This window comes from Schistocerca americana, chromosome 11, assembly GCF_021461395.2.
Source record: "Schistocerca americana isolate TAMUIC-IGC-003095 chromosome 11, iqSchAmer2.1, whole genome shotgun sequence".
Classification (NCBI taxonomy): domain Eukaryota; kingdom Metazoa; phylum Arthropoda; class Insecta; order Orthoptera; family Acrididae; genus Schistocerca; species Schistocerca americana.
The window spans coordinates 20,650,705-20,794,883 of NC_060129.1; the positions used below are offsets into that span (position 1 = coordinate 20,650,705).

Sequence of the window (144,179 nt, forward strand, 5' to 3'; positions counted from 1 at the left end):
TCCTGTCCGAGTTGCAGGGGAGGAATGCACTGCCTGCGGCGCAGGAAGCCCCTCATGACGCACGATGCACTGCCATCATCTGGGTCGAGGGACTCGACAAGGTTGGCCCATACTTTGTTGCGGTGTTCGCGGACGGCCGCAGTGATGGCTCGACGCATGCTGTTATTGCTCGTTATTTGCCACTTGCGGAAAAGACTGGTTTTCGCCACTATAAGCTCCCATATTTCTTGTGGGAGGCGACGTGACCTGTCTTGTGGCTGACGAGTGCGACCAGGTGTGGCAGCCTCTGCAGCTCGCAGGAGCGCCTGAGTTAGGGAGGTGATGACGGCTTCCGCCCCCGCCTCCTCCGGATCAGGGGCATCTGTGAGGTACGCCTGTACCTCGTCTTGGAATTGCTCGACGTTGACTTTCCTGAAGGATGGACGACCAGCCCGCACCGCCGCGCCGACGACGTCTATGTCAAAGATTACTGGCAAGTTGTCTGATGACAAAGCTGTCCTCGTCTCGGCAGTCGTAAACCGATCGACCCCCCTCAGTATAGCAATGTCGAGCACGTCAGGTTGTCCGCGCACTGGGATGTGGGTCGGGTCGTTGGGCCCTAGAATGATGGCGCCGTGTCTGAGGGCGGCGCCCGCTGACGTTGGTAAGGCGGGAGTTCCAGCTAGCGGACTTTGCGTTAAAGTCCCCCACGATGAACAGCCGCCCCTCCATGGACAGTAGGTCGTTGAAATCAGCTTCTGGCAGAACACCCCACGGCGGCCGGTATGCCGCCACGAAAGTGATCTTGTCGACGGACGTGTTAACGGTCACACCAGTGACTTCAAGGTGATCGAGTTGTGGCAGTTGCACGGGATAGTGCTGCAGGGACGACCTGACGTATGCCGCCGTACCGCCGCCGTGGGTCGGCCGGTCGGAGCGGTAGCAGCTGTAGTTTGCGACCTGGACGTGTACACCAGGTTTTAGGAAGATTTCACAGACGAGGCAGATGTCCACTGCCTCGCTGTGTAGAAATTCCCTAAATTCGCCCTGCTGGGGTACAAGACTGTTTGCGTTGAAAACGCAAATAGTCAGGCCATGGGTATGGTCGTTATCCATGACTGGGGGGCTGGGCGATGGCCTGGAGGGCCGTTGCAGCTGCGGAGACTAGAATTGGGGAGTTGGGTCATGATTTTGTTTAGTGTTTGCAGTAGAATCTGCAGATCGTCGGTGATAGCGCTTGCGGCCGCGGGGGCGGGGGGCGCTGGGTCAGTACTAGGCTGGCACTGTTTTGCAACGGGACTCTGCGCAGTGGGGGCAGCCTGTCCATTTTTGGTGCGAGTCGGGGAGGGCGGTGGGGGTAGCCCAGCGGCACTGGGTTCCGGCTGTGGGTTGGTAGGCAGTTGCAGGTTGCGGGTGGGTGGGCGACATTCACTGCGAGGCAGGGCCTGCTGTTCAGCAGCCCGTCCCCTGGCAATGGACGCAAAACTAACTCCAGGCTGCACTATCTTGGCAGCCTTGCCACGTCTGCGGGATTTGAATGCGCTACAGCCCCTGTAGCTGGCAACGTGGAGCTCACTGCAGTTGCAGCATTTGGATTGTTTGTCACGCTTATTTGCACATTCACAGCTTTGATGTGCACCTGCACACTTCATGCATCATGCGGGCATGGTGCAGTTGTGTGCAACATGGTCTAGGCCTTGGCAAGAGTAGCATTGAGGTCTCTTGCCCTTGGCCTTGAGCAGTTCGACTGAAACGTCGATGTCCGCAATTTTATCGAGTTGGAAGATTTTTTCTGTTGTCCTCGTTGTCCACTAGGACGACGAGGAACAGCGGCATCTTTTTGTGTATTCGAGGCGATGTCATAAGTTCTACCATGCGTGCGGTATAACCCGACTCCGCGAGTTCGTGTTTAAAGTGGGCGGGGTCCGTCTTGATTGGTAGGTGACGTATAACCACCTTTAGTTGCTTCAGGGACTCGGTGTTGTGGGTGTAACAGTGGAGTCGCTGATCCATAACAAATTCCATGAGCTTTTTGTGCCCGTCTATGGATGATGGGAAGACCTTATAGAGGTCATTCCTGGTAACTTTGAACAACTTTATATCCGCTAATTCCATAATCATGCAGCGGAAGTTCATGTAGTCGTTGTACCACTTCATGACTACCGGTGGCGGGCGTGTTTGTTTATGCGCTGGGGGGGGGGGGGGGGGCGGGTTCCGCTTCCATGACCTCTTCAGTTGCCACTGCGAATCGATTTGACATGGCTGGAGGTGGAGGAAGCACATTTTCAAGCCTTTTGGGCTTGGTGGTGTGCCGCCAGTTCGGTACGGTAAAACCGTCTTCCTCGACTGCTGGAGGTGCCGTGGGGGCGTCTGTTGTTTGTTCGTTGGAGTCGGAGGTGGCCAGCCATTTACGTGATGCCTGTTGCACTTCCATTGGCACTTCTGTCGATAGAAGCGTCTCCAGGTTGGCTTCCGGAATTTCCAGAGAAACGGGAGTTGTTGAGGGCCCTGTTGGGTTTGGGTAGTCACTGTCAGTCAGTCCCTGCGCGGCGAGAACTGGCGCACTAGCGGCTTCTTGATTGGAATTGTCCGTTGGGGCGATCAGCGGCGCACCGGCTTCTTGGGTAGCCAGGTCTGGTGACGCAACACCATCTTGAGTTGCTACACCCGGCAGGACTCCCGGCGGAACAAACTCCTCTTCTGTGGCCGAGCGCAGCAGTTCACTCGGCAACATGGGCGACTCGGTTTGCGGCTGTTGTGCCTTGACGGCGGCTTGCTCGTAGCGCACGAACATTTCGTACGCTTTTTCTGCGGCCTCTCGTTCTGGAACTGTGGTTGCTTTTGTCAGGCGATTCATAATCGCAAACAGTTCGATGTCAGAGAGGGGGCGGTAGCCTGGGGGGGGCGCAAGAAGTTTCGACTAAGGACGTAGTCTCGCCAGAGGCGGTTTGTGTGGCAGATGTTACCGCCGTCAGAGCGCGCTCTGTTGGGACAGAATCCTCCATGGCGGTTAGGCCGCTATTTTTCGGGTCCATGAGGCACCTGTAATAGAGAGAGAATAGAAGGAGGTTTCTAACTCTAGTGATCGCGGACTGGTGCCACGTGAAGGGGGTCCTGGATCACGGCGTGCCCTAACGTTCCCTAGGCATGACGCAAATCGATTCCTGAATCGATTTGTGCCACAGCCGGTAGCAGTTTACATGACAATTCTGCCGCTAACAAACTCGCTTGCGAGTGGTCAGCAGGAGAGACATGCCTTTGCTTCTGCCATGCAAACGCCGTTGACCAACGCACATTAATAAAGGCGAGCAGACAAAGACGCGCGAGAACAATAGCGCGAGCGATACAATAGCAGCTGCGATGAGCCAGAGCGTCCTCTCGCTACGGCGGGCGGCTCAGCGCAGACTGGAGGTGCACGGCGGCGTCCAGAGCGGCAGGGGAGCGCCACTCACGGGCGCGGACCGAAAAGGGAACACCAGGAGGCCACCACCGCAGATAGAGACGGCCAGAGCGGGCGCGGACGGAATAGAGAACGTCCAAAGTGGCAGGGGAGCGCCACTCACGGGCGCGTACCGAAAAGGCAACACCAGGAGGCCACGACCGCAGTTGGAGGCGGCTAGAGGGGGCGCGGACGGAATAGGGAACACCTAGAGCGGCAGGATAGCACGACTCGCAGGCGCGGACTGACTAGGGAACGGCAAACAGAACACCAGGCACCGGGCAGGCATAAATATGCGACCCGGTCCAGCAAGCAGCCAGTCTCAGGGAACACCTGATGAAGATGTCAAGTAATGACATCGAAGTATTGTGTTTGGAAGACGCTGATATCCGGCAGAAAACCCGATTTCCAAGAGGTAGTATGTAGCACTTCGTGCAGCCCCTGATACTTTGCAAAAAAACTTCTTTATCTTTCCCTTTGGCGTATACGAAGTTGACAGCATCACCCACTGATCAACCTTATACTGTGGTATTCTTCCTGTATGGTCCACAGCTTCTTCCTGGTTTTCCAGTGCTCGTGTATTTGCCCTCTGTACTGTATTCCAAATTTCCCTAATCGCTCTGACAAATTTCTTAACAGACACTCTAGACTTCCTTTTTTCACTTCCAGTATGTAAAATGGTGATGTAGTTTTACGACCATATGCTATTTCATATAACCATAATCCTGGATTTGTATGCTGCTTTAAGTTGTAGGTGGAGACGATGTACTTCAAATAGGAATCCTAGCTGGTTTCATGTGAGTCAGTGTAGAATCCAGGCATCTTCCTAATCATCCTGTGCATTGTTTCACTTCCATTGGCTTGTTGATGGAGAGAGCTCATTCTTAACTTCTTCACATTCAGTAACTTACACAAATCCTTGAATAGGTCTGACATGGAGTTCGCTCCCTGGTCTGTTGTTATTGTTTCAGGCAATCCAAAATTCAATATCCCATTATTCAAAAGAGTTTGTGCCACTGTTTCTGCCTGCTAGTTTGGCATTGTGAACATTTCTAAGTATCGTGAAAAATGATGTATGATTGTGAGTACGTACTTATCCTCTGATGGTGTTTTATTGAAGGGACCTAAAACATCAATCTCCAGAAATACGAATAGTGCTAATGCTTCAGGTAACCCCTGCAATGGTACTCTCATTGGACACAAATCCGCTCTCTGTGTGCCCTGTATGCAATTCCGTGCGTACTGGTTTGCTTCTATTTGCCTGTTCCTCCATCAATACTTCTCCACTACTCTTCTGTTGGTAGATTTGCAACCTCCATGTCCTGCTAATATGTGATTATGAGCTTCTTGTAGCACTCTGTTCCTCAGCTTCTCATGCAGCCCCAAGTTGGTTTCTCTGCATAGCAACCCATCCTCCATACAAAACTATGATTGCTTAAAATACTGCTTAATTCTTCATTCGCTTTTTGTGCAGATTCCCATCCTTATGATTATGACCCCCAACATGAAATACTGCTACTTTTCTACATTTCTGTGGTTCTTCCCACATTTATGCACAACTTCAAAATCAAATTCACTTAGTCTTACTGCCCATTGTGAAAATCTACTGGAAATATCCTTTAATTCCAACAACCATTTCAACCATTTTAATGCCGCATTATCAGTTATTACTGGAAACTTTTTATGGTACAGATAACATTTGAAATATGTTGTTCCTTAAGTAAGGCTTAACATCTCTTTCTACTTTGTGGAATAATTTCTTTGCACAGAATTTAGTTGCCCTGATTCATAGGCTACCAGATGTTCTACGCCTTCCACCTCTTGTGACACCACACTGTTTAGTGTATGGTTTCATGCATCACATGATAAAAGAAACTTTCTATTAAAATCCGGAAATATCAACTTCGGATTCGTTGTTACAGCTTCTTTTATCTCCTTCAAAGTTCACTGGCACTCTTCCTACCACATAAATTTAGTTACCATTTTTAACAATTTAACTCTGTCAATGGTATGGTAGTATCCACAAATCCTTTTATGAACCACCGATAATAGTTCGCTAGTCGCAAGAACGACTGCAGCTCCTTTACAGATTCTGGTGCAGGAAATTCACATACAGTCGTAATTAATGTTGGGTATGTCTGAAACTCATTTTTATTTATGATGTGACCTAAGTATGCCAGCTATTCAAGCACAAAATTGCACATTGCTGTACCCAATGTTAAGTACGCTGCATTTAACCTTAGGAATACTTCCCTTAGTTGCTGAATATGCTGTTCCATATTACTCCCACACACGATTGTGTCATCAAGATACACTAAGCACCGCCATGGTTTGAAACCTCTGAGTGCTCTGTCCAACAATCCCTGAAATGTTGCAGGCGCATTTTTTAATCTGTATGGCATTTGTCTCAATTCGTATTGTCCACACTATGCTGAATATGCTGATTTGTGTCGATCCTTGGATGAAGCCTATACCTGGTGATAATCACTCTTCAAATACATTGTTGAAGAAATTTTCATTACGCTAAATGATCAAAGATTTCTTAAATGCTTGGTAAAGGGTAGGCGTCCATTATGGTTTTCGCATTTAGGTGTCTGTAATCAAAGGAAAACCTGTATTTCTGCGACCCATTCAATGACTTTTTTGACATGACAACTATTCATGACCCCATGGACTATTAGTTTCTTCAATTATTCCATCTTTCAGCTGTTGGTCGATAAATTCCTCCAAAATTGGCTGCAAGCAGCTATTATCCTGAATGATTTTCACTAGAATGGTGATTTATTTCCCATTTGTATGCAGTGCTGTGTAATATGCGTAAGTGCTAATGACTCTTTTGAAAAAAATAAAGCCTTAAATTCCAAAAGAAATTTTTCCATTCATTCTGCATAGCTGCTCTCTAGGTGCTTCACTTTTTCTCATAGTGCAGTTTCAGTGGTGCACGACGTGGAAGACACCCCTCGTGTCCCATTCTTCTTGCTTCAGGACATCCATGTTAGCGATTAGCAACCCCTTTGTTAATCCTATGTCCTATGCGCTGAAATTATCTGTAGAAACAGGTTCTTCTCTTCACGCTTTATTTCTTGAGTGCGTACAATACCTCTTTTGACTAAGCACCACACCTGACCTAATACTTCATTCTCTTCTAACAGTTGCACCACACACAAAAGTCCTACTGGCAAGCTAGTTTCAGTAATCAACCAAAGCGGTTTCGCAGTACCATTAGGTAAACAATCGTCTTAATCAAGCTTCAGTGTGATCGTCTGTGGTTTAGTCGGTTTGTCTTTCATGACAGAATTCTGTCGTGACATCGCTACGCTGACAATGACTTCATGTAACTGAAAATTTTTTCGATCAAGTTCCACCCTATGTAGCTGGAGATCGGGTATGGCGCGATGCTGAAATAAGAAATCTAATCCAAGAATCCTGTCATAGCCCTCACTCATGTGTGGCACAGTATCTAGACATTGCTTAAACTATACTGTATCTAGGCAGAAGTCTGTGTCCACCGATTCTAATAGTGTCACTTCTTTTCACGCCAATTCCACTCAGTCTGTACTGTGTCGCTTACATTTCACCAGATCACTACTGGCGACCAACACATGAGCCCCTGTGTCCAACAATATATCCTGCGACCTGTCTTTCCTACTATTACCCCTCTGCATACGATTTCGTAGCATTCAATCTTACTGGGATGCATCGTAGGTGCGCTTGGGGCTATGCCTTGAAGCATCCCCAACTCTCTTGTGTTTCCCTTTTTAGGTACTCCACCGCGACGTCTGCTCGTAGATACGTATCGCTGGTAGGTTTTCCGGCTTTACTTCCCGACGTGACAGCGAAGACTCTTCGATGAGGCGTGGGCCTTGTGTTTCGCTATTACTGCGAGTCTTGTAAATATCGCTTTTACTTAGTAATTTGCCTGGCTAAAACTCTCCCCTTTTATGATTAAGACAGCCTGCGCCACCTTTCGGAGGGAGTGGGGACATCAAAGAGTCACAAAAGTTCATATTAAGCAGTCTGTAAAACACGTAAACGTTCACTTCAGTTAGCGTGTCAGTTAATGCTTACGCTTTCCGGTAGATGGTGCTGACTTACTGCTGAATAGCTTTGGTTCCGCAAAACCTTCACTGATTAGTACTAGGTAAATGAAATAAGTACAACACTCTTGTATTTCACTTTCACTCTATATTCAAGGATTAAGATGGTGATGGATGATGACCTATTTAAAAGGTTCCTAGCCTGGAGGAATCTAAATAGTCCGTAAATGCCGATATGCACGCGCTCTGCGTCCAGATTCGCAATTAACGGCACACGACACTTTCAAACGTCCACACGTTAATATCTGAATAATGGTACCTCTGAATTCACTCGTATCAGCAGATAATTTGTTTCTGTCGTCTATATGTCCGGAAAGTTCCAATCTGGCACTGAAGTCCTAAAATCCCCTTAATACTCTGTTGCTACCAACAGTCAGAGATCGTACACTACAACACTTTTAATCTCCATAATATTCTAACAGTTTATCGTGAATCTTAACACAATAAAGTCCAATCTATTTATTGTCCCGCTGACTGACACGGGTTCCCCATCCATTAACGAAACAATCAAGGGAAAAAAAGGCGGCAATAATGACGATCAGGCCTTTTTATAGGTTTTGCATCACAAGGATTTAACGTCACTGCCTTCTCCATGACGGAGCGTCCATGGCTTTGCTGTACTTAGACGTTAAACTACTTGCTGATACACTATAATTTTCATCTGCAATTACCGAACTATGATTCTACACTATTTTCCCCTATAGAAACTCTATTCTTAATTTTAAATTATTCTTTCTATGGCTTTTGTCACTGTAAACTGAACCGAGGTGTTGCATGCTGCCTCGTTTTCTACTTCTAAAACTATTACTTTCTCTTACTTTATTCACATCATCTGGAGGCTGGCAACATTGCCTCCTTACATGCCCCATTTGTCCACACCTGAAACATTTCATATTTGCTGCCAACACTGTCCGTTTACCAAGCATTCCAATCACCAAATCTATCTCTTCACATTCTATAGCTAACTGAACTGCTGTGAACAAATCCGTCTTACTCCTGTCTACACATGTCTTGATATATCTGCATGCAACTTTCGTGAAAAAGTGTCGAGCGCCGTCTGCTCAGTTTCTTGGAAAACAATTTCATTAAGTGCAGCATCCTGTCCCAGTTCATAGGTACATCCATTAATTTTTCGTATCCCATATGCAAATTGTTCCACAATTTGCATATTCTTCTTAATTGCCAGCCCTAATTGTTCTCTATAGTGTCTGGCACTATTTCGTTTCGTATATCTTTGAACTGACCCTTATTGAAATCCTTCGAATGTTGTGGCTGCCTTAAGTGCTTCTGTATACCCTACATAAGATTTTGCTTCCCCTGTTAGTCTCAGTTTTGCAACACTCTATCATTCCTGATCAGGCCAACCTTCCATCTGAGCCAGATTTCGAAAGTTTCCCACAAAGTCCTGCACATCCTTGGTGTCTTACACTTGCAGTAATATCTACTTTACAAAATGCATGAACATCAAACTTCTTCTTCATTTTTTTTGAATCACTATACAAAATATTGCAGGTTCATACATTGCCTGAGAAGGTGACATCAGTGTTCTGACACCAGTGCTTAATGACCCTTAAGATTGTCTCCCATGAAGAGTGAAATGAGACATCAGTATGACAGTAGATTTTTTCAGTTAATTTCTTTTTTCTGGCCCTCGGCCGTAGTACATCAGCAACAGCTTGGTGGAGGCCTCCAGTTGCTTCTCATGTAAAAAAATAGACGTCCATCATTGCTGAATGCGCAGAGAGTGCGGCTGAGCATGACATCACACAAATGCTGCTGTCAGTCACATCTCTGGCGCCTCCCTTGTGACTCATGGCAGGCTGCCCTGTGTCGTGGTCGAACAGCAGACCCCATACTGCACTCTGGGATGTTGCTCTGGGTGTCACAGGCTCGTGGTCTAGGCTGAGTCATTTAGTACGTGAATGGGAATGGCTGAGGACTTAAACGCTTAAAGCACGTACTCTAGACTCTTCTATAGTTGCAAATAAGGAAAGGCTTCCATCCTCCGCTAGCGTACTGCAGAGTCGACATCTACATCTACATCTACATGGATACTCTGCAAACCACATTTAAGTGCCTGGCAGAGGGTTCATCGAACCACCTTCACAATTTTCTGTTATTCCAGTCTCATATAGAGCTTTGAAAGAACTAACACCTATATCTTTCCGTACGAGCTCTGATTTCCCTTATTTTATCGTGTTGATCGTTTCTTCCCATGTAGGTCGGTGTCAACAAAATATTTTCTCATCCGGAGGAGTGAGTTGGTGATTGGAATTTCGTGAGAAGATTCCATTGCAACGAAAAACGCCTTTCTTTTTATGGTGTCCAGGCCAAATCCTGTATCATTTCAGTGACACTCTCTTCCGTATTTCGCGATAATACAAAACGTGCTGCCCTTCTTTGACATTTTTCGATGTACTTTGTCAGTCCTACCTGGTAAGGATCCCACACTGCGCAGCTATTTTCTAAAAGAGGACAGACAAGCGTAGTGTAGGCAGTCTCCTTAGTAGATCTGTTACATATTCTAAGTGTCCTGCCAATAAAACGCAGTCTCTAGTTAGCCTTTCCTACAAAATTTTCTATGTGTTCCTTCCAATTTAAGTTGTTCGTAGCTGTAATTCCTAGGTGTTTAGTTGAATTTACGGCCTTTAAATTTGACTAATTTATCGTGTAACCGAAGTTTAATAAATTCCTTTCAGTACTCATGTGGACGACCTCACACATTTCGTTTTTTAGGGGTCAACTGACAGTTTTCGCACCATTCAGATACTTTTTCTAATTATTTTTTTTTTTTTAGGAAGATTTGGATCATTTTGACTTACCCTCGGACATTGTGTCCTTTGCAAAACTGCAGTTCGCTTTGTTTGGAATTACTTGATTGAATTAAGTTTGCCGGGAGATGATACAAGTGTCACTTAAAGTTAAAACACAGCTCCTAATTAGAATATAAAAATAGAAAATTAATTTCTGGTGCATGTTACTCATTTACGTTTTGTGTATAAATGTTGTTCCTGTTATTAAAATTCTCCTGTTATTGATATTTATGAGGTAGTTGCCCATTTAACAAGGTTAAATTAATTATTCAATTAATTAATTGTGTTTCGTTTGTAAGGGCTAAGATAATGCTGTGCACCGCATAGGCTACATACATAGGCCACGCATTTATTATTTGTATAAATTTATGCGAGGTCGAGCAGTGAAGGTGCACGTCTATGTTGTGTTATGTCTTTGGTTACAGTTCATGGCACATGAGAGAGCTATCTGATATAGTCATTTCATGTAAAAATATATGATCAGGGTATATGAGTATCCCACTGTAGCGGTTATTTAAGTTAAGCTTCTTTTTGTAGCATCTGATCAGTTGATTTTCAACAGATATTGTTATAACGCAAATTGTTAAACATCCATTAGCTTTTTACATAGCTACCTGTAACCGTTTTCTCTTCAGACAGAATTAAAGCTTCGTCTAAAATAATAACTTCTGGAGAAGAAATATGTATCATTTGTGAAAGAGACACTACAGTAGCGGACTTTCAGCATTGTGATACCAACAATGAAACATTGTATCCTTAGGAAAAACTCATCAAACTTCAGCATGAAATGCTGTCACCTGTGTTCATACGAGTTTCTGCAATGTAAAGCATGCCAAGTGGCTTGAGGGTCGAACAGAACTATTGTTTATAACGAGGTTCACTGAGACATAATTACAATCAAAGAATTCTGTGTCATTGGCAGTTGAGAGTTATCACTATAGTCTGTGATTATAGCACTAATATAGGTTACATTGGGACACTCCATAAGGTGTTCTCCATCTCATGAACATCAAGGCTGTGCCTTCTGCTCTATAACAGAGACAAAGACGAAAGCGGCTGTTGCAGATGGCCTAAACCAGGGATGGACAAACCACAGCTCTCACAGTTCATATGATGGTGGCACGCCGCTCACTGTACACTCTAGTAAACTTTTTACCTACCTTTCACTCTTGCCTGGAAAGGAGTGGCTCAGCCCTTAAGCAACTTTTGAGTCACCCCATTCTAGCTGGAACTGCGGCAGAGGGATCCATATTCGAAATAATAACTTATTTTACTGGAAATTATTTCCGAAGTGGCACACTTCCACAACAGAGCAGTTCCAGTAACAAGAGCTGCACGTGGGTCTGTGGCGAACAACATTGTTTAGTCGTCAGTGGGTTGGGTATTCTACAGTACATGTTTTGTGTCAGTGAGCTTCTTCACCCTAATCATTAGCCCACTGAACATGTATTATAATAAGAAAACCATAAAAAACAAATAAAATGACACCGAATTTCCTTCCCTGGCTGCGACCCTTACATAGTCACAGTGAGGAGTCTGTGGCTTGTGGTACTAGCTAATCTGAAAACCCTTGGCGTAAGACATCTTCCCTTTAGCTGAATCAAATTACAAACGAAGAACTCACAAGTATGTGCAGGTAGGTATGAGAGGCGTTCTCCCTACCCATTCTGTTTAGTTCTTGAATAAATACTGGCCTATGCTGTAACTTTGTAAGGTCTCAGTGCTGCCCTTCAGCTTTGATACACCAAAACAATACTCACGTAGCGGCATATGTTCCTCGCTACAACAACTGGGCACGGAAGGTGAAACTTAATGAGAAACGAAAAGATAAAAATTAACTTTAAGGAATCACTGTTTCGACTGACATCTAGAGTTGTTTATCATTCACACTTTCGAAAAGACATATGAGACATTGATGAATAGGTCCTGTAAGTAACTTATATTTAAAGTGTAACTGTTTTTGATCAGACACAGTTCACTTCACTTTGCAATAACAGAAATGTAAAAACATATGTGCATAATAAAATAATTTCCTGGCCTTTGCAGTAGCTGGCTTAGGTAATATGATATTCTAAAGTGAATTCTAAAGTGAGCTGCTCAAAAGGTACAATATCTCAAACACTCGGATGATCATAATGAGATTCGTAATTGTAAGACAAATAAATACACTTTGTCAATACCAATGAATAAGCATATTAAGCAATTTCTATTTTAAGAGTGGGAATTAACATTAATCAAAACTAATTAGGACCCACACAACAAACATAAAACTATCAGGGCACGTACTGTGAAGAGAAAAACAAATGTCCAAATGTGTGCGAAATCTTATGGGATTTAAATGCTAAGTTCATCAGTCACTAACCTTACACACTACTTAACCTAAATTACCCGAAGGACAAACGCACACACCCATGCCAGAGGGAGGACTCGAACCTCTGCCGAGACCAGGCGCACAGTCCATGACTGCAGCGCCTTAGACCGCTAGGCTAATCCGGCGCGGCTGTGAAGAGAATACTTTACACTGTCCAGAAGATAGAGTACCTTTAAAAATTGGTGGAATTTTAAGATTTTTTTTTTTGTCTGGTATTTAGTGCATAACACGTTAACATGAAAGCAGAAATTATTACTGAGAGTTCACAGAAACTGAGGAACAAGTGTATACGAGTATGTATCGCCAAAGTTCTTGACCTTAATAGCTGCCACTACATAACCATCATATAATTAAATCCCTGGAAATGAAAAAAGAGAATTATTCCCGCCCAGTGGCAGCACAAAAAAAGCTTAACCTCACTGTGAACATTTTATCAAACCCTGTTACGGGCAAGACCTAATACTCAACTTAAACTAGACCAAGCACAATTTAACAGAGCATTTATGTAAAAGGCAAATGTCATTATAAATGTAAACAAGTATGAAAAATCAGTAAATCTCTCTATCGATCATCATAACCATCATATATCACATAGTGACATTTAGGTACATGAGAAACAATGTAACCCAATTAAGTAAGCAACAAATAGATGACTACAGTAGTAGTCATAGAATAAACCATTGTCATTTGTTTGTCATGTATTATAAAAAAAAAGAAAAGGAAACTAAAGTATTACCTTATTCTGTATCCAAAACTGACCTTAAGGAATTGCACAGGCGTTTCATGTTTTGTTTCATATTTATCTATTTCTCGAGCTTGAAGGCCTACGGGATATTAAGCACGAAATTCTTTGAAATAAAAATGAACATCGAAATGCCAATAACGAAAACAGAAAAAATCAGGTTTCCTACAGCACAGAAATAAGTTATTTGAGCGCATAATCCCAATTACAGGAGAGATTTGTGCCAAACGATGACGTAACTTTACAACGATTTGCAGTGGTATGTGACGGAAACGAGGCACATTCTGGCTTAATTTTTGCGGGTAATCACAGTGAGCAGGAAATTCAAGAAGACGGTGGTCTGCACTTTCTATTGTACTTGTAAACAACACAGACCGAAACCGGGCCAGCGACTTTCAATTAAAAATGTCTCTCCTCTGTGGGAATATACATCATGGATATACGAGTGCATATTGTAGGCACATGGTTGACGACGTATGGAAGCCTGGGTCTGGCCATGACTCGTGCGTGCATAGCCTATTTGTTAGGCGACTGCTTGCGATAAGCGGGAAATCCGGGTTCGAGCTGTGGTCTGTCACAAATTTTCCCTGTTGTCATTTGGGCTGACAGCTGACGATTGCCCATATTTGCAACTGTGAGTGGATTTCGTGTGTTTCATAACTGCTTTAGTCGCTACTGTGCCTGTTCCTACGGACTTGTGTACATGTCCAGAGGAGCTTTGTATCGTATTTCTGAACAACTCAGGTATTTTAATATCGTATTTTCGATAGTTGTTGCATAAACTAAAACACAGTGGAGACACATCGGAAAGAAAAATGATTTGATACAGTGAAGTGCTAAGGATTGCCAGAGAAAAGACCAATTTGGTCGTCAGGTAAAATTGGACCACTTAGGCAAAGCCACCAGTGCAAGAGTCCACGTGATTTCGCTAAGCACAGGAACGGAGATGACACGGGCGTGAATGTTACAAAGAACCACTGGAGCTGCCAGTAAATAGTCTTCTATTTGGGAGGATTTTAAAATGCGAAGCAATGTGTAATACTTTCGTTTCCAGTGCAAGACGCTTTAAAATAGGAACAGGAAACAGAATGGATTTAACTTCAAAGCAACGCAGCATTGCGTTCACAAAGGGGTGCTTGCTGCAGTTTATCTTGAGGCACTGGTAGTCTGCATATTAATCAAATAAAATAACTGTCCGGAAATGTGGACTCCACCTCCGATACTTGGCAAAAAATGAAACAATGAATGTAAAATGGGATGGTAGCCCAGCAGATAAACGTCGAAATTCTTCTGACAGGCAAAATTATGAAAACTTATTCCCATCACTCTAAAACTATCCCTTATAAATAGCAGACATCACAGAGGAATAATTTGCAAGATAAACTTGACACATGTTTTTCATTCCATAAGAACTCTTCATGCGTAAAATATTAGAAATCTAACGGTTTTTGGGATAACAGAAAAAGACAAACTAAAAGTCTGACAATACAGAGACTTCAGAAAATAGTATACAGGCATTGCAGAGGTTGACATAAATACACTCCTGGAAATGCAAAAAAGAACACATTGACACCGGTGTGTCAGACCCACCATACTTGCTCCGGACACTGCGAGAGGGCTGTACAAGCAATGATCACACGCACGGCACAGCGGACACACCAGGAACGGCGTTGTTGGCCGTCGAATGGCGCTAGCTGCGCAGCATTTGTGCACCGCCGCCGTCAGTGTCAGCCAGTTTGCCGTGGCATACGGAACTCCATCGCAGTCTTTAACACTGGTAGCATGCCGCGACAGCGTGGACGTGAACCGTATGTGCAGTTGACGGACTTTGAGCGAGGGCGAATAGTGGGCATGCGGGAGGCCGGGTGGACGTACCGCCGAATTGCTCAACACGTGGGGCGTGAGGTCTCCACAGTACATCGATGTTGTCGCCAGTGGTCGGCGGAAGGTGCACGTGCCCGTCGACCTGGGACCGGACCACAGCGACGCACGGATGCACGTCAAGACCGTAGGATCCTACGCAGTGCCGTAGGGGACCGCACCGCCACTTCCCAGCAAATTAGGGACACTGTTGCTCCTGGGGTATCGGCGAGGACCATTCGCAACCGTCTCCATGAAGCTGGGCTACGGTCCCGCACACCGTTAAGCCGTCTTCCGCTTACGCCCCAACATCGTGCAGCCCGCCTCCAGCGGTGTCGCGACAGGCGTGAATGGAGGGACGAATGGAGACGTGTCGTCTTCAGCGATGAGAGTCGCTTCTGCCTTGGTGCCAATGATGGTGGTATGCGTGTTTGGCGCCGTGCAGGTGAGCGCCACAATCAGGACTGCATACGACCGAGGCACACAGGGCCAACACCTGGCATCATGGTGTGGGGAGCGATCTCCTACACTGGCCGTACACCACTGGTGATAGTCGAGGGGACACTGAATAGTGCACGGTACATCCAAACCGTCATCGAACCCATCGTTCTACCATTCCTAGACCGGCAAGGGAACTTGCTGTTCCAACAGGACAATGCACGTCCGCATGTATCCCGTGCCACCCAACGTGCTCTAGAAGGTGTAAGTCAACTACCCTGGCCAGCAAGATCTCCGGATCTGTCCCCCATTGAGCATGTTTGGGACTGGATGAAGCGTCGTCTCACGCGGTCTGTACGTCCAGCACGAACGCTGGTCCAACTGAGGCGCCAGGTGGAAATGGCATGGCAAGCCGTTCCACAGGACTACATCCAGCATCTCTACGATCGTCTCCATGGGAGAATAGCAGCCTGCATTGCTGCGAAAGGTGGATATACACTGTACTAGTGCCGACATTGTGCATGCTCTGTTGCCTGTGTCCATGTGCCTGTGGTTCTGTCAGTGTGATCATGTGATGTATCTGACCCCAGGAATGTGTCAATAAAGTTTCCTCTTCCTGGGACAATGAATTCACGGTGTTCTTATTTCAATTTCCAGGAGTGTGTATTGGACTTCCAGCACAAGACGAGTTTCAGCAAACATCTTATCAGAAGGAGCAGGATAGAAAGCAGAAAAAAAGGACTACCTGTGGTATGTGCCACCTCGAAATTTACAATAAGGTAAAATACTTACTAACAAACAGCAAAACGCAGCACAAGAGGTGCATTCGATATGTGACTGGCGTTTGGCAAATTGAATCTGAAAATCGGTTAACTTCTTAAAAATATTTTGAAACAGAATAAACTGACGGATTCTCTTCCACGAGAAATGGAATTGGAGGCAACTAAATAAACAAAGTAGTATTTGCGCTTAAAAGTTCAAAGGCTACATGTGTAAAACACTTCTGCAAGAGTAACCTAAAAAAACAATGATTTCTAAGCATATGCACAAGTATTTTAGTTGCTACTTAAATAACTTGAAACTTTTATATGAAACAGAGAACGGGGAAAGAAAGGTAAATGGTTGGTGGGAATTTCTGACTTTCAGCTGCACTGCATATTGTGGTAATGCAATGGGAAATGTTGAAAATTTACGCTGGACCAGGACTTGAACCCAGATTTACTGTTTTGTGTGAGTGGTTGTTTAACCGCTTCGGCCATCCGGACACAGTCGCTGACCGACTCAAATTTATGACTTATCGCACGCTGCAACACAGTGTCCCCCTTCCATTAACCATCTACTCACAAATTACGGATAGCCATAGTAATTTGGATGATATTAGCGCATCTGTACTGAGGCAAACGTCCAGGAGTCGTCGTGCTTTTACAGAAAAGTATATATCTCAGTGCTGTCTATCCTGTTCGACGTGTCTGACGGAGCAGACACCACTCAAATATATTTATAACTTGAAACTGTAGCAGCTGGGGTGCATGATCACCATGGTGGACATGTGGCTAGTTGTGACAGGTCACGATGTCTGCAGTTCACTACCCTGGGCCTGGTTCCAGTGGGATGGTGGTGGTTGTCGTGGTGGTTCATCATGGAAACACTACTGGTTGAATAATCCCTATATTTCCTATCGAGCTAGTGCGCTAGAGATGGTGCTGAAGAGGTGGCAACCATTCTTCGTTATGTATGGTGCTTCATTTTGCAGAGGCCTTCTGGTGTCATCAGTGGCCCATCACACAGACAGTGCACTGCATGTTCCCTCAGGCATTGAGGACATCCAGTGGAATGGTGCGGTCAGCACAATAGCAGAAGTGCTAACGCCAGCTGATGTGCAGCAGGCAGTGGTGGACAGAAAAGGCAGTCACAGCAGTTGCTCTGTTTATGCTGTTCAGTTCGAAGCACACTGGGGCAGCTGGAGTCAAACCATGGCACCCAGCATGGATGACGGCAGTGGTGGGTCCCTACTCAGGATGATGAACAGTGACGTTGTTTTCCTGCTGAGGCTGTGACGGCAGGACATCTAGAAGACCCAGTCTCAAACCCCCAGGCCGCCAGGAAGGCAACTAACGTCAGTTGACAGATACCGAGTGGGGGTCCCACAAGTGGAGAAGTACCAAGTGGACAGCATCCAGATTTAGCAGGAGCAGAGACATGTGGCTATTGTAGACAGATTCCAGCAATGGTAGCTCCCTGTTTCATATCAATTTGAAGACTGGAATAGACCTTCCTTCACAGCTAACAGCTAGTGACGACCACATGTCTGTTTGAATTGAAATGGTATAATAACAAGCCTGACCAGGTAGAGTTTTTGAAACCACAATGCTCCTGGCCACTACAACAGAACAGGCTGGAGGTGCCAGGAATTTCTGTTGGGCAATCATGACATTATTTGGCCCAGGTTTCGCATCATCTCGGTACCTCCAGAAGCCCCGCCTGTGCCATAACACGTAGTGATTCCTCTTTTCAGAGGCTCAGGGAGGTGTTTTCTACTGCGCCAGCTAACTGTTCATGCCTCAGCATGCTCTGTGTTTGAGAGGTCTTGAGACACCTATCTATGACATCATTTGATTGCTGTGGTTGCAGGAGGTAGTTGCTATGAAAGATGGAACTAGGGCGCAAAAAAACAAAGTGTACTCATGTATTCCTCTCCATCACAGTTGAAATAACAACACAAATAGATGCACAAAATAATCTTTGTTAAAAAAAAGGCCCAAGGTACACCCACAAAATACTTCTTTAAAAGCAAACTAAATAATAAATGATTTGTAACCAAGGAATCAAGTATAATAGTTGTTATTTAGTGCTGTAGTACAGGAAATCGCTTTTTTAATGAAATGATTGTAATTGTTTCAAAGTTTCATTGTAATGTCATGTGTAAGATTCGCATTTACCTCAGGATCACAATAACTTCTGAATGTACTCATCTTAACATCATTATGATAACAATTTATAAAACATTTTAAAAGCTTTCCTGAATATCGTTAGCATCATCATTTTATAAAACTCCTAAAACAACATAAATTTTCATAAAACCTTAAAAAATCGTGAAGAAAAGTATCATCATAAAATTTTCAATGCACTATCCATTCCTCCCACCTCACAATACTCACTTCAAGAGTAACAAAACATGTCACATGAAATTTATGTTATCATTTTAAAGGCATTCAGCTGATTATCAAGTGGGGTACCTAAACACAAGAAATTACATGTTTGTGGGTTATAGCACTGTAAATGGAAACATCAGATACCAATGTAAACAGGCCATGTTAACACGCGTGGGAGTCCACTGCCCATTGCCAGGATCGAACGTGGGTTTGCTGCTGGGGGTAAAGACGAGGATTATCGGGTGTCTCCACAGATTGCTCCTGATGATAAAATAACAACATTTATTAGTCATCTGCCACATATTGGTTGTAGGTCGTCTGGGCGAGGTTTGCTTCCACTGACGTGGCCGCCCTACGCTGGGTCTGTAGCGGCGCTGTCGTAACTAGAATCTGCTGCCTCGACAGCGGCGCTCCGGCCAAGGTGGATTGTACTTGCGACAGCTGGAACCATATGCCATTGGCCTCTCTTTGATCGTGCTTCTGGGGCGTGGCAGCTGTGGTATGGATCAGTGCTCTAGTGTCCCAGTGTCCCATCTCTGCATCTCTGCGACTATCCCAAGTGGCAGCTGTCTGGTGTCGGTGGGGAATGGTCCCTGTCTCCGACACCGGTCACGGCGTTTGAGGTGGCAGTGCCCCAGGACCATGTCGGCAGTGCGTTACCACAATGTACCCCAAGTGATGACTCCCATGACAGGTGCCTGTCTGTTGACGGCATCTGACGATAGTTACGCCGGCGGCGTCACTCTGGCGCCTTCTAGGTGACGACTTGCATTATGGGCGTGACTATTACGATGATCGCACTGACAGTGACGACACCGAACTGGTGTCTGAAGTAAGTGACAGAGTCTACGCATTCCAACCCTTCACGATGTTCGATGTTGACGAGATGAGTGCCTGTCCTTAAATATGGCATTCTGCAACTGACATCTGCGGTTCTTCTTCCCCAATGGAACGGCGGAATATTTTGGTGTTGCTGGGCTGTCGTAACTGACCTGATTACTCCCCTCGATGTTGACACCCAGGTGTGCAGCGAGCTGGATGGTTACACAGCATCCTCCTTTGTGTTGCTGAACTCGTCTCTCCTCCGACCCAATTACACAGTGGTATCATAGCACTAATCTGCGCAAAAGAGTGCAGCACATATATGACTTCTGGCTCCCAAGATTTCTGCACGTTGTCACTAACTTCATTACTGTGAAAGTCCTACCTTTATGCAACTTAATCGCTTTAATCATTTGACCATCTACACCCACACCCTCTATGGAAAGAATGCGCCTCCTCATTCCGCTTCTACATCTATTTACACATGACTCTATTTACATCATTTTGAACTGTCTACCAATTGTATGATATTTACACAGTCAACTTCCTCTGAAACTACATAATATGGCTTGTCACTACTAACTACATTACAGTTCTCTCTCACATAAACTATTGTTCCTTGCGGTCCTTGAGCATACTTAGTCCTTCCCTTCATGAATGTTCACTCATTACACTCCCCTGTTGTTCTGTTCAGTTCAAAATCGTAGGCTGAAGGTTGGTAGGGGTTGAATTTGGGCATCTCTTCTTTTGAGATAGAAACACACAACTCCAATAACCACAGGGAATACACAAGTGGCTGGCGTTAATGAACTGATGACCACCTGTTGATGCTTCTGCTTACTTCTGTAGCTTTTCATGTGATGTAACAGGTGTTCCATGCTAACACGACCATGATTGGTGGCAGTCATCTGATCCAGACGAGTGAGCAAATCCTCATGAATGGACTCATTAAGAAATGAAAGATTTTTGGGGAGCAAACTGAGGAAGGTAATTAGGTCAGGTACATAAATTTAAGAATGGATCATACTTATGGCTATGGTTCCCATTATCGCGGCTGGTGAGCAAAAAGAAAATCCTAATGTTAGTCCCACATCCATGCTCTAGGTCTTAGCATATACTGATAAATCGTTATATTATCCTGTTTCCTTCACTTTGCTTTTTCCTTTTTCTTCTCCTCATCCAGTGTTCCTTTCCCCCATTCTACGGAATCTAGGTTCAGACTAGGCAAATTGTCCATATCCCTCCTAAACAGCCGAATTCGGATTCTGTGACTATCAAAGGGCAGTTGGGCAGCTGCAATTCAGAGTTAACCAGCGACATCATCTCTGTTAATTGGTAGAGGCTATTATGCTGTGATACAAACTTCTTAGTTTTTCCCTTCGGCACATAAGGATTCTAACGTAACTCACTGACTCACATGGTACTTAGGAAACACTGCTGTCATACTAGTTTCTCTAAAGCGTTTGTATTTAATTTTGCACTTTTCTCCATTTAAGTTTCCCTCTCGTAACAAAATTCTTCACTGATGAGATGTCTTGTTGTGGCGGGGCTTTGCAAAACTCAAAGGGCGTTGGCATCTTGCACCGAAAAATTACTTCTTATAGGGATAACGCTGTGCTCTGGTGAATCCAGGTAGACAAAGATGGGACTATACGTCAACAGATCTTTTAACTTCTGGAAAACGCCTCACGCTTAGCTGTCCTATGAAACTCACCATGGTGGGTGTTGGAAAATTTTGAACGGCCTCAAGTAGCTTTGGATCGGTACAAATTCCGTCCTGCCCTACAATGTGACCCAAATACCAAACATTCTGCAATACAAAATGACATTTCTCTAAACTGAACATTAACCATACTGGACACAGACGATGAAACACTTCGCGCTATCGCTCCAAATGTTCAGAAATACTCTTTGAATACACGATTATATCGTCTAGGTATATGATTCACTGTTAGTAGTGTTGCAGGGTTGCAGGGGTCGAACCTGGGACTTTAAATGGCCGAACTGAAGCCAGGACCCACCACGCCGCTTCTCGTCAGGAGGCCGAGCATGTTCAATAGCATCCAGGGGCAGTTCAGAGTGATACAGAGGTATTTGGTAGAATATCTTTATTCACCTGATTTACAGTGTTTTGATGAACACAGCAGAGCTTCAGTGTGCCACCTGCACGCTGTTCCATGAATCCAGCTGGCTCAGCAACTGCTGGTGTGCCGACGCTGTACCGACGCCGCTGCTGGTGTCAACAAGGCCACTCAGCTGTAAGTCGGCCACGCTATGTCCACTCACCGCCCGGCATGCGTTGCGCTTTGCACCGCGCTGGTGCCCACGTTTTCAGAGACTGTTACAGTCCCTGGTCCTCGCCGCCCTCTGCCCCATTTGGCCTGCTCTGTCTGACCATGGGATGAAGGTGGTTGTACTGGTCACCCGTGGCCCTTGGCCGCTGCTGCTCCTAAGACAGGGCCAGACTCGAACCCGCGCCCTCCTGGATGCAGTGGTGCAACTTTCCGCTAGTGCTGACTGCCAGATGGCAACACTCGCCGTCGTCACCAATGCTGTTCAGCACTGCTGCACCTCCCGCAGTGTACGCCTCGCCCGGACCTCGGTACCTCAGGTGGGATGTTAACATGGCCTGTCCTGGACCTGCTGCAGACTGCTGTCACTGCCCTCCTTCAGGCAGACCATGCAGTCACCAAGTACGTGGCTGCCATTCCGTCCCAGTATTGGGTCCCCAGAGGTGGAATACAACCTGAACATGTACATAGAAATAAACTACAGATTTACATAGAATATTTACAACATCGCTGCCAGACTGGCCCCTATAATCGTAGACCAGCACAGGCGACCCAACTCTCGACTGACCTGGGACACACTGTCACTAGCTCAAATTGCACTTCTCTTTATACAAGTTTTCCCCTCGCTTCTGATGTGGTGTCAGAGAGAGACAGAAACTATGACAGGGATAAAATCTCAAATTTTAGCCGTCTACAAATCTTCACTCGGCTCTGGCCTAATTCCTCGCCTCATATCGCCATAAATTCAAGCAACACAACAGTTTGCTACCTCATGTTGCTTCATTGAAAGCAAATCGTGCGCGCAATACCGTCGTCGCAGCAACGCGCTCGCGAGTGCCATGTTTGCATTTCCTGGCCCACTAGTTGTCGACTGTTACAACACTCTGAGACTAGCAACCTCTGAACAAGATTCGCCCCGAATCGAAATATAACAGACGTGGCCTGTGGCCTGTGGCTGCATAACATACCTTGTTCACAAAACTTACATTCTACAGATAAAACTAACGAGAACATCAAAACATTAATTCTACGCCTATACACACTGGTTGCCCATGCCATAGGCAACTGAAGTGTAGGCACCTCCTCTACTGGTGCACGTCTCCACACTCTCCACACAGCTATACTCAAGAAAAATAGAAAAACCACAGACCCTGTGGCTGAAATGCTCACTGTCATTATCCTGTTGCTCTGATGCTGTTGTAACTTTCGAACGTATTCCCATAGATCCTCCTGTGCATTAATAAAGGAATGCAACGTTACGGAAAACTCTGAATTTAACGTGGAGTTTAAATATGTCAGATTCTGCGTTGTTAATATCTCCTGAAACCCCTTCGGATAAAACAACATTCCCTGTGACAAAGTTAAAGCTGTTTCACCCGTATGCGATGCTGGAAGACTGAAATCCTTGCCCACAATTTCACACACAGTACCATTTATAATTATTCCACTCTCCTGCAGTTGCAACCTCCTTATTTTATCCGCTCTCTGATTGGTATGATGTCCTCCTCGCCGTGTCCGGCGACAGCGACTCCGTCAGTCTTCTCTGTCCTTGTGGTAGGCTCGGATGTGGCTCGCGAATCCGAATTTCGCTTTGAATATCCTGTTGCATGAAGCACAGTGAAGTTGACCAGCAGAGTACTCTAACTCGTATGAGTTCAGGTGGGCCACCCTTCTTACTCTGAATGGTCCATATAAACAGAAAAAAATTTTGGCTGAGCATTTGCTTGCATGACAGTCAGTGGGATTTCAATAGGACTCAAAGTGTCTGACCTCAAAGTGTCTGACCTTCGCCCCTCTGTCTGCGAACCTTTTGCGTTTTTCTGCCGCCGCCTTTATATTTTCCAATGCCATGTTTACTACAGCTCTAGCCGGCCGGAGTGGCCGTGCGGTTCTAGGCGCTACAGTCTGGAGACGAGCGACCGCTACGGTCGCAGGTTCGAATCCTGCCTCGGGCATGCATATGTGTGATGTCCTTAGGTTAGTTAGGTTTAAGTAGTTCTAAGTTCTAGGCGACTGATGACCTCAGAAGTTAAGTCGCATAGTGCTCAGAGCCATTTTTGAACTACAGCTCTGTGCTGCGTCCGCTCTCGATGAGGGAAGTCAACTAGCCCCCTGACTCGGTCTGTCGGGTGCCTGTTTCTTAAAACCGTAGACGGCGGAAACTTCGTTGTCCCGTGAGGCAGCTCATTCATAACCTGTTGAAAATCAGAGATAAGAAAACCTCCCAGTAGGCGTGCTGCTTAGCGCAGTACATTCGGCAAAGGTTTCCTAAATTCTTAATCACGCGCTCAGGCGGATTCGAAGACGGGTGGAAGGCTGAAATGAAAATCGGCTTTATACCGCGTCGTTCCAATGTTTCAACGCAATTCTTCGCCCTGAATTGCGGCCCACTGTCGGTAATGATGCTCTCAACTTTACCTACTTGCGATGAGAAGCCCCTGCAGATTGCCTCTGATACCGTCGCTGCTGTTGCCTTACGTAATGGGGTGAACGTTACGTATTTTGACGTAAGCTCGACCGCGTCGAGCACAAAACAATAACCACGACTCGCCCCTGGTAATGGAACGAGATGATCCGCGGCACCTAATTGTTTCGATCTTTGTGGGATTATCCGATACAAGGGAGCTTGGAAATTCTAGTTGTTGTGCGTGGACTTTTGGCACAACTTGCAGACGGAGAACACCTTCCTAATGCGCCTCTCCATATTCCTAAAATTGTACAGCGTTTTTAGTTTTACATAGCACTTTCTGCCGCCGAAAAGTGCATAGCTCAGGTGCGTGTACCATATTATTTTATTGATCGTCTCTTCGGGGATGCACAAAACCCAACGCGCATCCTCGATTTCCCTACGGTAGAAAATGATGTTTTTTCTTACGATATAAAATTGTCGAGCTCCGACCTGTTCTTTATCTCTCCATTGTTCCTTAATCTTTCGCAAGACTGGGTCCTTATCCTGTTCTCTTGCAATATCTTGCATTGAGGCCGTTACGAAATTCTCGAACGCAACCTTTCTCATGTAGAAGATGCTAAAATTACTTTCCTCGAGGTCGTCCTGTGCAGTGGAGATTAATCCGATAGGGGATCTGGACAGTACGTCGGCGATAATATTAGTTGAGCCCGGGATGTGTACGATCGAGAATTCGTGGTGTTGCAGATAAAGTACCCATCTTCCTAATCTCCTGTGGTTTAATTTGGCTGTTAACAGGAATTGTAGCGCTTTGTGGTCAGTGTAGACGCGATTTTTTCTCCCGAACAGGAAATACCTGATCTTCTCAAACGCCCATACAACCGCCAATGCCTCCAGTTCTGTTACCGAGTAGTTCCTTTCGCATTTCGACAGGGTTCTGCTGCCGAAACCGAGTGTCCGTCTTTCAGTGCCCTTCTCGGACTCGAACTCCTGGAACACTACTATGCACAATCCTGTTTTCGCTGAGTCTGTAGGTATACAACAACATCTGGTGAGGTCCAGATGCCATAGTATTGGGGAGCTTCTACTAACGCAGCCTTTAGCTTTTGGAACTCATTCTCAGCTGTCTCCTCCCACACCCAAGGTGTTTTCTTTCCCATAAGGGCACAGAGACGAGGGGTAGCCAGACAGGCTGGGTTTATGAATTTTTTGTAGAAATTGTATAAACGTAGAAAACCCCTTAATTTCTTTCTGGTGGTGGGGGTGGATAACTGTTCAATTGCATCTAATTTCTCTGGGTCGGGGTAGATCCCTTCGGCCGAGATTATGTGGCCTAAAAACTTTACCTGTGACCTTCCAAAGTATGATTTTCCTAAATTTACCGTGACACCATATGCTTTCAAAGTGCTCAACAGGTTCCTCAGTATTTCATTATGGTTCTCCCACGAAGCTTCGGCGATAATGATATCATCCACGTATGTCGTGATCCGATCCATGTGTCAAAAATAAAATATAACCCTAGAATTAGGGTTTGTCGCGTAGATATAAAATAGCTGATGGATCTTGCAGCGCTCACAAACGACTATTTTTGACACATGGATCTATGCCGACAATTGTAAAAACGGCGATGGTACATTAGCCCTTACTAATGTAAAATTGCTACCTTCTGAAGAAGACAAATTTATACTTGTCGAAGCCTAGGTAAAGAATTTCTTTATCCATTGCAACTGGTCGACTGTTTATAATTTTATTATTAGTATCGTCGTCGCCGTCTTGCGACTGACGCCATTGCCTGCCGTTGTTCCGATACGACGTTCCGTTCCTACCATTGCCTCCATTGCCGTTGTAATTGCTATTACGCCTGTACGGCTGTTGGCGCGGACCTCCTCCGACAGAATTGTTATAATTGTTATTGTCATGCCTACGGTCCCTGCGCTGCTCTCTTCCCGTTTGCTCAGCCCGACCGTTCGCCTGTACTTGTTGCCTTCTGCGGTTTCTGCCCATCTCTCTCTCTAATGCAAACTCTAATTCTCTGAGAAGGTTTTTAAACTCCTCAATATCACTGCCGCATCGTCCTATCGGCGACTGTTGGTAATTCAATGGCAGTTTCATATAGCAATAACGGATGAGCTCGGTATCACTACATGGTGCATCGAGGAAGACATTCTTTTTAATTAGAGCCTCGAAGAACTTGAAAGGGTTTGTGAATCCCGAGTTGTCAAAGTCTTTACAGAGGATAATCTCCTGCTTGATACGTTCTTGGGTCGCCTTTGACCAATAAGTGCCCAAAAAGATCTCCTTGAATTCCTCATAGGAGGTGAAATTATCTCCGACACCTCGCATTCGCTCGGATACGCTACCCTCTAGAAATCCGCAAATGAAAGATAGCTTAAATTTGAGGAGCCAGTTTGGTGGAATTGGCACTAGAAATTGCTGTAAAAGGCCTGAGGATGCAGAACGTTTCCACTGTCTTTATAGTGGTGAAAACTCTGCACAGAGAGCAGGTGTTTGTAATCCATGTCGGTGATCATTTGCACTCCCGAATTCGAGTTCGCGCTGTCTACAATGGTTTCCTTTCCTTGTGGCGTGTTGCACGTTTGGCTTGCAATAACCAGTTTGGCCATTTCGCCGACAGCTCGCCTACTATCACCGTTACCTCCCCTGCAATACCGGAAGTTGCTCTACGGATACCGCTAATTTAGAGATCTTTGCCTCATTATTCCTAGTCTGAACGTCGAGCTGCTCAATTTCCCCACGCAGTTTGTTATACATATCTTCATGAGAGTCCGTGATCTCCTTGTGGAATTGTTTAACCTACATTCCAGATCCATCTTCATGCTTTCTATGCTTTCATTATGTTCCTTCATTTGACGTTCAGTACCTACCTGGATGTTCTTTATATCGCCTTTGATTTTCCGTCCTAGGCTTTCGTTATTTTCCTTCATTTGGCCTTCTTTCTCTCACAGTCCTTAATTCGTTTTTGATTTGACTTGTTAGTTCACCTTTCAATTCCTGCATACATTTCATCAGTATCATAAATTTATCTGCTTCTGTTTTTTCTGGCGCTTCACCACGATTGTCTAATTGGACACCTATGTGGTACTGTCGTGGCGACACTGCCCTATCGGTTTCGTCCTCGCTGTCTTCTTCCCAGTAATTTACAAAATTAACCACAGCCTTAACGTGTTGTTGGGCCTCCGTTATAACGACCTTATTCTGAAGTTGCGGAGCGCCTATCGGGGCCGAGATGTCGACATCCGTGTTTTGTACGTCAGGATTTTTCATTTGTTCGAGCTCAGCCGGCGTTAGCGGCTCCTGACCTATTAATATGATTTCATTTACGTCGCCCGTTTCTGACATCTCGAAATGAGAATTTGTTACTTTATTAGCCAGAAGTTTAGCCTTGCATCTAGTGAACATTGACTAATTACCGCAGGAATTTACCCCCAGAAGACAAAACAAAACCTATCTCGAATGTACAAAAGTTGCCTGATTTGCACACAGTAAAACAACTTACTTACAACCTCAACGCTGGAAAGCAACGTGTTGTGGGTCAGAACCTACAATAGTCCAAGCTGAAAGAGAAGATTTTACAGTTAGTACACTGTGCTAGGTGAAGATAAACTAAAAGATTAACAGAGTGCAGTAATTCACCGTTGTCGCTGCATTAATTTCTTTAGAATGAATGAAAACTCCCGTAAAAAAAAAAAAATTGTGTATAACAGCAATCTGACTACTTCACAAGGGAACCACGTCATTTCGTATCCTGGCAGGATCGTACATTTATATACAAGATACCTCGTGTGGGAGGGAGAAAGAGATGTGAATTTTATTTAAATGCTATAAATGAAATGCAAGCAGAGCTGTTCAACAGGTAAGTGGCTTATTCAATGAAACTGCATTAAACTGCATATACAATATTTATTGAAATTTTATCAAATTCATTTAACAATCACTCACAAATTATTCAAATTATGATAAAAAAAATTTAAAAATTTGGGTCGGCAGATACTGTAGAAAGAATAAAAAAAGGCAACAAATAGAATTGAATTGGCACCAAGAGCTCACAACGAGTGAATTATATAAGCTGCCTGCTAAGGTATTTGTCTTTTAACATGAGCATTGTATGAACTCATTCTTATTTAACATATAAATAAATTACACGAGACGGGTTGACCTGGTGTAATAAATGAGGAAGGAATGAAAACAACAGCTGAACATATGACTCTCTTAACGGGCAAACGGTGAATACTGTGCCTTGCGTCTTTATGGGCATCTAACACATTGCAAAGAAATTGAAAAAAGCGAAAGAAGAATGCGCAGCTAGGAAAGCGGGCGTTTTCTTTATTACCATGTTCATAACGTGCTCGGCGTGGCGGTGGAATCGGCTGATCGAGTGCGGCTGCATCAACGCTCTGCCGGCGACGTAGTTGATAGCGTCTAACATGCCCTACGCTGAAAATAGTGACCGAAAGCTGCTACTGAAAGTTATCATTACTGGACGACGGTATGCGTCCATCTGCAAGTGCAGACCTACGTGCAGCTGTATTAAACAAAGCTCAAAACTGTTTTAACACTACTACCGTCATCGGACATGTAGTAAATAAAAATGTGATCCTGAGTTAGGCTCTTGATAACGCGCACAGTGATTGAAGCTCGCCTACTTAGATCTAACAAACTTTGCTCTCTACACTGTTTGCGACGAATGCAAAATGCATTGTCTCAAGACAAGCGATAAGAGAATCCTTGCAAGTTATCGGAAGTAGTCAATAGTGAACTCCTGCCTCCTCATAAGCAATATTCGGAATGCCCAATGCTAGTGTGCTCCTCGCACCTGGAGAGAGAGAGCCGCTCCCCTCCATCGTCTCGTCTCCTCCCTTCTGCAAATTACGTATCTCGTACTATTTTTCAAAGCGAACATTAGATTCTTGCCAATGAAGAGGTCCCTTTCAAAATTTCTTCCCTCCTTGCCATCGCATTCCACGAGGAAAAGAGACAATACAAATAAATTAAGAGTTCTCCCCCTGAGTATTGCCGCTACGTTCCCAGGTGTTCTGCTCGCGGGAAACGGCCAAAATTCCCCGGGTCACTAGAGATTCTTGGACACCCAAAAGTCGTGCTGTTGCTATTCAACTCGCCGCTCTGTCCGCGTTACCTAGAATCGTGACAAAGCTGTTTTTCGTTCTAAGTTTGTAGCCTAGGGCACAGGTGCGAATGTCCACGGCTTCCCTTGGCAGCGTGTCGATGTATGCGGCGTCTTCGCCTGTCGCTAATCCTCTGGGGACCTGCCTTTTGTGAAGCGTGCCGACATAGACGCGCGACCGCCGTTCGCCCGAGGGCACTACCTGTGTCCACCTGGTCGCCGGCCTTCCCAGCTAGGAAAGCATCAGAAGAGTTCCTTTCATGCACAAAGTGTACCGAGTTTGCAAAGAGAAGAACCATAGCCCTTTACCGATGCTTAATGACGCAATAATTCACCTCCATCACACTTCATATATTGCAATAAACTAATGACTGATTTTAAAAGCAATTATCTCCTTTGATTATAAACATTAAAAGCTTTGACGTTTTTCACCTTGACTGTGATTGGCGAGACAAATGCGGCAGTCCAGTTTCTCGGTGAGGCTCTTAAGGGCCCTGAAGACACTATTCGACTCTTAGAAGGAACTCAACCTAGTGACAGCCAGTTGGGTCGGATCCGAGCACAGTTAGCGCATTCAACCAATCAGGTGGCTGACTTAAATACTTAAGATGTGGGAGAGCAGCAAAGAAAATAGGCCGCTGAGTTGGGATCTCTGGTAAGTGTGTTGCAATTTGAACTTACATATTTGGAATGGGATGGGATGAAGTCCCCGCCCACCTCCCCCCATGAACCATGGACCTTGCCATTGGTGGGGAGGCTTGCATGCCTCAGCAATACAGATGGCTGTACCATAGGTGCAACCACAATGGAGGAGTATCTGTTGAGAGGCCAGACAAACGTGTGGTTCCTGAAGAAGGGCAGCAGCCTTTTCAGAAGTTGCAGGGGCAACAGTCTGGATGATTGACTGATCTGGCCTTCTAACCAAAATCGCCTTGCTGTGCTGGTACTGAGAACGGCTGAAAGCAAGGGGCAACTACAGCCATAATTTTTCCCGCAGGTATGCAGCTTTACTGTATGGTTAAATGATGATGGCGTCCTCTTGGGTAAAATATTCCGGAGGTAAAATAGTCCCTAATTCATATCTCCGGGCAGGGACTACTTAAGAGGACGTCGTTATCAGGAGAAAGAAAACTCGCGTTCTATGGATCGGAGTGTGGAATGTCAGACCACTTAATCGGGTAGCTAGGTTAGAAAATTTAAAAAGAGAAATGGATAGTTTAAAGTTAGATATATTGGAAATTAGTGAAGTTCGGTGGCAGGAGGAACAAGACTTTTGGTCAGGTGAATACAGGGTTATAAATACAAAATCAAATAGGGGTAATGCAGGAGTAGGTTTAATAATGAATAAAAAAAATAGGAGTGCGGGTAAGCTACTACAAACAGCATAGTGAACGCATTATTGTGGCCAAGATAGACATGAAGCCCATGCCTACTACAGTAGTACAAGTTTATATGCCAACTAGCTCTGCAGACGATGAAGAAATTGATGATATATATGATGAGATAAAAGAAATTATTCAGGTAGTGAAGGGAGATGAAAATTTAATAGTCATGAGTGACTGGAATTCGAGAGTAGGAAAAGGGAGAGAAGGAAACATAGTAGGTGAATATGGATTTGGGGTAAGAAATGAAAGAGGAAGCCGTATGGTAGAATCTTACACAGAGCATAACTTAATCATAGCTAACACTTAGTTCAAGAATCATAAAAGAAGGTTGTATAAATGGAAGAATCCTGGAGATACTAGAAGGTATCAGATAGATTATATAATGGTAAGACAGAGATTTAGGAACCAGGTTTTAAATTGTAAGACATTTCCAGGGTCAGATGTGGACTCTGACCACAATCTATTGGTTATGAACTGTAAATTAAAACTGAAGAAACAGCAAAAAGGTGGGAATTTAAGGAGATTGGACCTGGATAAACTGACTAAACCAGAGGTTGTACAGAGTTTCAGGGAGAACAATTGACAGGAATTGGGGGAAAGAAGTACAGTAGAAGAAGAATGGATAGCTCTGAGGGATGAAGTAGTGAAGGCAGCAGAGGATCAAGTAGATAAAAAGACGAGGGCTAGTAGAAATCCTTGGGTAACAGAAGAAATATTGAATTTAATTGATGAAAGGAGAAAATATAAAAACACAGAAAATGGAGCAGGCAAAAAGGAATACAAACGTCTCAAAAAGGAGATCGACAGGAAGTGCAAAATGGCTAAGCAGGGATGGCTGGAGGACAAATGTAAGGATGTAGAGGCTTATCTCTCTAGGGGTAAGGTAGATACTGCCTAAGGGAAAATTAAAGAGACCTTTGGAGAACAGAGAGCCACTTGTATGAATATCAAGAGCTCAGATGGAAACCCAGTTCTAAGCAAAGAAGGGAAAGCAGAAAGGTGGAAGGAGTATATAGAGGGTCTATACAAGGGCGATGTACTTGAGAACAATACTATGGAAATGGAAGAGGACGTAGATGAATATGAAATGGGAGATACGATACTGTGTGAAGGGTTTGACAGAGCACTGAGAGACCTGCGTCGAAACAAGGCCCCAGGAGTAGACAACATTCCATTGGAACTACTGAAGGCCTTGGGAGAGCAAGTCCTGTCCAACCTCTACCATCTGGTGAACAAGATGTATGAGACAGGCGAAATACCATCAGATTTCAAGAAGAATATAATAATTCCAATCCCAAAGAAAGCATGTGTTGACAGACGTGATAATTACCGCAATATCAGTTTAATAAGTCACAGCTGCAAAATACTAACGTTAATTCTTAGAGACGAATGGAAAAACTGGTAGAAGCCGACCTTGGGGAAGATCAGTTTGGACACCATAGAAATGTTGGAACACGTGAGGCAATACTAACTCTACTATTTATCTTAGAAAATAGATTAAGGAAAGGCAAACCTACGTTTTTAGCATTTGCAGACTTAGAGAAAGCTTTTGACAATGTTGACTGGAATACTCTCTCTCAAATTCTGAAGGTGGCAGGGGTAAAATACAGAGAGCGAAAGGCTATTTACGACTTGTACAGAAACCAGATGGCAGTTATAAGAGTCTAGGGGCATGAAAAGAAAGCAGCCATTGGGAAGGGAGTGAGACAGGGTTGTAGCCTCTCCCCAATGTTATTCAATCTCAAGCAGTAAAGGAAACGAAAGAAAAATTCGGAGTAGGTATTAAAATCCATGGAGAAGAAATAAAAACTTTGAGGTTCGCCGATGACATTGTAATTCTGTCAGAGACAGCAAAGGACTTGGAAGAGCAGTTAAACGGAATGGACAGTGTCTTGAAGGGTTGATATATGATGAACATCAACAAAAGCAAAACGAAGATAATGGAATGTAGTCGAATTAAGTCGGGTGATGCTGAGGGAATTAGATTAGGAAATGAGACTTAAAGTAGTAAAGGAGTTTTGCTATTTAGGGAGTAAAATAACTGATGATGGTCGAAGTAGAGAGGATATAAAATGTAGACTGGCAATGGCAAGGTAATCGTTTCTCAAGAAGAGAAATTTGTTAACATCGAGTATAGATTTAAGTGTCAGGAAGTCGTTTCTGAAAGTATTTGTATGGAGTGTAGCCATGTATGGAAGTGAAACATGGACGATAAATAGTTTGGACAAGAAGAGAATAGAAGCTTTCGAAATGTGGTTCTACAGAAGAATGCTGAAGATTGGATGGGTAGATCACATAACTAATGAGGAGGTATTGAATAGAATTGGGAGGAGTTTGTGGCACAACTTGAGAAGAAGAGGGGACCGGTTGGTAGGACATGTTCTGAGGCATCAAGGGATTACAAATTTAGCATTGGAGGGCAGCGTGGAGGGTAAAAATCGTAGAGGGAGACCAAGAGATGAATACACTAAGCAGATTCAGAAGGATGTAGGTTGCAGTAAGTACTGGGAGATGAAGAAGCTTGCACAGGATAGAGTAGCATGGAGAGCTGCATCAAACCAGTCTCAGGACTGAAGACCACAACAACAACAACAACAACTGGATGAAGTTTGAGGATTTTGACTTGCGCCTTAAAGGGGAGCATGGAGGCGAGCCCAGGAGTCGCATGGGTCTGGTGCCCATTGAGATAGACGGCGTGTTTGCTAAGTTGCCGAACTCTTTGGTTTATTGCTTTCAAGGTCTGACCGAGTTGATGGTACAGCGGATTGACAAGTAGAAAATTTTCTGTGGTTGTTGGGTCAACTTGAACAGCACGAGGCCGCTTTTTGCGTCCCAGACCGCATCGTTTTGTCGTTACTGTACCAGCTAACTAGAGGCGAGTTGCAGAGCATCCTCTCACGAGCTATAGCCCAAGGAAATTCCTTGGAACAGTTAAGGGGAATTGTAATTAATCAATGGTTAAACACCAGGATTCGGAAACAACACAAGCGCCGCCACACTTGGGAAGTGCAGTGAGGTAACAAGCAGTATATAAATATCTTGATAGAGTCGACAGAGCCTCTTTGGTCTTGTTGACTGAACTACCGGAAAGTGGATTAGTTCCTATCGTCCTCAAAGGAATGCGTGTGGTGGATAAGTCGCATTTTATTTTGGGAAAGCAGCCTGAAACTGGGGAGAACTCCATGATGCCGTTATAGCAGGATCCACATTGCCCCTTGAGAGCAACGGACTTCGGGAGGTTGCGATGAGCGACATGGGTGTCGATTACGGATTGCCCACATCAGTAGAAATTAGTAAAAGTGAACCTGTGCGTTGTTTTCGATGTGGAAGTTCAGCTCATTTGGTACGCTCTTGTGTTCAGCCTCGTGATCCTAGAGCCAATAGAAGACGCCGGGTTGCCCCACGAACCTGGGTTTGAAAGTTTAGGCCTTGATATGCCCATGTGGTCAGCCCCGCGTCGTCTCTTTTGCCTTATGTTTGTGTTCGGGTAGGTGGCGAGCCCCTTTGCACTCTCCTGGATTTAGGCAATTGTTTGTCATTATTGAGTTTTGAATGGTTTTTGGAATTTGGGCGTCTTACTAGGCTTCGTTCAGTCCCATCTCCAGTGCAGAAATGTCGAGAGGCCAATGGCCAGGAATTGCCTTTGCAGGGTTGGGTCCGGGGTAGTGTATTGGTTGCCGATTTTTCCTGGCCTGTATCCTTAGCCTTGGTTAAGGGACTCCCTGTTAATTTAATATTGGGGTTTGATTACATTTATAAAACCGCGCTCATCTTGGTTTATTCTGGATGCACCTTTTCCTTTAAATTTCCTTCTAGTGAGATGTTTGACCTTTGTGAGTGCACAAAACCTGGAGTAAGCTGAACCGCCAGGACTTTCGGCATGGAGGTTAATGCTTATCAATTTGATCTACACCACCTTTCGCCCAGTTGGGCGTCCCAGCTGCGCGACTTGTTACACAGTTTTCTCAACTCCTCAACGATAACCTGGAAATTACCAGCGTTCTTGAATGTCATATACGTTTGTCTGATGACACCCCCATTAGGCAAGCTCCTTATCACCTCTCACCCCCGAAGTTTAAATTACTGAGGACTAAGATATCTCAGATGCTGGAAGAGGGAGTTATTAGACCCTCTACTTCTGCTTATGCCTCTCCAATCTCTCTGGTACCTAAGGATCAGGGGCGCGATTTCAGACCAGTTGTGGATTACTGGCGTTTGAACGCAAAGGTTGTACTCGAGTCAGTACCCTTGCCCAATTTGCATAATACTTTCGTTTGGTTTACTGGGGATAATTGGTTTACTTTTCTCGATTTGAATCAGGCCAATTATCAAATTTCTTTGGCTGAAGAATTTAAACATGTCACCGACTTTAGCACGGATTGGAAATTGTTCGAGTTGAGCAGAGTTCCCTTTGGGTTAGCCACCACAGCGGCAGTGCTTACTCGTTTATTGGACAATATTCTTGCGGACTTGAAGTTAGTTTGTGTCTACAATTATTTGGACGAGTTGGTTATCTACAGACTTACGTTCGTGGATCATTTGGAGGAAATTCGGCAAGTTCTTTTGAGGTTACAGCAAGCTGGTCTGACGGTGAAATATAGTAAAATCACGCTGGCTAAGCGGGAGGTATTCTTCTTAGGGCATATAGTCCCGGTCAGAGTATACGTATTGATCAAGAGCGAACGATAGCCCTCCAGGCGTTGCCTCCACCTGTTGATAAGCGGGGAATCGCCAAAATTATAGGCATGGCAAATTACTTTAGGCGTTTTGCCCCAATTTTGCTCAGCTGGCGACACCCTTAAATCAGTTACGCCATAAGGGTGTGCGTTTTGAGTGGGAACTTGCCCAGGAGGCTGCCTTCGAGCATATTAAAACTGCCGGAGCTAATCCGCCGGTTCTTGATGTACCGGATTTTAGCAAGAGGTGTTTGTGCAGACTGATGCCTCTAATGCCGGAATTTCGGCAGTTCTTCTACAGGAATTCGAGGGGCAGCGACAACCATTAGCTTACACGTCTCGGCGGTTAACATATGCCGAGTGTAAGTACTCAGTCTACGAGTGCGAGGCCTTAACCGTTTTATTAGCGTTAGAGAACTATCGATTCTACCTCGAGCATCGGGTTTTCCAATTGGAAACCGACAACCAAGCTTTGAGCAGGTATTGGCGAGGCCGCGTAAGACTGGACGTATTGGCAGATGGGCAGTGCGTATTCCAGCATTTAAGTTCGAAGTTGAGCATGTTAAAGGTTTTCGAAAATGTCTTGGCGGATGTTCTCAGCAGGATGTTTGCTGAAGAACTGCCTAGTGCTGGAGGGAAGCAGATGGGTTGTGACACTCTTAGATACAGCGTATTAGGTCAATTTCCGCTTCTGCACAACATCAGGATCAGGACCCTGTGTGTCCAAACATTAAGCAGCTTCTGTTGGCAGGAGAGCTCGAGGAAGAATATGAGGTATTCTGTGCAGGAAGGTCGGCGATGCTCGGCAGTCCAAAATCTGTTTGCCAGCTACCTTGGTCCGTCCGGTTTTCAGTTATTTTCATGATTCCTTGGTGGGTGGTCATTTCGGTACTTATAAGACACTCCAAAAATCAAGGAGCATTTAACTTGGCCCTTCGTGGACCAAGATGTTAGGCAGGTGGTAGCTCCGTGTCGCTTATGTAACGTAGCCAAACCTAACAATGCCCTTCAACAAGGCTGGTTGAGTTCCGAATAAGAGTCCTCTCCTATGCACAAGCTCTACATAGGTTATTTGGGGCCATTGCCTCGCACTAAAAGGGGTCATCGATATGTATTCGTAGTAACTGATGCCTTTTCTAGGTTACTTGGCTTATTCCTAGCCAAACGTTACCGCTACCACCGCGATTAATCACTTGATTAGTGTTTTTAGTGTTTTCGGGCCACCTAAGCAGCTGGTTAGTGATAACGCTCTTACCTTTATTTCGGGCCCTTTTAAGACCTCCTGCTTCCAGAAAGGTGTTTAACATATTACCACCACCCCGTACTAACCCCAAGGGTCCTTTGCGAAACGGGTTTTTTTCAATCTCAAATCCACTTTGACTATTTATCATCAGAAAACACGCAGCAAATGGGATTCCAATCTTCCCTGGCTCAGTTTTGCTTTTAATACAGCCATTCATGAAGCCTCACGAGTTACGCCTACATCCTTGATTTTTTCCTACCCAGTTAATTCCCCACTTTCCATCTTGTGGGAAATTCAGGATCTTATTCCACCCCAGGTTAATCTGCGAGTCATCAAGGAAAATTGGATTGGGGCCAGGCATAATATACTGAGGGCTCATCATAGGCAAGCCCAGCGTTACAATCGTAATTGCGAAACCTTTAAGGGTAGGCCCGGGGACCGAGTTTATGTCCTCAATTTCCGTGGGAGGCAGGTGCATCGGGACAACCTTAGTAAATTTACTACTCGTTTTCAGGGGCCTTGCACTATTATACGTGTATTAGGCCCGGTCAATCTCTTGATTATGAAGAACAGCTCAGGCAAGCAGTATCAGGTTCACGTCAGTCAAGTTAAGTTCACGATTGGAGTTAACCCCTTCCTGGGTTAAGTTTAAGGGGGGGGGGGCGGGGGAGATTGAGCCGTGCATGACTCGCCGTCTTACCATTTGGTATTTTACACACTGTTTTAAGGTATTTCCATCTCACCACATTGATTTAAATTACTGGCGTTACTGAGTTGGTATTTTGCCTGACCGTCATCAGTGCAAGTAGTGTGTATCCCCCCTGATAGGATCTTTGGTCAGCTGCTATTACTTCCCGGTTTCCATCTGTCGTGGAGTGAGTCAGAACGTGCGAGAAGGAGAGTTCATGGCAGGTCGTGAGTTGGGCCATGCCAGATGCCAGTCAGTTGCAACACATCTGGAGTGCAGCCCATGCCAGCCATTCGCCAGCTTCCAGCAGCAGTGTGCCCTGCGTGGACATCACCTGCCCAACCATTACCGCCACACATCACTTAAACTGGGCCTGAATTTTGGTGCATTGTTTGTCGGTCGGTTGCTCCAAGGACATCTCCTTGCGGCTTAGTTGACTGGGTTGCTTGGGGTCTCTGCACAGTGCTGGATTCTGTCTGGAGCTGTCCGATCGGTATGAGCATCGTCGCTCGCCGAGCCAGGACGTGAAGGTTGAGTGGTTTTGAGCATTATGTTGTAGGTTCCGGCGTTGCTGTCGTGGAGGTTTTCCTGTGAGCAACAACGAGTGAAGTGAAGTGTTCTACATAGCCGCCGGCCGCGGTGGTCTAGCGTCCGGAACCGCGCGACTGCTACGGTCGCAGGTTCGAATCCTGCCTCGGGCATGGACGTGTGTGCTGTCCTTAGGTTAGTTAGGTTTAAGTAGTTCTAAGTTCTAGGGGACTGATGACCACAGATGTTAAGTCCCATAGTGCTCAGAGCCATTTGAACCATTTTTTGTTCTAGATAGCCGCCGCCTGGTGGAATTGATCAAATTAATTTACCCATAGTCAAGTGCACCAGCCGAGTTCTCTGCCCTGTGGCCGTTACTGTTCTGGTTACCTGAACTGGCCGCTAACGTAAGTGCAGGCAGTGTTCATTTTGGATGAATTCAACTGTATTATCTTGTTTTGTAGTTAAGTGAACCAGTGGAATTTTCTGCCTTGTAGTCATTAGTGTTCTGGTTACTTACCCTAGCCGCTAACGTAGATTTTAGGCAGTGCCTTTTCCTCACCTGTTATTGCTACTCCCAACATGGTGTGTAGTTTTGGGACCTCAGTTCACATACGTGTTTGTTCGGGGATAGTGATACGTGTAATTTTTTGGGGCCTTGAATCTTCGTGTACTCCGTCGTAGCAAGCAAGCAGCTGGTCGGTCGGTCCGTGACTGTCCCTTGATTGGTTTCGCACGAATCAAGTGTAGTTTAACTCACCACCTGTCTCGCCTAAGTGAAAGAGGGCAGACCAATCCACTGGGGACTCTTGAGTGCCGTTCTCTTATTTATCCTTTTGGCAGTGTTAATGTTGTAATTTAACTGTATTTTATATTTTTAATTTGGCAAGGTTAGTTGTGCGCCTTCAGCTTTGGCAACATGTTCTCAGAGTTTCCTTCAAGTCCAAACATTATTGGCTTTGCTCTTGAAAGGTTATTGTAATTTTCTCTGAAAGATTTTACAAGTTATTGTGAGCCTTCCACCGTTGGTGTTGCATAAGGAAATTTTTAAGCTTAATGTATTGCTTTACCTATTGTTGCAATATATATTTCCTTAATTTGCAGAATTGAACTTCCTTGCCTTCAGCCATCTTATTGCATTTGTTTTTCTTTCTGTGCACCTTGTGGGCCATCAACCCTGTTAGCATCTCGAAACATTGTTTCCTTCTGCCTTCAGTAATCCTCATAGTACTTCGTCGTCAGGCCACGAGTGGCCTACCGGGATCATCCGACCGCCGTGTCATTCTCAGTGGAGGATGCGGATAGGAGGGGCGTGGGGTCAGCACACTGCTCTCCCGGTCGTAATGATGGTATTTTTGACCGAAGTCGCTATTATTCTGTCGAGTAGCTCCTCAATTGGCATCACAAGGCTGAGTGCACCCCGAAAAATTGCAACAGCGCATAGCGGCCTGGATGGTCACCCATCCAATTGCCGACCACGTCCGTCAGCGCTTAACTTCGGTGATCTCACGGGAACCCGTGTATTCACTGCGGCAAGGCAATCCTCATAGTATATTTGGAATTTTGAAGATTTAATCAGGCGGCCTTCTGCCGCTCCGCATGCTGATCTCATATATGTATACGATTTACGTTTTCGTACGTTTAACTGTGTGTCATATCTTATCAAAATTGAACTTATTCCAAGGCATCTGTTTAAAGTTCTTCAGCAGTGAAGCAAATTTAATTCTTTCAAAAGTTTATTTGTGAACTAAATGATAATAAATTACAATTGTGAAATGAATTTGACAGCAACTCCCTTGGCCCTTTCCACAGTCCTAATTACCTGCTAGCCCTGCATGATTTAGCGGGAGTTCAGGGAATATAGAAGAGCATTCAAACTTGGTGACCATGTTAAGTTATCTGGAAAATATTATTAAGTGCAGGGTTTCTAGTATACATGTATTGAGGAATGTATACAGGAATGAGTAAGCTGCGAGGTGAACCCAGCCTGATCACAAATGGGAGATGATAAATACATCATTGCCAACTGCCTGCATCCATCATCAAGGTGACACGTCAACCAAGCATAACTGTAGACTTCCAACTATCAGGATAATACTATATTTTCTGATAGCAATTTTTCACTGTTATTTGTTTGTCATGGATTTTTAGATTTTTGTGATTGTAACTGGGAGAAAGACACTATTCCCATAGTGTGTTTCTTCTTTTTCTTCTTGCATGTGCTTTTTTCACTGGCCTGATCACATGGTGATAGTCGTGGATGGAGGTATCTCGGATAAGGAGGAATCTTTATGTCTAATAAAAAGAAGTAAATTTTTGTTTTTGGAAAAAGTAAAAATCTGAAGATCATGTTTCATAAGGTGACTGAAGAACAGGAACAGTTAGTAGAAGAACTTAAAGAAATAGTGAAAACTAACCAGAGAAAGATACACAGCAGGGTTAAGAGATATAAGAAAAAGAAGGAAGATAATTTTTTGTAGATAGAATAGATCAGAAACAAACTGCAACAACGAAGTGTATGCTTTGAGCTGTTCTAAATGCAAATTTGTAGAAAATTCATTAGCAGTTATTTGAGAGAGTGACAGAAAGTAACACAGCTTTCAAACAAAGAATTCCTTTGAGAAGGGTAAAACATATATTAATGAACCAAATTCAATTAGCAGATGCTTTGGGGCGTCAGCAAAAGGTAGTGAACACAGAATGTGTAGTAAGAATAGTAGTAGTAAGAATATTCAGACAGAAATACAGAATTACGGTAAGCAGTACTACTAGTTGTGAGAAGAAATTCGAGTGGTTAGTCAAAATAAGAAATAGAATGAAGAGAAAATTAAACTGTTTTCTCCATTTCGGTAGTGATAGCGATGAAAGCTTTTGTAAATGGATGAGATTGGTTATAATATCAATTTTGGGTCTAGAAAATACTAATGAGGAGCTGGAGAATATAACAATAAGGGAGATAAACAAATCTTTGATGAAATAAAGTATTGGAGAATGTTAAAGGCTTTTTCAAGATGCAAAAAGTAAAATGAAGAGAAATATGTAATTAATGTGTCGACTAAGATTCAGTGCATACAAGTGGAGAAGAAGTATAAGAAAAGGGATGAGGAATAAAAAGTTCGAAATAGAAGGTGAAAGACATTGGCATACATGAAGTAATGTAGGAACTGTGGACAGGTAGGTTTATCCTGTACAGGATCAAGATGTACTTATTGGTCCCAGGGGCATCATGCTGTTAAAGAGATGTTAGAATACGTTAATTCGAAATGGTGGAGAACCCTCGATATTAACATAGAGTGACATTAATAGAACTTTTGTTAGACAACATAAATAGAGAATCTCGCAATAATTCATCGAATAAAAGAGAATTCTGGACAGAATTGACAGGTGTGAGGTAGTTATACAAAGAGGTACCACTGGAAGAAATAAAAGTGATCAGAAGTAGAATAAAGGATGAAAATTTAGATGGTGAGTTTCCTAAATACCAAGTTGGAAAATAATTGTCTGACTATCTTTACATAAAAATTTGACTTGTTCAGAGCATTATTTGGGTGACTGGATGTCTTTCTCCTAGAAGAATGGAAATTGATTATGGATTAGGAAGGAAGGTTGCGGTGTTTGAAAGAACTTATCTGGTTGCAGTAATGGAGTATGCAAAACGATGAAAGTCTTGATGTTGTATGAGGTGGTTGTGCACCAGGAAATGGACCTTGTGTATTAAGTAGCTATGGATTGGAGAATATTCTGGCTGTAAGTTGTTCTGAGTAAAGGTGTAGAGCCTGCCAATAGCATGTGATTTGCATAGCTAGCCTGTAGGGGCATATGGATCCAGTAATCAGTTTCACTTTTCGAAACGCACTTGCGTCTAACAGTCATCTCTTTCGCCTGACTTAACTGTTCCAGGCTGTTACCTTCTTTGAAGGCGAGCGTGTACTCCAGCCGGGCGGAGAAGTTGGCAACACTTAAATGGTCGAATACACGACGAGCATTCCAGAATTACTCCAGCAATTATGAAAGATGTGTTAAGAAACTGAGTGAAATGGCTCGAGTATTCTGTAGATCCGAAAGATCCACATCTACATGGATACTCTGCAAATCACATTTAAGTGGCTGGCAGAGGGTTCATCCAACCACCTTCACAATTCTCTATTATTCCAGTGTCGTATAGCGCGCGGAAAGAGCTCTGATTTCCCTTATTTTATCGTGGTGATCGTTTCTGCCTATGTAGGTCGGTGTCAACAAAATATTTTTGCATTCGGAGGAGAAAGTTGGTTATTGGGATTTAGTGACAAGATTCCGTCGCAACGAAAAACGACTTTGTTTAATGATGTCCGGCCAGAATCCTGTATCATTTCCCTCTCCCCCATACTTCGCGATAATACAAAACGTGTTGCCTTTCTTTGAACTTTTCCGATGTACTCCGTCAATCCTATCTGGTAAGAACCCCACACCGCGCAGTAGTATTCAAAAAGAAGATAGACAAGCGTAGCCTAGGCAATCTCCTTAGTAGATCTGTTACATTTTCCAAGTGTCGTGCCAATAAAACGCAGTCTTTGGTTAGCCTTCCCCACAACATTTTCTATTTGTTCTTTCCTATTTAAGTTGTTCGTAATTGTAATTCCTAGGTATTTTGTTCAATTTACTGCCTTTGTATTTGACTGATTTATCGTGTAACCGAAGTTTAACGAATTCCTTTTACCGCTCATGTGACGACCTCACACTTTTCCTTATTTTGGGTCAATTGCCAATTTTCGCACCGTTCAGATAAGATTTCTGAAACTTTTTGCAATTTTTTTTGATCTTCTGATGACTTTATTAGTCGATAAACGACAGCGTCATCTCCAAACAATCAAAGACTGCTGCTCAGATTGTCTCCGAAATCGTTTATGTAAATAAGGAACAACAAAGGGCCTATAACACTAGCTTGGGAAACGCAGGAAATCACTTCTGTTTTACTCGATGACTTTCCGTCAGTTACTACAAACTGTGACCTCTCTGACAGGAAGTCACATATCCAGTCACATAACTGAGACGAGATTCCAAAAGCACGCAATTTCACTGCAAGCCACTTGTGTGGTAATCTCATGCGCAAAAGTATCCTAACGACCTGAATTGTGATCCACCTGATTTGCATGCAACCAACATAACGTAGCTGTCTAGTGGGTCCTCTAACCGCTTTGCGGTACAGTCGTTCGACTATACAAAAAGGATATCACGAGAGACCACTAAATAACACTGTTCTTTAAGGCAATCAGTGCGATCTAACATCACACCATGATACTGCAAAAATTAGAAAAACACGTAATTAGAGATGAGTTAGTCGCTAACGCCTGTACAGGTTACAATGATTTTCAAAAGCATTACCATCTCATTACAATCTGAAACAACTAACTATGGCACATAAACTATGTAGCAGTCCTTAAACAAAGTAAATGTTTGCGTGAACAATATATTACGAGACAATGTCTGGACTAATAAAGGTCTATGATAGTTCGAAGTATTTTTCCTCTGCGCTCCTGCTAAATGTCCCAGTGACGATTAGTTTTTGCATAAACTGGTCGTTAAAGGAACTAGTTAAAGAAAACACGATAAACAGCAGTAAATGCTCTATAGAAACCGCAATATCAATGGAGTAAGATTATTAATGTCACTGTACTAATTATTCATGAAGTTTTATTTGCCCACACGTTTTAACTATAGTTGACATGACGAATTTTTTTGTTCTGGTTCTGGACAGAAACCCAGCAGACGTAGCCACTACTAACTAAAATACACTTTCGCACCTGCCAGGGACTTGATCAAGGCAACGATAATAATTGCTAACTAGCCTTAAAGAGGCGTGAAATGTAAAGGTTTTCACCAGTATTAGTTAACACGTCTGAACTTTGAACGAAATGACGAAATTATTTCTGATACATCAAAACCATTATTTCTCTGTTAACTAACCATGAAAGACGTTTAATATACTCTCCTTCACAAGTAACTAAGTATGCATGTACTGAAAATTGGAATGCTATGATTTAAAATGTTGTGACGGGATTTTCTACCCAGCACGTTATCGGATTGTTGACTAAGTAAAATCAGACGTTAGAAATCGAAGTTATTTACCAGCAGCGAGCCGTATCAATGTGAGATGTGAGATGCGAGAAAGAAACTTTTGCACCAGTTCAGGAAGTAATTCGAAGGCCACATTGCTGCCAAATGTATGGTGCAATGTTGCCAATTCTCTATCAGTCTAGTGATAAGCAGAAGACGCCTGCTAACGTGAAAAGTCTCTTCAGCTTGTAGCCATAGGACAAGCTCGCGCAACACAGACGTGGCAGGGATGGCGTTGGCGGGGACCTGAATTAACAAACGTAAGCGCAATTAGTTACCGATTGCAACTTTAACATCAGATATAAATATCAGGGGAATAATTTAAGGGACCCTCCTTTTAAGTAGCTGTTTTAGCAATTTTTGTTCTTATGTCTTATAAGAAGTGCAAACTAAAGAAAATTATTCTCCAGAAGCGATTATGTTCTGTAGTATCACCTGACGCCGTTAACAGAATGAGTGAATAATATTATTTTTGCTATTAAATACGTGAAAATAATTTTTATTACATAGGACTTCTTGGCACTACTACTGACACATAATGAAACAGATGGAACCACTACATGACACTGCTTACAAGACGCGAACATCAACAAAGACATTTCCTAAACTGCAAATTACACATTGTTTCGTCTATATCTCACAATCCGTGTTACTGTGTGTGATAGAGGGCACTTTCTACATCACTATCACTTCTCCAATCGTTTGTTCTGCGCACGAATGTTTCGTGGGAAGGACGATTGCTGGTAAGCATCTATGTGCATTCTAATCTCTCTAATTTTACCTTCACGGTCTCTCTGCGACATATAAGTAGGCAGAAGCAATTTACTGCCCTACTATTCAAGTTACCTACGGTCCACGTATCAAACAGTAGACCATACTGCCGTGGAGGCTGTCTCTTTCGCAGCGTCTTCACCTGGAATTGAATGAGCAGCTCTCTGACGCTTTCGTGCTTACTAAATAATCCAGTAACTAAAGAATTACTTGGATCTTCTCTATTTTGGCTATCCGACTTGGTACAGATCTCAGAATGATGAGCAGTATTTACGTATTGGTTCTGAATTGCACACGATCCTTATTTACAGAAATCTTGTTGATTCTTACAGAGTAGATTTTGAAACTCCGAAACTTGTTCAATGTGCGAACATGAAACATATTACGGAGGTCTACAACAGACCGACGTCACAAATGTGGACCTATAGGTTTGTGCGTCTTTCCGACGACCCTTCCTGAAAATGAGAATAATCTGTGCTTCTTTCCAATCAATAGGAAGGCTCATCAGGGCATCTACGGTAAAATGATGTTAGGAAAGGAGCAAGTTCTTTCGCATACTTTGCGTACAATCCAGTTGGTATACTTGCAGGTGCAGTGCCCATTCTTCTGATGAGCTTTACTATCCCGTGGTCACGTAGTTCCATATCTATTTTGTCGTTCATGCGACTGTTTATAGGGGGGACGATGTTTCGTTTACAGAAGTAACTGAAGTCCACGTTTAGTACTATACCCAGAAAAATGAAATAAAGCTTATCACGATAAAGGTACAAAAAGCGTCTGTCCGATTAATTCAAAGTACTCCAAGTCGCTAAGGATTATCAACATATTATGTAAATTCGCCGCGAAATGCTCTTTGTCTATATTGAGTCCGTAGTCATACAGGAACGTTACAGAACTACCACAAAATTTTTGAAATCAGCAGTGTGTGCAGGTACATAAAGTAATAAAGTACAAGTAAAGGAATAAACCCGAAAATAGTTGATTTGTAATTATATGGTCGGAAAAATACATTTTCTTTACCATTTGCTATCCATCTGCCTGTCTTTGCGTCTGCTAAGACCTCTTGTTCTCGGGACAAGTATTTGATATGAAGTAGAAATTTGTGCTACATGCTAAGGTCCACGGTCCCGTGGCTGTGTAAATAAATTTAAGCTCCTAAGTTACTTCTCTTGAGAGATACAGCCTGGTATATCAAACGTTCTGATACATAAGTGCGCGCCTGCAATTAGGAAAGTCTCAGGATCGAATGTCGTTTATACCATGGATTTTTCAGTCTTCATTTTAGCCTAGAGTTGACCTCTCAATGATGTAACGATTGACCAGAAACATCGCGTGTTTCGGTTTACCTATTTAACTGTAGTTGGCTTCTCCCCGCTTGGATGACTAGAGTAGTTTAGGGACACACACGTCATCGAAGTGATGTCCAATACAAAAACTGGCACCAGGGCACTAAGCAAAAGGAATTACTGTTATGTGTGTTACATAATAGTGTTTGTACAGAACTCACATAGTGCGAATCATTCTCGCACGTTTCTGATTATTCGCTTTCGGTATTGTGTTTTCCACTCAGTATTAAATAAAAATAATATCTCTTATATGCTCCCGTCGGCACTGGAGTCCTGGCTGCACAAATAACTGAAAGTAATATGCCTTCTCATTGACGTCAAACAAAATTAATTCTCTCACTTTGATGGCCTCATCGGATTTGACGTCATTTTCCATGTGAAAAAAAAATATTGTTCCCATAGTCATCTTGATCTTCTTGATCATCATCATCATCATCATCATCATTTAAGACTGATTATGCCTTTCAGCGTTCAGTCTGGAGCATAGCCCCTTTATAAAATTCCTCCACGATCCCCTATTCAGTGCTAACATTGGTGCCTCTTCTGATGTTAAACCTATTACTTCAAAATCATTCTTAACCGAATCCAGGTACCTTCTCCTAGGTCTTCCCCGACTCCTCCTACCCTCTACTGCTGAACCCATGAGTCTCCTGGGTAACCTTGCTTCTCCCATGTGTGTAACATGACCCCACCATCCAAGCCTGTTCGCCCTGACTGCTACATCTATAGAGTTCATTCCCAGTTTTTCTTTGATTTCCTCATTGTGGACACCCTCCTGCCATTGTTCCCATCTACTAGTACCTGCAATCATCCTAGCTACTTTCATATCCGTAACCTCAACCTTGTTGATAAGGTAACCTGAATCCACCCAGCTTTCGCTCCCATACAACAAAGTTGGTCGAAAGATTGAACGGTGCACGGATAACTTAGTCTTTGTACTGACTTCCTTCTTGCAGAAGAGAGTCGATCGTAGCTGAGCGCTCACTGCATTAGCTTTGCTACACCTCGCTTCCAGTTCTTTCACTATGTTGTCATCCTGTGAGAATATGCATCCTAAGTACTTGAAACTGTCCACCTGTTCTAACTTTGTTCCTCCTATTTGGCACTCAATCCGTTTATATTTCTTTCCCAATGACATTACTTTCATTTTGGAGATGCTAATCTTCATACCATAGTCCTTACATTTCTGATCTAGCTCTGAAATATTACTTTGCAAACTTTCAATCGAATCTGCCATCACAACTAAGTCATCCGCATATGCAAGACTGCTTATTTTGTGTTCACATATCTTAATCTCACCCAGCCAGTCTATTGTTTTCAACATATCATCCATAAATAATATGAACAACAGTGGAGACAGGTTGCAGCCTTGTCTTACCCCTGAAACTACTCTGAACCATGAACTCAATTTATCATCAACTCTAACTGCTGCCTGACTATCCATGTAAAGACCTTTAATTGCTTGCAAAAGTTTGCCTCCTATTCTATAATCTCGTAGAACAGACAATAACTTCCTCCTAGGAACCCGGTCATATGCCTTTTCTAGATCTATAAAGCATAGATACAATTCCCTGTTCTACTCATAACACTTCTCCATTACTTGCCGTAAGCTAAAGATCTGGTTCTGACAACCTCTAAGAGGCCTAAACCCACACTGATTTTCATCCAATTGGTCCTCAACTAATACTCGCACTTTCCTTTCAATAATACCTGAGAAGATTTTACCCACAACGCTGATTAAAGAGATACCTCCGTAGTTGTCCCAATATTTTCTGTTTCCATGTTTAAAGATTGGCGTGATTACTGCTTTTGTCCAGTCTGATGGAACCTGTCCCGACTCCCAGGCCATTTCAATTATCCTGTGTAGCCATTTAAGACCTGATATTCCACTGTATTTGATGAGTTCCGACTTAATTTCATCCACCCCAGCTGCTTTATTGCACTGCAATCTATTGACCATTTTCTCCACTTCCTCAAATGTGATCCTATTTCCATCATCATTCCTATCCCATTCTACCTCGAAATCTGAAACATTACTGATCGAATTTTCACCTACATTGAGCAACTCTTCAAAATATTCCCTCCATCTGCCCAAAAAATGGCTCTGAGCACTATGGGACTCAACTGCTGAGGTTATTAGTCCCCTATAACTTAGAACTAGTTAAACCTAACTAACCTAAGGACATCACACACATCCATGCCCGAGGCAGGATTCGAACCTGCGACCGTAGCGGTCTCGCGGTTCCAGACTGCAGCGTCAGAACCGCGCGGCCACTTCGCCATCTGCCCAAGGCATCCACAGGACTCACCAGCAGTTTTCCTGACCTGTCCAAGATACTTGTCATTTCCTTCTTACCTCCCTTTCGAAGACTGCTAATTACACTCCAGAATGGTTTTCCAGCAGCTTGACCCATAGTCTCCAACCTGTTTCCAAAGTCTTCCCAAGATTTCTTCTTGAATGCTGCAATTATCTGTTTGGCTTTGTTTCTTTCTTCAACATAACTTTCTCTGTCTACCTGAGTTCTAGTATGTAGCCATTTTTGATACGCCTTCTTTTTCCTTTTACAGGCTGCCTTGACTGTGTCATTCCACCAAGCTATTTGCTTCATCCTACCTTTACACACTACTGTTCCAAGACATTCTTTAGCCACTTCTAGTACTGTGTTCCTGTACCTTGTCCATTCCTTTTCCAATGACTGTAATTGACTACATTCAACTAACTGGTACCTTTCTCAGATCGCTGTTGTGTACTTGTGCCTGATTTCCTTATCCTGAAGTTTCTCCACTCTTATCCTCCTACATATGGACCTGACCTCCTGCACTTTCGGCCTCACAATCCCAATTTCACTGCAGATTAAATAATGATCAGTGTCATTAAAGAATCCCCTGAATACACTGGTGTCCCTTACAGCCTTCCTGAATTCCTGATCTGTTATTATATAGTCAATGACAGATCTGGTTCCCCTGTCTTCCCAAGTATACCGGTGAATGTTCTTATGTTTAAAAAAGGAGTTTGTGATTACTAAGCCCATACTGGCACAGAAATCCAAGAGCTGTTTCCCGTTCCTGTTGGCCTCCATATCCTCTCCAAATTTACCCATAACCTTTTCATACCCTTCTGTTCGATTTCCAGTCCTGGCGTTAAAATCACCCATGAGCAGAACACAGTCCTTGTCCTTTACTCTAACAACTACATCACTGAGTGCCTCATAAAAACTATCCATCTTACCTTGATCTGTCCCTTCACAATGCAAATATACTGACACAATCCTAATTTTCTTGCTAGACACTGTCAAGTCCATCCACATCAGTCGTTCATTTACATACCTTATTGCAACTACGCTGGGTTCCATTTCTTTCCTGATGTAAAGCCCTACACCCCATTGTGCTATTCCTGCTTTGACTCCTGACAGGTAGACCTTGTATTCTCCCACTTCCTCTTCTTTCTCACCCCTTACCCGAATGTCAGTAACAGCTAAAACGTCCAGCCCCATCTTACTTGCAGCCTCTGCCAGCTCTATCTTCTTCCCAGAGTAGCCCCCATTGATAGTAATAGCTCCCCATCTCATTACCATTTGTTTGCCAAGTCGTATCTTAGGAGTCCCTGGTTTGCCAGTTAGAGGTGGGACTCCATCACCTCCAAAGGTCCGAGGCATTTTGCTCTGATTGTTGCCAGCATCAAATTTAAAGTACCAGGGAAGCAGGTTGCTAGCCTTACCTGCCCCGAGTCCCATTGGGTATTACCCGTAACGGCTGAGGGACTAACCAGTGGATTTGGTAGTCTTTGCCATATGAGCACAAAAGTGACCACGACTCAGAATATGTCCAAGATGCCCAGCCTTATTCCAAAGTAACTGGTATCCCGACTGTCGGGACCACTTACTTGGCCACTCATACGTTGCCCGTGGTTCATGAACTAGGACATGACTACAGGAACCCACACCATGAACCACTCTTCTTGATCAATTATCACAAAATAATTTAAAATCAATAGTCCTTTGAATGATTGAAAAAGAGTGAAACAGAGTAATTGAGTTACGTGTATATTATGGTCGTCTTCTTTCAATTAAATATCTTAGCTGGTGATGATCAGTCGTTTTCGATTTAGTTATATCACACCTTCATTTGAAAAAAGTTTCAGGGAAACACATTTTCTTTTTTGCTCATAGTAACGTAAATGCTCAGTAAGAGTAATCGAACGGTAAACAAAACGTTCTTTTGCCATAAAGTTTCCTCCCTAATGACAAAATGGATTCAATATTGTGTCCAGTTTCCATCCTCCTCTACAACAGCATTTAGCCGCCGGGGAACAGAGGCAACAAGTTTCCCGATGAATCTGTTATCTTGCGACCAATCTTCCATGAATCATGAACTGCTTTGGGCAGCGATGCCTTGGTTGTTGATGTAGGTCTTCTACTCCTGATAATTTTCTCCCTCTCTGCCCATACGTGCTCTACAGAATTGATGTCAGCACCTTTTGGAGGCCAGTCCAGGAGATCGATGTCTCCATTCATTTGAAACCATTGCTTTACACAATTCCCTGCATGGACTGGGGAACGGTCATGTTGGAATATTATACTGCCTCCCGGAAACCTCTGACGAACAGAAGGAAGCATTATGTTCTGCAGTATTTGGCAGTAGTACTGACTAGCAAGCGCACGGTCCAGTTCCCACAAAACGCCACAACCATCTGCTGATATCCATCCCCAAACTGTGACAGAAGTTCGGCCACACCTTTGCCTCTGTTGAGCACAGTTTCTGTCAAATCTCGCTCCACGGGGACGATGTACAAGGACAGAACTATTTGGCGCAGTAGAAAACACCCTCTCGTCAGTAAATATAACTCGCTCCCAGTATGAAAGTGACTTATTTCTGTATTCCAGAGCGAAGTTTAAACTGGCAGCCCTATGTTCCTCTTTCAACGTTTCCATAAACGCGGATTTTCGTCCATACCTTCCCTTCTCGTTGAGATGTCGTCGTATGGTCGACCTGCTCTCGCTTAGCTGAAGGATGTTCCTTATCTCCCTGCTGCTCCTGAGTGGGTCGTCACCACTTCATCGGAGTACACTGTTGTCTTGATACTCCGTGGTAGTCCGTGGACGCCCAGGGAGACGACGGCGGTTCACGTGGCCTTCATCCGCCATCCTCTTTATCCAAAGATGAATCGTCGATTTGCTACATCCTAGGGCATGGTAAATGGCGCTGATACAGTATCCATCTTCATAAAGTGCAAGAAAGCGACCTTTATCGAATTCCTTGTGCTGAGACATTGCAGGTAAGAACCTAGTGACAAGGCAAGAGGACGAGGTGCTATACAAGCGAGACAGCACTTTCTTCACCTCCGAAGTCACATTCATTCCCGTCTACATGCTAATAAATATTTCATAAATAAAGCTCTCTTAAGTTTTATTTTGAGTATCATGGCAATTATCTTGTTTCTAATCTTCATACATAGTAATAATGAAATCGTTTTCGGAGATTTAAAGCGACATTTAGAATCATGTAGTGATTCAGGCCATGGTGCTCTCGCTACAGCACGCCTTACACGTCTGTAACAACACATTCAGCCAGTGGCGGGTTAGCGTAGTGGCTAAAGTGCTAGGTTTCAAAACTCTTAGAATTAGGTGCGAATCCTGCCATTACAATTATTTTTTAATTTGATGTAAACATCAAGTTACTAGTTTAGATGGAAAATGCCACTTTTATCGTTTACATTATTTGTAGTATTGTGTGTATACGCCTTCGAATGCTCTGTGGAGGAAATCAAGAACATTTAATCTCCAGTTGCTTCCGTAATATAAATACGCCTCAGTTCCAAGATGAACTCCGCCTTCAGTACATAATACTTCTGTATTTCTAGCAGTACCATACCTACAGGTGCTAAACTATACTTCAACTAATGATTTCTACAGCTATACGAACACAACTTGTGATGCCTCTTAGGATAAGTACTTACGCATTGCCATCAGACAAAGAGACATACCTTTGATTTAAAGGTCTTCCTACCTCGACAAAGAGCGTTTCATTTTAGGGAAATCGGAGAACGTTGTTGCTCGTTTTAAGAGGAAACTAAACTCCTTCACCTACAACAACACTAAAATAGCGGGCTATGGATCTATTACAGGCCACATTATGTCACATTTCACTGGCAGGAAGGAAAAGAGCTGATCAATTGTAATGTTGTTACATTAATTTGCTATGAAAGCAGTACTGATAGACAATAAAAGCAGGTTAAAGCTGTGAGCTGTCTGGGGAAGTTAACCTTGCATTACTGAGCAACTGTTTCACAAGGCATCCAGTCTAGCTTACCGAATTCCCAACCAGACTACCATTAATTATAATCTTTTAATAGTCATACGTCAACCGCTGATACATATATATATAAAAGAGAATTTAAATAAAAAGAAATAAATCAGTTTATATTTGGAAATTTATTTTAACATTGATCATTGAAATTTCAGCATATTAAACGTGAGTCATAACTAAGCTGGTGCCTTATTTAGGACTGTGAAAATGTGAGTTTGTAATCTTACGGAACACATCAAATAGGGAGCCAAGATTGGGAGACTACATACAACACTGCATTCATAAAATAACACACAAAGAACGTTGAAACATATGCAAGGGGAAATTAACCACAACCAACCGATTCAATTTTCACCCAAAGAAGTTACGTTCGTAGCGCAATCCTGTCCGTCATGTAATTACCACACACTGGTATACTAAATTCATACTAACTCTCTGTTAAATCTTCCCGAAAAGAATAGCTGAGGGTTACGTTGATGCTTTCACCACATGCTTCACGTGGTCAACTTGGTTTACACAAAGAGTGTAACTCCACAATAATTTTGATAATTAAAATAAATTACATCGAAACGCAATTTACTAAAGAAAAACCTTGAACTGGTTACTATCGTCTTACTATTAACCTGATGGGTCAATCAAGTGGTACTGGTCTCGCAAAGTACACCCCACGTGGGTTGAACATAAAGAAAAGTTGCTATATTGAAAAATATTGTCAAGACGAGACGTTATAATCACACAAGCATTCGCATTTAAGACTGGTGATCTTAGTTAGAGTTACTGATCAACACGTGGTTCCACTTTACTCACAAAGTAGTGACAAAGCAACTACCGGAAGATATTCTGAACTTCACACGCGAATTACACTGCGTTGAAATTTAAGATAACATTAGATATTTTAGAGATAAACCTGAAATAAAGGTGATTAAATTTTCAGTTAGGCTGAACTTAAGAAATCCATTGTCCTGCGGACTTAGCAGACACGCGCTTAGCCGGAGATCTTACCACTTCAGACGCTCGCCGCGGACAGACTGACCTGGGCTCCTACCGAGCGTGCTTAACAGATACAAACGGGAGTGACCAGAGGGGCAGCTTCCTATGCCAACATGACAAGGGACGGACAGAAACATGCTAAGAATGGAAACCTCTCTGCTTTTAGAAAGCGTAGCTACCTGTTCCGACGTTGGTCCTAATGTTCTCTAGCAGACAGGCTTGTGTGCTACCCTCAAGCATGCAACTAGAAACACATTTGCTCATTCATCCTCTCACACAGAAGGGAAGGGGGATGACAGTATCTTATCATATACAGTATATAAAAGAAAGCGGATGTAGGTTCCGTATGAGACTGTGTGACATGAATTACATATAAACTGTGTTTTAAAGTGTAGTAGTGTGACAGATCGTTCTTGTTTATGTGTAAAAGTAACACGTTTCACTGCTCAGTCTCCTCCCAGATAGTCAGAAATACCACAGTAAATTTGGAAGAGGAATTTATGCCGTAAATGACATCAGATTTAAGAAATTAACATGAAAGGAATCCAACAGAGACCTTTCACAATAACACAACAAATTTCCCAGCAGGAATGGAGAAACGAAGTTAAACCTCTCGTGTTGGGAAGTTACGTGATTTTATTTAAGTGATTACAGAATCAAGTGAAAAGAACAATGCAGTTGGCATCACGAGCTTACTGCTGGTGTATGATGTTGCACTGCCTGAACCGCAAAGCCTTAAATTCTTAAATTCTGCAATCTGTATGTATCCATTGCACACGAAATTACTGTTACGGTACAGTTTTGGATCCTAGTTTGATAATTGCGTGGTGTGGGTTCGATTCTCACATAGGTCGTTCATTTTTAACACTCACTAACGGATCTACTGCATCTCTGGTGACACCAAGTGAAGAATATTATGTCACCCCATAGTTCAGAATCCGTATAAACACCATATCCCTTCGCCAGCAACAGGGCCAGAGTGTTTAAATTGCGCCACAAGAAAGGCGGTAGTCGCAGAAGACAGAAATTCTGTTTGGGTAAACCTGCACTAAAATTTTGTTTCATTTAATGACTCAATGGGCATTACTTCCACAGGGCTCATATTTAATGTAAATTTGAGACGTAGAAAATTCTGGTGATGGAGTGGAGTTCGAATTCGGGTCTCTATGAATGGAACGTATCTGGGTTCGAAACCTGGTCCATATTTATAGTTTCCTTGTAAGCCATAGTGTGTACACACCGAAGCATCAGCAAAAAATAACTTTCATTTTTAATGTCCCTTCATGAATTGTCAACAATAACGATAGTCAAATGTATGAGCATCTTACTACTGGTCAGTAAGGAGTTAATGTTTATATCTGTGTATGGATGGATAAAGGGGACACTGGGTGCCAGGTTTGTTTCTGGGGGCAGAAAATAAGTGTATCGTTATTACATATTGATAAATCTCGCTGCAGGCGATTTTACTTATTTACCCAGCTGATAATGTGCTGGGTACAATACCCTGTCGCCAAATTTTACATCACACCATTGGAATTTTCAACACGTACTCACGTGGTTACTTGTGAAGGAAGGTATATTAAACGTCTTTCATGGTTAATTAACAGGAAGATAATGGTCTTGATTTAGCACAAAAAACTTAAAAAAAAAAAGTTCAAATGTGTGTGAAATCTTATGGGACTTAATTCCTAAGGTCATCAGTTCCTAAGCTTACATACTACTTAACCTAAATCATCCTAAGGACAAACACACACACCCATGCCCGAGGGAGGACTTGAACCTCAAGTTCAGGTGTGCTAACTGATAGCTTATAAATCAATCGTTTGACAAATACTTGAAAGCTACTCATCATTCTAAAAGCCAAACAAGAGCAACACCGTTAGTTATACGGTTATTTAGTAAGCACGAAAGCTTCTGTGAGATGCTTAGTTACTTTCAGTTGCAGACGCTACAACCGAGGGAACCCACACTCCCATCACGGCACACAGCATCAAAATTGTTCTCAACCCCTAAAGCAACACTGCCCTTGGTCACCACAGTGTCACCTACAGCCACCTGAAGGAATCCCTTTTCCTCTCTTGTTGCTCTTGCTACCCTCATAACGTCCTCCTCTCCACCACCTTTTACCCTGACCTGTGGAAGACTTCCTATGTTCTGCTGTTCCCTAAGCCCAACAACCCCCCCCCCCTCTGACACCCTATCGTCCCATCTGCCTCACCTCCATGTTCAGTAAGGTCTTTGAGTCACTCGTCTCCAGCCATATTCATCAACACCTTAACCAGCACCACCTATGTTCCCTCACCCAGTGTGCCTTCCGGCCCTCCTTCTCAGCAAACGACCAGCTCCTTAACCTTACAAATCTTCTTTCTCCCCAACTTAACTCCCATCGCTTTGCTATCTTTGTTTCCCTTAAACTTCAGAACGCCTACATCCGTGTCTGGCATGCTGGGCACCTCTTTAAACTCCATATCTACACCCTTCCCATCAATTTTGTCCATCTTGTTGCTTCCTTCCTCTCCTGTTGTCCTTCCAATCTTACTATCCACAATACAAACTCTCATACATTGTACATTCTATTCCACCTCTGGCGTGCCCCAGGACTCCATCCTTCCCCTTCCCTACTATCTCCTGTACAGTGCAGATATGCCCAAACCTCCCACACCTGTTCACCTCCTCCAATTTGCTGATGACATTGCCTTCCTGGCCCTTGATAGTACCATTCAACAGTCCCAATGTACCCTTCAAACCCACCTCAAACAGTTCACTGCCTGGTGCAACCAGTGTCTCCTTCGCATCAACCCTTCCAGGATACAGGCAATCATCATAGGTCATACCACCCGCTCCTTCTGGCTCCACAATTTTTACCTCAAATTTACAGTCGTCCTATCCACTTCACTCCTACCCTGAAATACCTTGCCCTCACTCTCGACCATCACCTCACCTGGACTCTCCATCTCCTTACGTTCCAACACAACGCACACAATAGACTCTGCTTCCTGAAACTCCTGTCTGGGTGGACATGGGGACTGCAACCTTTCACCATCCTTCACACCTACAAATCCTTGATCCACCCCATGCTTTGATATGCCAGCAATGCTTGGATTTCTGCCCCTCCCATATACAAAGCTCTCGCCTTCCATATCTGCCCCCTGTTCCCCATGTGGATCCTCTATGACCTCATCCCCTTCCTATGACTCCTTTTTTTCCTCGAACACATTCACACCCTCTGCATTGTCTGACAACTTAATCCCACCCACCCCATGACATCGTCTATCCTCTCTACCCCCCAGCCTTTTGCCATGCCTTTACCATTATATCCCACCCTCTATCTCAACACCCTCCACCTCCTTTCCTAACACAACTTCCAACAGCTACCCCTCCCAGATGATGAGCTTTGCCCTGATCTCTACCCCTCCTACCAACTCTAACCCCACCTTTCCCCTACCTATTTTTCAGGGCTCCTCCTCCCCTCTTCCTCCCTTCCATTGAGAGGTTTTTCTTCCTTCTACACCCCCACTCCCTTTCCTGTGCCCCCCCCCTTCTGTGTCGCTGCACTCTCTCCTGACTTGCCTTCCCTCTCCATCTTCCATCCCACCCATCTCCTGCCTCTCAGTGCACACTCGACCCCCCTTCTTCCACACCCTCTAGGCCCCCTCCCCCAGTGCACCTCCCTCTCCTCTTTTTTCCCTCTTCTCAGGCCTCCTCTTCCTCGGCAGGTCCTTCCCAGCAGTTTTTATTCTTCGTGTGTGTTCCATTGCTTACAATGGTTTTTTCAAGTGTCTCTCGCTCTGTGTGTTATTATACTGTGGCCAACTTTTAACTTGTGCTTGTGACTCCAGTGTATTTGATGTGCTCCATGACTCGCGACCTATGTTCTTTTAACTTTATGTCGATTTTTTTAACTATCCCACAATGAACGTACCATTGTCAGTGTATATTGTAGCCACATTGTCTTCACTCACTATATTTTTATGTTTTCCTTATGCCGCCTTTTTATGTATGGTTTACTCTATTTGTTAACTGTAATGTCACTTGGCTGAAGAGCAGCGGATTGTGCCACAGCCAGCCCTCTCCTGCCCGTATGGGGCATAGGAATGAAATCACAATGAAGATTATAGTGTGACCTGCAATTTTTGTTCCACATTTAAATACATTTTTCATCATAAAAACTAGAACTGCAGGGCAATTTCAGGAAACATATTAGATTATGAACAAGGCTCTGACGAGCATTTTGACATGTATAACACATATATATTGTACACAAACTACTGAAAATTTAACCTGGGGTCTGGTATGTAATGTTTAGCAAATGTGTAACAACAGTGAATACACAAAATGCATATTTTATTCTGAAAGTACACCACACAGTTAAATTTTTGTGTATTTTCAAATATTACATTAAAACTATTCCTGACGTCCACTTTCAACTGGAAGTTCAGTGCTTTTAATTGTTTTCATTTACACATCGTCAATTTTAAAACAATGTAATGCAGAAATTGGGCTAAACTACAGGGCAGTCTATCATCAAAACGAATATTTCAGGGCAGGAAGGCTAGTTGGATAAGTATCACACTCTAGCAGGTCCTGACCACTAACTACACAGCAGAATATTTTGATGTATAGGATGGCTTAATCAAGGGGAAAATGGAAATTTCATTATTCACTCGCAGTGTAATTCATATTTATTTATCATCCCTTTCAAATCATATAATGACTTCAATGACACATTGTTCCAACACTCATTTTCCACACTTACGTTATCAATCATGATTCCTTTAAGCTGAGAGTTTTTTAAGAGTTGCCTCGAATCTTCACAAATATCTCTTCTGGATATGGATGGATACATAGAACAACCAGTAATCGAAGTGGGAAATGCATCTGGAAAATCACAAGGATCATTAAGCCTTCCTACTGCTACTAATTACTAGCAATATAATTCGCATTGTAAACATTTCCAGTAATGAAAGCATGTAGTGGCAAGTGATATCGATCATTAGACATAAACGACAGTGATATGTTTCAGTGTGTTTTATCTGTATGAATGTTCTTCTTTGTTCTGTTTTTCTGGTGCTCGCTCTCGATGTGCTTTGTCGCTAACTCGCCACATTTGTAATTTGTGCTTTAGTGTAAACATATCAAGTTATCTTGCAAGTCAAATTGTTGAGACTTACCGCTTATGGTGTGATAAATCACAGCGTACATTACGTCCTTGCATTCTGCTGAGACATAGGAAAGAGGTTTTCTGCGCCTTTCATACTTTAGCACACCTGGAGTCAGGGCTTCAACTAAACTGCTGGCAAAATAGTCACACACAACTAGCAACCACCCAGCAAGCAATGGGATAGTTGACTTCATCATTCTCTCAAGGCTACGTTAATGACACACAGTTGTAAGTGGATGAAAGCTTTGCCTCTGGCGTTGTGAGGCCTTCGATTGGCGGTAAATTAACATGTAGCTCTTTCTTTGGCAGAGTCGGTGTTTGGCAAATGAGTACATCTATCTGGTGAGCTACCGACAGACAAACAAACCTATGAACGTATCGCCTGAGGAACTCGTGTCTGAATTTGGTAGCTTATTAAAAGAGAGACTGGCACATATCAACATGCATCCTTGCCAGCAGAGCAGTTATCACAGATGAGGATCTGGCCACAGTGTCGCACATCTGGCTACATACTGACACTGTACGTCCCCCTCTCCACCAACCACGTACAGGTCTGTTCCGAGTACTGTGTAGATTACCAAACGACTTCATGATAGATTATAACGGAAGACAGTCTCTGTAGAGTGGCTGAAACCCATTCACCTTGATGCAGAGGACACAGAACAGAATAAAATATTTATTCACCTTTGAACATGTTTACATATAATCGGTGTTGTCATATGTTATACAATTACAGTATTACAGTTATTTTGCAATTATCCTTACCTAATTAAGTTGCAAGGAGGTTTTTACATAAGTAACGTTAATATATGAGATTATTTACATATTCTGTTACTGCATACGATGAATTTCATTAAACACTTGGACACCTGTGCTTGTGTAACAACAGTACTGACTGTAAGTAAAGTAAGAGGCGCTTTACCTCATTAAAAACAGAACTCCCTTCCCAGTGACAGAGTGACAACCGAGTTTCTCCAGTTCTGGGCCACTAGTGTCTCTGCTGCAACATTGATTAACCACCAAAGTGAAATGGAGGATAGTAAAATTGTGTCCCAGTGTCTCGATCATACGAAATCACGTAGTGCTTAGAGAAAAACAAAAAACTGTGTTATTCTCTGTAACTTAAGCTCCTTGTGAAGTAAACGTCCTCAAATGGCTTATATGATACGATTACAAATAAAGTCTAAGTGGGAGCCACTGCCTTTGTCAGGTAACAAAGTAAATATTTGAAGTACGCCCAAGTTGCAAACTTACTCTTCCAGACCGTGAAATGTAAACAGATTTCGTATGGAAATCGTTAACTGCACCTTATGTACCATAAAAATTCTCTACATTTCACAGAGTGTTTGGTACGTGTGATAAACGCGGTTGAGAGAGCTAACTACATCGAATTTTAAGGAAAAGAAAACCCTAACGTAAGAGAATCATTTATCTGAAGAAATAAGAAACTGAATGAAGTCATTGAACTGCCAGCAGCAGTCTGACGTTACTGCGTTCCGTATTTATACGTAACTGAAAGAAATGAGTAAAGTAGTAACTAGAGAAGATGCACCCACAATGAGATTTCAACCGGTGATTTCTACAATGAAAGTGATTTTATTTCACAAACGCAGCGTAGTTACCGCTTACATTGGTCGGAAACACGAGATCAGTACAGAGATCTTCTACCAGAACTGAAGTCATAGCCGGAGGCTGCCCAAATGTTTTGTGAGAGTCGTGTTCACGTTATTACCATTCCTGAACAACAATTGCAGTATGACAACAGTCAGAATTTATGCAACAAAAATTTGTTTTACCCTAAATCGCTTAAGTAATTAATGGTTAAATGACGTACTGAAAATAAAAAAAAAAAAAACCTTATAGAATGGCATCATAAGAGTAGGTTAGAAGTATAACTCACATGCTCCTAAAACATAATTTATCACAAATGACTAAAAACGTGTTTTACATGCGTCGTGCGCATGTTCCATATATTGACATCAGTATGTGCAAGAACAATGGGTATAAATCATTAGCTATATTTCAGATAATGTTTGCCAATTGAGAAATTGCAATTATTTAAGGTTATATTATGGATCATGTGAGTTTTGTTAATGAGCTATGGAACATGTAAGTTTTGACAATCCCCATTTTCGATCTTGTGAGTTTTGGTACTGAGCTCTTTGGACGATGTTGGTTTCGCGGGAACTATCGTGTTGCGACTCGATATGCAACACTTTTTGATCTGACTGCAAGCCACTTTCTCTTCTACAGTGTATATATAATATTACATTCCGATGTTAATCGCGATAAATACCAATTAATCATCTTTTATGGACTTTACTTGTGTTAGTTTACAAAAGTTATTCTCTAGTTTGGAATACCGTTTGCAATTTCATAAAAGAAATGTCTACCATGCACATTTCTTCAGTTTAATTATCAAAGAAATTTACAAACATTCCATTCATGAGAACTAATTATTGATCACAAAGAAAAGTAGAATATTATAATCCGGAAAATAATTCAAACTTGTTAAGCAGTCTTTGAGAAGAAAGGAACTATCAAATACCAAAAGAAAATAAGCTACTAAAATAAAACTGAAGATTTGAAGGAGACTCACTTCTAAAACTGAAAATAATTTTACTCTTCTATATCACAACATTAAGTTCCTCTTAAATCATGTCACTCATACACTCATGATCAGTTTGATCCAATGTACTCTTATCAATGATGTGCTTATAGAACTTGAGATCCTCAATTTCGCTCCAGTTTTCCCCATAATGGGCAGTCAGAAGTTTTTCAACATCCCTCCTTTTCCCCAAAGAGTTCGAATTCTTTGGATGGATGAGTTCAGGATGTGTAAGTGCGTTTACTCCTGATTTAAACATAGATCTAAACACTCCAAGGTCATTTCTGTACGTTTGTTCACCACACACAAGAATTTTATTTCCCACTCCACGCTTTATGTAAATACGCTTACATTTTGAAATTGAAAAAGCCATGACCCTGAATTTCGTAACGCAGTTTTCACACAATTCTTGAATTCGGCAACACTGGGGTCTCTTCCTACCAATTTCAATGTTGACTGACTCGAAATTATCTCATACACTTGTTCAGGCTGTACTATTACTTCCATTGTTTTCCTTTTTTTTCTATATTTCCAAACACACGGCCTAGAGGAATGTAACTGTGACTGGTGACTGGAAAAATCATTTCAGTTCCATCGATATGTGGGGGAGACTTTATGGAAAGCCAAAACATACACATCGCAACGAAAGTAGAATTCTTATTTTGTGCAGCACACACGTCACATACCAATCGAATTTGTTTGCAATGGGACATTTCTAGGGAGTTAAACGTATCAAACACACATGAGGCTATAGTGTTTGAATCTCGACTGAATTCATTTTCTGTTCAACAATAAGAAGTGACAGTGGAATGGTTTAACTCAGATTTACTGTGGCGTTTGACAATGGTAAAATTCTGGACATAAATGTGTCTGCTATAATAGCATGACTGATCTGGAACTTTCGGCAATGGAATATTCTTCTCACAATCAAATGAAAGAATTAACGTTCCAACGTCTTTGTCCTTCAGGGTGTTAAAAAATGCCATACTTTAACTTGTGAACCCTTTTTTCAGTAATTTATTGAGTTTTCTTGCTATGGTCTCTCTGATGTATTAACTTTTCAGCTAGACTTAAGCATGTGGAACACACATCAGTTCTCGGTGTGCCAAAGCCTACGTTCTATTTTGTGTTAAAGATGTACCTGAAGTAAGATAGCTTCACAGGGAAGTTTTCGGGCTTGGAAGAATAAATTTTCCATAACATTTTACAGTTCATTTTTTCAGGCAGATACCGTATTTCTGTTCGTCCTCTACAGTAATGTGTCTCTACACACTTTAGACTATTGATAAACTTCATGACACAGTCTCTCTTGGGTTCAAATTCTGCCACCCTCCTGAAGCCACCTCTCCGGTCTTGTACAAAACCTTTCTGATGAAACTGTTTAGTGATATTATTTATTCTGAATCGTGACACTCCCAATACATTTATAAAGGTTGACATGCAAACTGGAACTTTATTTTTCTGCGTGCTTCGTATAAAATATTTCGTCGTTCTAAGCAGCTGTGACTTTTGGTTTTGACTTGATTTGTCTTTTCTAGGTCGACGTCTGATGACGTTGCAAATTTCCACATGCTTCAATATGAACTGATTCTCGTTCCGTTGTTTTATAAAACAAATCATGAAAGTTTTTAATATCGTTCATAGAAAGTGAAGAGCAATTAAATGCTCCTCCACAGTGTTGACATGTCGGATACTGGGGCAGAACTGAAGGTTTGTACCTATAATGGTAGAACAAACTACACTGTGAGGTTCTGTTTATTTCTCAAAAATGGACTTAAAATATTGAATTTGCGATTCCTCAGTTTAAGTTCCAAAGAAAGAGTCCTATACATTCTTACGTGGAGGAACAAATCAAGTCAATAACAAGAATCAGTTTAATTTGAAAACAATGAAGAAAACAGGATATTCTAACCTCATTCGTTTGGCTTCCTGATTTTTCCACATTTCTGGGTGCTGTGAACGTTTCCTTGGCCTTCCTCTTTCTCCAGCGGGTGAAACGTGTTCTTCCATGACTTGTGTCTCAAATCAGTTTTATTCCAACCAGTATATTGAATTTTATTCCCGAAAATAACTGAACAGAACAGAAAACACACTCCGCTGGCATCAACATTTATTTACTACTACACAAGAAAATGGCACCGAGTGAACTAATCGCTGATTCGTCAAGATGAGGTACGGGATAAAACTCACAAGATCCCGCGGATCATGAGACTTTTGAAACTAACCATGAAGTTTAACACCAGTTTTCTCAAGGATCTTGTGCCAAATGTGAATAACTGTTTCGTGAATTATATTCTATGTATAAAGCTATATGAGAATATGTCAGCATCTCAATTTTCGTTATTTTGGAGCATGTGAGTTATGACTCTAATGTACACATAAATAACATAATGCATACAACGCCAAGATTTTTCACGAAACTAAGTGGATTGAAGTACAATCGTTCCCAGATAAGGATTTCGGCTTCATTTGATTTAATGTTCAGCGTACACAAGTTTCCTCAGAGTTACCTGCTTTTCACCTTTTTGTAAGGCCGCTGAATTAGACGGTGGTGGAATGACTCTTCTTTCACGTTGGAGCTTTTTGAATGCTTCGTTTCCAACATTGTACAGATTCTACATGTCCTTTAAAAGAAGTAGTTGTCCGCCGTGTTCCCGACTGCTTTTTCCCTCACATTGTAGACTTAACAGTGCTACCGTCAACTTCACTAGAATAATTCTAAAGCGCATTTCTGTCAGACATCGTCGTGACTGCTTTTCTTCGAAAGGAGCAGGTGGTAAACCATAGACACGGCACACAGAATTCTTCTTAATCTCAGGATTCCCCACCCCACTTCGACAGACGACGCGAGAGTAGAGTGACTGCTGTTTAAATTTCCTGGCATATTAAAAATGCATTTCTGATCGGGATTCGAACCTGGGACTTTTACCTTTCGTGAGCAAGTGCTTTTTCAAATGAGGTATCCAAGGACGACTCAGAATCAGTCGTGACATCTTTACTTCCGCCAGTATGTCATCTCCTACCCTCCAGACTTCATTTTGGTGACTGGCGTTCATATAGAGAGACGCTTCACTCGTTTACTGACATAGCGCAAAGATCCAAGAGGCTACTGAAGGTATTCCCTTTCCTGAAAGTAAAAGGTGTCCGTGGCTTTGACAGACAGATACAGAGACAGATAGGGGGATAGTTGCAAATTTACAGTATTGGCATTGACCTCAACGTCAAAAAATAGTTCATTATTTGCAGAAAAGAAGATTAGCTCTCTCTGTCGATGCTGTATGGAGTCTCCATCCAAATTAAAGGGGATTTGTCTAGAAAAGTCAGTGAGCTGACGAACAAAATAAACGATAAGCTAATAGGTAAGTTGTCGTTATAGGAGTTCCACGGTATCAGCCCACGAAGATTCGGTCATGTGTGCCACACTGCCCACCTCCTATGTCTCCAGATCATCTAAAAATTTAATCCTGCACTCTTTCTGCTACATTGTACACAAAAGTAATAAGTGAAATTTAGTTGCCGCTAATGGTATTGCGATATTAAAGGCCATCAGTGGATAAATGCCAACGGCCTTGCTTCAGTGGTAACATCGGTTTCCGTCAGTTCACAGAAGTTAAGCGCTGTCGGGCTGGGCTAGCACTTGGATGGGTGACCATCCGGTCTGCCGAGCGCTGTTGGCAAGTGGAGTGCACTCAACCCTTGTGAGGCAAACTGAGGAACTGCTTGACTGAGAAGTAGCGGCTCTGGTCTCGTAAACTGACATACGACCAGGAGAGCAGTGTGCTGACCACACGCACGTCCGTATGCGCATCCAGTGATGCCTATGCTCTGAGGATGAACCAGCGGCCGGTCGATACCATTAGGCCTTCCAAGGCCTGTTCGGAAAGGGTTTTTTCAGTGGATGAGTATTTAATGTTATGTAGAAAATTTTCATTTAATGATGTAATATGTATCCCATTTTAAATGTTTCACATCAGGCTGGTCAATCGAGTCAAAAAGAACTGACCATGAAACATCAGATCTACAACCACACATCTCCTAAATACAACTGCAAAATAGACTGTATTATGATGTTAACTCTTTCAAGTCTGGTGGTACAATTTGTGTACCACCTTATGTTGCACTGAGGTTGTACAGTGGTACATTACTTGTACCACCAATTTGGATGCGTAGAACAGCGCATTCTTGTGGTAGATTACTTGAACTACTAGCAGGATTCTCGCTTCCCACGCCCGGGTTCCCGGGTTCGATTCCCGGCGGGGTCACGGATTTTCTCTGCCTCGTGATGACTGGGTGTTGTGTGATGTCCTTAGGTTAGTTAGGTTTAAGTAGTTCTATGTTCTAGGGGACTGATGACCATAGATGTTAAGTCCCATAGTGCTCAGAGCCATTTGAACCATTTGAACTAGCAGGATATGTTTTTTGTAGTTCTTAGCTGTATGCACCAGATGGCAGTTGTTACTGGGTTCTTGTAGCAGCACCAGTACTTCATTTGTCTACGTCAGGTGCGCTCAAGTGCACTGTGGAGACATTGTTTGTGCAACATTGTTATTTGTTATTTGCTAACGGAAGTTTCCAAAAATTTATATTGGAATATGTAAGTACATTTGTTTATTGTAGTTTTTTGTGTTGTTCAGACTATTTCTTTGAGAAATTATTAAAATGTAGCTAACTATTCATCGGTTCAAAATATGTACCTCTGTACCACAACAGTCAGTCTACTTCAAACATAGGTAAATCTTACTCTTTACTTTCCAGGAATAATGAGGGGTCAGAGAAAGCTGACTGAGTCTGAAATTTTGAATGCCCTTGAAGAGGATATTCCATCTGACATATCATTTGATATTGGGGACAGTGATGACACCAATGACAATCAATTCTTATTGTCTGGAACCAACTACATCCAAAGCTATTCTGTTTGATTCTGATACATCAAGTGATTCTGAGGATGAGTGCCCAGCTACCATTTCAGTGACTAGGTCACTAGAGACTGAGCTAAGTCAAACCTTCACAATGCATCAGGCTCCATCTGAGATTGCTGATCATCAGTCTAAGACTGAACATAAGTGGAGCAAAACTGAACACCCTGCTGATGCCCCCGCATTTACTTCCCAGTGTGGTCCCAGTGATTTTATTGTGAAGTTAGGCACACCATCACCATATCAGTTATTAGGAGCTCTGCTTTCTGATGATATCTACATCTACATCTACATCCATACTCCGCAAGCCATCTGACGGTGTGTGGCGGAGGGTACCCTGAGTACCTCTATCGGTTCTCCCTTCTATTCCAGTCTCGTATTGTTCGTGGAAAGAAGGATTGTCGGTATGCTTCTGTGTGGGCTGTAATCTCTCTGATTTTATCCTCATGGTCTCTTCGCGAGATGTACGTAGGAGGGAGCAATATACTGCTTGACTCTTCGGTGAAGGTATGTTCTCGAAACTTTAACGAAAGCCCGTACCGAGCTACTGAGCGTCTATCCTGCAGAGTCTTCCACTGGAGTTTATCTATCATCTCCGTAACGCTTTCGCGATTATTAAATGATCCTGTAACGAAGCGCTCTGCTCTCCATTGGATCTTCTCTATCTCTTCTATCGACCCTATCTGGTACGGATCCCACACTGTTGAGCAGTATTGAAGCAGTGGGCGAACAAGCGTACTGTAACCTACTTCCTTTGTTTTCGGATTGCATTTCCTTAGGATTCTTCCAATGAATCTCAGTCTGGCATCCGCTTTAACGACGATCAACTTTATATGATCATTCCATTTTAAATCACTCCTAATGCGTACGCCCAGATAATTTATGGAATTAACTGCTTCCAGTTGCTGACCCGCTATTTTGTAGTTAAATGATAAGGGAACTATGTTTCTATGTATTCGCAGCACATTACACTTGTCTACATTGAGACTCAATTGCCACTCCCTGCACCATGCGTCTATTCGCTGCAGATCCTTCTGCATTTCAGTACAATTCTCCATTGTTACAACCTCTCGATACACCACAGCTTATTATGGATTTATTTTTGTTTCAGACGAACTTATATGCGCAACAGTCGTCTCTGACTACTGGTAAATCTTATGTGCCAGCATCCACGGAAGAATTAAAAACTTTCTTAGGGATAAATATCTTGATGGGCATAAAACCACTTCCTAGTTACAGAGACTACTGGAGTTCAGGTGCTGATCTACATGATAGTTATGTGAGTCAGCTGATGTCAAGGAGGCGTTTCGAATGGTTCCTCACCAACTTACATTTGAATGACAATAGTAAAATGCCACAACGAGGGGACACCAACTATGGTTAACTTTATAAGTTGCATCCTTCCCTAGAAAGAATTTCACATAACTTTCAGAAAGCACTTAATCCAAATGAATGTATGGCAGTCGACGAATCTATGATTAAATTTAAAGGAAGATCTTCTATAAAACAGTACTTGCCAAAGAAGCCTATCAAGAGAGGCTACAAGGTGTGGGTACTAGCAGACAAATCTGACTATGCATGGAAATTGGATATTTACACTGGGAAGAAAGATAATGCTGTGGAAAAGAAATTGGGAGAAAGATTTGTGAAACACCTCACTGAAAATATTAAAGGTAAGGATCACAGAGTTTACTTTGATAATTATTTCAGTAGCCTAGATCTCCTTCGAGATTTGAAAGAAAACAAAATACGTGCTTGTGGTACAGTGAATCCAAGTAGAAAATATTTACCTATGCTGAAAAGTGACAAGGAAATGAAAAGGGGTGACTATGATTGGGCTACTAGCAATACAGGCCTTAGTGTGATGAAGTGGAAAGATAAGAGATCCGTCCATCTGCTTTCACATCTCCATGATCCAACTCAAACAACAGAGGTTACAAGAAAGGAAAAAGATGGAAATGAAATAAAAGTTTCTTGCCCTGTTGCTCTCTCCGATTACAATGCCAACATGAATTATGTAGATGAATTTGACCAGCTGAAGGGCATATATGAAACTGACAGAAAGAGCAGAAAGTGGTCGCACAGAATATTTTGGTACTTTATTTATGCCACCATGGTGAATGCTTTCGTCATCCATAAAGAAATGAAGTTGCCTACGATGACTCTGAAGGACTTCAGAACAGAAATCGCAAGGGATTTAGTGGTACCTGCCTTGGTACCTTCAAGAGGTAAAAAGCGAAGTCTGAACAGCCATCTCCAGTTCAACAAGAAGAAACCCAATGTTCCGAAATCGGTACGTCTTGAAAGTTCATCTCATCAGCCAGAAAGATCTACAAGGAGGAGATGTGCAGCATGTAGTTCCAAGAAACAACAAATTCTCACCGGCTGGATGTGTAGTGTGTTTAAGGTTCCAAAACGCTTAGGGAAAAGGGAGACATGCTTCCAAGACTATCATGCATCTTGATGCACGGTGGTACAAAAAATGAACCACCTCCCTTGTGACCAACAATGATTATAAAAATTGAATTTTTGTGTACAATGGTAATAATTATGTTCATTCTATTATAAATATGTTGCTTGTATGAATTTTTGACAATAAAAGCAAGTCGTGTACTTCTAGAGCTGGTTTTTGGTCAAATTAGTTGTACGTGAAAGAGTTAAAACTGAGATCATGACAAAATTTGCAGTGATGCAGCACCAAATTTCAATCAGTTACAAAACGAGTACTTAACGTTTCGCATTCCCGGGTATCAGTGTTCTCTGAGAATCAAGGGAAGGTTACGTCAGCCTACTCACAGAGCTCAGTCGTTAGCTAAAGCCATCACGCCTGACAATAAACGATCGAGACAAGTGATAAGATGGTACGTGCCACATCCGAATGGCCACCTGTGGAGCAAGTGAAGAACGCGGTGACGCAATATTGCCCGCTGAGAGGTACATATGCATCAGTGGTGGTCAGGCTGTCTCTGCCTACAGTGCTGGTCTGGCTGGGCTGTTGACGCGACGCTGTGTGTGCTGGGCTGACCCACCTCACTCTGGGGTGAGTAGAGACTCTGCAGGACGTGTCTCTTTTGTTACCTTTCAACGTTTCTGGGATTACTGGGCAGGTGATGCACTGCCCTGTCAGTCGATAACTCCTCTTTGAAGTTAAGACTCAGTTTATTCTGGGTGGGGCAGATTTTTAACTTGCAGAGGAACACAGTGCACGGCCATAACAAAGGCAACTGTTTTGCGCCAGAGTGCTCACTGCGACAGAATCGGAGTCACTACGTCCAAATTTTGCTGCAGTCTTATGCCTCCCTCTCCTGTGTACGTAGTGTAAGAGAGCGATCAAGATGTTTCCATTTGAGGGCATATCGGCAGCACATATGCAGCGTAGCGTGACTCTGATGCGGGAACATAAGCACCGTCATGTAGGCAAAAGATCAGTGTGTCATTTGTGTGTTTCCGACGTACACGCAGAACCGTGAACTACGGCGATGTTATTGGCAAATGCGTCCAAACAAGACCAACGAGGTGTTATTTCTTGGCTGCTGAAGGACAAACACCGGTCCATCGGAGAGTGAAGAATGTGTATGGGGCAGCGTGTCTGTCCCGAACCGCGCCGGCCGTTGTGGCCGAGCGGTTATAGGCGCTTCAGTCCGGAACCGTGCTGCTGCTACGGTCTCAGGTTGGAATCCTGCCTCGGGCATGGATGTGTGTGACGTCCTTAGGTTAGTTAGGCTTAAGTAGCTCTACATCAAGGGGACTGATGACCTCAGATGAGAAGTCCCATAGTGCTCAGAGCCATTTGAACCATTTTCTTTTGTCCTGCACCACAGTTGTGGAATGGTATCCCAGATTCTGCGATGGTCATAATTTGGAACGATCGTCTGCTTAGCTCCATTCGGATGTGGCACATACCACCTTATCGCTTATCTCGATCGTTTATTGTCAGGAGTGATGGATCTAGCTAACGACTGAGGTCTTTGACTAGGCTTACGTAACCCTTTCAGTGTTTCTCACACTGATATCCAGGATTGAGAAATGTATTCATTCTGTAACTGATTGAAATTAGTTACTGCTTAACTGCAAATTTTGTCATGATCTCAGTTCAAACAGCATAATACAGTCTATTTTGCAGTTGTATTTAGGAGATGTGTGGTTGTAGATCTGATGTTTCATGGTCAGTTCTTTTTGACTCGATTGGCCAGCCTGATGTGAAACATTTAAAATGGGATACATATTACATCATTAAATGAAAATTTTCTACATAACATTAAATACTCATCCACTGAAAAAACCCTTTCCGAACAGGCCTTGGAAGGCCTAATGGTACCGACCGGCCGCTGGTTCATCCTCAGAGCATAGGCATCACTGGATGCGCATACGGACGTGCGTGTGGTCAGCACACTGCTCTCCTGGTCGTATGTCAGTTTACGAGACCAGAGCCGCTACTTCTCAGTCAAGCAGTTCCTCAGTTTGCCTCACAAGGGTTGAGTGCACTCCACTTGCCAACAGCGCTCGGCAGACCGGATGGTCACCCATCCAAGTGCTAGCCCAGCCCGACAGCGCTTAACTTCTGTGAACTGACGGAAACCGATGTTACCACTGAAGCAAGGCCGTTGGCATTTATCCACTGATGGCCTTTAATATCGCAATACCATTAACGGCAACTAAATTTCACTTATTACTTTTGTGTACAATGTAGCAGAAAGAGTGCAGGATTAAATTTTTAGATGATCTGGAGACATAGGAGGTGGCCAGTGTGGCACACAAGACCGAATCTTCGTGGGCTGATACCGTGGAACTCCTATAACGACAACTTACCTATTAGCTTATCGTTTATTTTGTTCGTCAGCTCACTGACTTTTCTAGACAAATCCCCTTTAATTTGGATGGAGACTCCATACAGCATCGACAGAGAGAGCTAATCTTCTTTTCTACAAATAATGAACTATTTTTTGACGTTGAGGTCAATGCCAATACTGTAAATTTGCAACTATCTCCCTATCTGTCTCTCTATCTGTCTGTCAAAGCCACGGACACCTTTTACTTTCAGGAAAGGGAATACCTTCAGTAGCCTCTTGGATCTTTGCGCTATGTCAGTAAACGATTGAAGCGTCTCTCTGTATGAACGCCAGTCACCAAAATGAAGTCTGGAGGGTAGGAGATGACATACTGGCGGAAGTAAAGATGTCACGACTGATTCTGAGTCGTCCTTGGATACCTCATTTGAAAAAGCACTTGCTCACGAAAGGTAAAAGTCCCAGGTTCGAATCCCGATCAGAAACGCATTTTTAATGTGCCAGGAAATTTAAACAGCAGTCACTCTACTCTCGCGTCGTCTGTCGAAGTGGGGTGGGGAATCCTGAGATTAAGAAGAATTCTGTGTGCCGTGTCTATGGTTTACCCCCTGCTCCTTTCATAGAAAAGCAGTCACGACGATGTCTGACAGAAGTGCGCTTTAGAATTACTCCAGTGAAGTCGACGCTAACACTGTAAAGACTACAATGTGAGGGAAAAAGCAGTCGGGAAAACGGCGTACAACTACCTCTTTTGAAGGACAAGTAAGATCTGTACACAGTATTGGGTACGAAGAATTCTAAAAGCTAGAACGTGAGAGGTATCACTCCACTACCCTCCACTTCAGCGGTCACACGAAAAGATAAAAAATCAGGTAACTCTGAGGATTTGTTGATGAGAAATTAGGACTTGTGTACGTTGAACACTAAATCAAATAAAGCCGAAATCCTTATCTGGGAACGATTGTACTTCAATCCACTTAATTTCGTGAAAAATCTGGGGTTCGTGTGCGCTATGCTCTTTATGATGCCATTCCACATCGCTTTGCGAACGTTACGCCAACTCAGGGGTGAGACACCCGAGCACCTGAGCCAGAGTCCCTATCTCTCCTCATGCGACCGCCACGCCCTTTGCCCCTTAAAGTAAGCCCTGGACGATGCACGACTCCAGTAGGACGAGGGCGTGCAGCGGACAGTTAGGGACCTCTTCCCGCAGCAGCACAAGCTGCTTTACCAAACGGCTGTGTTGAATCCGACGCGTCGGGCTCATGATTGCCTCAATACTCACGGCGATTTTTCCTGATTCCCATACCGATTCTGTACTGTTCGTTCGCTTTACTTTCGACCACGTCTTTCATCTTTTACGTTTGACAGAATGTTTTTGCTGAAGCTTAGTGCGACAATGCAATACATTCTTCTATGCTTAGGGCAGGTATCAGGCAGCATAGACGTATTAAGATACAGAACTACCGTTTTCGGATTTAATTTGTGTACTGAACGATTTTCGTTCACTTGCAGATTCATGCAGTCTACTCACACTTTTCTCGTCCACTAAGATAAGCACAGAACAAATTGCAAAAACTACTTCTCAAACTATAAAGTGGAACATCTTTTACCTACTCAGTATTGAATCTTTGACTCCATTACAGAAATACAACCTAATTACACTATTGGCCATTAAAATTTCTACACCACGAAGATGACGTGCTACAGACGCGAAATTTAACCGGCAGGAAGAAGATGCTGTGATATGCAAATCATTAGCTTTTCAGAGCATTCACACAAGTTTGGCGCCGGTGGCGACACCTAAAACGTGCTGACATGAGGGAAGTTTCCAACCGACTTCTCATACACAAACAGCAGTGGACTGGCGTTGCCTGGTGAAACGTTATTGTGATGCCTCATGTAACGAGGGGAAATGCGTACCATCACGTTTCCGACTTTGATAAACGTCGGACTGTAGCCTTTCGCGATTGCGGTTTATCGTATCGCGTCATTGCTGCTCGCGTTGGTCGAGATCCAATGACTGTTAGCAGAATATGGAATCGGTGGGTTCAGGAGGGTAATACAGAACGCTGTGATGGATCCCAACGACCTCGTATCACTAGCAGTCGAGATGACAGGCATCTTATTCGCATGGCTGTAACGGATCGTGCAGCCACGTCTCGATCCCTGAGTCAACAGATGGGGACGTTTGCAAGACAACAACCATCTGCACGAACAGTTCGATGACCTTTCCAATAGCAGCTCGGAGACCATGGCTGCGGTTACCCTTGACGCTGCATCACAGACAGGAGCGCCTGTGATGGTGTATCCAATAGCAGCTCGGAGACCAAGGCTGCGGTTATCCTTGACGCTGCATCACAGACAGGAGCGCCTGTGATGGTGCATGCATTGACGATCCTGGGTCCACGAATGGCAAAACGTCATTTTTTCGGATCAATCCAGGTTACAGCATCCTGATGGTCGCATCCGTGTTTGGCGACATCGTTGTGTACCCACATTGGAAGCGTATTCGTCATCGCCATACTGGTGTATCACCTAGCGTGATGGTATGTGGTGTCATTGGTTACACGTCTGGGTCACCTCTAGTTCGCATTGACGGCACTTTGAATAGTGGACGTTACATTTCAGATGTGTTACGACCCGTGGCTCTAGCCTTCATTCGATCTCTGCGAAACCCTACATTTCAGCAGGACAATGCACGACCGCATGTTGCAGGTCCTGTACCGGCCTTTCTGGATACAGAAAATGTTCGACTGGTGCCCTGGCCAGCACATTCTCCAGATCTCTCACCAACTGAAAACGTCTGGTCAATGGTGTCCGAGCAACTGGCTCGTCACAATACGCCACTCACTACTCTTGATGACTTTGGTATCGTGTTGAAGCTGCCTAGGCAGCTTCACCTGTACACGCCATCCAAACTCTGTTTGACTCAATGCCCAGGCGTATCAAGGCCGTTATTACGGCCAGAGGTGGTTGTTCTGGGTACTGATTTCTCAGGATCTATGCACCCAAATAGCGTGAAAATGTAATCACATCTCAGTTCTAGTATAATATATTTGTCCAATGAATACTTGTTTATCATCTGCATTTCTTCTTGGTGTAGCAGTTTTAATGGCCAGTAGTGTAATTTCGACGTTACAATCCAGTATAACGGCTGTGATTCATGAATTAGAAGTACGTCCTTTTGCGTTGAATGTTGATGTGCCAGAACCATCTGGAACTTTGTATAGTTCTTCCTAAAATATTAAAGTCTCCCCAAAATAGAGATGAATTGTTACTTCCATTTCAATGTTCCATTATTTGAGACATCTAGTCAATTTGTTTCTTTACCGGTTTTCACCATAATGTAAACTTCCCATCTTGTGACTGACAGTAGGAGAAAGTTTAGAAAGTACTTATAAAGAATTACACATATTTCTGATATTTTTTTAAAGCTCTACATCACAGGAGCAATCTGGTACTGGTAAGTCAGACATGAATGACAAGTGAGTTACGCTCTTTTGTTATCTTGTATTGCCTGCGAGCGAAACCCAATTATTAGTCTTCTGTATTGGTGATTTTACTTCTCCTCGTATGGTGGGAAAGGGGGCTTACAGAATAAAACGACAGCATATGTTTTAGTTTAGTTGTAAGACATATTCTCTATGACAGACTCAACACTTCACCTACGGCTGGTTCGGTATTGTCTGCGAGGAATCTCTGGAATTGGTGAGAATGAGTTACTGTCTGACTGTGGCTGTCACCCTGCTTAAGTATTTGCTGGTAAGACACCCCAGACTTCAGTAGCAAACGGTAAGTCTACTTTGTGAACCAACTCCTACAAGACATGCCTGACTGGTTGTTATGAGCAGGATAATACGAATTCCGATACCAAAATTTCGATTTCCTCAATAACAGGACAGATTACAGGCATCGGTGGTTCTATGAAGTTTCACTACGGTTCCTTCTGACGTTGTTAGTATCTCTATTCTGAAAGACTTCGTGGTCAAGTGACACCACTCTCTCAAAAGAAATATGGAAATTATGTCTACGCCCTTTCTGAGAACATGTACAAAATAATTTTGCTGCAACAAAATGGGAACTCCTCAAAACGTAGTAGATTTTCGGCTGTTCGCTTGTGGTAGCAGTTTCGAAGAGAAAGGATACCTTGGTGTTATCACACACCAAAAAAAATTTTGCATCACCTCAGTTCCAAGAGTTCCTCGAACCTGTACAGAAAATTGGAATAGAGATCAACATACGCATCATTTCCGCCCTTTTTATTGCTCATGAAAACCACACATTGCATGTTGTTCCGTCATACAGTAAGACCTACAAAGGTGGTGCTCCAGATTGCTGTACACACTGGTACCTCTGACACCCAGTAGCACGTCCTCTTGCATTGATGCATGCCTGTATTCGTCGTGGCATACTATCCACAAGTTCATCAAGGCGATTCCGCGTAGATCCCTCAGAGTCGTTGGTGAGTCACGTCGTCCATAAACAGCCCTTTTCAATCTATCCCAGGTATGTTCGATGGGGCTCATGTCTGTAGAACATGCTGGCAACTCTAGTCGAGCGATGTCATTATCCTGAAGGAAGCCATTCACAAGATGTGCACGATGGGGGCGCGAACTGTCGTCCACGAAGACGAATGCCTCGCCGATATGCTGCCGATATGGTTGGACTATCGATCAGAGGATGGCATTCACGTATCGTACAACCGTCACGGCGTCTTCCATGACCCACCAGTGGCGTACGTCGGCCCCACATAATGCCACCCCAAAACAGCAGGGAACCTCCATCTTGCTGCACTCGCTACACCACGTGTCTAAGGCGTTCAGCCTGACCGGATTGCCTCCAAACACGTCTCCAACGATTGTTTGAAGGCATATGCGACAATCATTGGAGAAGAAAACGTGATGCCAATTCTGAGCAGTCCATTCAGTATGTTGTTGGGCCCATCTGTACCATGCTGCACGGTGTCGTGATTGCAAAGCTGGACCTCGCCATGGACGTTGGGAGTGAAGTTGCGCATCACGCAGCCTATTGCGCACAGTTTGAGTCATAACACGACGTCCTGTGTCTGCACGAAAATCATTATTCAAATTTATGGCATTGCTGTCAGGGTTCCTCCGAGCCATACCCCGTAGGTAGCGGTCATCCACTGCAGTAATAGCCCTTGGGTGACCTGAGCGAGGCATGTCATCGACAGTTCCTATTTCTCTGGTTCTCCTCCACGTCTGAACAACATCGCTTTGGTTCACTCCGAGACACCTGGACACTTCCCTGGTTGAGAGCCCTTCCTGCCACAAAATATCAATGTGGAAGCGATCGAACCGCGGTATTGACCGTCTGGGCATGGTTGAGCTACAGATGACATGAACTGTGTACCTCCTTCCTGATGTAATGACTGGAACTGATCAGCTGTCAGACTCCCTCTGTCTAATAGGCACTGCTCGTGTATGGTTGTTTACATCTTTGGGAAGGTTTAGTGACATCTCTGAACAGTCTAAGGGACTGTGTCTGTGATACAATATTCACAGTCATTGTCTATCTTCAGGAGCTTTGGGAATTGGGGTCATGAGAAACTTTTTTTGATGTGTGTAGTTGTCTTGCAGTGGACAACATTTACCAACTGTGTCTTCATACAGGTTTCATGTGCATGTGCAATAGTTGAAGGTGCTGTGTAAGATCAAAGAGCAATGATGGTGTGTTTCAGTATCATCAACAATGTCTGCAATGAATAAGGTTCGAGACACTGGAGCTGTGGACCTGGGCGCCCTTCTGGATGCTGGACAGGGCGCTATGGTAACGCTGCTGCCTGGAGAGACACAGCTCGTGGCGCACAGAGCGGTCCTGGCCGCCAGGAGCCCCGTCTTCGCCGCCGTGTTCCGGCACGACACGCTGGAGGCCAGCAGCGGCCAGGTCACCATCGCAGACGTGGAGGGACTGACGCTGAGGCAGCTGCTGGCTGCAGGCCTCCCAGCTGCAGGCCTCCCAGCTGCCCGGCATAGCCCCCCAGCTCCTTGCAGCTGCTGATAAGTACGGATTTTCGACCCTAAAGGCCGTGTGTGAACATCAGCTGATTGCACAGCTGACCGTAGAGAGTGTGGCGGCCACAGCTGTCCTCGCCATCAGGAATTCGTGCACTGACCTAACTGTGGCTGTTGTCGCCTTCATGAAGGCCAACGTCCAGGTAATGGCCACACAGGGTTGGGCAGATGCATTGCTGAACCAGCCTCAACATTTTATTCAAGTGACTCGCCTTGTTGCTGCGCCACTTGGAGAAATTAGGTAAGCACAAAACAAGACACTCCTCTGCATTTTCCAGTTCTATCCTTACATGGGTCTGTACCATAAAATTGACCATCGTCAACAGCAATTTTCTAATAGTCCACGACATTTTCATTGCTTTCTCATAACACGTTCATAGAATCTCTAATCTGAACTGTTTTCATTAGGAGTTAAGTTAGCTAAAAGAAGTTTTGGAAAACTCGATATTTTCGTAGCTTCCTAGGTTGTATTAACCTCGAAGCAATCCATCCTTATATGTAGTCACTATTTCCGTTATACTACTTGTGTACAACACATTATTTGGGTTTTGGCATCATGCTTCTGAACAAAGATCATGTTGATAGTGTACTCAGCAGGTGGCATTTTCGATTTGGGCAAGATGATGTGCTGCTCAGTATAGACATAGACAAAGCAGAATGAGATTTTCACTCTGCAGCGGAGTGTGCGCTGATGTGAAACTTCCTGGCAGATTAAAACTGTGTGCCCGACCGAGACTCGAACTCGGGACCTTTGCCTTTCGCGGGCAAGTGCTCTACCAACTGAGCTACCGAAGCACGACTCACGCCCGGTACTCACAGCTTCACTTCTGCCAGTGGTAGAGCACTTGCCCGTGAAAGGCAAAGGTCCCGAGTTCGAGTCTCGGTCGGGCACACAGTTCTAATCTGCCAGGAAGTTTCATAGACAAAGCAATTTGTGTGTTTTTAAACTGTGCACGTGAGTGCTTGAACCATTCTCTGCATGATGTACAGGTCCTCACAAAAAGTAATTGTTCTTCACAAAAAAAGTAATTGCTCACTGCCACTACTTCGCTGGCAGTAAGCTAGCCACAAATGGTGTCACACTACATAAACACAAGCTGAAGGGGAGGATTAAGTACGTCTCTCTTTACCAGTACCAAGTAGCAGTACGCTGGAAAACGAGTCAATCAAGGAGGGCAGCAACGTATTCATAGTTATCCATTTCTCACGTTGCCGTGCTGTAAATGCTGACTTGCCACAACTTTTAGTTCTAGTAAATGATATTGCTTTGTCAACATTGGGTCCACATTTATGTCTCACAGTTCCCATTCAGCTGCCAAAATGACAACTAGAACTGACAGGTGAATCTCTGCACATATAATCAACCTATTACCTTACAGTACACAGCTCGTGGTCTAGGGGCTAGCGTTACTTCCTCTGGATCACGGGGTCCTTGGTTTGATTCGAAGACGGATTGGGGATTTTCTCGCCCTGGTGACTGGGTGTTGTGTTGTCCTCATCAATTCATCATCATCCTCATTATTTGTGAGAGTTACTAGATTGGATTGTGGAAAAGAAAATAGACTGTGTAAAAATTGGGACTTTGTTCAGGTGCTAATGACCACACACTTGAGCACGCCACAAACCAAACATCATCATCATCATCATCATCGCCACCACCTTGCAGTTCCAACTTTCACAAGCATCCCACCAGATGCGGGTAGTAGTGGATAGCTTTGCATTAGTACACAGTTGAGGATATTAAAACTCAGTGACTCAGAAGCATAAACCACATACTTGGGAGTTCAATATGTCAGTGTAATCTAGAGCTGGTGTTCCTTTCAGACTGCCAAGGCACATATCTGCTACAGCGCAGGACAGTAGGAAAGTTTTCTGTGTCCCGTAATTGTCTTTTATTTTCTTAGTATGTGTGTGCAGTATGCCAGGCATTTTGGAGGAAAAATTATTTTACTACCCGCAAGCAGTATGGGTATAGTTTGATATAACTTTTAAGGAACATCAAGTGAAACATTTCACACTCCACTGCTCTGATCCACAATACAACAAACCAGTCATCTCAACAACATGGCAGTTTAGAGTGGTCCTAGACAATGCCTTATCTTTCCTTCACATTTTCTTCTCGTCTCAGTCGATTAGTTACCCCAAAATATTTGCTCTACTTTGGTACAATCTCTTTTACAACACACACGAAATTTTGTGTAGGTATTAACAAATTACACTATTGGCCATTAAAATTCCTACACCAAGAAGAAATGCAGATGATAAATGGGTATGCATTGGACAAATATATTATACTAGAACTGACAAGTGATTACATTTTCACGCTATTTGCGTGCATAGATCCTGAGAAATCAGTACCCAGAACAACCACCTCTGGCTGTAATAACGGCCTTGATACGCCTGGGCATTGAGTCAAACAGAGCTTGGATGGCGTGTACAGGTACAGCCGCCCATGCAGCTTCAACACGATACCACAGTTCATCAAGAGTAGTGACTGGCGTATTGTGACGAGCCAGTTGATCGGCCACTATTGACCAGGCGCTTTCAGTTGGTGAGAGATCTGGAGAATGTGCTTTGCCAGGGCAGCAGTCGAACATATTCTGTTTCCGTACAGGACCTGCAACATGCGGTTGTACATTATCCTGCTGAAATGTGGGGTTTCGCAGGGATCGAATGAAGGGTAGAGCCACGGGTCATAACACATCTGAAATGTAGCGTCCACTGTTCAAAGTGCCGTCAATGCGAACTAGAGGTAACCGAGACGTGTAACCAATGGCACTCCATACCATCACGCCAGGTGATAGTATGGCGATGACGAATACACGCTTCCAATGTGCGTTCACGGCATGTCGCCAAACACGGATGCGACCTTCATGATGCTGTAAACAGAACCTGGATTCATCCGAAGTAATTACGTTTTGCCATTCATGCACCCACGTTCGTCATTGCGTACACCATCGCAAGCGCTCCTGTCTGTGATGCAGCGTCAAGGGTAACCGCAGCCATGGTTTCCGTGCTGATAGGCCATGCTGTTGCAAACGTCACCTAACTGTTCGTGCAGATGGTTGCCGTCTTGCAAACGTCCCCATCTGTTGACTCAGGGATCGAGACGTGGCTGCACGATCCGTTACAGCCATGCGAATAAGATGCCTGTCATCTCGACTGCTAGTGATACGAGGCCGTTGGGATCCAGCACGGCGTTCTGTATTACCCTCTTGAACCCACTGATTCCATATTCTGGTAACAGTCATTGGATCTCGACCAACGCGAGCAGCAATGTCGCGATACGATAAACCGCAATGGCGATTGGCTACAATCCGACCTTTATCAAAGTCGGAAACGTGATGGTACGCATTTCTCCTCCATACACGAGGCATCACAACAACGTTTCACCAGGCAACGCCGGTCCACTGCTGTTTGTGTATGAGAAATCCGTTGGAAACTTTCCTCATGTCAGCACGTTGTAGGTGTCGCCACCGGCGCCAACCTTGTGCGAATACTCTGAAAAGCTAATGATTTTCATATCACAGCATCTTCTTCCTGTCGCTTAAATTTCGCGTCTGTAGCACGTCATCTTCGTGGTGTAGCAATTTTAATGGCCAGTAGTGTATATAAAATCCTGGAAGAGCAAGCATCAAATCCCTACGCTCCTTCCTTGTTTGAAATTCTCTATGGTGTTAATAGATCCTGTCCATAGAGTATCAAAAGTTTCCTTCTACTTTGACACAGCAGGTGATCTTCCCTATCCAACATACTGGAGCTGCTGATACATTTATAGGGATGACAGTATTGAGTAGATGTATACATACCACTCTCCTTTGTTATAAACTGTATCACAGGTATGTATGCCCCACTCACGTTTATTTCCTATGTTTTTCAACTATTTTTAAGCATATGTCTGCAGTACACAATGGTGTGTTTCAAGAACTGTAAACGTTGAGATGATATTGTTTACAATGTCAAAGACGATTTTTCTTTTAACTGTAGCCATTGTTTTAAACTCTTCAAGCAACTTTGTTTGTTCAACGTTATGTTAAATGAAAATTAATGTGTGAAAATGAAACACATCACCAGTGGTGTGTTTTCGAGAATTTCTGACTCTGAAACATTGCACGTAAATTTACTTTTACCTGCTTTACTCAAAAGTAAATTCGGGAAATACTCTTGATAACTTTTAAAATCTACTTAATGTAATTCCTGGTTACAATTTTCTTCAGTCTTTTAGACTTCACACCATATTGCTTGGTATCTGTTCATCTGACTGTGATGAAGTCAATTTGTTACATAACTTCCCATTCAGATCTGTATGGTCATGAGAAGCTAGACGTTGTTTCTGTAGTAAGCTGATAACTCACTTTACCAGATTGTATTGCCATCTCTCTCTCCCTCTCTCACACACACATGCACACACACACACACACACACACACACACACACACACACACACACACACACACACACACGTCGATTCATCATTTCTGTTGGATCGTGCCTCACATCGACCTCTTGAGTAACAGTGATCGTTGGCCCATGTGTATCAATTCCGTTTATTGTACAGCATTTACATTTCTGTGTAATAATGTTTTAATGTCAGTTAAATTTCCCACTGGATTGGCTCCATTCTGTCATGAATCGTCATCTTCCTGCACTGCTACTTCCTCTGAAGCACCTTCCCAGCTAAGTTCAAAACTTGCTGTCCAGTTCATTTTCGGTGTCTCTTATAGCCCATTCCCTGGCACGTGAGCTACAAACACTTTCAACACTGTCTGATGATGATAGTGTTACGGTAACAACAGTTAAGAACAATTAAAGGTCTGAGACAGCCTGTTTGATGCCCTTCTAATTTCTGTGTGATGTATGCCGCTGAAAAATTCTTCTGCCAGTCCAGATTTATTGTGGGCCATTGTAATTATCTTTTATTTGTGCTTAATTTTGAACAATTTGTTTTTTGGTATGATAAGCTCCATCTGTAGGGAGAAATAATCTAGAAATTTGTAGTGGTCTGTACCGCCTATGCAATTAATTGAAGGCAGTTTGTTTATTGCTATATGCTTTTCGCTTCTTTTACTTGGGAAGCATCATCAGTGGCATGTAATACATCTATCCTTTTATAGACGCAATAAACGTATTATGTGGTAGATATACTATGCTGCTCTATTAAATTTTGTCATGCTTTTCTCTTTCTTTTTAGATTAGAATCAACTACTGTAGCACAAATTCCGTAATGTGAACTTATCGTTCAGTGTTACTTACGATTTACAGCGCTGCTGACTGATATGTGTGGTCCTGGAGATGTATTAATTAGTTTCCATACCTCAGCTGGCCGATTTATGGCGTTCTTTCACCCATATTTGTCACGTAGCATATATCACTTGCACCTTCCATTTTGTGATCAATTGTTTGTTGTTGCTGTGGTCTTCAGTCCTGAGACTGGTTTGATGCAGCTCTCCATGCTACTCTATCCTGTGCAAGCTTCTTCATCCCCCAGTACCTACTGCAACCTACATCCTTCTGAATCTGCTTAGTGTATTCATCTCTTGGTCTCCCTCTACGATTTTTACCCTCCACGCTGCCCTCCAATGCTAAATTTGTGATCCCTTGATGCCTCAAAACATGTCCTACCAACCGATCCCTTCTTCTAGTCAAGTTGTGCCACAAACTTCTCTTCTCCACAATCCTATTCAACACCTCCTCATTAGTTACATGATCTACCCACCTTATCTTCAGCATTCTTCTGTAGCACCACATTTCGAAAGCTTCTATTCTCTTCTTGTGCAAACTGGTTATCGTCCATGTTTCACTTCCATACATGGCTACACTCCATACAAATACTTTCAGAAACGCCTTCCTGACACTTAAATCTATACTCGATGTTAACAAATTTCTCTTCTTCAGAAACGATTTCCTTGCCATTGCCAGTCTACATTTTATATCCTCTCTACTTCGACCATCATCAGTTATTTTACTCCCTAAATAGTAAAACTCCTTTACTACTTTAAGTGTCTCACTTCCTAATCTAATCCCCTCAGCATCACCCGATTTAATTTGACTACATTCCATTATCCTCGTTTTGCTTTTGTTGATGTTCATCTTATATCCTCCTTTCAAGACACTGTCCATTCCGTTCAACTGCTCTTCCAAATCCTTTGCTGTCTCTGACAGAATTACAATGTCATCGGCGAACCTCAAAGTTTTTACTTCTTCTCCATGAATTTTAATACCTACTCCGAATTTTTCTTTTGTATCCTTTACTGCTTGCTCGACATACAGATTGAATAACATCGGGGAGAGACTACAACCCTGTCTCACTCCTTTCCCAACCACTGCTTGCCTTTCATGCCCCTCGACTCTTATAACTGTCATCTGGTTTCTGTACAAATTGTAAATAGCCTTTCGCTCCCTGTATTTTACCCCTGTCAACTTCAGAATTTGAAACAGAGTATTCCAGTTAACGTTGTCAAAAGCTTTCTCTAAGTCTACAAATGCTAGAAACGTAGGTTTGCCTTTTCTTAATCTTTCTTCTAAGATAAGTCGTAAGATTAGTATTGCCTCACGTGTTCCAAAATTTCTACGAAATCCAAACTGATCTCCCCCGAGGTCCGCTTCTTCCAGTTTTTCCATTCGTCTGTAAAGAATTCGCGTTAGTATTTTGCAGCTGTGACTTATTAAACTGATAGTTCGGTAATTTTCACATCTGTCAACACCTGCTTTCTTTGGGATTGGAATTATTATATTCTTCTTGAAGTCTGTGGGTATTTCGCCTGTCTCATACATCTTGCTCACCAGATGGTAGAGTTTTGTCATGACTGGCTCTCCCAAGGCCATCAGTAGTTCTAATGGAATGTTATCTACTCCCAGGGCCTTGTTTCGACTCAGGTCTTTCAGTGCTCTGTCAAACTCTTCACACAGTATCTTATCTCCCATTTCGTCTTCATCTACATCCTCTTCCATTTCCATAATATTGTCCTCAAGTACATTGCCCTTGTATAAACCCTCTATATACTCCTTCCACCTTTCTGCCTTCCCTTCTTTGCTTAGAACTGGGTTGCCATCTGAGCTCTTGATATTCATACAAGTGGTTCTCTTTTCTCCAAAGGTCTCTTTAATTTTCCTGTAGGCAGTATCTATCTTACCCCTAGTGAGACAAGCCTCTACATCCTTACATTTGCCCTCTAGCCATCCCTGCTTAGTCATTTTGCACTTCCTGTCGATATCATTTTTGAGACGTTTGTATTCCTTTTTGCCTGCTTCATTTACTGCATTTTTATATTTTCTCCTTTCATCAATTAAATTCAATATTTCTTCTGTTACCCAAGGATTTCTATTAGCCGTCGTCTTTTTATCTACACGATCCTCTGCTGCCTTCACTACTTCATCCCTCAGAGCTACCCATTCTTCTTCTACTGTATTTCTTTCCCCCATTCCTGTCAATTGTTCCCTTATGCTCTCCCTGAAACTCTCTACAACCTCTGGTTCTTTCAGTTTATCCAGGTCCCATCTCCTTAAATTCCCACCTTTTTGCAGTTTCTTCAGTTTCAATCTGCAGTTCATAACCAATAGATTGTTGTCAGAATCCACATCTGCCCCTGGAAATGTCTTACAATTTAAAACCTGGTTCCTAAATCTCTGTCTTACCATTATATAATCTATCTGATACCTTTTAGTATCTCCAGGATTCTTCCAGGTATACAACCTTCTTTTATGATTCTTGAACCAAGTGTTAGCTATGATTAAGTTATGCTCTGTGCAAAATTCTACAAGGCGGCTTCCTCTTTCATTTCTTCCCCCCAATCCATATTCACCTACTATGTTTCCTTCTCTCCCTTTTCCTACTCTCGAATTCCAGTCACTCATGACTATTAAATTTTCATCTCCCTTCACTACCTGAATAATTTCTTTTATCTCGTCATACATTTCATCAATTTCTTCGTCATCTGCAGAGCTAGTTGGCATGTAAACTTGTAGTACTGTAGTAGGCATGGGCTTTGTGCCTATCTTGGCCACAATAATGCGTTCACTATGCTGTTTGTAGTAGCTAACCCGCACTCCTATTTTCCTATTCATTATTAAACCTATTCCTGCATTACCCCTATTTGATTTTGTATTTATAACCCTGTAATCACCTGACCAAAAGTCTTGTTCCTCCTGCCACCGAACTTCACTAATTCCCACTATATCTGACTTTAACCTATCCATTTCCCTTTTTAAATTTTCTAACCTACCTGCCTGATTAAGGGATCTGACATTCCACGCTCCGATCCGTAGAAGGCCAGTTTTCTTTCTCCTGATAACGACGTCCTCCTGAGTAGTCCCCGCCCGGAGATCCGAATGGGGGACTATTTTACCTCCGGAATATTTTACCCAAGAGGACGCCATCATCATTTAATCATACAGTAAAGCTGCATGTGATCAATATGTGTGTTTTTTCAGTGTGTAGTGTTGCCAACTGTCGTTGTGTGTTTGTCTGTCTTTTGTGTGTGTTGTGTTGCGGTTTGATATTTTTCATTTTTTACTTGTGTGTGTGTGTGTGCGCGCGCGCGCGCGCGCGTGTGTGTGTGTGTGTGTGTGTGTGTGTGTGTGTGTGTGTGTGTGCGCGTGTGTGTGTGTGTGTGTGCGTGTGTGTGTGTATCTATTTCCTGTGTATAATCGTGTAATTCTTTTTTGAGGTGGTAATTTTTTGGGTAGTTCATTATAAAATCATTCATGTTAACTGACAAACTATTCTTGTTCAGAGTGTGTGTTCAACTATCCCTGTAAACACTCCCTCAGCAGTGCTGCCTGTACTGTGGAGACACCTATACACCCCCACCCCCTATGTGAATAGACTCACCCATGCAGTACCTCTCTCTGCGCAGTGCGCTGGCCACCACAGGTGGTGGCCCCATCCCTGGCAGTCACCATCAGCCTCTCAGTGGCCACAGCCGGACTCCTGCCACAGCTACTCCACCCAAAACTCCCCACCACACACCCCCAGCTGATGATGCAATTGTCTCTCGCGTGCAGTGAGTTGCAGCACTGTTTAAACACTTTTTGCACATGTGGTACCACATTCTGCGGTGTTAACTAAGTGTTACAGGAAAAAATTGAATCCCTGGTTTTTTAGTTTATGAATGAAGCACAAGTTACAGATCTTGGAAAAATATATTCTTTTATTGTATTTGAGTAGTGGTATCATGAAATCATCATTTGAGTAGATATGCATAAGACAGATAGTTTCTCTGGCTTCACAGTGAACAATATGTTCTGTTCAGAATTATTGAAATGCTCTTATATGATAAATGTGGCATAGGAAGCATATACATTTCAAAAGATTCTTCGTTCATTGGTGTGCAGTTTCTGCTTTCAATAATACTTATTTATCTTACAACTCATTTCCAAAGAAAATGTCTGTCGAAGCATGGTTTTGTTGAATTACGATTCAACAAAACCTAGATCTCAAGTAAATGAGTAATTGTGGATGTAAGTGCATACAGTTTCTCAGAAATAAATGATGAACAAAGAGTAAGTGGGTAAAGGAGTAGGAGGAACAAAAAGTAAATATTCGACACAGGATTGAGGGTATGGCTTGTTTTGAATGTGTGTTCAAATATACTTTGAATTTTCTCTAACTGACATTTATCAACATTTATATATATAGTGACCATTGAAAATTTGTGTTAAATTTGTGCCCAGATATCCTGATTATCACAGGCAGTCACCTTAACCTTCAGTCTATCTGACCACACCCTGAGCCGAGACTCAGTCTTTCTCATAGACGCCCCACCACTGATTTCCATACACTAGTATGAGAGTTTCTGCCATGGGGTATGTGTGAATAGCAACAATGGGTAGAGGAGTTAGTGGGAAACCTTGGTTCATCTTAGTACAATGTGTTTGAGAATCTCTAATGGTAGTGTTTGGATATCATGGGCGAAAACATCAGCCACAATGAAAGTTGGAGAGAAGTGCAGGTGTTCTCATGTGGCCTAAACGTTAATGCACCTGCATGCAATAATCAGAAAATCTGGCCAGTCTTGTTGTGGGTGTGATTGAGTGGAGATGCGTGTGGTGCAGTGTGCCTTGCCTCCGAGCAGGTGACAGAGTTTTGTAGGTGTTCTAAGTACAGTTTTCTGTTCATCATGGAGCAGTTTTTGTGAAATTCCAACCTAAAGTTTGTTGTTGTTGTTGTTGTGGTCTTCAGTCCTGAGATTGGTTTGATGCAGCTCTCCATGCTACCCTATCCTGTGCAAGTTTCTTCATCTCCCAGTACCTACTACAACCTACATCCTTCTGAATCTGCTTAGTGTATTCATCTCTTGGTCTCCCTCTACGATTTTTACCGTCCACGCTGCCCTCCAATGCTAAATTTGTGATCCCTTGATGCCTCAGAACATGTCCTACCAACCGGTCCCTTCTTCTCGTCAAGTTGTGCCACAAATTCCTCTTCTCCCCAATTCTATTCAATACCTTCTCATTAGTTATGTGATCTACCCATCTAATCTTCAGCATTCTTCTGTACAACCTAAAGTACATATTTTAAATCAATTACCAATGGTAGTAGTCACATATAGTTGGATTTATGAGAAAAAATGTAGCTATCTGAGAGTGGATTGGTAGTTTTGCAGTATGACTGCATTGCCCACACAGTTCACTTTAAAATTAAAGACCGTGCATTTTGCATCTGAATCTTACTCATACAGACCTGTACTACCAACGGTGAGCTTATTTAACATCTTTTAAATTAATCAGTGCAGAATAGAACGCGATATTGTTAATTATTGAAAGGCGAAAAATAGGACCAAAACGATCATTTTACTAAAGTTGACAATGTGGTATATCATAGACCATCCACACACCTTGATGCTTGATTACATCTATGTCAGCGATAGCATGATCCAGCAGGTTAAAAGCTCATTATACAAAGCCAGAATCGTGTAACAGTTCTTTCAAGAGGACGATAGGAAACCAAATTTCATGTCGTGGCCACCAAAATCGACTTGCCTGTACCTAGTGGAACACACATAGGATGCTCTTGGGTGCCAACTCCTTGCCAACGAACAACCGGCCCAATATGTATGGGAATTGATCCGTGCATAGTCCCAAAACCTACCAAGGTCTTGTAGAATTCATGCCACGTACAATCGTTGCTGTATTTCATAAAAAGGTAGATTGATGTGCTATTTAGCAGATGATTATAAGGTTTTAGCTTGTGTGTGTGTGTGTGTGTGTGTGTGTGTGTGTGTTTTACCAGCGCTATTTGACAAAAGTTCTTGACCAAATGTGAACAGCATGTGCAGTAACAGAGCAACCACAGTTCTAAAATTGTAGACATTGATAGCTATGATACACAAAATACAAAATCAGACGAGTCCTAATACAATACACACAGCAGCATACAGATTGGCAAAAGGAAACAACGCAATATTATTCCCCATGCCTCTACAGATAACACGGAGCATAACACAATTTCTTGAGGTATGAACAACTGAACGCCATAATAATCAACACAATGTGACAAGCAAGGCAAGCACGTGTGATAAATAATAACACTGATGACAAAATATTGGTTCTACACAATAAACAATAAAGTAAAAGGCCATGACGCCAGCAGAACAGTTAACTAGTTAGAAATGACAGAATGTAAAGCCAGATGCAGTAAGCAACTACGAAACACATTTTTATGCATTTCCGCACACTACATGTTAATCCATAGAAAACTATGTTTTGTCCTCACCACAGCAGCAAAGAGACTGTAGACTGGTATAATCTTTTTGTAGGACAGACCGTCTGGAAATGATACTTTTGCTACAAACATTTGTGATCTCCAGCTCTGAAGGAGCAATTTAACTTTATTCGTTCAGAAGTAATTTGACAGTCACTGAAATGAATTTACTTTACTACAGTTAATATTCAGTGCTCTACCTGGAATCAAGATGGATGGAAGCTTACGTAGCACAATAGCTACCGTCATTAAAATTTGAAGTCACATATTAATGAAAATTTAATATTGAAAATTAAATGAAAGAAATCTCAAAACCTGAAGCACTAAGTGAATTAGCAATGCGACGAGCCAGTATTATAAACACGCAAATAAAATTAAAGCTGTATTTTCCACCTAAATACACTTGTGACAATCTTGCACTGTCGTAATTCTGAGATTGTTTTATATGATCTTTTGATCGTTTAGATATACTCAGAATTATTTAAACACAGTGACAGGGAAATCAGAATTCAATTTCTGAATTTAGGATAACTACTTAAAAGATACTTTTAAAAAAATTGTTGTGTTCAGTAATTAGCCATGAAGTTTATGGCCGTAATGTTAAATGCACTACGGCGAGTTGAAAAACAGTGAGCGAGAGAGAGAGAGAGGGTGATACATACGTACGTACGATAAATCCCTCCCCCCGAAAATTTCTCTCCTTCGTATTTCCTCTGTGTTACCATAGGCGACGAGTCACTGATCTCATTTGTACTAAGGTTGCCGCACAAGCGAGGTGCCTATTTGCTTCCATCGCCCTGAGTGGAATGTGTTCAGTTCTAACAAATGTTTGCCAAAATACAGTATTCTACAGTACTTGTCCCCTGCGCAGAAAACTGCACGTAGGTCGTGAATCCGTAATCTTGAGGCTGTAAGAAACTCTTAGCGAAATTGATATTATGTGAATAACTAAATTTTCCGGTATTTTTGTTTATATGGGACGCCACTCATTTTTTATTAGTACAACACCACAAACTGCACAGTTACATTCCATTTTAAGAGTCATAAATAATTTCCGTTCTCCAACAAAATAATGAGCTACGTATTTCCATAATTACTATAACACTGTTCTCAGCTATATGTATAAATGACCAGAAATTGCTGACAACGTCTTAACTCTGATCTTACAGCCTAACCACTTCGCCCGCCAACCAAGCTAGGTGCGATCCGAAGATTACCAAAGTGCTTCGTTTCCTTTTCGTTTAGCAGTTGTTTATTATTCTGCTGGTTATTAATGCTTGTGAAATAATGGAATGAGAGCACGCTACTGAGAGATGCTTTAATTTGAAATGCAAATAAATATGCTCTTTGGTTTGCCTCATATTAATAACGGAAGATGATCATTTTAGGCGCGCAACTTCCGAACGCAACAGCCAATCGCGGAGAAGGACCACAGTTTAAGCGCTCTTTCTCACGATACCATAACCGAATAAATCATCTGTCACCGGTATCTCACACCACATTACGTCATCTTGCCACTTCTGCCTTCTCAACTGCTCTAAGAAGAGCTTCTTGTACCTGTATATGACGGCTCTAAGGCCAGAAATATTACAACACTTCTGGTTACTTAGGTTCACTAAATATTCTTGCCTCGTTTATCGTGGCTGTTGCGGTCCTGTAGTTGACGTTCACTGACCGATAATTGGTTACGACCTTCATGTCTCCAGTAAGATGGAATTAATTTGTTACTACCACCTTTCTTGCAGTAGCCACTTTCCTTGGAGTTGCGTTGGCTCCATATACCATCTTAGATTATGTTGGATATGCTTGCTTTCCAGAAACTGAATTTCTGGAGACGACTTTACGAGACGAACGCCGCTGCCATTACAGCTTTCTCTCTATCACGCACAGTTTGACCACTCCGGAAATTTTGACATCGCCAGACATGGCACAGGTAACTAGCTAACCAGGTTACTCTGCCTGCAGCTTCTGTTTTTCGTTTCCTTCAGGACTTTCTGAGCCACTTAAGGTGGAAGTCATGCACACAACCACAGGCTGAAAACCCTAAGAGGATCCCCGTCTTTATTTGCTTTGTCGAAAGTAACATACATTTTCAAATAACCTACGAATATTACGGTCATTATAATTGTAGAAAACATTCATTATTATGCTTTTGGTTTCCTTAAACAATATCTGTTACTCCATTCACTTTCACACGACAGTTAACATACTTTAAAAAACGTCAATACCTTTATGCATTGGCCACAGTTTAATTGAAAATATTGTCATATCTGTAGGACTGTTACGTTAAATGTGTCCCCCTTATTGTTGAAGTATCATGTAAGTATTACTTCAAGGAAATATTTCTTCAGATAACGTAACTCTAATTGAATCATTAGCTACTTTTAATAACATCACAGTTTCCAACAGGATAACATACTTAGATAAAACTTACGAATGACGTAATGAATAAAAGTCTTACTGACTAATAACTTTTTGAGTTTAGTATATGTTTTTATTACAACACTCTGTCATATATCACATATAAATCATTTATCGTTTACTTACTGAAAAGTCCAATTTTCAGTTTGAAAACCTATAGACTAAATTACTATGTACTTCTGCTCTATACTTCTTTCTAAACGCAAATCATTCATAATATTGACAGATTTTCTAAAATGGCAGAGGGCAATGGGTCTAAGAGCATCCCTTGCCCACACTTTCATTTGCTTTGAGCTTTCACTTATAGTGAATTTTTTAATAATTTTCTCAGTCTCTTTCACAACAATTTTTCACTGTTTTCCAAGTCCTTCAACACGACTCACATTATTTCTTTTATTTTTTTCAAGGCCCTTTTTCTAAAGCACTGCCACTTTTGTTACATTTTATATCTTTTCAAACTTGAAAAACTCAAATGCATGCAAGAAATACTAACTAATCTAGTTTTTATGGTTTTGCACATATTAAACATCCGTTTATTTCAGACTATATTTTATGCCTGTTAATTATTATTTTGACCTCTATGTGTGTATTTTCTCAACTCTACTATATTCCTTGTACCAAATGTCTTCATCAGTGTTAGAAATTCCAAAACGCAAGCATCAGTATGAGGAATATTTGCAATTTTCTTAAGTCCACTGTAAATAAATTTGAATTTTGTTATTTCACGATTAATTTTACTCGCTTTCTCTTGAGTCTTAACAAGATCCAAATGTTCTGTCAGATTTTCATCTTGCCCACAAATCTTATCTTCAGTTCCTTCTGTCATTTTGTTCTACAGTCGCTGTTTCTTCTCATTTAGAGTAATTTCCTTACGAGGGGGAAAGTCTAAACTAGTCATCACTACTGCTCTCAGCTGCATCGTTCCCTAGATATAACTGTTTTATTTTCCTTTGCTCGACATGCTGCTAGAAATTCTTCAGTTCATCGATAAATTTCTTTGTCATCTTCATCCTCTTCTAACAAGTTCCTCTTAGAATCTTACATGTAATCTTCCTCTTCATCCTGCGTTGATAGTGTATCTCCCTGATTTTCGGTGATTTCAGGAAAAATACTGTCAGTGTCACGAGATTTTATTTCATTGGGTACACATCCTATAACGTTCGTGTTACCTTCATGACCGATGACTTTCCTCCCACACTGAATAAACACCAAAACCAAAATGAGTTTTGATTACAATTATATCGGGATAAGCTTCATTTTTCTCTTCGACAGTTACCTTCTTTTGCTAGTCTTCTCTACTTACTCTTCTCATTTTGAGAATGGTATTATCTCATCAAAATCTATTTGCACAATTTCACATTAATTGGTATGCAAGGCTTCTTCCTTTCCTCCCTTTCTACTATTGGGTAGCCTCTTATAGGTCACTATCTGTCCTATTTTGTTCAACTTTTGCATTTTCCAACCTGTCATACGTTTGACAAAGTTCCCAAAACCACGCAACATCAGCTGAGATGGCTTCTAAATAGCGATTTATTGTTACCTTCCACAAAAATATGCCCTTTCTTCGGTACTTCCAGACAATGTTCGTCTTAACCATTGTCTTTATTTCTTGTCCTGTCACACTATACCCTTCTCTATTTGATCTTTTTAGTTTCACCTACCTCCACACCAATCAAGTCTGCTCTTACTCTGTATGTCTGTACCTCAGTGTCATACTGCCGTGGTTGTGGAATGTGTTTCCAACAAGATGATACTCTACATTTCTGATGCTATCTTCAAGCTGACAATACTTTTGCAGTCATCCTTTCTTGGTTCAATTTCTTTTTTCTGCACACAATGGACCCGAAATCTGAAAAGAGGTTAATTTTCCTCATCTCTGAGCCCCCAGCAATTTTTGAAGTTACCTCTATCAGGATTACCAAAACTTCAATAACGATGTCCTCTCATCATAGTTATTTGGTGCCCATTGGAGCTTCCTATTTCAGGTAGATTATGATTCCTGAAAGTTCTTTGGTCGCTCATTTTATGTCACCGATCCTCATATTCAGTTTTCTCCGAGAAATTGTCAACTGTTTCGTGATTGCTGCTGATGTAACATTTCTAATCATCAGCCAGTTTCTTGCATAACTCCCACAATATCTCAAATTCTAAAGGCCTATCCTTGAAATACTTTATAGTCTTTTATATCAGGTCTCACAGTAGGCCTTCATAGTATTATGCCCAAGAATGTCTGACATTTTTGCGATGACATTTTTGCACAGAGCAAAACTCCTTTAAAATCATCTGTATGAACGCCAAGAACGTCATTTGAGACATGTCTAAGTTCAATCCCCATGTCTTCGCACTACCAGTCATACCATCAAATGCTAAATTAATCTTTCCCTCACCTTTCATGTCTTTTGGTACCACTCGTTCGCAATACCTTATGAAATCCGCCAGGTGCCAACCTCCCTGTTTGGTCTGAGGATTGTTTTTCTACTCTTTGCTCAATAGCTCTGTTTTTTGCACAAGCAAACGAGTACTATTCACTTCATTTTAAAACTATATGTGATATGACTCTATTTCACTACAAGTTCGTGACCAGTGAAGACGTGACTGGAAACGCTCCAGACAGCTGTAAGATAACAACAGTACTGTCATTCACTATGCAGCTCGACAAACTGTATTGATGGCCTTGGGTGCCATTTCTTTTCATTGTGGGACTCTTTTGGTTGTCATCCGTGGCACCCTCACAGCATAGCGTTATTGTTTCGTCTGCTTGTCTTCGTGCTTGCCAAGTCCTACCTTGGCCAGGAAGGTCATCACGTCTCTCTCCAACTGCTTGGACGTTCGACGATCTAACGCGCCAGTCGGACAGAATTAGGTACACTATCTCTGAGCAATACATCAAACAACTTCATGAATCCATCAATCAGTGGCAAGCTGAATAACTGCTTACATAAGAACCAGAGGTGGACCAACACATTACTGAATTGCTCAGTCTGTGGAGCTCTTTCTCTTGAATCAATCATCAAATTTTTCTGAAATAGTAATAATTTGTTTGAGTGTACATGTGCTTCAGACCTACAGATTTCCATCCCATTCGGATAATTTCTTTGTTGTGTGTCTCTTTTTTTCTTAGAGTGTACATCTAAACGACAGTACCGAAAAGTAACTATAAAAGATATCCTAGCTCATACAATTAGATATGCCTTCTAATTACCTATACATGAAGTACTTTGACATGAACAGGATATATGGTTTCAGCTAACTGGGAGCATGCACATAATGATGTCTGTAGTGATGGCCATGAAATGAGAATTTCTGGTAGGTTCAAAATGATAATTTTCATGATTACATTTGTCATCAGTAAAATAAATTATTTAACAGCAGTCCTCTCACTGAACGTCACATTTTCTAACAGAACACAGGAAGCAGAATGTTAGCTTAGTATGATCTGACAACATCCTCAAGGCTGTGTTTAGTAACACAATGGTATACCACACGTAAGTACCACTGGGATTCTCGAAGTCACAGATACTGGATATCTAGCCATGGCAGTAAACATTGTGGATGACAAGAAAATACTATAGAGCAACAATTCTGTACCCAAATATCTCTACACTGCACTGGATTCCCATGGTAAAGACATACCGATCAACATAGGCTACATAAATCAGAAACTAGGTTTTATTCCATTGATTTACATGGAAACTAGCTATTAACAAGAAAGGCTGACCACAATGATAAAAGTTGGCTGGTTGAATGTAATTAATGACATGATCTTCATGAGAGAGAAATTGTACAGGATTCTATCAAGTCCACATCAGCAATGCCCATAATGACATTTAACATACTACTGTTTAAACTGAGTGAGGAAAACAGCAATTGACATGCAAAACGAAATGAGTCTCATTCTTCAACTGAATTAGACTGATTACGTTTATGTTGAATCATTATTTTAAGGAAAAGAAAGGTTGAAAACACACATTCTTTATGAATAAAGAACTTTTAGTTATAATTCAAAGTGAAAGATTTAAAGTAACTGTTTAGGTAAATTTTCATACTAAATAAGAAATTATTGTTCTTGTGCTGATCTGATACAGATTTTAAATTGTCTTTACACATGTGCAGGTTCAGCACATCTGACTGGTCTCCACTAATACCATATCATTTGAATGCATCTTCATTGACTTAATATTGTTTGTTTTATTCATATCTTTTCATTGCGTTTAATTCAGTTCAATATCATTATTGTTTATATGACATACAATTTCTCAAATTATCTTCATAATAATGGAATGATATGTTCACATTAGCTTAATCTTGCTGCTGGCTATTATCGAATCAAATATTTTTCTAAACTTTTACACAAGTGAAAAGAAAAAAAATATAATTTTATGTAAAACAATTGTTTCCAGAGTCATAAAGTTAAAAAACTGGAAGTATAATAATTGTTCTTTCCTGTTTCCACTTCAGCATTATACAGCCCTCTCTACCACCAATGCACCCACATTCCTTTTACTTTCCACTGGCACATCATTCCATTCCACTGTTCTCTGTTTAACCTCGCAACTGCACTTAGCTGTCTTACCCTCTCTCCACCACATCTCTTTATCCCCTCAAAAGCAGCACTTTACCACCCCACACCCCTACCTTGATATCCTCCTACCGGCCTCAGCCTCCTCCTTGCCGCCACCACCCAGACTGCTTCTTTCTTCATGTGTTGTGGCTCAGGGCCTGGCCTTGGCAGCCAGAGACAGCGGTCATATATGCATAAGTTATGTTTTTCCCACAACAGATTTACAGTATCGAGTTCCCCCCACTCTTAACAGCCAGTTACCCAGACGTGCAGATTGATCCATATGAATGCCACCGCAATTCACAACATAGGCTTCTGATACCTCGGCCTTCCTCAGCATGTGCTGGTCTGGAGCAAGGGTGGGGGCCCTTATTGCATTGCAAGCGATTCTGAGACACCAAATACTAATTAAGGGGATAGACCACAAAATACACAATGATAATGTGAGCACATGATAGACTAAATGACTTGTACAATGTCACAGATGAAAATCTGTTTGCAGCTGATTATCAGTACAGTGGAACTAGCCATGGAAACTATTGCATGTGTCTACATGTGAACAACGTTTCTTGTTCCATATGAGTGCGCAATTTCACAGTTCAGAGTCTCACTCAGACTTACAGGATTAGTTCGTGACTTCCAACTCTGTCAGTGCTTTATGTACTTTAAAACCAAGTATTGTTGACGTTAGTATTCCAAGCTGTTGCCAACTCTACAGTTGTTGAAAATATGCATTAGCTAGCTCACCGTTCTGAAGAAAGACCAAGATAAGACTCACATTATTCTCTGAATATGAAATCCGATTTAGTAAATGAACTGTATGACCTATTAGTCCATTAGTTTATTTTTTGGACTCATTTCCAGTTGAAAAAGTGACATCAGTATCTGCATGAGCATATAATATTTATAGAAAGAGAAACTGAGTGTTTGCTTGCTGGATATTTGATGTATCAGTGTAACATCTCCCTTGACAGTATAACAAAAGGGTTTTTCTTCTTAAATGCTCTTGGTGTGTAAGGAATTTGTTTCATTTTACTCCTCATGACATGTAGCACACATTTTGTGGGAGTGGATTACAGGTATTGTCTGTTTGGCATGTTATCGTTAGGTTGCTGGGTGATACTGGAAAGTTGCCATTTCTCAGTACTTACATCAGTGGCATGCAGTCTGCCATGTATTTAGTAGGCCCAGACTGGCTTATAGTAATACGTCTAACAGTACTGTACACAAGTATATGAAATAATAATTTACTCTTTAAAAGGTTTTTCTGATATGTCAGACACATAGGAGGCATAAGAATCTAGTTAAAAGGTCCTGTATGTGTGTGTGTGTGTGTGTGTGTGTGTGTGTGTGTGTGTGTGCGCGCGCGCGCACTCGCATGTGCACACTCTTGCACTGGTGTGACCTTGCATGTATGACTGAGTTATTTACTAATGCATATAAAAACCATATTTGTTTGAGTGTGAGTGGGGGTAATGGGGAGGCAGATGGTGTGAAGTAGTAATTTTCTCTATTAGGACAGAGTCACGAATAACTGGGCCGAAATTTTTGGGTTTCATGTGAGAAAATTTTCTTTGCATACCTAGAGATATCGTCAGTTTCGTGAATATCCTTCATATGTTCATGTTCTACATCTACATCTACATCTACATCTACATTGATACTCCGCAAGCCACCCAACGGTGTGTGGCGGAGGGCACTTTACGTGCCACTGTCATTACCTCCCTTTCCTGTTCCAGTCGCGTATGGTTCGCGGGAAGAACGACTGTCTGAAAACCTCCGTGCGCGCTCTAATCTCTCTAATTTTACATTCGTGATCTCCTCGGGAGGTATAAGTAGGGGGAAGCAATATATTCGATACCTCATCCAGAAACGCACCCTCTCGAAACCTGGCGAGCAAGCTACACCGCGATGCAGAGCGCCTCTCTTGCAGAGTCTGCCACTTGAGTTTATTAAACATCTCCGTAACGCTATCACGGTTACCAAATAACCCTGTGACGAAACGCGCCGCTCTTCTTTGGATCTTCTCTATCTCCTCCGTCAGACCGATCTGGTACGGATCCCACACTGATGAGCAATACTCAAGTATAGGTCGAACGAGTGTTTTGTAAGCCACCTCCTTTGTTGATGGACTACATTTTCTAAGCACTCTCCCAATGAATCTCAACCTGGTACCCGCCTTACCAACAATTAATTTTATATGATCATTCCACTTCAAATCGTTCCGCAAGCATACTCCCAGATATTTTACAGAAGTAACTGCTACCAGTGTTTGTTCCGCTATCATATAATCATACAATAAAGGATCCTTCTTTCTATGTATTCGCAATACATTACATTTGTCTATGTTAAGGGTCAATTGCCACTCTCTGCACCAAGTGCCTATCCGCTGCAGATCTTCCTGCATTTCACTACAATTTTCTAATGCTGTAACTTCTCTGTATACTACAGCATCATAAGGGATTACCATGCACAGAGAGATATTGATAGGTGTATCAAATGAATATTTCAGTGGGGTCAAGTACTGGATAACTATAGCTTCTTGAGGTGTAAGCAACCCACTGTCTGAAATGAGCTATGGAGAATATGACAACTGAATTATTTGACCTGTCAGGATAGCCAAGGGCACTAATGCACTGTTAGAGTAGGCGCACTGACCCCACTTGAAATCCGCCTGGCGGATTAACGACGAGGGCTGGTGTGCCGGCCAGCCTGGATGTGATTTTTAGGCGGTTTTCCACATCCCAATAGGTGAATACTGGGCTGGTCCACACGTCCCACCTCAGTTACACGACTCACAGACATATGCAGAATGTTCGCAATATTCCATGGCTTACACTAGATGCAGACAGCTGAGGTACACTAATTCCATCCAAGGGGGTAAGAGTTGGCGACAGGAAGGGCATATGGCCATCCTCTGACACTAACATGGCCAAATCCATAGTAACAAGGTCGATCCACCATTGAAGTGGGACAAAGGCCCAAAGCAAATGATGATGATAACTGTATTATTTATATGAGAGGAAATGGGTAGTGGATGGAGACTTTAATGAGGAGATACTGCCTTGTGGCTAGACACTATAAACTGACTTTCAGAGTGTTCCCTATCATAGGGGGGAGGTTTTCACCCTGCTATATGGATATGTATTTAGAACAGCTCACAATTTCGCTTCTATGATAGTTTCCTTCATTTGGTTTCTCTATTTATACTAAAGTATAAGAATCGTGATGGTTTGTGCTGGTGAAAGGGTACAGTACCGCCTGACATTGAGAAGAGGTACAACATTCTTCGTTATTCTTGTCAGAACAACATATTTTTTGTAATAATAACTCAATTTCACTTAATACACCGAAGCCGGATACCAGTGTAAGAAAGAAGGACAATTTATTTATTTAATTGATCACATGTGCACTCCCACAAAGTAAATCCCTACATCAAAGTTGGTGAGATCTGTGAAATGAATGAATGTATGGTCGTCTGCTAACCACAAGTAGTGAATGTGTAATATATGATCATCTTAGAGACGGTCCTTTGGTCACCTTTGGTGGAACCAAAGAGATGAAATTTACCTGAGCTTTGAGCACCTGAAATGTGGATGACCAATACGGTAGCATGGTGCATCCCACCTCGGCGGATGTGCGAGATAACCTGAAGAACAGCCATGTTTCAGCACTCTGGCGCTGGATCTTATGTTGGTAAGACCTGTCTTAGGTGTGCTCCGTAAAGACAAAAGAGTGGAGGGAATGGTATGCATGTGAAATACTTCAGAGTAGTTTGGAATAATTATTTCACTATTTCAGGAACTTTTGGGGGGAGAATTAAATGACAGGCAGGTAATATTAAGGGGAACGTATTAATCTTCGTAAGTGACCAACGGTCACAATGAAACCACGTGTAGCAATAAGTTGAAATGCTTGTGAATGCTAGTACTAAGTTGAAATACTTCCGAGTGCTAAAGTTAAGCTGAATTACTGGCGTGTGTACTATAAGTTGGAATATTTACGAAGTGGCGTGTGCAGGACTTGAAATTAGAGACGAGCACTACTACGTGGTGGGTACTGTGTGAGTCTCAATCAGTGTATGAGACAAAGAATAAAGATAAGTACCTGTCCAAGGTATCAGTTGATGACTCGCGTGTGTGACGAATGTGATCTTAATATTACTTTGCGTGTTATGTTTCTGTGTGACGCTAGATTCAAACTCTAATACTCTGAGAGAGGTGAGTCAGCAGTCTATCCAGTAACGCCACTTGGCTAGCATTGCACAGGAAGACATGCATATATCCTCCAGAGTTCGTGGTAGGAAACATGAATATGATCTAAATATTACCTTTGCGTGTTATGTTTCCGTGTAACGCTAGATTCAAACTCTAATACTCTGAGAGAGAAGCAAGGTGAGTCAAGTGTCTATCCAGCAACGCCACTTGTCTTGCATTGCACAGGAAGACGTGCATATATCGCCCAGAGTTCGTAGTAGGAAAGAAAAGTTACGAAGTGGGGCAGTGCCGTGTGAAACTAGGATGAATACTAATTGAAGTGGGAAAGCTGAAAGTGAAGTGATTCTAACGCTGTGACTATTCTTTGTGATGTACTCTATGTTGTCAGTGTGATGTATTTCATGTAATTTAAGTATGTGTGGTTTGCATGGGAGAGTAGCAAGATAGGTTCAGAGGCAATGGGTTATGCATGTTTCTTTTTGTACCGCTAGGTCTGGAGTAAATATTCGTGATGATGGGTGTGAGAGTCGAAGTGTGAGATATAGCAGAAGATCCATCATCCTATCCAGAAAGTGCACTGTAGCGTTAAATAATTACGAGACCATAAGAATCACCAATGAAAAGCCATGCCCACTGGTCGGAGTTTCTCATGTGTAATTCTTGTATAAAATGTAATGGTTTGTTTAGGTTATCTTTAAATCATAATACGAGTAGAATTTATTGGAATAAAAATGACAGTGAAAAGAAAAAGATTGGTGGTCTTGTTCTTCGAATGGTGTGTAGTCATGATATCCAGAATTTATAATGTGTGCGCCATTCATATTCAGTGCGATGGCCACGTGTTGATCAAAGCCGTTGGGTGAGAAAGAAAATGTGGTGTTGCCAGGGCGTAGTGAACAATCAGAGTTGTGCAAATTACTAATAGTCAGATGTGCGTTATCCGTTTCCATTGTGCAATATTCATCAGGAGAATAATTTGTAGCTTAATTGTGGGTACTAGAGCTCATAATCAGTCATTGATGTTACTCAATAAATAAGAACAAATCCACTCGCTTGACAGACCACTCATCTTGCAGGCCTGACTGCTTGATGCCACAGTATGAGCAAGGCATATGGTTGCCTCTCACAGTAGCCTTCCTGGAGACGAGGAAAAACAAAAGGTTGCTCCAGGCAGCTGAGGAGGGGGCACTGCAGGAGATGCAGGTACTGCTTGCAGCAGGGGCAGACGCTGGAGCGAAGGACACAGTGTGCATCAGTGGCCTGCACAGGGCAGCAAGGGAGAGACCTATAGAGCCAGTGAGGTGTCTAGTGGATGCTCGAGCAGTAGTTGATTCTAGGACCAACTTACAGAATACACCTCTGCACTTGGCAGCATGGAAAGAGCAAGCAGCTGTGGTCCGGCTACTGGCGGCATTGTCTGCTGACCCCAATGCTAGGAATCAGTGGGGGATGACACCACTGCACAGGGCAGCACTCGATGGCCATGTGGAGGCGACAGCAGCACTGCTGGCTGTGGGAGCCAGCCCAGAGGCCAGGGATGACATTGGTGCCACCCCTCGTCATCTCGCCAGGAAAGAGAACCACCAGGATATCGTAGAGTTGTTAACTTGAAGCTTTCACTCTAAGTACTATATGTGGAATAAAACAAGTAAAGCTCCACTACTTAATTTGCCATTATTTTTAAAACATAGAATACAAAAAAATAATCCTGTCATGAACCATTTATACATATAATTGCACTAGTAGCACCTCAGCAAATGCAACAATGGGAGACACCTGTAAACTACTCTATGTAACTGTGCCTTGGAGGAAACAGCATGAAAAATTTTTCTTGAGCATTATTTACAACACTTAACAACAAAACTGAAAAATACTCACCAATAAACACCAGTTCTGTGTCACAATCTCGAGTTTTTACCAGTATATTAAATGTTCAAACCACTTACGGTAATGCAGCCAAGTGCCGTCTATGACAACCGCTGATACTTCAACATGCAAATACACAATCATTTTCAAGTCACACATGGCAAAACATTAGTAGTTGTCAAATATCCCACATGACTGCATCTCCTTCAGTTGTTAGCAGACCTCTACATTATTTGACTATGGAGAAGTACTTGACAGGAGTATATATGATTCTTTGTTAGGCTAGTGTAAACTACACCATAGCAACACTACTATCATATAAGCTGTATACTTAACTAAGCCACCACATATTTTGCAAACGAAATGTGTAAGTGCACTATTTCATGTGTCTTGTCTGGTAATTCATTATGAAACTGTACATTCAACAAAACAGTGACCCTGGCTATCGGACTAAGTATGAAACAAATCGAAGTGCAGGTTCTGATTATGTTGCCAATTATTACAAAGACTAGCATTCATTACTAAAATTTCACACCAGACAAGACTGAAAACAGCAATTAGTTCAATAATTAAATACCCATGAGAAATATTTAATTAAGTTTATCCCTGATTCGAATTGAAAATTGCTGTTTCCTAAATATATGATTGATTATGATAACACCAAGGAGATTTATATGGTCTACTCGAATGAAAGCAGGAAATGCATAATGTGATATTTATTTCAGCACAAGATTACATCACAACTTTCTTCATGAATACCAGAACAAGAGAAAGTACTTTTCAAACACTTTATGGTGATGCATCTTGCAAGATTCAATCTGCTACAAAGAGTCAACATAAAAAACATTCTATGACTCTTCAGTGTAGGTGGTAAAGATTGTTATTATGGCAGACAGTGTGTCAATGTAGTGAAATGTAAGTATTGTATTTATAAGACAGAAAGCACCATTACACTTGCTTCCAGTGGTGAAACACTGGGGCTATGAATTTACCAATGTACACTCCTGGAAATGGAAAAAAGAACACATTGACACTGGTGTGTCAGACCCACCATACTTGCTCCGGACACTGCGAGAGGGCTGTACAAGCAATGATCACACGCACGGCACAGCGGACACACCAGGAACCGCGGTGTTGGCCGTCGAATGGCACTAGCTGCGCAGCATTTGTGCACCGCCGCCGTCAGTGTCAGCCAGTTTGCCATGGCATACGGAGCTCCATCGCAGTCTTTAACACTGGTAGCATGCCGCGACAGCGTGGACGTGAACCGTATGGGCAGTTGACGGACTTTGAGCGAGGGCGTATAGTGGGCATGCGGCAGGCCGGGTGGACGTACTGCCGAATTGCTCAACACGTGGGGCGTCAGGTCTCCACAGTACATCGATATTGTCGCCAGTGGTCGGCGGAAGGTGCACGTGCCCGTCGACCTGGGACCGGACCGCAGCGACGCACGGGTGCACGCCAAGACCGTAGGATACTACGCAGTGCCGTAGGGGACCGCACCGCCACTTCCCAGCAAATTAGGGACACTGTTGCTCCTGGGGTATCGGCGAGGACCATTCGCAACCGTCTCCATGAAGCTGGGCTATGGTCCCGCACACCGTTAGGCCGTCTTCCGCTCACGCCCCAACATCGTGCAGCCCGCCTCCAGTGGTGTCGCGACAGGCGTGAATGGAGGGACGAATGGAGACGTGTCGTCTTCAGCGATGAGAGTCGCTTCTGCCTTGGTGCCAATGATGGTCGTATGCGTGTTTGGCGCCGTGCAGGTGAGCGCCACAATCAGGACTGCATACGACCGAGGCACACAGGGCCAACACCCGGCATCATGGTGTGGGGAGCGATCTCCTACACTGCCCGTACACAACTGGTGATCGTCGAGGGGACACTGAATAGTGCACGGTACATCCAAACCATCATCGAACCCATCGTTCTACCATTCCTAGACCGGCAAGGGAACTTGCTGTTCCAACAGGACAATGCACGTCCGCATGTATCCTGTGCCACCCAACGTGCTCTAGAAGGTGTAAATCAACTACCCTCGCCAGCAAGATCTCCGGATCTGTCCCCCATTGAGCATGTTTGGGACTGGATGAAGCGTCGTCTCACGCGGTCTGCACGTCCAGCACGAACGCTGGTCCAACTGAGGCGCCAGGTGGAAATGGCATGGCAAGCCGTTCCACAGGACTACATCCAGCATCTCTACGATCGTCTCCATGGGAGAATAGCAGCCTGCATTGCTGCGAAAGGTGGATATACACTGTACTAGTGCCGACATTGTGCATGCTCTGTTGCCTGTGTCTATGTGCCTGTGGTTCTGTCAGTGTGATCATGTGATGTATCTGACCCCAGGAATGTGTCAATAAAGTTTCCTCTTCCTGGGACAATGAATTCATGGTGTTCTTATTTCAATTTCCAGGAGTGTATTTAGCTGTTCACTTTGTTTGAATTTCAAATGTTCTTTCTTAGTGCAACAGTTAATTGCCTTTGTTAGTTGTTGTTAATGCACCTCTCCAAAGTTACGAAGGTAACTTATAATTCTACATCATGTTGAACAAATTGCACTTTATTACGATTATTTAGAATCAAGTTACTGCAAGAATTCAATCATATTTCGTACTAATTATAATAATGATTTTGTGAAAATAATTACCACTATGCTCAATAGAGTAGTTACAAAGATCAGTTTTGTGACTGATTCTTTGCTACTCATAAAGATGCTTATTTGATAGTAATGCCACAATATCATTACTCCAGTGTCTCCTTATTTCGATGCCATTCCATGAAATACTGGCAAAAAACATAGAACAGACTTTCAACTTCATGATGCATTTAGTCAGAGTATTACAAATTTGAGTTGTAGTTGACTTTTTTGAGCGGAATTGTAATATAATTGAACTGTAATATTAACTGACCATTTGGTACATCTTTTATCAAAAATCTTGAAGTTCAGTTGATAACAGGGGCAAAACATTATTTATTATCAGTGAGACACTATTGCTAGAGTACAGGTTTAAATAAATCTTGAGCTGACAATTTCTGATTCCCAAAATCTAACTTAAGAGATAAAGTTCAGTTTAAATTCACTCACACATGAAGCTAAATTTTTACAAAAATTGTATAAGTTATACAGACTCAAATTCCATTGTGAAGGTAATGTTATGAAATATGGATATTAATTTTACATATAAGTATTCAGATTGCATAATAAGTATCTCATTATATATATATATATATATATATATATATATATATATATATATATATATATATATAAAATCATGATACCCAACAATTTCTTAATCATCCTAGTATTCATGGCAGCAATTGGATGGAGCAAGTGCAAGTGACTGACTTTTAGGTAAGGGTTGTCTGCTGCTGTGAAGGTGCATATTAACAATCGACAATATTGAAGGCTTCCTCAGCATAAATTTATTGGATCAGATAATGAGGGACATTGACTCACAATCTAGGCACACTTTAATATTCTTGAAATCATTCTCAAATTGGTTAACTTGTACATTAGTGGTATCTTTGGGATCAATTTGATCAGTTTCATCCTTGTTTGATAATTTTCACTAGTCCTTCAAGTTCAATGATAGTACAGTCACAGTATGCACTTATAAGCATCCATTTAGGTAAGGTTAGCAATCCTGTTGTTGCCTGTAGACTGCTCTGTTAACAGCTGACCCACCACCATTACCAACAATGCAGTCTCTTAGCTACAAGATTTTTTAAATTTCACCATAGCCCAGTTGCGATTTGATGATACGTCTGTTCTATCTGAAAGATGTATCATTGTTCTACAATAGGTAATTGATGGATATTCCTTACTACATACACAGTGGCCAACATTGTGTTTGAATAACTGTTCATATTCACTAGTGCCTGCATACTGCCATCTTCATTCTTGACACTTCCAGTTCATAAAAAACATTCATGTTTGTATCGCCACCAAGTCCACTCACATACATTAAATGGGTATAAACTTTATGATTCACATAACATATCCATCCACTAAACAAAGAATCTCATACATGACTGAACTAGATCCATATCAGATTCGAAAATCCTGTTTATGCTTCTGCTTTCATGTTAATGATCTCAACCCTTCTCCAAAGCCTTTAGTGCTATTCTGGTTGCCAGACAGGAGTACTCTCAATATATCTGATGGATTTGCACCCTTTTAGAGAAGGAAATTGTTGTATCAAGATAGCAAAGTCCATCACACTGAAAGGACATGGGAAAAAACAAGTAGAGGAGCCCATACATAAAACTGTCAGTGATAATGTATGCAGAACAGAATGTTATTCGAAATTTGTTGATTTATGAGTATTAATATTATGTAATTAAACTGCTTGTTAATAAATGCAGTAGAGCTCAACTATTCATGTCAGCTATGGTACTTTGTCACATACATCTGTGGTCAATGTTTTTACAAATTGAATTCAATCTTAATTTTACTTCATTGCTGAGCAAGCAACTAAACATATCTATTATCTACTTAAAACTGATCAATATACCTCCAGAGCTAAGTTTAATTTATTTTATAGTAACGCTGTCATTTTTGCAGAGACCTTAATAATATGAAGGAAAGGTAAACGAATGAGTGACAAAACCTAATCTATATTATGTGGTTCACATTGAAATATGTTATTATAGATGCTGATTACTTTAAGAACAGACAATTCTTAAATGTACCACTTACATCTACACAACTGTATTTACAATTTTACAGAAGAAATTTCCATTTGTCATAAGTGTATTTACTCAAAATATATCTTGATTTCTTTGTGGATGTATATTCCTTTGATACATTGCATATGACAAAAGATATGTGCCCTTGTGATGTATGTAAATAATGACATAGGGGCCAAAATATAGCAATTGCCACTCTCACTTGGGTTTAGGTAATCTAGAAGGCTTATTACAGCTTTGTACAAGTGCTTTAACCTCTACTGTGACCTCTTTTACTCTCTTGAAATTGGTGTCAAAGGACAATTCTCCCATTTCTGTATTTCGTGTGTGTAATCAAAATTGGTCAAACCTGTTTCTCCAAAGGGAACACTTCTCTTGCAATCTTGGGTGATGGCATAATCCATTCATTGTTCTCCCTACCAAACATTAGTTCATTTGGAGTACATTGCGTTGAGGCACAGGTTACATTATTAAACACTTCTTGAAATAATGGCAAAGAATACTCCACAGTTTACTTGAACAGTAAGTCCACATGACACAACTGAATTCCTTTAATACCCATCCATCAGGATGATGGCATGATACAAGTATCTGTTTGAAAACATATACCTATAAAAACTGCTTTCGTTCCTGCTGGTAAAATTTTGTGCATTTCATTCCAAATAATCTCTGGTTTGCAAACTGGAAGAATGTAATTTTCTATAAATCGGTGGATTACTGTGGTGCTGGTTACTCTTGTCAAAGCATGTAGTTTAAAATGTTTCAAAAACAAGCAAGGATGTGTCAGGTGCCTGCACATGCAATTTTAAGGGGTCCAAAATGTCTGTTGCAATGACCTGTGGAGGTTTCTCAACAGTAATATGGTATAATTTCTCCTTTGAGCCTCGGTTTGAAGGTTTCGTCTCCTGACATATGAAAAAATTCTGTATCAATTGTTTCATTTTCCGTCATATCTTTGGAAAATAGAATTACTTAGTAATTTTTTTGGCACATATATCCATTCCAAAATTCCTCCAAGCTCTGTGCATATACCAGATTAGACGTTCCTTGGTTCCTCTGGAATGCAAACGCAGTGATAGAGCAATTCATTATCTTTCGTACAATGATGACTTAGTGCCACCATCAGATTTATCACTGGCTGTATTTTCAATTTCACCCATCTGGAAACATTATCTTGTAACTATGTGAAGTTTCTACACAGACTGAGGTCATATTGTGGATATGAGTCATCCCTAATTAATAAAACCTTGAATTCAGTGTTTTTGACTACCATATTTTTGCATCTCGGTCAACTCCTCGGTCAACACTGCATTATTTTCACCCTTCACATAAATTATTTCGAAATCGTATTCCTGGACAGCCACTGACCATCGAACTAAATTCGCTTGCAGTTTGCAATCTATCGGGAAACTTAGAGCCGGATGATCACAATAGATCAGCGGTGCTCAACTTTTTTATACTTGAGATCTAGTACATGAAATTTAGTCCGTTTAGAGATCTGGTGACGTAGCCTTAGCAGTATAAACCTGTTACGAGTAACAAAATTCAATAATTTTTGTTTACTTACATGAACTGCACACACTTTCGATGGATACTAACACGTAAACAGGTCAAGAACCTGAAAAATCTTTTACCACACTCTTAGCTCGTCTGTACGTCGCGCAGCATGCGGTGGCCGCTGCCCAGTAACCAGTTCTCGTCCAAAACGCTGGACGAGTTCATTCGTTTGTTCAGAAGGGGAGGCCGGCAGGCGTTCGCCATCTTCGGCGGGTTGGCGATGACAGAATCGACGCGCACACCTTGATACCTTTCTCAAACACTTTCACGGAAACTATTCGGTACAAGAATTTCATTTTTGCTTTACTTGAACCTTTATATATCAGGTTCAATATGATTTGCCTATCATTTCGTTAATGGTCATAGTTATTGTGATATGTGTAAGTAAGACACTGCGCGAAATTCGAAAACGTTTACAGTGAAACATAGGCGTCGCTATGAGTTTACGTTTGGTGCTTACTACATGAAATTTAGCTAAGAAATTGAACTTTTCTATAGACATGGGTGGAAGTTTCTATCTGCCAGCAATCTCGAGAAAATTGATCTTGCTATCGCGATCGCACCATTCCAGCGATAAGGCCAGAGTGAAATATTCACAACATTTCTCATATTTACAAACAGTTTGATATATCGTAATAAGTTTTTGGAAAATGGTAACACACAAAGAGGAGAGTATTTTATCATATGGTTATTACGGAAAAGTTCATTATCTTCCGCATTATTCCATTAACTACGGACTTTTCTGATGAAACAATGTAATTTTTAAGGGCCATGGATAGCTGGTGAAACGACAAATGCTATAGGTTTTGGAACAAAATAAGTGAAGTCATTAAAGGCTGTACTTTCTCATAAGACGCTGACCTTACTTTTCCTCAGTTCCTCACTTAATAAAATAAATAAATTCCTGTTTCAGAATTCTCTCGCAATTGCGTCTGCACAACATGTTAGTGAGGTGAAACTGCCTGAACTCTGCTGAGTTTTGGCGAAAGAAGCAAATTGTTATCTGGCTTGCTAGGTTTAACTCAAAATTCACCACCCCTTACACTTCTCTGGAAGTTACAAATGTTGGACAAACCAGGCGATAAGGTTTGACAAACGCGACATTTTCGCTGGAATTGTTTTCAGATACTAACCAAATAGATAGATGGTTCTGAGCACTATGGGACTTAACATCTGAGGTCATCAGTCCCCTAGAACTTAGAACTACTTAAATCTAACTAACCTAAGGACATCAGACACATCCATGCCCATGGCAGGATTCGAACCTGCGACCGTAGCGGTCGCGCAGTTCCAGACTGAAGCGCCTAGAACCAAATAGAAATGACACAACTTTTTGAATGGTCACCATGCTGTTGTGAGCGCGAAATGACCCCACTTAATATTTACAAAAAAATGTGAGTGTAGGCTTCAGTTTAGAATGGCACTTCCCCCCCTCCAGCGCTCGGCATTTCCCCTACCGGCCCCGCCCCCAGCGATCACCAGTACCAGTCTCCCCGCACATGCCCTGCCATCTGTCGATCATGGTATTTTGCCTGCGCTATAACAACTTTCAGCAATGTCTAGTGGTTAGGGCAAAGTTACTTTATGACCAAAAATAAATTTTTTTAAAAATACAAATTTCGTTAGGTACTGAATTTCAGTCACAACATAATTTTTGATGTGTGTAAGTACCATCCTGAAACTACAAATACACTCCTGGAAATTGAAATAAGAACACCGTGAATTCATTGTCCCAGGAAGGGGAAACTTTATTGACACATTCCTGGGGTCAGATACATCACATGATCACACTGACAGAACCACATGCACATAGACACAGGCAACAGAGCATGCACAATGTCGGCACTAGTACATTGTATATCCACCTTTCGCAGCAATGCAGGCTGCTATTCTCCCATGGAGACGATCGTAGAGATGCTGGATGTAGTCCCGTGGAATGGCTTGCCATGCCATTTCCACCTGGCGCCTCAGTTGGACCAGCGTTCGTGCTGGACGTGCAGACCGCGTGAGACGACGCTTCATCCAGTCCCAAACATCCTCAATGGGGGACAGATCCAGAGATCTTGCTGGCCAGGGTAGTTGACTTACACCTTCTAGAGCACGTTGGGTGACACGGGATACATGCGGACGTGCATTGTCCTGTTGGAACAGCAAGTTCCCTTGCCGGTCTAGGAATGGTAGAACGATGGGTTCGATGACGGTTTGGATGTACCGTGCACTATTCAGTGTCCCCTCGACGATCACCAGTGGTGTACGGCCAGTGTAGGAGATCGCTCCCCACACCATGATGCCGGGTGTTGGCCCTGTGTGCCTCGGCCGTATGCAGTCCTGATTGTGGCGCTCACCTGCTCGGCGCCAAACACGCATACGACCATCATTGGCACCAAGGCAGAAGCGACTCTCATCGCTGAAGACGACACGTCTCCATTCGTCCCTCCATTCACGCCTGTCGCGACACCACTGGAGGCGGGCTGCACGATGTTGGGGCGTGAGCGGAAGACGGCCTTACGGTGTGTGGGACCGTAGCCCAGCTTCATGGAGACGGTTGCGAATGGTCCTCGCCGATACCCCAGGAGCAACAGTGTCCCTAATTTGCTGGGAAATGACGGTGCGGTCCCCTACGGCACTGCGTAGGATCCTACGGTCTTGGCGTGCATCCGTGCGTCGCTGCGGTCCGGTCCCAGGTCGACGGGCATGTGCACCTTCCGCCGACCACTGGCGACAACATCGATGTACTGTGGAGACCTCACGCCCCACGTGTTGAGCAATTCGGCGGTACGTCCACCCGGCCTCCCGCATGCCCACTATACGCCCTCGCTCAAAGTCCGTCAACTGCCCATACGGTTCACGTCCACGCTGTCGCGGCATGCTACCAGTGTTAAAGACTGCGATGGAGCTCCGTATGCCACGGCAAACTGGCTGACACTGACGGCGGCGGTGCACAAATGCTGCGCAGCTAGTGCCATTCGACGGCCAACACCGCGGTTCCTGGTGTGTCCGCTGTGCCGTGCGTGTGATCATTGCTTGTACAGCCCTCTCGCAGTGTCCGGAGCAAGTATGGTGGGTCTGACACACCGGTGTCAATGTGTTCTTTTTTCCATTTCCAGGAGTGTACTAAAAATGGCATTCACTGTGAAAATTCACATTTATTATTAAGATTTAAATATTAGATTAGCGGAAAAATTTTAAAATCCAAAATACCAGACTTGATAACAGTATTTGTAAAACGTAAGCACAGAAGTTTCACCATTCAATTTATCCATGGTATCATAAAGGTTAAAAAATCTCAAACTTTAAGCACAAAAAACACCATAGTCAATACTCTGTACTGACTATTTTAATTACATGAATATACAAGTGTTAATTTAATCGCCATAAAAAGTGTTAAGGCTATTAGTTTATCTACCATGATGAAACTGCAGACGTTGCGTGTTCTCACTGTCTGAGTCATAGAATGTTACCCTTTCGTTTATTACTGAATTGTTTGTCATGATGACCTCCTCCTTGGCACGCCCTTTCCAGAAATACAAAAGAATGGCTAGCCCAGAATCTTCTACCAATGGAGAGATCATGATAAACTTTTCCAATTGTCAATTTTTATGCTTTGTTTGTTGACATCTCAGCTCCACACACACACGTGTAGTGAAAGCAATAAGCGGTAGTGAAAGTGGTATGCGGTGTAACATTTGCAGCCACGTTTAAACAGACACACTATTTTCTTGCCCATTTGTGAAATGCGTCTTATTTTCCAGTCTTCCTCGTAAGAGGGTCGTTGGCTTTAGACGCCTGCGACACGTTGGTTCCACAGCACTGTCCTACACTGTGCTTTCTGATAAGGAATGTGTCATACTTCTGCGGTACTTGTGACGATTAAACGAGTAAACAAGACATAAAACTCATCGATGTGGTGACTGACAGAGGTTAAGTGTATGATTCCAACCCTTTTATCATTCAGTACTTGAGATACAAGGTTAGACTGTAACACATTGACACTGGGATTATCAGTGACCCGGATCGTCACTCACTCAGGTGCGTTAGGGTAACGAGTTTACTGCTTACATAGCCACGTCACAATACTAGCGTTAATTAATTTATTCTCATTGCCTGTAAGCGGACCGTCGACAACGGGGCGACATGACTCTTACTCGACACCATGCGCTGGATGCTTGCGTGGCCACACACACAATTAAAGGAATACTCAGAACGTATACAGGTGTAGTTTATCTATCGCACTGGATCACATAAAAGTCTTGCTCTCCAACAGAACGGATTAAATGAGCGGAGCTCTCATCCCTCATTTTTGTACAGGAAACGTGGCCATTAACATTATACTACTAACATCACGTCGTGAAAGCTAAAACATTGCCGCCCAATCGTCTTCATCTCGTTTTAAATTTGTATGTTGACATGGCAGATCATTTAAGTCACAAAAAAATCGAAAAACAGTTTATTGCTGGAAAACATTGTAAATACTGAAGCCAACGGCTTGTTGCAGGACAGAAGGCTTTAGTTTCTGCAGGTGTCTGGAAACGGAATTAGCGGCAAACGTGAAGGACTTGTGACGGAGAAGGTAGTGTGAGATCTTGTCACGGACAAACAGTCTGATGTCAAGAGCAGCTGTTATGGTTGTTACACTGCCAACAGCGTGTTTACGGTGTTGCTATCGGCGGGATTTAGTCATAACATTAAGTAGATGGAATGTCTATAAAAATGATCCCCGTCAAACGAGTAAGGGGCACTCTTTATAGCAATGTAGTGCATGCTCTTCAAAACAGTTTCATTTCTTACAACTGCCGCAACGTAAAAATGTTCAATGATGGACGAAAACTGTGTTTTGGAAACAAAAATCGAAAACTTAAGAGATTTTTGTCTTCGGGCTAATAAAACGCTCGATAAAAGGAAAACATTTTCGCCCTAGCTTTACTTTGAAATTGCCATAAATACAAATGTTTCCATTCATATCCTATGAAAGTGCTCACTGTAGATTTGTTCAGACACAACAGGAGTTAGTAGAATGCTGTTTCCTCAATTGTTCAGACTTCAAGAAGAGTATAACAATTCGAATCCTAAAGAACACAAGGGTTGACAGGTCTGAAAATTACCGAACTACCAGTTTAATCACGGTAGAAAATACTAACACGAATTATTTACAGACGAATGGAAAAACTAGTAGAAGCCGACCTCGGAGAAGATCAGTTTGGATTCTGTAGAAATGTTGGAACATGGGAGGCAATACTGGGCCTACGGCTTATCTCAGAAGATAGATTAAGGAAAGGCAAACCAACGTTTCTAGCATTTGCAGACTCAGAGAAAGCTTTTGACATTATTGACTGGAATACTCTCTTTCAAATTCTGAAGGTGGCAGGGGTCAAATACAGTGAGCGAAAGGCTATTTGCAATTTGTACAGAAACCGCATGGCAATTATAAGAGTCGAGGGGCACGAAAGGTAAGCAGTGGTTCGGAAGGAAGTGAGATAGGGTTGTAGCCTGTCCCCGATGTTATTCAATCAGTATACAGGGTGTTATAAAAAGGTACGGCCAAACTTTCAGGAAACATTCCTCACACACAAATAAAGAAAAGATGTTATGTGGACATGTGTCCGGAAACGCTTAATTTCCATGTTAGAGCTCATTTCAGTTTCGTCAGTATGTACTGTACTTCCTCGATTCACCGCCAGTTGGCCCAATTGAAGGAAGGTAATGTTGACTTCGGTGCTTGTGTTGACATGCGACTCATTGCTCTACAGTACTAGCATCAATCACATCAGTACGTACCATCAACAGGTTAGTGTTCATCACGAACGTGGTTTTGCAGTCAGTGCAATGTTTACAAATGCGGAGTTGGCAGACGCCCATTTGATGTATGGATTAGCACGGGGAAATAGCCGTGGCGCGGTGCGTTTGTATCGAGACAGATATCCAGAACGAAGGTGTCCCGACAGGAAGACGTTCGAAGCAATTGATCGGCATCTTAGGGAGCACGGAACATTCCAGCCTATGACCCACGACTGGGGAAGACCTAGAACGACGAGGACACCTGCAATGGACGAGGCAATTCTTCGTACAGTTGACGATAACCCTAATGTCAGCGTCAGCGAAGTTGCTGCTGTACAAGGTAACGTTGACCACATCACTGTATGGAGAGTCCTACGGGAGAACCTGTTGTTTCCGTACCATGTACAGCGTGTGCAGACACTATCAACAGCTGATTGGCCTCCACGGGTACACTTCTGCGAATGGTTCATCCAACAATGTGTCAATCCTCATTTCAGTGCAAATGTTCTCTTTACGGATGAGGCTTCATTCCAACGTGATCAAATTGTAAACTTTCACAATCAACATGTGTTGGCTGACGAGAATCCGCACGTAATTGTGCAATCACGTCATCAACACAGGTTTTCTGTGAACGTTTGGGCAGGCATTGTTGGTGATGTCTTGATTGGGCCCCATATTCTTCCACCTACGCTCAATGGAGCACGTTATCATGATTTCATAAGGGATACTCTACCTGTGCTGCTAGAACATGTGCCTTTACAAGTACGACACAACATGTGGTTCATGCACGATGGAGCTGCTGCACATTTCAGTCGAAGTGTTCTACGCTCTCAACAACAGATTCGTTGACCGACGGATTGGTAGAGGTGGACCAATTCCATGGCCTCCACGCTCTCCTGACCTCAACCCTCTTGACTTTCATTTATGGCGGCATTTGAAAGCTCTTGTCTACGCAACCCCGGTACCAAATGTAGAGACTCTTCGTGCTCGTATTGTGGACGGCTGTGATACAATACGCCATTCTCCAGGGCTGCATCAGCGCATCAGGGATTCCATGCGACGCAGGGAATCCTGTATCCTCGCTAACGGAGGACATTTTGAACATTTCCTGTAACAAAGTGTTTGAAGTCACGCTGGTACGTTCTGTTGCTGTGTGTTTCCATTCCATGATTAATGTGATTTGAAGAGAAGTAATAAAAAGCGCTCTAACATGGAAAGTAAGCGTTTCCGGACACATGTCCACATAACATAGTTTCTTTCTTTGTGTGTAAGGAATGTTTCCTGAAAGTTTGGCCGTACCTTTTTGAAACACCCTGTATTGAGCAAGCAGTAGTAGAAACAAACGAAAAATTTGCAGTAGGAATTAAAATCCATGGAGAAGAAATAAAAACTTTGGGGTTTGCCAACGACATTGTAATTCTGTCAGAGACTGCAAAGGACCTGGAAGAGCAGTTGCACTCTGTCAGATGGGTAGGTGTCGCTTGCGATAAATTTGCATTCAGCATAAAATTTCTTCAATTGCTGCTTTAGACTTGTAGTTCCATTTGGTGCTTTTGAACAACATCGACTAACGTCTTCTAAAGGCCTGTAGTACCCGTTGTATCCAAATACTCTCAATTTGACATCGCTTGATGTTCTCCAGTAAGCAACTATACAGGTCCATTCAAGAAGAGAAGCAAATAGTTCAGGCGGCGGTGATATAAACAAATGCGAACAGAACATTTCATACGGGTTTCCAGTCTTTGTAGGTTACAGAAATACAGGTGGTTATACAGGTAAGTCTCCATTTCACGTATTCATACTCATTTTGCTACGGTTTTTTTTGTCATTTTTGTTTTGCAGTTCAAGTTGTGAATCTGTGATCGAATTCACATCGTATCGCTTAAGTATGCAGTGCCATTGATTAACTAAAATATTATGACCACCGGCTCAGTAGCTTGTTTGTACATCTTTCGAACGAAATAAATTACTGATTCTGCGTGTCAGGGATCCGACAGTTTGTTGGTAGGTTTGTGGATATATGTGGCATCAGATGTCTACGCACAGGAAACTTTGGGTGTGGCCCAGGGAAGTGTGTTCGGACTCTTGTTGTTCATATCGTATACCAATCACCCTGTGGGCAATATTAATAGTAATCTCAGACTTTTAGCAGGTGATGCAATTACCTATAATGAAGTACTGTCTGAAAGAAGCTGCAAAAATATCCAGTCACATCTTGATAAGTTTTCAAAGTTGTGCAAGCATTGTCAATTCGCTCTAAATGTTCAGAAATGTATAATTTTGCCCTTCACAAAACGAAAAACCATAGTATCCTATGACTATAATATGAGTGAGTCACTCTTGGAATCGGCCAACTCACTCAAATACCTGGGTGTAGCACTTTCTAGGGGTATTAAATAGAATGATGACATAGGTTCAGTCGTGGGTAAAGCAGGTGGTGGACATTGGTTTATTGCTAGGGTACTGGGGAAGCGCAATCAATCTACAGAGAAGATGCTTAAGATTACTCGTTCGACCGGTTCTAGAGTGTTGCTGAAGTGTGTGGGACCCAAACCAGATAGGACTAACAGGTGATATTGAACGTATACGGGAAAGGACAACACGGTTGGTCATATGATTTTCTAGTCCTTGGAGAGTCTCACTGAAGGAATTAAACCAGCAGACTCTTGTAGACTATCCTGCGAAAGTCTATTAACAAAGTTTCAAGAACCAGCTTTAAGTAATTACTCCACGAATATACTACATCCCCTACATATGGCTCACATAGGAACCGTGAGCGTATCAATCTATTAAACTCCTTAAACGCCCTTTCTGTGGGGCTTGCTTTGGGTTGGAGTGGTGATACCAGTTTGTATTTTATTTTATTTGTGGACGTGTATCCCTTCCATTATCAGTTAACAGTATCTGTGGCTTCCCTACTCTCAGGGAACAGTCGTCTGTAGTTCTTCTAGTAGTAGAACCGGCGGTCACTGACCTCACTGCATGCAATTTAATATGCTTGGAAGAAACATTACAGAAGGCTGTTACACCCCCTTTTCCTTTTGGATAACGACCGGCTGCATCCAATGATACTATGTCTAAAGGTTTTATGGGAACTTTTGGATGTAGTTCAATTAATTGATATTTGTAGGAGTGTTCGGTCTTCTGACAAGCAATACATTTTCGAATTACTTGGAGAATTCGACGTCATGTGTTTCGGAAGTAGCAGTGTGTGTCTTATCAGTGCATTTAAAAACACAAAAACGACCCCATATGTTGTGAGTGTAAAGAATGAATTCATGTACAAACTTTTCATGTAAGAATACGGAGCACCGTTCTTCGTTACGTATATGTCAGTGAAACAGTAGTCCTTCACATGGGGTAAGAGATTTTGTAAAGTTGTTATCATTATCTCCTTCACATAGTTTGAGTCTTACCTTTTTCCAACTCGGGTTTTCTTGCAAAGGCTCCAGGCCACTGCGCATGTTTAAGTAATAGAGTGGTGTGTTTTGTCTTGCGTAAGTAGGATGCAGATTTCAGAATTCTGTCTGGTAGATCCTAAAAATTCATACAACCCTTGGGATGGCCTCGCCAAGGCGCCAGCAGTTATGTTTTGTTTACCTTTGATGTACACTTCCTCGAAACTGAATTCCTGCAAACAAAGGCACCAGCTAGCAATTCTTATGTGCAACAGTTCACACGCCAAGAGAAGAGAAAGTGCCTCGTGGTCACAGTACTTTGATGTGTTTTCCCCGCAAGTAACATTCGACTTTCTTAAAAGCACACACTATAGAGAGAGTTTCGAGCTCCGTTACTGAATATGACCTCTCACATCCAGTAAGAGTTACGCTTGCAAAACTAAATGTCTTGTGTGTCGGTTGTCTCAGTGATTTGGAACAGGAATGCACCAGACCTAGCGGAGACACAGGAGTGCGTAAACAAAACTCTTGTGACGTGTCTAGTACTTGCTTACAGTAGAGCTCCTTTTACATTTTCAAAGTCGGTCTGACACTGATTGGTCCATATCCAAAGTTATTCTTCCGTAACAAGTTTAACAGGGAATCGCTGTTCAGCAACAGGTCGGGAATAAATTTTCTAAAGAAAGATACAGAGCCCAGATAAGCTTTTAGTGTTTTCTTTTGTTTGAGGGGAGGGGAGGGAGGGGGGCGGAGGTGATTGCAGATAGTGTCCCCGGATCTGCACAATACCTTTTGGTGATATGATTTGTCGTACAAATTTGACCTTTCCCTTCCCTAATTCCGCCTTCTTTACATTTGCTGTAACATCATGTTCTAAGAATCAATATACTTCATGTACCAAAAATCCTAAATGCTCTTCCAAGATAGGCGTTGCTATTAGCAAGTCGTTCATGAAGTAAGACACATTTTTTTATAAGTGTAATCTTCTGTTATTGCTGGGCGCTTTTCAAATACATTCTCATACCGAAATATTAATTTCTGTAGCTCCTCTTTCTCGTCTTCTAACAAACAAACGGATTCACTCTGTCTTTGCTTGTACTAGTACCAGATCCATAATTCCTTCATGTAGCTGTTCGTATTTTGTGCCTCACGAAACTATATATCTGAATAAAGAAATTGTACTGTGATGACTATTTGGCAGAGGCTTGTTTTCTATTGTACTGGTTCTGATTAAATCTATTGATAGACTTTGTTCATTAATTGTAAAGAAACAGCTTCACTGTCCTGTGTCAGGGTGTAATTTGTACTGTCCAAAGGATATCCATACCAATAATCAAGTACAAGTTTCTCAACCACCAAAATAAGCATTTTAATGAAAAGGTTCCGATAGTAATGGGTATTGTGAACATCAACAACAGCAAACCGAGGATAATGGAATGTAGTCTAATTAAATCAGGCGACGCTGAAGGAATTAGATTGGGAAATGAGACACTTAAAGTAGCTATTTGGGAGCTAAATAACTGATGATAGTCGAAGTGGGGATGATATAAAATGAAGACTTGCTATGGCAAGGAAATCGTTTATGAAGAAGAGAAATTTGTTAATATCGAGTATAGATTTAAGTGTCAGAAAGTCATTTCTGAAAGTATGTGTATGGAGTGTAGCCACGTGTGGAAGTGAAACATGGACAGTAAATAGTTTAGACAAGAAGAGAAGCTTTCGAAATGTGGTGCTACAGAAGAATGCCCTAGATAAGATGGATAGTTCACGTAATTAATGAGGAGGTACTGAATAGAATTGGGGAAATGAGGAATTTGTGGCACAACCTGACTAAAAGAAGAGATCCGTTTGTAGGTCACATTCTGCGGCATCAAGGGTTCACCAATTTAGTACTGGAAGGAAGCGTGGAAGGTAAATATCGTAAAGGGAGACCAAGAGATGAATACACTAAGCAGATTCAGAAGGATGTAGGTTGCAGTAGTTACTCGGATATGAAGAAGATTGCACAGGATAGAGTAGTAGCATGGAGAGCTGCATCAACAGGACTGAAGATGACAACAACAAAATCAACAACAAAAACAACAATGAGTATTAATTCTTGATTTTTTACCCCTTTAGATTTTCTCCCAATGTCGTCAGGATTCGACAGTTCTGCACAGGGTAGGTTGGTATGTGTGTTTTACTTATGCAACTCATTAAGTAAGCCTTGTGAGACTATATTTGTCGATGCACCTGTATCCAGTGCATTGTGCGTATCTAATTCAGCAATCCTGTCAGCAGCTCTAGTGTTCAAAACAAACAGTGGTTTTGAACAGTAGTGGTGCTGACATGTTGACCCTTGCATATGCTGTTACTTATGCATATTTGACAATGCTGGTTCTAATTTTCTGCTCAACATTTGACTATGCCACTATGGCTGCAGTACATTAGGACATGTCTTTTTATAAAACAGATGTGAAGTCTGATGACAAAAAAACTTGTGACCACAAACGTGAAGTAAAGTACGAGTACCACAGATGGTGATCTGTGGCATCTCTGCCGAAAGAACTCAATGCTTGTGCGCACACAAGTGGTTTGGATCACACTGTTCGCCATACGTTGTTGAAAATGGAGCTCTACAGCAGACACTGGCCGGAGTGGCCGAGCGGTTCTAGGCGCTACAGTCTCGAACCGCGCGACAGCTACGGTCGCAGGTTCGAATCCTGCCTCAGGCATGGATGTGTGTGATGTCCTCAGGTTAGTTAGGTTCACGTATATATAAGTTCCAGGGGACAGATGACGTCAGAAGTTAAGTCCCATAGTGCTCAGAGCCATTTGAACCATTTTCTGCAGCAGACCACCCTTACGTGGTCACATGTTGACCCAACTACATCGACAATCACGATTGCAGTTTGCATGATTTTTGATACAGTAGTTCTATGTTCGTCTCCATAGACGCCGACATCGAGGTGAACGGTGGCTCGAAACGTGCAGAGCGTCACGGAAGCAGGCTGGTGGGTGCAGTATTATGCTGTGGAAGACTTTCTCCTGCGCTTGCAGGGGACCTGAGCCAGGAACCGAAGACACACTGACGGATGAGAACCACGTGCATCCCTTCGTGCTTGATTTCTTCTTCACCGACGGTGATGCCATCTTTCAGCAGTACAACTGTCCGTGTCTCGGAGCCAGAGCCGTGCTACAGCTGTTTGAGAATCGTTATAGTGGACTTACGTTGGTATCTCGGTGACCATGTTAGCCTGATCTAAATCCTATGCAACCCGTCTGGGTCGCTCTCGGATGCCATCACCGCGTGAGCAAGTCGGCCGCTCGTTATCTACGCGAATTGCATGACCTACATCTACTTCTGTACTCTGTAGACCCCCTCCCCCACCCCCCAGGTGCATGGCAGAGGGTACGTCCCACTGTACTAGTTATTAGGGTTTCTCCCCATTCCATTCGTGTATGGAGCCCTGGAAGAATGACTGTTTGAATTCCTCTGTGGGTGCAGTAATTATTCTTACCTTATCCTCACCACGGAAACATACAAAATGGATCGATTCTGTGTCGCCATTTCAGCAAACCATTACTTAATAACTTTCCACATACTTCGACAGGTTTTACACGAACCGAATTAATGTTTAAGGAACGAGAAATGGACGAGTGGGAGAAACCACTGTCTAAAGTACCTAAGAGAGATATGTCATTTGAAGAAAAATACGCCAAGCCTTAATTTCTGTAGGAGAAATGGCCGAACCGGGAAAAAAGTCTTACGACAAAAGATTAGAGCGCACTGTACAATTCCATATAGGACAAGAAGTATTGTTGTGTATTGTAACACTCCATTTTAATCTACTGACTTATCCCGCTCGATCAGGATCTGATAGCAGCCCAAATAGATAATAACTAATGTGACCGTGTACCTAATGGGGCTGGCAATCGGATGGGACTGCTACGGAGTTGTTACATTCCATTTTGTCCTTCTCAAAATGCTGTAATAATAAAATGTCTGGTGGCAAGAAGAACAACAACACAGCTTCATTAATCAACGACCTATATTCATCACAAAAACACAAAGTAAGGAGACAGCCACTGCCTTCGTCATACAGAATTAATAACGGCTAATCTCAGCACAGGCCCTTTCGTTATTCATTATCGTCACACGCAATTTCACTCATTGTAATCCAACACTACAATCCAACACTGCAATCCAAATGATGCTGGCGCGGTAGACGCGTAATTACAAATATCGGCACAAAAAATCACTGAATCACACTAGTAACTATACTTTTTCACTTTCCCGTATATTTCTAACACAAACGGGGTTAAACCACGGCGATGGCCACTCCCTTTGTCGGTACGGTCTTGCATTCCAGCAACAGACCTCCACCCGGCTCGGCCCGCAGCGTGTACCACACTCTGTCTCAACACTCGCTCTCGCTCTCGCAACCCGACACACACTATCGATTGTTTGTCCTGTCGAGCTGTGCTGTCGCAAAACTTATAGTAAGGGCCTACGGACCCCTTACATCCCCGCCCTCGAAAACTTCTTTGAAGCCACAGGCGTAAAAGAATCGGCTAGGGAATTAGACATCACTACATATGAACAAAACACACAGTGCAAATAAGTAATGAAATTACAATTCACCAAGAAACCCTTGACTCTGGTAGTGGGCTGCCTCTACAATAATATTCTACAAAAGGTTATTACATCTCGAAAACATGGCATGTCCAAACCACAATAACACACAACATCAATCTAACTTAATTAACATAGCATGGTAAATATTTTTATAAACTTATCTTACATTCAATTACCAAAAATTTTCACTTTCAATGTTTGTACGAGTAATTAACTACATATTTGTTATAACTTGCTACCGCAAAGACAAGAAATCAAATTACTTGAATGCCAGCTACCCCTTTGGTATGCCGTCCTTCCAGCGGGGTTTGTGCCGTCCATACTACTATCACTCTAATTCAGAACTCGCTTGCCCAGCACTTATAAAAGTTAAGGAAGAAATTCACAACTTATTGCTACAGCAAAGACAAGAAAACAAACTAGTTGAATGCCAGCTACCCCTTTGGTATGCTGTCCTTTCAGCGGGGATCATGCCATCCATACTACTACCACACTAACTTATAACTCCCTTCCCAACGCATATAAAAGTTAAGGAAGAAAAATCACAACTTATTTAAATCTTTAACACAAGCAAATTGAAAATGAGACAAAATATGACATTTATACATTGAATGCCAGCTACCCCATTGGTATGCCGTCCTTTCAGCGGGGTTTGTGCCGTCCATACTACTATCACTCTAACCCATAACCCACTTGATCAACACACATAAAAGTTAAGGAAGAAATTCACAACTTATTCATTACAGATTCCATAAATTTAAATGCTACATTATACCGCTAAGCATGTCTTACATAATTATTTGCAACACTACAACTAACGTGGTCACCCAATGAAAAATTTTAAACTACTGATCATTTCATTTTGCCAAACATTACTGCCATATGTGAATTGTTATAAAGAAAGCTTAGATGAGAGGTGCAATATTTCCTGTTATATTCACATTAATTCAAATCCACTATATGGATATTTGTCATTCATTACTCAGTGCCGGAATTCTGCTTCTAAAGCTTGACCTACGTATAACCATAATTGACTCTGATAGCTAATTGGATACATGAATTACTAATTATTCATTAGTTACACTTTGTTTTATCAGCATACTTCAGATAAACATGTATACCTACAAATAACTTGCAAACAAATGTTGCTCATGTGCTAAATGACATACTTCAATATTTCGAACATCTCATACTCCATACTCTTCATTACACATAACTTAACACCAACTTCAACTGCAAATAAATATATATCTTCAACCTACATCAATCCTCCATATACTTCAATACTTCAAACATCTCATACTCAATATACATCATTACACATAACTCCCTCAACTTAATAGCAACTTCTACTGATATATATCTCTTCAACCTACATCAACCCTTCATATTTGCTGCAATAACTACATAAAAATACTACTCCAGGCTCCTTAGCCTCTCCGTTCATATTATTTCACATCATTTATTCGAACAACTATCTCCTCATGTATTTGTTTCTTTATATGTTCATCTACTTACAAGCTGATACACTACTTCAATTTTCTTACCACAGTTGACCTTTTCATGTCTCATAAAACAACTCTATAAGATTACACAAAATCTTGTTTGACCAATTAGCTTCCCACGATATTTTGTATACATTAGCTTTCTTATCTGGTTCTCATTTTATTACTTCTGGCACTATTCATTTTGTAATGTACTCACACTAAACTGAGCTTTCAGCTTATTCATTCTTTGACACCTCACACACTACATCAACAGTAACTACTTATCCTTATTTTAAGTCAACTATAAATTTACTACATGGTTCCTGACTGAATTACTTGGATGACCACTACCAATCCTAACTACTACTCACTAACTTTCTTAACCTAAGGATAGAGAAAGATGGTAGAGGAGTGAAACTTGAAATAAGAAATAAAGTCTCACCCAGCTGGGAGTGTACCAGTCGCCACTTGGTATACCAGCAAAAGAGTTGCTAGCTCCCTACACCTAACTTTCTTCAATTCGTACCTCTTCCTCATCTGGGTTATCCTTGTTCTCGTGTGAGTAGTACCTTTTTATGTTTTCCACATGTTCCTTACCATGCACTCTCTTTGTCTGTGCATACTCCAACTCCACAGTGTTAGGATGACCAATTTTTATAATCCTGTATGGTCCCTTATAAACGTGGTTGAACTTTTTATTTCAGAGTTTATTTTCTTTGATTTTGCATGAACCTTTACTAGTACCAAATCTCCCACTCGGTAAGTTATCGGTTTCACTAGCTTGTTGTGTCTTTCCTGTCTCTTCCTAGCCTTCTCCTTCATACTTAATTCCACTAGCTCCAATTTCCTTTCCCAAGTCAATGAACTTCCTGGTGGGTAGACTAGCAACTCACGAAAAATACTGTCGGGTTCTTGATTGAGCAATACTTCACATGGTGCAAACCCTATAGAATCATGTGGGAGGTGATTCCTGACCCGCTCAAATTCTTCCAGATATTCTTTCCACGAACCATGCTTCCTATGACAGTATGTTCGGCATAAACGGTTCAATTCCTTCATTGTTCGTTCTGCTGGGTTAGAAGCTGGCCCATACCTAGAAATGGCAATTTGCTCTATTCCGTGCTTATTTAACATCTCCGTCCACTCCTTTGACCTAAATTGTGACCCATTATCACTCAAAATTCGCTTAGGAATACACACCTTTTGAAAATAGTCTTTCTAAAAATGGTTAATAATGGCTCTACTAGTAGCTTTCTTCAATGGGTAAAATTTTATGTACTTGGAAACCAGTTCTTCCACTACTAAGATTTGTGTGTAATTCCCTCGTGAGGCAGGAAGTGGCCCAAAGAGATCCACTGCAACTATGTCCTTAATTGCTGTTGGTACAATCGTATGCATATATCCTTTGTGTTGTACTGTAGTCGTTTTGGATTTTTGACAGGTGTCACATGTACTCAGTATCTTACGTATATGCCTTCCCATGTTGTTGAATGCACAATCTAACTTCAATTTTTCCAAACACTTCTTCGGTCCATAATGCGCATTACTATAGTGCGTATACCAAATTAACTTTTCTACCACATGCTCAGGCACACAGAGTTTCCAGTTCTCCTCACTCTCCTTGTTTCTTTTATAAAGTATCCCATTATGAATACAATAAAATGTGCGAATCCTTTCCTCTCCTGCACACCTGTATTTGTTTTTAATTGTCTTTAATTTCTCGTCCTCGTTCTGTTCCCTGCGCACATTCTTCAGGAATTTCCTTATGAATTCTTCATATTGTACTCCCTTCATCAGGTTAATTCTAACTCCTTCTCCTTCTGGCCTGTCCACCAACATTCCTCTCGAGTCAGCTGGAAATCTTGACAAAGCATCCGGTATTATGTGTGTTGCTCCTGGTTCATAAATTATCTCGAAGTCATAGTCTTGTAATGCCAGGGCCCATCGCGTTAGTGTGCTATGCCTCAACTTGCTTGTGGTCAGAAATGTAAGGGCCTTATGGTCAGTCACGACTTTCACATGCCTCCTGGCCAAATAATACCGGAAACGCTTAAACCCCCCCACAATTGCCAATGCCTCCCTTTCAGTAATCGAATATTTCCTCTCCCAAGCATTTAAACTTCTGCTACCGAACGCTATCGTTCTTACACTCTCACCATTTCCGCTCTTCTCCATTTGGTACAAATGTATTCCTAGTCCATAGTCAGAGCTGTCTGCTCCTAAATAAAAATCCTTGGAAAAATCCGGGTGGTACAATATGTCTGCACTATATAGTGCTTCCTTGATATTCTCAAACTCGGTTTGGCACTCTGCACTCCAATGCCACAGCATCCTCGCCTTGGTCAATTCCCTCATACTCGGGGCATTAAGTACCGATCCTTTGACAAATTTTCTATAAAACTCACAGACCCCAAAGAATGCTCGCAACTGTTTCTTACTATGGGGGGTCGGAAAATTTCTAATAGCCTCCATTTTACTAGGATCAGGATAGATACCCTCCTCAGATATTATATGGCCCAGGAATTTTATCTTTGATTTGCCAAATTCCGACTTCTCCAGGTTTACAGTTACCCCTGCGGTTTCAAAAGCTGCTAAGATTGCGTCCAATCTACTCAAATGTTCTTCCCATGATTCGCTTGTTATCAAGAGGTCATCCACATAGACGGTGACCTTTTTTAAGTAACTCCTCGCCTAGTATCTTATCCATCGCTCTTATGAATTCAGACACTGACACATTAAGCCCAAATGGCAACACTCTAAATTGATAGCACCTCCCTCCATAAGTAAATGCTGTATACTGGCGGGACTCTGTGGCCAATGGTATTTGCCAGTAACCAGCAGTTAAGTCGATACTACTAAGCACCTTTGCTCCTCGGAATTTTTGAATCAGTTCTTCTATAGTCTCAGGTTTGTCCCGCTCCGGCTCGATGATTTTGTTCTCTGTTCGTGCATCCCAAACTATCCTCACCTTTCCATCCTTCTTACAACAACAAATAGGGGGTTGTTATACTGACTGTTGGCCCTTTCTATAACACCAAGGTCCATCATCCTCTGTATCTCTTCATCTACTGCTCTTCGTTTCGCCTGGGGAATGGAATACTGTTTTATATTGAACGGTTTATGGTTCTTTATCTTTAGCTTACACTCCACCCCTTTCATGATACCTGGCCGTTGAGAAAATACCTTACAATGCCTGTATAATACTGTGGCTAATTTCCTCTTAGTCCCCTCATCTAGGTGTGTCATCTCTTCCAACTTTTTATTGATCTTATCCTCTTCATGTCTATCCTCTCGTGCTAATCCCTCAAGGTACATCATCACTTCTTTTTCTAGTTCCTCTTCCCCGTATCCCGTGGTGGGTTCCTCTTCATGACACAAATTTATCCTTCTGAATTCCTCCTCTTCTTCGATTGCACTCCCCTCAGCAAACCTTAATCTCTTCTCTTCTCCCTTTCTTCCTTTCACTTTGATAGTACCCTCATCAAAATTCACTACTGCATCAACTTCGTTCAACCAATCTATCCCTAAAATAATTGATGTGTTCAATCCGGCCACCACCAAGAATGTTGCTTCGTATTCTACTCCCTCTATCTCGAAGGTAATCAACACTTGTTCTTTAATAGGTTTACTCTTTGCACCCAACGCATTCACAATCCTCACTCCACTCACCGGGAAACTAGGCAAGTTAATGTTTGCTTTTAGTATCTGTTCATATAACCTCTTGGATACTGCACATGCTTCACTTCCTGTATCGACTAATGCCTCGACACTCAGTCCACATAGCCTATTCCTATCATGGGTATCATGGGTTCTTTGGGAATCCTACTTCCTTCTTCCAGTAGATCTTCTCTCAGATCTCCACCATTGTCGTGTCTTAGTAGGTTTACTCTGGTCCTTGTCGCTCTCACTCCTGACCAGACCTCATCTGGAGTGTCATTCAGTTTTCTGGTCCTTCCGCCTCTTCTATATGCACTGTGTCATTCACTCGCCTATCCCATCCTCTCTCATGATCTCTTGGTTCTTCACTCCTTCTCCAATCATTTCTCCATTGCCGTTCACCACCATGGTTCCTGTACCTATGGCCACCACCTCTTCCTCTATAATTTGATGAATTACCAAAATGATTCCTTGGGTCATTACTTCCCCCTCGGTTTCGATCGTTAGCCTGATTGTGTTCCTGTGATCGAACAGACTCCAACTGTTCCAGTATTTCCATCAAGGCCTCCCTATCTTTAATTAGGCTCCTGGATACAGTTTCCTGCATTCTCCGGCTCATTCTTCTTTTTATTGCTGATATCATTACGTCATCACTCAGGGGTTGTTCCAAGGTCTCGTTCAATTCCCACAAATGTTCGGCAAACTCTCTCAACGTTCCTCTCCATGTATTAAGTGACTTGCGGTGGAGTAGGTCCTCAATTGCTGCACACTGATGACTTTTGGACCAGTATTTCTTCAAGAATTCCTCTTCAAACTGATCATAAATAGTAGTCCCTTCCTTCTTCCTGACTCCCCAAGTGAAGGCCTCACCTTCCATTCTATCTATTGCAAATTGAATCTTGTCTGAGTCTTTAAGATGTGCTGGGAAAACTCCTTTTAACCACTTCATAAATATCATTGGGTGCAACCCTCCTTTCGGTCTAAATTTCTGCCCTGTATTATTTTGGACGTACCGATTATCACTGCTCATCAAGGTAACGACTTTACCTTCCCCAACGGTTAAAGTGGCATTGCTAATTCGCTTATCAATTTCTTCTGTCTTGCTCTCCAATTGCTGCACTCCCTGTTGTAATTGCCTGACCTCCATTGCAACCCTCTTGTTATCCTCTTCCCGTTGCACGGCTATAGCATTTCTCAGATTGACAGCCAGTTGGTTTTGCCTATCTCCTATCCCCTTAACCGCATCATTACATTGTTTCTGCATTTGCGTCACCTCGGCGATTCGATGATTGCAATTTGTTTCCACTTCGTTGATTCTTTCTCCCAATTCGGCTTTCGTTTCTTCAATATCGTCTTCCATCGTTTTTGTTAACTTTCCTTCCATCTTCTCCACGTCTCCCTGGACTTGGTCTATGCTCTTCTGTGGCTTCCTCTCGCTCTCGCTGATGTCCATCTTCAGTCGTTCTTCTAATTCTTGTATTTCCTTCTTCAGATTATATTCTATCTTCCTTTCTGATGTTTTGAGCTCTTGTGTTAGAGTTTCCTTAAATGACTTTTCTAGGCTTTCTCTAGTTTCTTGTAAACCCTTCTCTAATGATGTGTTATTCTCTTGTAAACTCTTTAGTGCTTCTCTTGTTTCTTGTAAACCTTTCTCTACTGATTTGTGGAACTTTTCTTCCCTCTCTTGAAAATATTTCTTTAGTGATGCGTTGTTTTCTTGTAAACTTTTCTCTAATGATGCGTTATTTTCTTTTAGCAAGGCTGCCAACATCGACCGTATATCTGCACCCTCAGAAACTGGCTTATCTCTCGTTGTTTGTCCCAGTGTCTCGGGATAACTAGTTGAGTGGGCTAATGGGCTATCTAATGACAATCCATAATCACTGATTCCTGAATCATCTCTGTCTTCCTGTCCTACCCCTTTTCTTTCAACTACTGCCTCACAAACCTGCTTATCTTCAGTAGACATGTTTGTTTATTTTTAACACACAAGAAGTAATATAGAATAACCTCTAGTAACGTAAAACACTCCTAATTACCATGGAACTAATCAAACAGTACCTGAAGTATTTTTCAATTAATCCCTAAATTGATACAATATGCAAGAGCATCGAACATAACAACTCTCAAAACCTAATCACTTCAAATATCAATTTTCACATACACAGTTTATGTAAAATGTTTTAAATAAGATAAATCATACCATTCATAAAATCTATACATATAAAATCCCCCAAAAACAATAAGCATATCTGTATAATTATCATTTAGACAGCGCAGTATGCATAAATAAGTATGCTCAATTTCAGAGTATTTTTCGCCAACTTTTCGGAAATTACTGCAATTGGGCACTTTTCCTAACACGCAATTCAGTTTACAAACGTTTATTTACCGCGAAAACTGCACATTGTAATTTAATGTTATGTCAACCAGTCGTCTCCACTCACCAACCGACGTTGCCACGAGTCGCGATGTTTTGACGTTTGAAGTGGGCGTGGCGCTGTACTGCCGCTGGAACCGCGTGAGGTCTCGCTGTGGTGTGACGTCGTAGTTCTCAGCCGGCCGCTCCGTGGCGCTGCAGGCGGGCGTAGTTTGTAGTTCGGCTGCTAGATGTCAGGACAGCGCTCGGTGTAGTGTGTCTGTGCTTGAACTTCTCTTTGCACAGGTAATTGGGATGATGTGTGAAATCACCTCGCAGATCGAAACTCTTTGGCGCAACTGCTACACGTGTCTGCGTGACGTCACTCAATAATTGCGTCGCCACAATACATTGTCGTCCCCATACCAGTTTATGGGTCCGCATGAAGCTGTCTGAATTCCACTATTCAAAAAACAATTTCAGTCACAATATTGCTATTAAACACTTCTGTAAAGCTTTCATGACGAATTCTTGGCCCATTTGTCGTGATAATGTTCACACGTGTCCTTCTTTGGTGTTCACTTTTCACAGTTTTTCGTGCGGATTTACGCGCTTGCACAGTATAACAGTTTATTGACACTATTATTCTCATCTAATATGGCAAGAAAAAAAGTTTAGTCACAATCGTAAGGTGCTATTACTTCGTATTGTTCAAAATGCACTGTTTCTTGTCGCGATTATAAAGTTTATGCTCTGTCCCGATTCAACATTGGAAAATATTTTCTTCGCGTTAAATAAGATAAAATTACCTATTGTTCTTTGCGATTCGTCCGAAAATTGCACTTGTCCTTTCACGGTAAGCCAAGGGTGTAACACTCCGTTTTAATCTACTGACTTATCCCGCTCGATCGGGATCTGATAGCAGCCCAAATAGATAATAACTAATGTGACCGTGTACCTAATGGGGCTGGCAATCGGATGGGACTGCTACGGAGTTGTTACATTCCATTTTGTCCTTCTCAAAATGCTGTAATAATAAAATGTCTGGTGGCAAGAAGAACAACAACACAGCTTCATTAATCAACGACCTATATTCATCACAAAAACACAAAGTAAGGAGACAGCCACTGCCTTCGTCATACAGAATTAATAACGGCTAATCTCAGCACAGGCCCTTTCGTTATTCATTATCGTCACACGCAATTTCACTCATTGTAATCCAACACTACAATCCAACACTGCAATCCAACACTGCAATCCAAATGATGCCGGCGCGGTAGACGCGTAATTACAAATATCGGCACAAAGAATCACTGAATCACACTAGTAACTATACTTTTCCACTTTCCCATATATTTCTAACACAAAGGGGTTAAACCACGGCGATGGCCACTCCCTTTGTCGGTACGGTCTTGCATTCCAGCAACAGACCTCCACCCGGCTCGGCCTGCAGCGCGGACCACACTACTATCTCAACACTCGCTCTCGCTCTCGCAACCCGACACACACTATCGATTGTTTGTCCTGTCGAGCTGTGCTGTCGCAAAACTTATAGTAAGGGCCTACGGACCCCTTACAGTATGCAGCCAAAGTGTATCAAAGTTGGAAAACTTGACCACAAATGGCAACTCTTATACACTGGCTGATTTGTAATTACACTAGTCCCTCATCCAGGATCATATAGACTGGCTTACCCCATAAGTCGAAAAGCCAAAAGCCTTTATCCCCACAAGTATCTAAAAGAATTTGTACATGGAATGGGTTTGACAAAATGTTAGACCAACTCATGAAATTACTGTGTTTAAGTATAGTGAACATATAAGACGTTCGCTTAGCTTTAGGATAAGTTTCTCTCTTCCTATTTATATGTGTAAATAGAAATATGGTAAGTCATTATTTATTTAAGGTTTTGTTCACTGACAAAAGTATGTTTTGAAATAAGAAATAAGCTGAATCAAATCATCATGCTGCCAATTTACTACTAAAATACATACACCTTCCAACAGCAAACTGATAAATGTTGTTGGGAGAAATAAATGATGTAGTATTGCGAAGAGGGATAATGCGCTAGCTGAATCGCAGGACAGCGACCTCAGAGTATGGGCGAAGGCAAAACGAGTCCAACATGCAGCTTAACACAGCAGACACTCAGACAGCATTAGTATCTGTACACCAAGTAGAATATATTCGAAAGATTATGAATCTAAAATGATTGCTGAAATAAATACCATGTTTACACTGTATGAGTAAAACTAATTAAGAAAAGAGAACTAAGATAAGGAAATATTTAAATGGAACAAAAAAAAATTAACTAACCACACTGTCTACTATATACACAAAAAATTTACATTATAGCTATACTCAGTATAAACTAAACAGTATAGTATAGGAAATAAGTATGTATCATTAAAGAATGAATAAGTCTAGGGATATTCTCACACTCTGAATAAGCTACGAGAGGCTACGACAGGGCTTAATGACGCTGTGCCTCATCTAGGAAGATACCTATTTGCTTCATGTGCACTCACTGTAGCAATATAGAAGAGATGGAATAGGTTAGTGCAAGCGATGGACATGGTGTTAATATTTCCACTCTCACAAAAAAGGCTACAATTCTGAGAATCTATCAGAAAATAGTGAACTAAAAACATTTGCATACTGAATGACAATATGAATGTGATAAGCGAGAGTGGTACGTGGGTTGGCCTTGGAGTGACTATGTACTTAGTTTATAAGTTACTATTATGTTATTTTTTACAGGGAACGATGCAAGGACACGTCCCAATAACGAGAAGAAATACAATTTAGGTAGCTGGTACCAACAGAAACAGGCTACAGCGCAGTATGAATAATTATTTACATATGAATATGTATACAAACGTGATAGTATGTTATGTGTGGATATAAAGAAGGTTGTTGTAGTTGTGGTCTTCAGTCCTGAGACTGGTTTGATGCTGCCCTCCATGCTACTCTATTGCTCTCCATGCTACTCTATCCTGTGCAAGCTTTTTCATCTCCCAGTACATACTGCAGCCTACATCCTTCTGAATCTGCTTAGTGTATTCATCTCTTGGTCTCCCTCTACGATTTTTACCCTCCACCCTGCCCTCCAATACTAAAATGGTGATCCCTTAATGTCTCAGAACATGTCCTACCAACTGATCCCTTCTTCTAGTCAAGTTGTGCCACAAACTTCTCTTCTCCCCAATCCTCTCCATTATCTCCTCGTTAGTTACGTGATCTACCCATCTAATCTTCAGCATTCTTCTGTAGCACCACATTTCGAAAGCTTCTATTCTCTTCTTGTCCAAACTGTGTATTGTCCATGTTTCGTTTCCATACAAGGCCACACTCCATACAAATACTTTCAGAAACGACTTCCTAGCACTTAAATATATACTCGATGTTAACAAATTTCTCTTCTTCAGAAATGATTTCCTTGCCATTGCCAGTCTTCATTTTATATCGTCTCTACTTCGGCCATTATCAGTTATTTTGCTCCCCAAATAGCAAAACTCCTTTACTACTTTAAGTATCTCACTTCCTAATCTAATTCCCTCAGCATCACCCGACTTAATTCGACTACATTACATTATCCTCGTTCTCCTTAGTTGATGTTCATCTTATATCCTCCTTTCAAGAAACTGTCCATACTATTCAACTGCTCTTCCAAGTCCTTTGCTGTCTCTGACAGAATTACAATGTCATCGGCGAACCATAAAGTTTTTATTTCTTCTCCACGGATTTTAATACCTAGTCCGAATTTTTCTTTTGTTTCCTTTAGTGCTTGCTCAATATACAGATTGAATAACATTGGGGGGAGGTTACAACCCTGTCTCACTCCCTTCCCAACCACTGCTTCCCTTTCATGTCCCTCGACCCTTATAACTGCCATCTGGTTTCTGTACAAATTGTAAATAGCCTTTCGCTCCCTGTATCTTACCCCTGCCACTTTCAGAATATGAAAGCGAGTATTCCAGTGAACATTGTCAAAAGCTTTCTCTAAGTCTACAAATGCTAGAAACGTAGGTTTGCCTTTTCTTAATCTAGCTTTTAAAATAAGTCGTAAGGTCAGTATTGCCTCACGTGTTCCCATATTTCTACAGATTCCAAACTGATCTTCCCTGAGGTCAGCTTCTACCAGTTTTTCCATTCGTCTGCAAAGAATTCGCGTTAGTATTTTGCAGACGTGACTTATTAAACTGATAGTTCGGTAATTTTCACATATGTCAACGCCTGCTTTCTTTGGGATTGGAATTATTATATTCTTCTTGAAGTCTGAGGGTATTTCGCCTGTCTCATACATTTTACTCACCAGATGGTAGAGTTTTGTCAGGACTGCCTCTCCCAAGGCTGTCAGTAGCTCTAATGGAATGTTGTCTACTCTTGGGGAGTTATTTCGACTTAGGACTTTCAGTGCTCTATCAAACTCTGCACGCAGTATCATATCTCCCATTTCACCTTCATCTACATCCTCTTCCATTTCTATAACAGTGCCCTCAAGTACATCGCCCTTATATAGACCCTCTATATACTCCTTTCACCTTTCTGCTTTCCCTTCTTTGCTTAGAACTGGGTTTCCATCTGAGCTCTTGATATTCATACAAGTGGCTCTCTTTTCTCCAAAGGTCTCTTTAATTTTCCTGTAGGCAGTATCTATCTTACCCCTAATGAGATAAGCCCCCACATCCTTACATTTGTCCTCTAGCCATGCATGCTTAGCCATTTTGAATTTCCTGTCGATCTTATTTTTGAGACGCTTGTATTTCTTTTTGCCTGTTTCATTTACTGCAATTTTATATTTTTTCCTTTCATCAATTGAATTCAATATTTCTTCTGACACCCAAGGATTTCTACTAGCCCTCGTCTTTTTACCTACTTGATCCTCTGCTGCCTTCACTACTTCATCCTTCAAAGTTACCCATTCTTCTTCTTCTGTATTTCTTTCCCCCATTCTTCTCAATTGTTCCCTTATGCTCTCCCTGAAACTGTCCAACATCTGGTTTAGTCAGTTTATCCAGGGCCCATCTCCTTAAATTCCCGCCTTTTTGGAGTTTCTTCAGTTTTAATCTACGGTTCACAACCAACAGATTGTGGTCAGAGTCCACATCTGCCCCTGGAAAAGTCTTACAATTTAAAACCTGGTATCTAAATCTCTGTCTCACCATTATATAAACTATCTAAAACCTGTCAGTATCTCCAGGCTTCTTCCATGTGTACAACCTTCTTTCATGATTCTTGAACCAAGTGTTAGCTATGATTAAGTTGTGCTCTGTGCAAAATTGCACCAGGTGGCTTCCTCTTTCATTCCTTACCCACAATCCATACTCACCTACTACGTTTCCTTCTCTTCCTTTTCCTACTATCGAATTCCAGTCACCCATGACTATTAAATTTTCGTCTCCCTTCACTATCTGAATAATTTCTTTTATCTCATCATACATTTCTTCAATTTCTTCGTCATCTGCAGAGCTAGTTGGCATACAGACTTGTACTACTGTCATAGGCATTGGCTTCGTGTCTATGTTGGCCACAACAATGCGTTCGCTGTACTGTTTGTTGTAGCTTACCCGCATTTCTATTTTCCTATTCATTATTAAACCTACTCCTGCATTACCCCTATTTGATTTTGTATTTATAACCCTGTAATCACCTGACCAAAAGTCTGGTTCCTCCTGCCACCGAACTTCACTAATTCCCACTATATCCAACTATAACCTATCCATTTCCCTTTTTAAATTTTCTAACCTACCTGCTTGATTAAGAGATCTGACATTCCATGCTCCGATCCGTAGAACGCCAATTTTCTTTCTCCTGATAATTACATCCTCCTGAGTAGTCCCCGCCCGGAGATATGAATGGGGGACTATTTTACCTCCGGAATATTTTACACAAGAGGACGCCATCATCATTTATTCATACAGCAAAGCTGAATGACCTCGGGAAAAATTACAGCCGTAGTTTCCCCTTGCTTTCAGCCATTCGCAGTACCAGCACAGCAAAGCTGTTTTGGTTAGTGTTACAAGGCCAGATCAGTAAATCATCCAGACTGTTGCCCCTACAACTAATGAAAAGGCTGCTGCCCATCTTCAGGAACCATACATCTGTCTGGCCTCTCAACAGATACCCCTCCGTTGTGGTTGCACATACAGTAATGCTATCTGTATCGCTGAGGCATGCAAGCCTCCCCACCAACGGCAAGGTCTATGGTTCATGGGGGAAAGATAAAGAAGGTACAGTGTGTAAAATGTTGTGAAATGATACTGGCGTCCTGCTCTACCAGGAGATGCATAAAAGGGTGGTATCATACTTTGAAGAATGCAAGTAACAGATGTGAACGCAGAACACAAGTGTTCAAGACAATTAAACATGATCAGAGCTTATCTAAATATTCTTCCACCAACATTTCCTTTGGACACAGCTTTGGTAGTAAAGTCTTTACAGACATACATATATACGTAGAATGAGAAATACAACCTCGTCTGAAGCAGTGATCAAACTTGCGTGTGCCTACAGTGATGAAATGTTCTAACTGCCCTTTGTAGTGGCGTAGAACACAGAACTTTACGACGATTTGATCCCCAGACAGGACAAAAAGTAGTTTCAGCGGTACTTACACGTCAAATTTGATTACTTATGTTATGTCCGTTCGAAAAATGCACTGCTACTGCGTACTATCGTCCAGTAATCATGGACAACGCCAGTATACAGTTTGGGGGCAGTAGTGTTAGATCTTATTTTGATTTGGCCATAAAGCATATGCCATTTAGCAACGGTAAGTATAAATTAACAACACTGAAGTACAATCATTACAGGACCTTCTGAGCAAATGACATTAATTTTATTAATTGCATGACACAATGACGTCAAAACATTTATTTATAGTGCTGCAAACACTGAGTAATTAGTTTGTCACAAAACACTACGAAACTTTCGCAGAGGCTTTTCTCAATCATTGTGTGAAATGTAAACGATGGATATTAGCTGCAGATGATAGATGCTTCTTTTCATTCCATGTCACAGTTCACTGTAGATTTGAAGACCACCACCTGGTTGAATTGAGACAAGTGTAGCTAAGCGTAGTTAAGCTTGCTTATGTTCGAAATGCAAGAGTGAAGTTCTCAATTCCTTTCGTTAGCGACCTGGAATTACAAATGCTGAGACGATGGTAGCAGTTCATGCATATCGTCAGATTGCGTACATGTATATTATTTTTCCAGTCCTGGTGTGTAACGTGTTTTGCAAATTATTCATGTACACAAAAACTACGCCATTAGATTAAAAGTTAGAGTACTAGATCATCATAAAATTTGTTGTCAGATGTAGTGGTCTCCTGACCTTCATTGTTTACATATTCTGCCCTCACAATCATATTCTGCACATCGAGATCCTTCATTCGAACCAAAACTCGATAAGATAAAGTCAGTGTTGTATGAATTCATGTACACAATATGCAAATAACAAGTGCGCACCAGGATTGAGATACTCGAGGCTGGCGTACACACACATATTCAAGACACGATGGTCACAAGAGCTTTTAGTTTGTGAGAGGCAGACTGCACGCCAAGAAGCTGGTCCCTTCAGAGGACGATTCAGCCTATCTACATCGGACGGCGACCGCCCGTGGAGCAGACAACAGTGGCCGACTGAAAGGGTAGAACGACTCCATGTTTGGCTTAAAAGAAAATTCCGCTTCATTGTATGAGCGCCCAGCCTACGCGTTCTTTACAAACATAGCACGCAGTTTCAGAGGTTTTCACAGGGAGACAGCAAACGCCAAACGCCGAGGCTACAGATTTCTGGATTGGTCGCCTTAAACGAAACGTCATTCTCCCATTTTAGAAGAGCAATGCTGATTGGCAGACAATATTTCTGATGCCTTGAGCTGAAGGAGTAATGGAAGAGACCGAAAGCTATACCCCTTGACGTCTGGCAAGGGGCTGTTCCGTTGTTGCTCTTGGAGCGAGAACATGTAACAAGAGTGTGTGCGCTCGTAAGTGTACTCAAAGAGCGAGGAACAAGTCTCTCCTCAGTACTTCACTGGGAGAGCACCTCTGTCGAGAGCGAATCGGAGTGCGACTCGGTATTGAGTCCTTGCGATTAAGTGTTGTTCACTGTGTTGGCCACCACACTTATTGTGCGGTGTGAACCGACAGAGTTATAGTTAAACATCTGCGAGCGAATTTTTGAGTGGCATCGTGGTGGACTTGTTTTCTGACCGGTGTACCACGCCAATAGTTAGACTAGGGGCGAATAGGAGTCCTTGACTTCATCAAGGTGTAGGGAGAGTTTGATTGGCAAAGGTCAATCCACATAGAACGAGAGTTATCTTATTTGTCAGCAGCGAGCAGCGCAGACAGCAGTCATCGGAGCTTACGGTATTGTGTGCTACAGCTCTAGCGAGCCCCATATCTCCTCCACAACAGTACACTTCACTCCATTTCACACGCGACAGCCTTGACCGTACCTAGCAACTTTCTAATTGATAATTATTCAAGTTGAATAGGCGTGGCTCTCAGCCATTCTGCCAAGTGAATAACAATCTTAAACTTTGTATAGAAATTTCATTAGCGAATCCTATCCTAAAAAATGGTTCAAATGGCTCTGAGCACTATGGGACTTAACATCTATGGTCATCAGTCCCCTAGAACTTAGAACTACTTAAACCTAACTAACCTAAGGACATCACACAACACCCAGTCATTATGAGGCAGAGAAAATCCCTGACCCCGCCGGGAATCGAGCCCGGGAACCCAGGCGTGGGAAGTGAGAACGCTACCGCACGACCACGAGATGCGGACTCCTATCCTGAAGAGGTGACTTCACATTTCGAAAAGAACCCAGAAATAACTTGTTCAGTTCATAACTAAAAGTGCCATTGTAATTTCTCAGAATTTTTGCAAAATAAATAATAATTTTCGTTAGTTTCATGTTTTTGTTACACTAACCAGCACTACTCCAGTATTCAAGTTTCCCACTAGTTATGTAAGAAATTTGTGAATTTTTGTGTCATTTCCTTACAGCAGACGAATCCAGAAGATACTGAATGTGTTTCAGGCATTTCTCTTTAGAATGTTAGGAGCGTGTGTCTGACTTCTGTAGTAGTGTGGGGGTGGAAATTGCATCTTGCAGGAGCCACATGGTAAAGGGTACATCTCAGATTAATCCATTGAGCAGAATGACAGAATAGCACCCACACACTCACAGAAAATGGCCACCCTGCCAGGATAGGTAAAGTAGGTAAGCTACCAGGATAGGAAAGTGTCAGGATAGTTAGGTACGGCAAGTCTCAGCAGTAGCACTTTGAAGAACTTTCTTTCATGTATTAAATAGCTATCTGCAAAGATTGGGATTAGAATAAATACAGGTAGTGAAGAAAGCAGAATTGTAGGGAAAAGGGTGTGTGTTATTGTGTTGGAAAATTTTGCATTTTCTTACGATTTTTGTGTAGGTGTTAGGGCATAGGATTTTCAGGTGATAGGCACAGACGCAGAGTGATGCAGAGACGCAGTGTGACGCAGCATCATACAAGTTAGAATTAAGAAATAACATTTTTCTCCCTTTGCAAGCGCACAGATGGAGATTGTAGTAGAGTAGATAGAATATTAGCCGAGAAGTCACGACGTTGTTGTTGTTGTTGTTGGTTCAACCAACATTTAGGTGGTCATACAGTTTTGTAGATAGAGCTGTGGTGTGTTGAAATAATTTCCATGTTAACGAGAGCACAAGCCAAAAGTTTACGTAAGAGACAGCAAGTAGACAAGATTGGGGAGAATCAACCAAATAGACAGCAAGTAAACGAGCTTATTGAGAATAGGACAGAAGGTGAATCAGAGAATAGGACAGTCGGGGAGCTGCAGAATCAGCAGGCTCAGTTAGACTGGGATTAAATTGAGACAGATCAGACAGATGGGAATCGAGGGGACGAGAACATCGAATTTCCAGAATATGAAATTCCAGGTGGGGCACATTCTGAGCCAGAAATAGGCAGCCCACGTAGGAAATGGCAAATATTAGAAGCGAAACGAGCACAGGAAACGCGTTTGTCTGCGGCATATTCAGAGACAGAATACGCGTCAATACAGTCAATGAACTGGCAGTTAGCTAACGTTCAAAGAGAAGTAGACAGTGAGGAAGAGGGGGAACATTTAGAATACGTCGAACCTACTGTACCTGAAAACACAAGACATACACAACAGAGATGGCAGAATGCGGATTTGTTTGCATGGTTCAATGACAAACGCAACTAGTCCTCAACACAGACAGCACGGGTTATTGCAGTTCTCAAACTTAGAAACGTCACAGCATAGCCCAGCAAAAGACGTAACTGACCGAGTGGAAAAGAATAGATCGAGAATACATACACTCCTGGAAATGGAAAAAAGAACACATTGACACCGGTGTGTCAGACCCACCATACTTGCTCCGGACACTGCGAGAGGGCTGTACAAGCAATGATCACACGCACGGCACAGCGGACACACCAGGAACCGCTGTGTTGGCCGTCGAATGGCGCTAGCTGCGCAGCATTTGTGCACCGCCACCGTCAGTGTCAGCCGGTTTGCCGTGGCATACGGAGCTCCATCGCAGTCTTTAACACTGGTAGCATGCCGCGACAGCGTGGACGTGAACCTTATGTGCAGTTAACGGACTTTGAGCGAGGGCGTATAGTGGGCATGCGGGAGGCCGGGTGGACGTACCACCGAATTGCTCAACACGTGGGGCGTGAGGTCTCCACAGTACATCGATGTTGTCGCCAGTGGTCGGCGGAAGGTGCACGTGCCCGTCGACCTGGGACCGGACCGCAGAGACGCACGATGCACGCCAAGACCGTAGGATCCTACGCAGTGCCGTAGGGGACCGCACCGCCACTTCCCAGCAAATTAGGGACACTGTTGCTCCTGGGGTATCGGCGAGGACCATTCGCAACCGTCTCCATGAAGCTGGGCTACGGTCCCGCACACCGTTAGGCCGACTTCCGCTCACGCCCCAACATCGTGCAGCCCGCCTCCAGTGGTGTCGCGACAGGCGTGAATGGAGGGACGAATGGAGACGTGTCGTCTTCAGCGATAAGAGTCGCTTCTGCCTTGGTGCCAATGACGGTCGTATGCGTGTTTGGCGCCGTGCAGGTGAGCGCCACAATCAGGATTGCATACGACTGAGGCACACAGGGCCAACACCCGGCATCATGGTGTGGGGAGCGATCTCCTACACTGGCCGTACACCACTGGTGATCGTCGACGGGACACTGAATAGTGCACGGTACATCCAAACCGTCATCGAACCCATCGTTCTACCATTCCTAGACCGGCAAGGGAACTTGCTGTTCCAACAGGACAATGCACGTCCGCATGTATCCCGTGCCACCCAACGTGCTCTAGAAGGTGTAAGTCAACTACCCTGGCCAGCAAGATCTCCGGATCTGTCCCCCATTGAGCATGTTTGGGACTGGATGAAGCGTCGTCTCACGCGGTCTGCACGTCCAGCACGAACGCTGGTCCAACTGAGGCGCCAGGTGGAAATGGCATGGCAAGCCGTTCCACAGGACTACATCCAGCATCTCTACGATCGTCTCCATGGGAGAATAGCAGCCTGCATTGCTGCGAAAGGTGGATATACACTGTACTAGTGCCGACATTGTGTATGCTCTGTTGCCTGTGTCTATGTGCCTGTGGTTCTGTCAGTGTGATCATGTGATGTATCTGACCCCAGGAATGTGTCAATAAAGTTTCCCCTTCCTGGGACAATGAATTCACGGTGTTCTTATTTCAGTTTCCAGGAGTGTAGTTCAGCAGAAGATAGTGTTACAGGACAGGACGTTATCATGGAGATGTTACAAAAAATGAACGCTAGTATGACGAAACAGAATCAGGATATTAATACACAGATGACAAAACAGTATCAGGAATTGAATCAGCAATTGAAACAGGATAATCAGAACTTGAGATAAGAGAAAAAGACACAGATTCAACAGGTCAAAATTCAGATGGAAGAGGGGATCGCTAGAATTGATAGATCACTCAGATAAACAAAGATGCGAAAGAATCTAGAGAAATAATTCAGGTACTAACACAAGGTCAGCAGCAGTCATGCACTGACGTGGACAAGGACATCGTAAACACTGACAAAAAAGTGGAACGTTTTACGAAAAAAGCCACTCGAACAGCTATACAAATTTCGGAAGAACAAGCAATTCAAAGCAAGGTCGCAAAGGTTGCACTGAAAAAATATGATCAGCGGATCAATAAAATAGAACTTAAAAACAAAGATCAGTTTGAAAAGCTTCGAACATAGTTGATACGAACTATAGAAGAAAACATCGAGACCGATTACACCTGTAGCGAAACAACTGATACGTCAAGCATTAATTCAGTACACGAACACGCACCATTCAGAAAGTTCAAGTAGAACCAAGGCAGAACACTCGCGCAGAAATCAAAAGAGAAAACCCCGGTTAAAGTAATACATGACATGCCACAGGACCAGGCACAGTATCTAGAAAAACGCAACACACACATTCAGTCGATACCAATCGAAAGACAGGCAACTGAACCATTAAATCCAGCGACACAACATAATAGCAGCACAGGCCGTTCCGTTGTCGCACTTGGAGCGAGAACACGTAACGAGGGCGTGCGCGCTCGTACGTGTACTCAAAGATGGAGGAACAAGTCTCTCCTCAGTACTTCACTGGGAGAGCACCTCTGTCGAGAGCGAATCGGAGTGCGACTCTATACTGAGTCCTTGCGATTAAGTGTTGTTCACTGTGTTGGCCACCACACTTATTGTGCGGTGTGAACGGACAGAGTTATAGTTAAACGCCTGCGAGTGAATTTTTGAGTGTCATCACGGTGGACTGGTTATCTGACCTTGACTTCATCAAGGCATAGAGAGAGCTTGATTGGCAAAGGTCAATCCAGATAGAACAAGAGTTATCTTATTTGTCAGCAGCGAGTGGTGCAGACAGCAGTCATCGCAGCTTATGGTATTGTGCGCTACAGCACTAGCGAGCCCCATATTTCCTCCACAACCATACACTTCACTGCAGTTCACACGCGACAGCCTTGGCCATACCTAGCAAAATTGTAATGGATAATTATTCAAGTTGTGTAGGCGTGGCTCTCCACCATTCTGCCAAGTCAATAACAATCTTAGACTTTGTATAGAAATTTCATTAGCGAATCATATCCTTAAGAGGTGACTTCACATTCCGAAAAGAACCCAGAAATAACTTGTTCAGTTCATAACTGGAAGTGCCATTGTGATTTCTCTGAATTTTTGCAAAATAAATAATATTTTTCATTAGTTTCATGTTTTTCTTACACTAACTAGCACTACTCCAGTACCCAAGTATTCCACTAGTTATGTAAGAAATTTTGTGAATTTTTGTGTCATTTCCTTACAAAGGACGACTCCAGAAGATATTTAGTGTTGAATGTTTTTCAGGCATATCTCTTTAGAACGTTAGGAGCGTCTGTCTGACTTATGTAGTAGTGTGGGGGTGGAAATTGCATCTTGCAGGAGCCACAGGGTAAAGGGTACATCTCAGATTAATCCGTTGCGCAGAATGACAGAATAGTACCCACACGCTCACATTCTGAACACAAATGATTTATTAATGAGGAGAGTTAATATGAAATAAATTGTCGTGGAAATGTTGCCTGACGAATTTTGAAGGCGAAAAGGATTTCTTTAATGTTATTCACTTGTATTTAAATATTGTCATGCCAACAGGGAAAACGATGTGACAAATTAATGTACAGTGTTGTATATAAGCAAAACGTATTAGACCTTCCGTCTAAGCTAATATTAAAATGACTTTTATGAGTAGTTATAAGGAGGAAATTTACGTCATGTAGTAATTAATGTAACGCATGAAAAATTTTATGTACTTGTAAAAAGACACGTAAGGAAAACTGTATATGAAAAGGGTGTCGGAAATATTTAAAATGAAAAGGTACTTCAAGAAAAACTGTCTACATACGATAAGGTTAGCTTGCGTTGAATGAGAAACACAACCTCGTCTGAAGCAGTGATCAAACTTGCGTGTGCCTACAGTGATGAAACGCTCTAACTGCCCTTTGTAGTGGCGTAGTACTCAGAACTTTACGACGATTTGATCCCCAGACAGGACAAAAAGTAGTTTCAGTGGTACTTACACGTCAAATTTGATTATTTATGTTACGTACGTTCGAAAAATGCACTGCTACTTCATACTGTCGTCCAGTAATCACGGAAAACGCCAGTATACAGTCTGGGGGCAGTAGTGTTAGATCTTATTTTGATTTGGCTATAAAGCATATGACATTTAGTAAATATTACAGCACTGTGCGACTCAAAGATACAGTATAAACATGCCCGCTCCAAACAGAGGTATGTACGAAAAGAAATATGGACATTTACCTACATTCTATTGTTTCCTTAAGCCGAAATCAAATTTTTCACTAGTCAGCTATCTGTCTCTTCCCGTCTGCGATTCTGGGTGCACGTGTTGTGTGTATCTGACAGCTACGTGTATTTGAACAAAAGTCCTTTACAATATTTCTTCTGCAAACGGAGGTAGTTTCTTTCATTTCTGTATTGCTGGATACACAGTAGCATGCAACATTCGGATACAATGGCGGCTCAATTTATGATTGTACACACATCAAAAAATAGTTTTGCATCACCTCGGTTCCGAGAGTTCCGGAAGCTGTACAGAAAATTGGAATAGAGATCAACAGAAAAATCATTTCCGCTCTTTATATTTCTCATCAAAACCACACTTGCGTGTTGTA

General features: G+C 42.4%; 1 protein-coding gene across 1 annotated transcript; it reads left to right on the forward strand.

Moving 5' to 3' along the window:
- Positions 1-3,339: 3,339 nt before the first annotated feature.
- LOC124553955 (ankyrin-3-like) lies at positions 3,340-101,601 on the forward strand. The gene is made up of 5 exons (XM_047127968.1): positions 3,340-3,489; positions 67,377-67,544; positions 67,776-67,938; positions 76,757-77,029; positions 101,120-101,601. The coding sequence occupies exons 1-5, from the start codon at positions 3,340-3,342 to the stop codon at positions 101,599-101,601; spliced, it is 1,236 nt and encodes a 411-aa protein (XP_046983924.1).
- Positions 101,602-144,179: the final 42,578 nt, after the last annotated feature.

What these genes read in the sequence shown, in the direction of transcription:
- LOC124553955 (XM_047127968.1), top strand. Translation starts at nt 3,340, where the DNA reads ATGAGCCAGAGCGTCCTCTCGCTACGGCGGGCGGCTCAGCGCAGACTG. An exon ending in CGCAGATAGAGACGGCCAGA is followed by an intron (nt 3,490 to 67,376) that starts GCGGGCGCGGAC and finishes TTTTTGTTTCAG; the next exon opens with ACGAACTTATATGCGCAACA. An exon ending in CTGATCTACATGATAGTTAT is followed by an intron (nt 67,545 to 67,775) that starts GTGAGTCAGCTG and finishes TCTATAAAACAG; the next exon opens with TACTTGCCAAAGAAGCCTAT.